Genomic DNA, 144179 nt, shown 5'->3' on the forward strand with positions numbered 1-144179 from the left:
AAGTGTCGAGCACTTTGTTTGTCTTCAGCTTTCTTTTCAGAGTTAGAATATTTTATTGATTTCCGAGGGGAAATTGGGTCTGTTGCAGTTGCTCCAATTGTAGAACAGTAATAAAATTGAAAAAGGAAATAAGAAATATCCGTAAATGTAAAAATCTGTAAGAAATATGTAAAAATATGCACAATATACAAAAATATGAATCAACCATGAAATATCTTGATATAAATATGTAAACTACGTGCATTCTGCTACAATGAATAGCAACTGTCTATACAGAAATAGAGAAAAACATTCTACAGCAAGTTACAGGAATAATAGAATAATACAACTGCTAATACTAACAAAATACTAATAATAACAATAATAATAATATATAGCAATATATATCGTGAAAATAACAAATAGTATATACTGTATATACATAAACTATACATAGTAATACAATAAATAATAATAATAATAATAATAATAATAATAATCTAGTATTAATAGAATAATGCACTATAAATATGCACTCTAATAGATATACACCGTTGTAGCTCATGCTCATGCATGTCCATGTAAAGGTACAGGTTATTATCCAGTTATTAAATATTATACATTCTACACATTCATTTGATTTGAATTGATTTTGATTTACCAATTGGGAGCAGTACAATAAGCTCTAAATACTCTAAGCTCTTACCATGACTTGACCAAGAGACATAAAAGACTACGTGGTGGTCCCCAACCAATCGTAGTTTGTCATCTTTCATGACGTGTGTGGTGTCACAGAGATGGAGGTAATCAACAGGATCTTGTAGTTTATTCTGAATTTACAGGAAGTCAGTGGAGGGAAGCAGAGATCAGGGTTAGTGTGGGACTGTTGGCTCGTGCTAGCTAATAGCCTGACAGCTGCATTCTGAACCAGCTGTAAATGCAGCTTGACTGAGACACGTGCAGAGGGAATTACAACAATCAAGGTGCAGAAAATAAAAGTGTGGATCAATAGTTCAAGAACTGCAGAAGACAACATATATGTGATTTTTGTGATATTTCTGAGCTGAAGAAAACAGCTGAATGGTGTAGACAGACAGTGGAAACTGGACATCAGACCACTGAACCACAACAAAAAAAGAGACGTTTTCACAGTCGACAGAATGACGGGAGGAGGGGGATTTAGGGGTTGGTTAATAGTGATAAACAGGAACCTTCGCTTGTCTTTATTACTATTAATCAAGCCAGAAAAGCAGGCTGCTCGCTCGGTTCATTTTAAACAATAGCTCCTTCATATGAGGTGATGAACTTCCATCTGCATTCAGGCTTCCTGTAGTCTCTTCTTTGTTGTCTCATGTTGTCCTCGATCCCAGGGGTTGTATTAATGACTGGGACGGCCCTGGAAGAGTATGGAGCAGAAGCGTCAAGGGCTGATGTACACAAATCAATAAACCAACTAACTTTGTCACTAATATTAGTGAAGTGAGTCTGCAATTGGCCAGATTAGAAGAATATCTGGAAACTGTGGCTGCAGACAGCTCATTGAAGATTCCAGAGCAGTGCATTAAAGGTAACACATTGTGGTCAGGGACAAAGTCAGCCTTATTCAGGGAATTCAGAGACATGCCCTGACTTAGCGCACCGAAACTTCCGCTGACTCCCTCACAGCTTCTCAAAAATGGGAACTGAATTTAATGTGTCACCAGGAACACCAGGGCTGAGGTGCAGTGGGCTCTTCACACAGTGAGCTGGCACCATTCAAGTCAAATGATGACATATGTCAGGAGTGAAAAGCCGTCCTACTTTTCAGTCAAACAAGTTCTTTTGGGTCCTTAAACTGTGTCGCTGAGGCCTTAAAAGCTTTGAATTTGACTTGAAAACTGTGCAGAAGCCTGTGTGTGACAACAATGCTGCAGTCAGCATGGTTTCAGAGTGAAATACTGTACAAACGCCTGGTGCAGCCCATGAGCCTGACTGACAGCCTGCTTCCTGCCGTTATGACTGTATAAGGTTCATTGCTTGACTTAAGTCCAGGACTTGACGTATGTCTTAGAGTAGCTCTACAGATGATTCAAGCACATTTCCTCATCACTGTCAGATGTGTATTAGTGTGTTCCTGTCCCTCGTCTAAACCAATGCCATTAGCAAAACATGCCAAAGCAATCACAACCCTTTGTTGTCTTTTGTAAGGTAGCCACTAACTACAAGCTATTAATGCGTCATTTGTTCCTGCTATGAGATACTTTAAGAGAGCGAGATCACAGTCCCGAGTGGAATGAATAATGAAAGTAAGCCCGGTGTCCTCCGGTGGAACACAGGCTGCTGAGTGACATGAAATCACCCTGCCTTGTCTGGTTTGGTCTCAGAGTCCTGGCTATTGTTGCTTGAAGAGCTGCCAGCAAGGCTGGCACAGCTGATGCTCCTGACTCCTGCACTGATCCTGTGTCTCCAGCATGGCAGCCTGTCAGCCGCTGACTTCACTGTTTCCTTTAAGCTGCTAAGTGCTGCCAAAGCAGCAGGTTATTATTGTGATTTTGCCCTCAGCACTGTAAAAATATTCCAAACACTATGGTCCTCATGCATTGTATTCATTCTGCCTGAGTAGATTTAAAACTATTTTTACATATAAAGCCAAGAATGTATAGAATGTATGGTATATGCATAATCTCATTTTAGGTGGAAGAGGACTCGATTTGAAGCGTGGCATCTGTAACCACTCAAACGTCTGTTTCCACCTGAGAAACTCTGCCTTCTCTCATAATGTTCTGAGTACATTTATGTGCGTCTATGCAAAAGACAGTAATTGTCACCTTGTTCGCTTCTACTTGCATTTCTATCTTTACTTTTACACAATTACTGATCTGAATACTGATTCACAGTGTAAGGACAGCAATCCATATCAGTGTCCTTGCCCACACAGCAGCTTATAGAGCGCCAGTTGCATTGCTGCTTTCCGACATTTGGAACCAAACACAATTCAGCCTGAAGCTTTACACATCTGGACGCTTTCTACCTGAAACTGCCACAGGTCCATCCGGTTTTCCTCCAGGTTTTCCCTCCCCTCTCACAAGCCCGCCAGGGCTGCAGAGAAGCATCCGCACATCATAATCCTGCAACCACCATGCTTCATGCTGGGCACGTTTGTGATGACATGATGGAATTTAGTCGGATGAACAAAAGGCTGAGTCCTTGTTTCACAAAACAGAACCTTCTTCCAGAAAGTGGGTTCACACAGGACCTGTTTGCTCTGGTTCAAAAGAACTTGGTTGTGTTTGCCTGTTTGGTACGGCTCACTTGATCCGGTGTGAGGATCAAGTGGTCTGAACAGACCAGACAGCTGAATGCTCCAGCAGGAGGGTGACGTAGTGCGAGTTGGGCGGTGTTTGGTTTTGGCTAATCGGCTTTCAACATGGCAGCCGGGTCACAAACTTTCTCATATTACAACTTAGGCTACACTAAAATCTGTCTCTGAAAACATTCTAGGTGAGAAATAGGCCACGCAGCAACAGAGTCTTGATGCATATTTTATCAGCACTGCCTGTTTGACAGTTTGATCTGATTTTCCCACGTCTGGTGCGTTGCGCCGCTCATTTGCATAAAGTGGAGGATGAGTCGCGATTATGTAAATTCAGACACAGCGACTGGTCCGTCAACTCACCGCGCCGTATCCATCATGCACCGCACGGCCGGATCTCCTGCTCTCCATCCGTCATCCGTCATCAGGTGCTGTATGTCTGTGCCTTCTGTTCTTCTTCCTGTTTACAGCGAGCTGTAATGTGGCACCTTCATAGGACATAACTGGCCATTACTTTCTGTGCATCTCTTCAGCAGGAGTTCATGCTCATGCACAACAGACAGACACCTCCTCTAACACCAACACCACTCGGCAGCTTTCACCCAAAATGATTCGTTTTATCCTAGAGGATCAAGTTAAATTCTGTTGAGCTGTTTGTTAGAAAGGACACTTTCTTACTCTTGAACAGTAATGGAGCCCGGGGTCAGAGCAAAACAGCCCTGCAGCACTTTGTGAGCCGACAGCACCATTGTGCCGGCCGAAGCTTAGAGTAGAGGAAGAGAGTCGGGCCGCAGTTACATTTATTGCTCTGATGTCGCAACATGTCCTCGCTGGTTTATTTATTTTTTTATTTTTTGGGGTTAGAAAAGAGATTTACTGAAAAAGAGAACTGTCAGCAGCTGCTAAAGCGAGCTCCACTCAGCCTTCCAGCTCCATATCCCTCATTTTTATCTCATGCTTCTGTCTTATATCGCATAATAAGGTGTGACAATCCTTCTGTCAAAACCTCGAAACCAAATCTATAAGAAAGAAAACCAAGTCATATTTCAGCTCTTTGGCTCTTCAGATTTCAGAGACATGTGAGGTAGCTGAAGTTTTGAGAATGGACTGTCTGAATGTGTTTAAGAAATACTCCCTGAGAGTTGTCTTGTTCGGCTTCAGTCATTCCTGTCAGCTGTCAGCTCGGCTGGGAGCCGGTTTCACCTTCGGAGATGCACCGCCTGGTGTTTCCCAGCGAGGACACAGAACGCACCAGGACCGGTTATAGCACACGCGAGAATACTCGCAAGAGTTCGGTGCTTTGTTGAAACACGAGAGGTCCTGACTGGTTTGAAATGACACTTTCAGAAAGGCACAAAACTACATCAAAACCACCTTCAACCTCAACACCCCTCTCGTACAGAAGAGACGCTGTGTGCGTGCAGATTTGGTGAGAGAGAGACATGGACACGGAGGAAGAAACACAATGAAGACATCACGGCAGGGACATGCAGGGAAAAATACTGTGAGATGAGGGACTTACTGTAACTGGGGGACATAACAGAACGGTGGACATGGACAGTGACTGTTGAAGCTGGTGTTTGTGTGATTCAGTTGGCTGTAGAGGATATTTGTCTTTACTACTAGGTTGCTGTATAAAAGTCTCAATGAGAAAGTATATAAATAGACACAATCATAGTTTCTTTAGTCATACTGACACAATGATCTTGACATAAGTAATGATTCACAACACAAATACAGTTCTGATTTTCTTCTGTTCAGCCACTGGCAAAACTTAAAGGTAAAGGAAAAATCATGGCCTGGTTTAATGTGGAAAAAGCCTGCAATGACTTGAAGCATGAGATATTGTATTAATTAACATTTGACCAAAACTACTGCCTAAACCTCGCTAAACCTGACTCTTGAAAAACAGATTTTCATCTGAATGGGACTATAGAGGATATCAATCTATAGACGGGACTCGGGGTGCGAGCCCCTGTGTCTGCTGTCAAAGTGCGACCTCCGTACGACTCCTCCGCTGAACATGACTGCAGCACTTCATTCACCTCCGAACATAAAACCAGGCAGCAATTCAGTTTGTCATCACCTAATATCTAAGACACAAGGTTGGCTTATTGCCTGCTGTTTGTACCAGATTTAGTACAAAGACAACATGTGAGCCTGCTTCCAATTACATTGATAAATTACAAGAGCATGGTGGTAGAGGCTTTTATTATGGTTAGTAAGGAAAAGGAGAGAGTTAGAGAGGAGACAGCTGTGACTTACTTTAATATGTATGAAGGGAGATGCAGGAAGCTTCCATTATGTATATTTTCTTCAACTACAACAAGGAGGGGTCTCTGAGTTTTACCCTCAAACAATGCTGAGAAGTAATAGACTGACATACTGAGAAGTAGCTAATATGTCAACTGTGCTTCTTTAGAAACTTGACTTCCTGAGTTTAGTGGACAGTTAGCAGTAGGCCTACCTTCAATCAAATCATCAAGAAAAAGATTTCAAGTAAGAAAATAAATAAATTTAAAAAACTCAAGTTCTGAAATGGGTGTGAGAATAAAAAAACAGAAATTTTAAGTTGACTTAAAGGAGCCTTTGGTGGCTCCATTGGGAGCCGTGTGAAGTCTGATAAACGTCCCCTGGAGTCACTTCAGTCAGTGTCGGCTGGAGCTGAAGTTTGAAATTTAAAAAAGTGCGAGGATGTGGATACACAGAGAAGTGAGCGACAGTGAGCTCAATAGCCTGCTCCTCAACTCCGCTTGAGGCCAGCAGCTCGAGGCGACGTTAGCCCCTCGTAGCATAACAGGCCCGAACCTCCAACAGAACTACTGACGTTCAAGTACGCTGCGGGGAATGTGATGGCTTTGATAAGGAGGAAGAGTGTGTGAAATAAAAAAGATGATGCTCTGCTGTGCGCGTTAGACGGTGTTACAGGCGTGCAACCTCGCATCCTGCCTTTGCCAAAACTCGATTTTTTTTACCACATGCCACCTTTGATAGATGTCTGTCAGCTCTGGCTAGCTAACAGATTCCAGTGAGACACTAGCAGCAGACCACACACCACGCATCTACAGGTAGAGAGAATTTAACAGTGGGTGTCCCAAAACATCGACCTAAAGCAGGGGTGAGAAGCTCAGAAGCCCCCCCTCACAAAAGTAACATCAGCACAGAAAAATCTATGTCAGCATGATATCCTGCAGTTTGACTGCTGCACAAAAGCAGCACAGAGGCACCGGCTAGTGTAGCAATAACGTGTAGAAAACCACTACATATATGCTACATGCTTCATGCATAGATTGATATATTCATATTACATAGCTGTGGTGTAGCTTCACTGTGTAGATACAGGATCCCAGCTTTATTGATCAGCCACGCAGGGTCACGAAAAGAGACTCTGAAGACATGTTGGATATTTTTTCCCTGAACAAGTGCAAGCAGAAAAATCCTGAGCAATAGCCTGCAGCTCTATCGGCTGTCGGTCCCAATCTGACACTGTAAACACACATTAAACTGATCAGCAAAGCATTGATCATGGATCCTGGCTAATCTCTGCACACACTGTCCAGAGCCGGTGCCGTACAATCCATGGCTCTGGCCACATCAATGCAATAACAAGGAGTTTCCTTGGGATAATGAACACTTCCACCCATTACTTTTCTGATTGTGCAATTTAAGGCACAAAAGACCATGAATGCATGTACAACATTGAATAAAATCCATGCAGTAAGCAAGATGTTCTTATTCTGGACTGTAGTAGAGGACAAATTAACTCACCGACCAACAGTGCCATCCCTCGAGTCAAGCCGAGGGATGGCATTATTGATCCTTTATTAGTATAAATGTCAGCACGGGAATTAGACAAAGTGTTTGGCAGGAATGCCACAGACCTCTAAATCTGTTCTAGATTCCATACCAGCATCCCACCTTTTCTCATGATTTGTGGCATTTATTTTGCAGTCAAAGTATCTTATAAATAAGCTGAGGCAATACCACTCAGGCCCCAGGGGTGTAATCACCAGTGTGACTCCCCCCCTCCCCGTTTATTTACTTCTCAGGATCCACTGAGAAAAGTGAAATTCTCACCACATTTCATCCAAACACATGATAATGTTTGAGGAAGGTTTTCAATCTTGTGAAAAATTCAGAGAACTACAGCTGAGCAAGGATGTATTCCATATAGTAAAATATTCAAGCCGAACAGGTCACACTCATCTGGAGGTGCTTTCAATAAGGTGAAATATTCATGACTGCTGCTGGCTGCTGGGATAACTGCAAGCTGTTGTAAATCCTATATTTATTTTAATATTACGCTTCAACTCAGACACTAATTCTCTTATCAATTTTTCAGCACTCATTACTAGGACTAATTTCTGAATTATTATTTATCATTTCCTCATTTTGAGCCAGGGTTTAAAGATTTATCAGCCATCAGCATGATCTATTTAAAAGGGGGTCTAGAGCTCACCCACCCGGCTGAATTCATTCCCAGCCCTCTGAATTGTCTTTCTGGGCTTTTTGGCGTCTTCCTCCTTCAAGGAAAACATGAGCATCCTCCCCAGGGAACCCTTGCCCTGCGCTTTCCTCCTTCTGATGGAAGAGAGTGGGGATGTCAATGGTGTGTGTGTGTGTGTGTGGTAATGGTACACCACCTCATACCTTATTTATGCTGATGTCTCTGCACTGGCTCCCCTGGCTCAGAGGGTAAAATGTAGAGGTGGATGGAGATTGTTCACAAACAGAGCAGAGAAAAGGAAAGAAGAGAATGACATGACAGAAAAGTGGTGACAAAATGATGTAAGAGGAAACCATAAGAAGCAAAGAGAGATAGAGAGATAGCAGGAACAGCCGTGGAGGAAAAGGTGGAGAGGAGCAGAGCAGCTTTCTCTGCAGCCATCAGTCCCAATGATGAGGCGACGCCGGAGCTCGTTGGAAGCTGTCTCATTAACCAGACTGAACACACAGATCCTCCCTTCGGTGCATTGCTGTAACAATGATGAGCAATGTATCAAAATAATATAACACACACACACACACACACACACACACACACACACACACACACACAGGTGTTCCTTGCCTAGTAATGAGCACGGGGATCTGTGTGGTCTCTAATTCCCACGTATAGCAGTGGAATTTGTGTGGAAATGATTGGTGGTAAAACTGTCTCCATCTGTTTGCAGCAAGGCTGAAATTTCGCAAACAGCATGATGAGCCAATCAGATTCTAATGGAAAACATTCATCTTGTTTTCTTGTGACATCAGCGCAGCAGCTTCAGAGATGAAGTTCACTCTAGGCACCAGGATGCCACAGCTTCCTGTTGAGCCACCACGGAGATGCTACGTGGGTCTTATCTGACGAGGGAAGCGCTCACCTGATAATTTTAGTGACACACCTGTCTCTCATCGCCAAGTAAGGTTTCTCTGCTGGTGGTGGATAAAGGAAAGAAAAGTCTGTATACATTTTATGAATAGAATTTACGTGTGCTTATTCCCACAGAAGAATTGCAGTGAAAACATTTGAAACCACTTAAATGTCATCAAATGTTGTGTTTTTGAAATGCATTTGTATTAGAGTAACAGCTGTCATTAATAAAGAAATGAACTTGCTTTAAGTCAAGCCAAGGCTCCTTAAGTTTGAACATTAGGGCTAAAAGGACTTGTAAAGGAGTCAAAAGGCTTTAGCTTAGGTGAAAGTGCTGAAAGACATCAAATTGCACCGAAAGGGACTGAAGTGGCAGCTGAACCACATTTGCTGAAGTGTGATTAAAAATATAAGGCCAAGTGCTGAAGACTTCGAGCATCGAGATGTGTTAAAGTTTCAGCTGAAGTGGAGGCACTGACAGGAGCTTTGATGCAGGAAATCTGATGCAGTGTCAACTCAAGAGTACACAAAGTATAAGCACTGAAAAGTAGTCCGAGGATAAGTAGCATATTAAGCACTGAACTCCAGGTCATACTGCTGGCTTTAGTAGCAGCAGTAGTAATCACACAGGTTGTATGACCAGTGATAGTACGTTTGAGATGCCTATTAACATGTAAGCACTGAAAGCAGTTGAAGTTTCATCTGAAGTGAAACTTTTCAGCTAAGAGGTAGGCGCTCAAAGGAACTGAGGGGTCAGCTGAAAAGCAACTGCTGAAATGCAATGAAGTGTCAGATGTAGAGAAAGCACAGTGCTTAAACACTGAATAGAGTTGAAGTGTGAGTGTTGAACAGAGCTGAAGTTTTAGCTGAAGAGAAAGCACTGGAAGAACTTGAGGAGCCAGTTAAGGGTTTGGTGCTGAAAGGACTTGGAGTGTTAGTGAAATGCAAGCACTGAAAGAGGCTGAAGTGTCAGCTGAGGATCATTTACTGAAATGAGCTATACTCTAAACTAAAGCTGACATATGACGTCTAAGTACAGACAGAAGTGTATGCCGTAAAGGTAGTTGAAGTGGTTGATGAAGTGAATACTGAACTGCAGGCAGCACTATTAGTACTACTGCACCAGTAGCAACAGCATCAGCAGTAGCAATTACACATGGTACTACTGGTTGTAGTAACAGCAGTAGTGTTATTAATGGTTACAATTTGTGGACCCAAAATGCAGAACACAGACACAGTGGAAAGGTGAAGTGCTGACGCTGGCCTGGGCAGGGGGAGTGAAGGGGAGCGTGGCTGGAAGGCCAGGAGGAGGCTGGCCGGCTGGCAGACAGGAGGACCATCAGATGGGAGATGATCTTGAGACACAGAGGAAAAGAGATGAGTCACCTCAAGTCCAGAGTAGTCCTACGGAACGGAAAAGCACAAAATCACTAAAACCATGTTTTACGTCTTGGGTGATCTGATCACAAGCGGACAGCTGAGACACATCGCCGTTCACACCTGTGTCTATAATGTGTCTCCAAGGTGTCCAGCTGACCACCTGTGTTCAGATTTCATTATCATCAAAGGGCCCTGTGCCATGTCTAGCTAAGAGAACAAGAACTAATAGATTTGCACGAACTATTCCGACTGTCGAGACTGACAGGACAAAGTCATTTACGACTTGCAGGTGAGCACAGAACAAGAGTAATTTATACTCCATGTGCATTAGTGCTCCTGCTGCTTTCTCGTCGAGGATACCTCAGCTCACATCAGTGTTCACACTACAAATAATATGTGGTCACATGCGTCCCAGACCACCTCGGCAAGTAGCTTGTAGTAGTCTTCATGTGTATTTTGTGCTGTCCACCCAAGATGCATGTTAATGGCAGGTGGAAGCAGGGCAGAAGAGTGGCAAACTGAGTTGGCCCGGAGCGTAACTACCACTGTGGTTGAAACAATCATCAGCAACAAGGGAGAGGAGAGATGGGATTGAAGCAGTGCCAGGCTGGCGAGATGATGGACAGCAGGTGAGCAGGTGTGCATCGTCAGCAGGGATTGACATGCCCGCACCGCAGACACACAGATACAGAGGGACAGACAGGAGCACAGGAGACACAGGACAGGGGGAAACAGGAGGAAACACAAAAACCAGGACACAGCCGTTGTCAAGACAGTAGTAGCTGTTTTAGTACTGTTAGTGTTTGCGTATCAGTAGTAGTAATAGTATCAGCAACTGTACTAACCCAGTACACAGTACTGATGTCTCTTCTACATGCTAACCACAGGTCCTTAGAAGGTCACATGATGATTGCATTGTATTGGGTGGGTGTTTCTCTTATTTTGTTCACCAGTGTAGCTTCTCTCCCAACAAACAAGTGCTTCACCTTCTGTGGAATCTCAGCACGTCGCGCTATGATCTTGTCCCTGTAGAGGGACTGTGAGGCGCCAGTATCATGTGATCACCTGTAATGTGAGAGAAATTGGTGCAGGGCTTCTTCATTATAAGGGTTACATCTGTGTGAAGCATTAATAGCCGTGCACTAATGATGGTGTTCATGCTCAATGCTAATGAGGTAAAAATGTCTATTATGCAGCCCATGGCACCAACACAAAGTCTCTAACATGAACTTTACACACTCCCTGCCCTGCCCAATCCCCCAAAGTCACCTTAACCTTTTAACACAGATCAAAGAGGGGCAAAGAAGAAATACAGCGTAAGACACCAGAAAGCTTTAGTCGCAGTTCAAAGCACTCATATGTGTGTGTGTGTGTGTGTGTGTGAGCAAAAGAGATAGAGAGAGTGAGAGCAAAGACGAGATGAAGAGAGTGATGAGAGAACGGGAGAGAGTCAATGAGGCACAAACCTGACTTCAAACACACAGAGATTAACCTTACACCCTCCCTCCCAGCAGCACGTTGTTACTGTGAACAGCCAGAAACCCATTAGAGAGTCCAGGCTCTCTTTTGGAGGATCGTGACGGGGGGTACAGCGGCGTTGTCTGAATACAAAGCCTTGCTGGAGAAATCCACCTGAAAACTCAATTCACATACAGTAGGTCATTGCTGCCAGCTTAAAGGGTTCAAGCTTCATTTCCACTGGTGTGTACTTTCATACCGTTCATGCCGACGCTGTGATCGAGCCAAGGCGAGGAAGAAGAGAGAGGCCAGATTATCAGCTGTGTCATGGAGAGGTTAATACAAGAGCTGCCACGGTGTTAGCGAGATCTCGATCCCGGAGATAAAAACACACTATGAATTCTGCAAAGGTTGGATCCGCCATTGCAGTTATTCACCTGAGTGAAAACAGAGTCATACAGGAACGTTTGACCTCTGACATGTCATTTGAGCTGGCGGCACAGAGGCTGTTTTCTTCAGGTGATCTTGACTTGTGACAGTGTAGGAGACAGACAGAGCAAAGCAGAAGGAAGGGTCAAATAGGGCTCAGGGATTAAATGGTGAAAAACCATCATCACTACAGTGAAGCATGAATGTTTCATTCTTTGGTGTGGCATGGCTCTGTGGGAGATAAAGACACGTACTGCCATCCCCTCTTGGCCGGGCTGGATTTATCTGTGCCTGCTTCACTTGTGTTTAAGATGTTGGTCTGGAAAAGGCAACACATGCTCCGAATAAAAGGCGCAGATGAGAGATTTGACCAGACGACACTTCGGGGCAACAAAAAAAAGGAGCACAAACAGCATGCGAGTGCTTTTTAAGATGGTTTCAGAGGAATGCTTTAACATTTTGGGAAATATTTTATTGGCTCTGTTAGTGAGTGATACCACCGTGATGTCAGAGCAGGAGCTGGGAGGCGATTATCCTAGCTTAATGTAAAGATTCAGAAATTGTTCAATGTTAAAAAATTGTAAATATTTACATTAACTGGGTTCCTCTTTACTGGTGTATTACTGGTAAATATTAAGATAGAAAGATTAAAGAGGACAAGTCAGTGCTAACTTTGAATCCATGACACTAAATTCTACAAATCAAGCCAGAAATCTTGGCTGGATGGGTTCAACAGCCACGGCAAGACAACAACAAAATCAGAGTACCACCATCTAAAAAAACAGCAAGAATGAAAGCAAGATAGAGGAAAACCCTGTTCATGTGCCTTTTTTGAAATGCTGTCTTCGCAGGTCTTAGTAGGAGAGAGGCCTCACTGACACCAAAAAGTGGAGCACAGTACACCAGTCCTTGAATCTCTGCACTGGCTTCCTGTGTGTCAAAGGATGGATTTTAAAATCCTATTACTTGTCTATAAAGCTTTTAGTTTCTATGCTCCACGTCTGTGGAACAAGCTTGCTGAATACCTGAGGTCTGCTCATTCAGCTCAGGGCTTACGACGCTACTCTTCACTGTGGCTTTTTCAGAAATAACTGTTTATAAAATGTGCTTTGCATTTGATCTGAACACACTATGGCAGTGTGAAAAACTGCAAACATGTCCATATTGTGGATTGTAACAAACACTGAGGGCTCTTAGTGTGGCTTTAATTCTTTGGCACCATTACATTGATTCCACCATACAATAAGAAAGAGTGTCAATCGTCTATTATCACAAATTTTAAAAGAACAGAAACAAACGCTGGAACTAAACATGTGCCACCTGTTGCCGTGACGTTTCTTTCATCTATAGATATCTTTGTCTGCTAGCAGGCCACAGGACGCCTGCAGGGTCAGGTGTCTGATGTAACCTGAGTGGAAGGCTGTCTACAATCTCCTCATGCTCCATAAATGCCGGATAAAAAGTGACTTCGTTTTGAACCGCTGCTGCACAGCCAGGCTGCATTATCCTTGAACAAATGTGAGGAGAATTCTTTCTTTGTCCTCTCGAATGTAAATCAGGAGAGGTGACTGATATGAGAAACCTTTTAGGGTACCACGCAAAGACTGATGCTCGGAGCGATGATGGTTAGCACAACCCCTCTGCATTCAGTGTGTCTTTGTGAATTAGCCACAGACGTTTTTCGTTGAGCCGACAGATTAAATACAATCCTTTTACTGTCATGTAGCTGTTCCCTGCACGGCTGAAGCTTTTGCACAACATGTTCAGTATATTTAAATTCAGTAATTATCTGGTTGTGTTTGTTTCCCTGTGGCAAACAAAACTTAAATACAAACATGTCAAAGAATTCACAGCCTGTCACAGCTCCTCATATTTCTGCACTCTATGTTAACAGCAAAGCTAATAAAGCACTGATGGAGGGTGGAGGAGGAGAAAAAAAACAAACTTGGAAGGTTGATTTCATGTAATTCCTCCCCTAATGATGATAAATGTACTCTGGGGAGTGATTCAAGTATTCAACTCCTGCGAAGGAAATGAGGAACATTCTCTTTCCCGAGGCTCGTGAAAACACACCATTATTCTTGTCAGGTCTGAAAGCAGGTCTAGAATTAATTTGAGGCCAATATCATACTCATCTTTACACCGCTCGCCATGTTTAATATCAGACAAGGTTGATTTAACGCCTTACCCACCATGTGCAATATGTGGCTGTTTTATACCCCTTACTACACGCACACACAGTCCATTACACAACAGTCCATCCTTCAGTGCTGTGGGCTCCCTCCTCTCCTGCTCTGGGGAAGGCCACTGTCACTTAGCCGAGCACTGCCCATCTGCACCTGTCAGGCGGCATCTCGTCTCTGCGGTTAAGCTGGCAGAAAATAGCCCTGGGAACAGAGAGCACTATGGGAACTGAAAGAGAGGAGTCGGGCCGAGCTGAGTGCAAACCGGCCCCTCGTCCTGGAGGTCGATGGCTCACTGTGCTGCTGAGGGCTTCTTCACCTGTAATTACTTCTTAGCGTGTTCTGGCCAACGTGCTCTTCGACAAAATGTTGAGCCCATAACATATATTGAGCTCCCTGTAGAAACATAATTAGATGTAATGAGGGGTACCTGAGTAAAAATTGCAGATGGTTTATTTATTTAAAACATTGCACTCTCAGCAACCATCATCACAACGCTTCCATACGTTCATACTGTACAGACTGGTCGCATTTTTTAATCGGAGGACGACAAATAGAAGATAAAATAAGCCTTTATTGATCTCCACAGGGAAAATTCAGATGCTGCAGCTGCACAAGGACAGAAAGAAGTGTTGGTTATAAAATAAATAAAAAAAATGCAGGGGTGCTGGTCACTGTAGTCTCCACTCTGATGGCAGTAGGTGCTCCGTTTTGCATGTGGTCAAATGTTGAATCAATGCACACTTTGGGAAAACACACCAATAGCCAATCAGGCAATTAGGCCAAGAAGGCATCTCATCATCGTGTTTAGGTGAAAATCTGTAGAATATTCACGGCTAAACACATAAAGAGCAAAATGACCAAATCTTAATGAATCTTACTATTTGATCCAACATAAAAGGAGCACCTTGGTGCTGCCCTTACATCAGCTCTAAAGGTCAAATGGGAATAACATCATCACTGAAGACATGAGTGAAATATGGCTGGTTGATTATTATCAGTAGTACTATTATTGGTAATTAGAACTTGATCCCAAATTAGATGAGTCATGTTTGATTAGAAAGCTAATAGGTCACAGTCACCTGTGATGAAGTAGCTCAGATTCAATAATAAAGAAGGAATTCTAAAGGAAGAAAAAAAATAACTTTTCATCAGTGTGTCTTCATTGATGACTGAACACCAACCAGATTCTTCATGACTGATTGGATTTGACCTCATGTTCATCTGTGCAAAGGAAAAGCTAAATGTCAGAGTAGAAATGTGGTATCTGCAAAAGCAGTTGCCATGCAGGATGTACACTTGTGTCAGATATAGTAGATTGTGTTCACTGGACCTGCATGGCAACTCCATTTTCATGGTCTTAAATAATATAACTATATAATAAACTAATGTTTTTGATAGATGATAAAACACAGTATGTTTAAGATAAACCTTCTTTTTTCTAGGTATAATGGACCTTATGTTCCTGACTCACAGACACCAGATGGACAGTATGTACTGTAAATACTACAGAGAAAAACATTTTGGTGGTACCTGTGTGTAGTTTATTCATCCACACTGATCACTAGTTTGCGCAGATTTCCATGAGAAACATGGCCATAATGTCTAACAGTAATAACAACGCTCAGCAATTACTTTGAACTGTAAAATGATTTTAGAACCAATAGACATGATGGCCAAAGCTATAAAAGTAAGAACCAAGTTTTACTAAACCAGAAAATATCTGTAGCAAAACAGCACAAAGAACCTTGTTTTGACTGCTGGCAAAAGACTGGGAAAGTTGTGGAACGCTCCAAAAACACCTGTTTGGATCATTCCACAGGTAAACAGGTTGATTGGTAACAGGTGATAGTTTCATGATTGGGTCTGAAAGGAGCATCCTGGAAAGGCTCAGTCATTCACAAAGGATGGAGCGAGGTTCACCACTTTGTGAACACGTGATTGTATAAAGGATGTTACTACATGGACTCAGGAGCACTTCAGAAAACTGTTGTTGGTGAAAACAGTTGTCGCTAACGACGGCATTCTGCTTTTATTTCTGTTTATTACAGCTGTCTAACTGTTTTTGGAATCAGGTTGTACAAGCGAAGCTGGACTGGAGACTCTACTGGGCTTAACTCCAGCCCACAGTGTCCCTGAACAGGAACAACCGGTTAAGCAAAATTAATATTAAATGATGATGGTGATTAAAAGCGTTTCACTCACACTACGCTCTTACACAGTTGTTATCAGCTCTTTTATTAAAAGCACACTGCACTCATATTCTGAACAGTACATTCAGGTCAACACTGCTGAGATTCCTCTCTCTGTTTCAGAGATGCTTTCAGCCAGAAAGACACACACGTTATAAATGCTTTCCAATCCTACCAAAATAATTGGACAGTGACTTTCAGTTCACCTTTAATCACTTTCAACTTTCATTGTCCGGGTAATCAGCACTTATTTTAAACTTCCCATAAGCCACCCAACTACTCTAAGGTGCAGAAGTTATTGATAAAAGCAAAAATCTTCTTCCAAACTCCCTTGAGCAGTGTGGCATACTACTAGAGGGCCCACGGAAACAATTAGCTGCTGGGTCCCTGTGTACGGTTTTTCTATGCTGCAATACCACCTGAGACCCAGATTTGCTCTGTGGTCATTTGATAAAACACATCAGTTTGTAAATATGCACATCAGAGTCTGACACAGAGCCTCTTCAGGGCCTCAAGCTCAGCAGCCCACCTTCAGGCCCTTTACATGTCAGCTGATATTGTCAGCTTGTCAATTAAATTCATAGAATCCAGTTGGCACCATGAACCTGGATCTATTAGGGCCGCTGGAGCGTCACATTTTGACCACAGTGTCAACTGATCACTGTAACTTGCTTGCACAGCTTTTGGGATATTGTTCTAAAATACCACGGTTAAAGGAATAATTCAACATGTTGGAAAATACACTTGTTTTCTTGCAAAGAATTAGATGAAAAGATCGACACCATTCTCTTGTCTTTACTTATAATATGAAGCCCCCCCGCCCCATTTACACCACCTTCATGCTGTGATTGGCTAAGCGTGTGAAGGTAAGAAAGGAGCCAGGGTTTACACAATTATCAGTCACTCACACGTTCCAGCAGAGACAGTCTGAACATGTGCTCGTGTCATGTCGTCCCCTCTATTTAAAGGACACTGTCTCCCGCCTCTCGATGGCGGCTCTTCTTTCCACGGCTGTTTGCAACAATTAACACGTTTGATTTCTGACGAGCTCAGAAAACTGTTGTAGACGCTACTTCTTTTAATAAACCGCCCTTTAGTAAAGTTGCCAGGCAACCAGCGGCGGACTCCATGAGGTCGTGAAACTAAATTAATTTTTACACCTCAGTTTTTGGATGTATTACACGAACAATATGTAATGTGTTAATTAGTGAGCTTCAGAAGTGGCTTTACCATGGGGCAGAACCAGGCTAGCTGTTTACCTCTGTATCCAGTCTTTATGCTAAGCTAGGCTAACCAGTTGCTGTCTCTAGTTTTTTTCATACTGACAAACATATGAGTGGTGTCAATCTTCTCATGTGCAAGAAAGAAAGTGAGTTAATGTATTTTCCAAAATGTGGCTAAAAAGTCAACTATTGTGTTAAGCTTAGCCATACAATTATAAAAAAAAACTATACCTGTACTTGGTTTGGTTTGGTTTCACATTTATTTAACCTGTCTTATTATTATGTGATTATTTAATTGGATCTTAGAAATCCCACTCTAACACTATGGCAAAAGATATGTTCTTTCTTCCAACAGTAACATTTGATGGAAAGATGAAAGGTAATGAGACCATCTCATTTAATTAATTATGTATGTTTCTTATTTAGCCCTTTCTTTGTTTCCTCTTCTTGCTCAGCTTGTTACTACGTTTATGACTTTGGGTTAAGCATTGTTGTTTAATTATTAATAAATAATTAATATTAATAAACTGCAGAAACAAGGCAGATAAGAAATAAGCTTCTTTATTCAATCACAGTTACTGAAAAAGAAACTCCCAACTATTTGCTAATGTAAAAAACAGAGACTTGTACACTCTCATTTCACTCAGCACATACAGCATGTCTTCACTGAGGTGGGGAAGGGGCACACAGAAATCTAACCAATGCTACAAACATACATATCTAAACCATCACATTCGGCACACACAACAATGGCTTCAAATAATCTCTTAAACGTGCATCAAGAAACAGAACTGCATCTGAGAACTTTGGAAAAAAGTATGAGTGAGGTGAAAAAGAGAGAAAGAGGATGTATGGCAAATTTAAGATGTCAGGTAAGGGACAAGGAGCTTCCTAATGGCCAGCAGTGAAAACATTACAAAGAAGGTAATGTAATGTTTAGAGAACTGGTCACAGATATAAAGTCTAAGAACAGTACATAACATCATCTTAATAATGGTACAATATAACACAATATGTTGGTGGCAGTGTTTTGTCCAACTTGTGCCATTCCATAAACCATCTCTTGCTACATGTCTAATACCACATAGTAACACCTCCAAGTGTCTAAATAATACATTTTTGCAATCTAGCTATCAACAAGCAGCACTTCATTAGCAAAAGACACAAAAACAACTTTGACGGCCAGTTTTGGAAGTAAAATCCAACATTAGACGGCTTACCAGCTAGAAAGACTCTGAGGAGAGTAAAAAGACGCATAGCTGGGAACTTTATTTTAATTAAGAGTCTTACACAAGGCAGTGGAATCCTATGCTGCAAGATACCTTGTTATCTTAATGAAAAGGCAGTACAATCTGACTGTCCAGCACCATTCTGCTGCTTACAGGAAGGAAACTGCTTTACACTAATTATAGCCTGGCATAATAGATTCACTCTCCACAGGAAATTATAATTATTACAGTTGTAATTAGTGGCAATTAGAGAAAAATTATTTATTTATGCAGTAAAATGGATGTAAATTATTTGTGGCTGGGCACTGTGGAAATAACACTTCTTGTTTGTTGTTATATTTATAATATGTAAAGGAACAATTTGAAGACAGACCTGTTAAAAACAGTGTCTTTCATCACAACATGCTCCATAAATTATTCAGAAATTACACAAATGTTTGCTTTCAGGGTCAAAAACATTGATTGCTGTAACAATCGTGAGAACTCTTGCTTGACACTTCTTTAAACAAATAATTCACAATGTCCTTAGAGACAGGGTTTCTGAGTATACTAGCAAACATTAGAGGTATGAGAGATCCACAACATGAGAAAGTAATATGGCATGAGTCATGACTGGCTGAAACAATGTGGAAAAGGTTGCTTTGGTTTTGGCTCTGCAAATAACAGTGTATGTAATTAAACAACTGGTAGGTAAATTAAGCCACACAGGTATCACACACACAGTAGACATTGGACAAGTCAGAAAACATAAAAAATCTTGCTATTCTAAAATCTCTCTTGCTCGCCACATAAAAGCTATATTGCATACTGTAAAAGGTAAAGAACCAGTGTTTTGACTAATACTAAAAAACATGTTATGTATTATTTTGCACATAAATAAATTTGCTGATTTGAATTCCGGTATCTTTCATAGGTACAGGAAATCTCCCTGTTCCCCTCATTTACGGCTGTTGCCACTGAGTTCTGACTCTGTAATTCAAGTCCTTCGCAGGTCCTTCGCAGTTATCCAGGAGTCTGTTCCATATTCTCTGTGCTGGCCAAAGAAATATCACTGTGCAAGAGTTCAACAGCCTGCTCTAGGACTGTAGAGATATGCCATATCACATTTTTGACTGCAATCGAATGGTCCACTTTTCCAATTTGATTGTCTGGAACAAGCATGACTGAACTTTTGTGTAAAACTGCACAGCAACAAACTGGCACGGTGTTTGTACTAAGTCCGGCACATAAGAACATCTGCAAAGGGGCCCAGGAGGTTCTTGTTGAAGATACACCTGACCCACACCAGGTAGGTGGTGAAGGGCTTAATGTTCTCTGAGAAAGTATAGTTCTGCTGGGGAAGGATATAAGGCATGTAGGTGTTCTCTCCCTGCTCCTGGATCCACACCTCGTATTTCACCTCTCTGACCTTAAGGTATTTCAGATTCCACGGGATCTGCCAGGAGACTGTGAGTTTAGCCTCATTAGTGGTTTGTACTGAGGTTTGACACTGGGGTTCTCTGACCCGGCCCGGGTGGACTGTGTTGGCCGGCTTTGACTTCTTCAAGTTGGGCTTTGTCTTCATGCCCTCTTTGACGACTTCCAGGAAGGAAGGGATATCTACCAAAGTGTCCTGGTAGATCCGGAAGAGCCACTCTGGGTTGCGGCAGCACAGGTGTCTGGGGACATCTTTGCTCAACAGTATTCGCTCTTGCTCCTCCTTCTCCAAGTGAGCGATGCCCCCTTGTTCCCAGGGTCTGTCTGGATGCGTGATGGTATTCTCCTCCTTGGTGTTCCTCCAAGAGACATAGTGAAGGTCCATGCCTGGGAGGGAGGCAAGGGTTTTATACGGAGTGTACTGCTCTGGGTTTACAGCAAAAGGGAACAGCTCCACCACAACAGCTCCTCTTGGAAGGAAGAGTGAGGTGATGAGCTGAGCTCCATGCATACTGACCAACATGGTGGCAGCGCTGATCACCTGGACTATACTGGGGAAAGACTGTTCCTCCAGAGACACCGTGACCACTCTCATCTGGAACTCTTGGGCTAGCGCCATGATTAACTCTGCTTCATTCAGTATCAGCCTCGTTGTTGAGCGACTAAACACCACAATGTAGTCATCCTTCTTCACTTTCTCCTTATCATCTTCACCACTCCCTCCATCCTTCTCCACCTCCTCCACCCCTGTAATATTCATTTTCTCCATCAGAGCTCTGGCAAACTGACGGATCTCATTTCCTGAGACCAACATGTTGGCTTTGGGGCCCTGTGGCTGAACAAAACCATACTGGTACCAGGTGGTCATCTTGGACAAGCCAACGTAAGATTTTGTAAAACACATGAGCTTGCCAAAGTTCCTAAGCTGTTCTTTAAGGAGTGGCTGCTTGCTGCTGAGAAGTCGGTAGAGGTCAAAGTGTGGCCCTTCACCCCAGCCCTCCATAAAAACCAAACGAGCTTCATCATCTAAATCTGAATACTGTTTCATAGTATAGAAGGCTGGGAGCAGGTCATCGTGAAACACATGCATTAGGTTGTCTGGATTAAACCGGTTTAGGATCAGCGTCACATCTGGCACAAACACAGGCTTGGGCATAAATTTTAAAGTAGCAGCTGGTAGCTCTAAAAAGTTGAAGTATTGGGTGTTGTGATCCTCTACTGAGGACAAATCCAGCAGGGCAGGTTGGAAGCGCCTCGACCCCAGGTTAGGCAACATGACAGAAGAATTGGAGTGGAAGAACACAAACTCCTCTGCCTCGGAGCAGTAGCACAGGTAGTCAAAGCGGCAGATGCGGTCGGTGTGCATCTTGCCAGTGCAGACCATGCGTGTGCCGTGTTCCTGAAGAGCCTGTAGGGCAACATGGTAGTCGATACGGGCCTGTGAGAGCTCCTGGGACTGCCGTGTGAGATGCAGTTCTTCCTCCAGCAGGGCAGCATGCTCACTCAGCTTGGAATACTTCCAAAGCAGAGCTGCAACTACAGAGACCAGCAGCCCGTTAAGGAGCGCACCCACGCTCATCCTGCAGCCTGCCACTGAAGCCCGCATCACTGCTGCTGCTGAGGACCCGCCTCCCGACTCCAACCGGCCTCCAACCTCAGAGACAGGCGACGAGACATCCGCCGCCGGGCAACGACTTAGGAGAGGGAGAAGAGGAGGCAACAAAGGGTGAAGCAGGGGTTGACCAGAGGGGGGAAGGAGGAGGATAGGAAAGGTGAGGGAGAAAGCACGAAAGGGAAAAGAAGAAAGGACATAAGTTTAAAGAAGAAATCTAAAAACACAGCAAAAAGCCGGAAGACGTGATAACCAGTGCAGCAGACACAAAAGAGCACTGATATAATAAACAAATCAATAGTCAAGTCTATAATACTGCAGTACTCCTTATGTAAGCGATACAATCCAGTGATTCATCAGAGCAGGTTTCAGCTTTCACCTTTGGGAATTGTGGTTGTTTACCTTGGCGAACACAAATGAGACATTTTCCTAACCTTACATCACCTGTCACCCTCCCTGGATATGTCGAGACAAATTATGCTGTGAGGAGGCACAGAGAAAAGAACAAGACTATTGCTCTCAACTCTACTCATCTGCATACTGAGAGAACAAGTGAGTCATTGAGAGACTCTAAATCAAACCAACGGTTAACGGCCAGCAGCTGCCTGCAAACACGAGGCAACTTGCATGCTAAATACCCATCTGAGGGCTAGCCTCACTACCTTACGACAAAGGTTGCACATGAATTCATTTCTTGCCATTTTATTCCTCACTTTTCAGAGTGCTTGAGATGCATGCACATATCAACTTGCGCCAACGCACAGCTGAGAGAGGGAGAGGGATGACCTAAAGTCTGTGCTTTGGTATGACATCCAATACTGTATGTCACAAAAGGGATTCAGGGATTCACTCTTTCCCTCTCTGAAACTGGCCTTCTGGCAGAAAGTAAATTAAATCAGGTCAAACTAAACTAAGACATGAGTCTAGGTGAACACACACACATGCACCCTCACACACACACACACACACACAGCACAAATTCATACAAGTAGACATGCTGACGCAAGCCTAGACAGGAAACATGTCAAAACTCATTTTTTTCTTTCTGTTTGACTCTCTCTTGGGTCAGTAATAATCCCTAGCTAAATATATTTCTGTTTCTGCTGTAACTTTTTCCTAATACTCCCCTTTATCTTGTACACTGTTTCAGTTACTGTCCTACACAATTTGCACATGCTACTTTGCTCCTTAGTTGTCACGCTCTTTCTTTCTCCGCTCCTCCTCCGGTTTCTTGCGCACTGTCTCTGTTCTGCAGGAGCCGAGCATAGTCCCTGGGCTATTTTTGACATCCCTGCGAGTGCAATATGTCAGGGTCACTCTTTGTGATCAAACTCAGTGAATATACACAGGCACAACATGGGCGGCTCAAAATGGAGCTATGTTCAGCTGCTCCGAACAACGTCAACTGAAAACACACAATCTTCAAACGCGTTTGAGGACAGTAGGTCTTACTTCTACTGTCTACTCTAAGATTAAAACTATCTAACTGAGCGGTTTGCATCTTAACTTCAGTTCAGTTCAGTTCAATTCAATTGATTTTATGTGTCTCAGGGGGAAAACTACAGAGGCACATAGTGTAGTACAATTACAATTAACAAGTAATGTTCAGAATTTTAAAATAGGCACAAAATAGAAGATATACAGGGCAGAACTGCTGATTTAGAATTATGCATTTTATAGCATACACTGCAAAAATAGCTACACATATTGTGATACTAATATAATACTAATAATAGTACAATGTTAGCATCGTGTGATGTACAAGGTATAGGTTTTGTTAGGTAGGACAGTGGGTTAGTTGGGTAGATTGATGGGTAAATATGACTTTCTCTACAATTTAATGTGAGTTCAATGTTTAAGTAGCTGTCACTGACTGTGGGATTAGGGGCCCAGAAAACTAACCACCCGCAGTGGCAGTTGCTGCTTAAAAATGACCATGATAGACTTTAGGTGCTTTGAAACAACATACTAGCATACTGTTTGTGTGAGGTGCATGTAGCGCTGTACTGCAGGAGGACTGGTCATAGACGAGGTGAGAAATGGATGATGTCTACGTTGGAGAAAGAAGGAACACAGGAGCAGCAAAACTTATTTACATGCGAGGCTTTACAAAAGCACTTTCAAACACTTTATATTAAGCTCCACATATTCATCAATAACTAGTTTCTTATTAGCATGCATATTAGTAGCATTTTGACTACTTATTAGTCATTAAAATTCTTATTATCATTCTCATTTTTCTGCATGACCATATTCTGCAACTATTAGGCCATTAAACTTCCACAATAACCTCACAATTGCTGCTTATTGATAGAGAGTAAGGAAGTTGTTGTAAAAAACAAAAGTTATCCTTTAACTCACAGAATAAGGCATTAATAAGCCTTTTATAATGACTAATAAAAAGTCAATATTCCACTAATATACATGCTAATAAGCAACTAGCTAATGGTGAATATGTGTCGGTTAATAGAGTATGGCCAAAAAATGATTCATATTTTTGTTTTACAAATAATGATACAAAAGTTCATGTTTTTCTAAATATCTTAGCAGGGTGTCATGGGTATTGAACTAAAAGACATGTCTAGCTAGGCAAGAGTTATTTTTGTTGATAAAGCTTAAAAAAGACACAACAGATGAGGCCCACCAACACATCTGACAGATTTTGCTGAAGCTAATTGTTGGGGTAAGTCTTTTGATTTAGTGTTTTGGAGACTGTGCAGGAAGTTGGCAGTGGCTTGTCAGTGCTGACTTGTTAACAGTGAACAGCTGGGGAGAAATGCCAGAGGAACAACAGCAGAGATGTTGAGTTGTGTCATACTAATATAATCCCAGGAGGCTGAATTGGTTGATTTGTTGTTTTTGACTGCGGAACATTTTGGGATCTTTGTCCGCTCTGGTTGACATTAGATGAGCAGCAGAGCCAAAGTCAGAACAGGACACCTGCAGCCCTCATAGCAGGACATTGTGTCACATGCATGATACAGAGTCCAGTGCTGCGGCTACAGGTGAGTCCACCTCGTTTTCCCCAGACCAGGGAAACAGAACACACAATCACAAGCAACAAACAGGGAGAGTCTCTCATTAGACTTGCAGTGCTCAGGGTCAGGCTGTCACGTTATAGGCAAGTAAGGTGCAAGGTTTTTTATTTTCTTCAAAGGAAATAGGACAACCACAGGCATAAATAATAAAATGAATGATGGTTAAATTCCATTTAGCTGCTTCAGCTCTGGGATTCTGCTGGCGGACTGTCACAGCTTACTGGGACACTTCAGAAGAGCTGCTGTTCATTTTATTAGTAACATCTGAGCTTTTCCTACTGTGACAAGTTCAATATCAATAAGGTCAGAGGACGCCCTCTTCTAAACAATGTATGGCTCACCTCTGAACATGTACAGTGTACTTTCTATCTTTTACTGTTTTACATTTAAAATGATGGAACTGAAGGTTGGAAATTGATGTTTGTCATTACTTACATTTTTTACCACTGTGCCAGGGTGTTTTTGTACTAGTGCTAACCTGTAGTGCTAAATAGTTAACATGCATGTCTGAGGATTTGTTCATTATCAATGGATTGGTTTGTTTATAAAAAGGTGAAAAATGGATTTTTACAGAGTCCAAGGTCAGGTTCTCGAAAGTCGCTATTCAAATTACTAAATATAAATAAGCATAAAAAGAGTGAGAAGCAGCAAACCATGTCATTTGAGAAGTCTGGCATTTTGGTTTAAAAAATGACTAAAATGATTAATCAACTGTGAAGACAGTTGCAGATTAATTTTCTGGCAGTTGGGTAATTGATTAACTGACTAATTGCTGCAGCTCTGTGCTGGACCGGGTCAAGCTTTCAAGATTTTAAAACAGCTATAGGAAATGTCAGAGAGATACAGACCGCTTTTGGTCTCCTTTTAAATTGGACATGCTATAAATGTGAAAAAAGAGACAAAGACCCTCTTTTTCCTCTATCTGATGTGTTTTTAGCCACCTCGTTTACATGATGGGTAAGACAGACCAGGCACAGAGCTGCATGCAGCTGACCCTGTTACTTTTCCACTTTATACAAGAACACCCACTCGCCTTGGCATGACCATGGCCACAGAAACACAGTAAGGGTATAGTCGCTAGCTATTGTTACATAAAAAAATGTTTAAAGCAAATGCAAGCAGCAAGAAAATCCAATGTTTATAAGCAAATAAATGCACTGCGGGTCATGAAGAGCAGCAAAAAAAGACTTCCTCAAGAATCACTCGCTGCGTAATGAGCCGATAAAGAAAGCGTATGTTATTTCCCAAGACAAAATGTCATGGACAGCAAATGCGAATCAAAGCATCACCGACACCATATTCTGTGGGACCGCCTTGATGCTGACACAGCAGCCAAAGTAAAGTGAAATCAAGTGTGAAGAGGAGGCTGCTAGTGAGACCAACATTAGGCAGGCATCCTGCATGCTGCTTCAGTCCACAAGGACAAGGGCAGCGTGAGGCTAACAGTGCCAGCAGTGCTGCTTAATCCCTCTCACTGCACACTGGCTCCCACAGGGACGCATGTGAATGCCCTCTGCAATTTGCCCGAGCCAAGCAACCGAAAGCTTCGAAATGTCAAAGCCCCTGCAAGACACCACAGCACGCACAAAGGACGAATTTGCATCACCACATTTAACAGGCTACAAACAGAGACCTGGACACTGTGAGCTGTTTTCTGCTTCTGCTTGGTTATTTAAAACATGCAGGTTAAAATCGAGCTAAAGGAAGCTTAAAACATGAGGGCAATTTCCTGTGTGTGTGTGTGCATGTGTGTAGTCATTTAAACTGACCTTGAAGACAAGTGGCTTTTGTACCTCGTCAGCAGTGTGAAGGAGCGAGCCAAGATACTGCCCGAGAATAAAAATGTTCAAATTAGGAAAAGGTCGCAGCAGTTTCAAATATAATCAAATGTTAGATGAGATCCATCTCATGAGCTATGCTAACACTGGGGAATGGTCTCATATCCATATTCTATTTCTGAGTGTGCATGCCATTAAGTAACCCACTGAATCTGTGTCCAGATCGCTCCAGTCTGAAGCTTCTTCCATTTGAAATAAGCAATTTCTCCTCTGAGCTCCCAAAATATCTCCAGACGTCACCCTCTGCCAACACGGCCTGTGTGATGCAGGTCTTCTGGACCGGAGTTTGACCCGATTCATTACTACTGTTACGGGTTAATCGCTGGTCATCACCATTCAGAGACTAAATGGTCTGCAGCTGCCGTTCCACATACATTACTGCCAAACATAATACTGAAACATCACCCAACCCTGCGTTTACTTCTCTCACTCATTCGACCTTGGTTGTTTGCCGACAAGTGCATGCTCTCTCTCACTGCCTCTGCATGCAAACAAGAAATCAGGTTATTTGGGGAAATTAGGTTAAGACAGATGATCAGAGAACACGTTTACCTGGTGTAAACTCATGTTTACAATGAGCAGTGAATCGGATTACTCCAGTATTCCCACCAATAATTCACAACTGGCATATTTTAAGTGTATCAGTGACGATATAGGATGCTGCTCTGAGTTTTAAAGGGTTAGTTAGGATTCACCAAAGTCGCACAATAACACTAACTAACTAACCGATTGAGGCAGCAGTAGACCTGAAACGCCTGTAAAATTACTGTTTTTGTCAAAGGAGTCTGGTTTGGGCCGTGGCTTTGGAGAGAGAGAGAGTTATTAACAGCTTCAGTCTAAACATAGCATACACTTAAATTGATATTGATTTTTTAGGTCAGCCTTTTTTTGTTGGCTAAATTATGTTTTGCTGCTGAACCTAATCCACAGCATCCAACAGCCATCTAGTGCAGGTAATACACTGACAAATATACCACATACAGCAACATGCAAAAAATAATCTGAACTATGCCTTTAATGATGGGCACTTCAGTAATCAAATAAATGATCCCAAGTCAAGATCCGGATCTACTCTTTCTAAAGTCATCGCAGCCCTGGTTGTAGAACAACAGCTGTGTGAGCCAGTAACAACAGCCCTCTCAGCCCCCTGTTAGCCTAGTTACATCAACATTTGACTTTGTACTGACTATCATTTTCTAACAGGCAAATAATTACAAGAGATTTAATAAATGCAAGGGTAGGGGGTAGTCAGAGGCTGATTTAATTATGATGAAATGTATGCACGAGTTTTGACACAAATGTTCTTAATATTCAAATAAAAATTAAAAACCAGAACTGTGCAGACTCCACTACACACCATTGTACATCACACACTGGTTCTCAAGCCAGGCAAGTTAGAACTTTTTGTACATCAGCACTTTTGCAGTTGGATTTCTCTGCCCAATGAACCTTGAGGCAGTCCGCCTACATGTAGAATAGTTTTCCTCCACTGCATGAAAGTATGCATGGAATAGCATGCATACATATAGCAATGAAAAAAAAATTACTTTCTGAGTGAGAGAAACAACAGATTTTGGAGCAAAATTAATGTGTGTGCTTAAAAGTGCATTCGATTTCTTCCAGAGCGCTAACCCCAAAGTAAAATCAAGCACAATACAGGTCATTTTGGTCCCATGCACAGATGAATTTATGCTTGAGGTATGACGTATGGCAAAATGATGAAAATGCAAAAACAGGTCAACGATGAATGCAATTACCGTGTCCTTTGCATAAAATCTACAGGCTCACACTACATAATGGCATCATTATACTGAAAGAGCACTGCTTTCATTAGACATTTGCTCCTGACAGCCTCCTTCCAGTCCCACATCACTGTAGAAACCAGCTAAGACTAGTACTGCTGCCTTAAAGGGACAGTTCAGCCCAAAATCAAAAAATCTTATTTTTTCCTCTTGACTGTAGTGCTATGTATCCATCTAGATAGTTTTGGTAAGAGTTCTACAGTTCTGGAGATAGGGGCTGTAAAGATGTCCACCTTCTCTCCAATATAATGGCACTAGATGGTACTCAGCTTGTGTGGCCCAAGGCGCCAAAAAAATACCGAACTACACCCGCCAACAGTATCACTGCATGCTAGGAAAGAATGCATCTCCTCTCCTGGACGAGAGGCTCATGCTCGTCACAGTGTGGGGGTGTAAACATTAATAGCATCCTCCTTGCGTGAACTGTAACATTAGCTAGCAGTATCAGTTAGTTACAAATCTGGAAATACAAATCTGCAGCACCAGCAAATCTAAATATTGATAATCCAAAGGCCATTCCGTCTGTCTATCCACTGTATGTGTACAAGGCTCAAGAGGGATCTGTTTGAGATCGGTATCATTTGGAAGACTTGCGAACCCCCACACAGACATGCGAGAGGAGCACGGTTTCCTAACGTGAACCCTTTCTAACCCTGATCGGACAAACGCCCCACCGTCTACCCTGCCGTTAAGGTTTGCATCAGATTTTTGAACTGGAAAAACATGGTGGCTATTCTGAAAACACCATCCAATGAAATCAGTTCAGAATAACTCTGAGGTGAGTACATTTAAGGTGAGTAAAAAGGTCAGACTTGAAGCATGATTCAGCAAATGACTAATTCATGCTTTATTAATTCACTCATTTTATAGTTGTAAGTAGTTTAGGTAGCTGAGAGATTGGAGTCATGCCATCATAGAAACACTCACTGCATAGTTTTCTGGCTGCTGTGCCCTCCAGCAGCAGACCTCCAGCTGAGGTAGGGGATGGTGGCAGGGCAGGGTGAATGTGACAGGGAGTGTCCAGCACAGACAAGAGTACTATCGTACTTTCAGCACTCCTCTTTTGTACGGCCCAAAACAAAGAGGTGGCACAAACACACTTCATTGTTAACCACTAACAAACTGTCTAGCTGGGAGCATGCCAGCACTAGTCAGTCACAGCAGCGCTCCCAGATATTTACAAGCTGCAATAGTCAGTTAGGAAGCCAGTTAACAAAGTGTCAGCCTCGAAGGCAGCGCTGACAGAGTGGTGACTGACAGACAGTGTATCTCACAACAGTCTACAAACCATGATGAGATTACAGTAGATAGATAGCAGCAGTAAGTAGAATATAGTATGAGCTGTTGTTATAGCCTCAGAGGTGAAGTTGTAGCCCACTGATGCACATTAAAAATACAGAACACCATCATCTCTGGGCGGTGGATGCAGCAGTATAGCAGCTTCCTGCGAAAGCTCCTTCAGGCTCATGATTTACTCCATATCAGTATAAACTCCTCTGCAGTGGGTGCTTTCCGCTGACCTGTAACTGCCATGTCTCCTTGACCAATTCATTCCTCATCATCTTTAATTAAACTGGTTTAAGACCACCCCACCTCCTCATAAACTGTCTGTCAGTCACCGCTCCCTTAGTGCTACCTTCCAGGCTGACACTGAAGCTCCGGCTTCCCCTGTGTTACTGGTTAGCATATCTGTTTGCTCTGGAGATGATAAGCACCCCAATGATGATGTGGACGGCGGTGTGGGGCAGCCTGGAAAGTCTAATGCATTTTAATGAGAGTCCTGGAAAGCCACAGCTAAGGGGGCTATGGGAGGGGAGCTGCGGCGGTAGCCCTGTGCTGTGGCAGCTCATTTGGCCCCTGGTGTTCATCATTCCTGGCAACTCATCGACCCCCCCTCTTTGGGAGTTAGTCTCTTCTCTTTCTCTACAATTCTTGCCCCATTTCTTCCCCTTCTAAATCAACGTGGAGAGCCCCGACAGGCCTCTTCAAAAGAGGAGTTTAAAAAGAAGAGAAGAACATCGGCAGTATCACTTCTGGCCTTTCTCCCTCCCTCTACCTGCCTTTCTTTCCCCTTCGGCCACTTGATTGCTGATCTCTTCTGGCCGTGATGATGCGTCCTTATTTGCTGTCATCTTTATTCCTGGACCAAATGTGGCCTGTCAGGTTGGATCAAGCTGCTTGGAGCTCAGTGTGGCACTAGGGAGAATTAATGGCCCAGCAGCCATTATCTGGCTGTACAAAGACAAGTCTCATACCCTTTCTCTCACTTTGTATCTCTTTCTCAAACACATTTGGACAGATAAGCGTGCACGCGCACACACACACAAACACACACATATTGTTCTGTTACATAAATGCAGCGCAATGCCATCCAGTCTAGTGGTGAAAAATAAGCTGGCTGCTTCATAATGACTGGCAGTGAGTGTCAGAAAATGCCCCTGGTCTGTGTTAGACACATCACATGTCTGACTACTCGCCTGTTCCAAACTGAGACTAATTACTCACCTGATTGATAGCCCGCTACTTAATAACATTTTCGTCCTTCTCTATATCATTCACTAACAGCGACCCACTATGCCTTGTGAAATACGGCAGACATTAGCCCAACACTGTACTGTTGTGCTGTCTCTTCTCCCAGGGGACACAAGAGAAACAGAGGCTGATGTGGACAATCTGCAGACTGCGTGTGTGTGTGTTTGTGTGGAAGTGATAGACAGACAAAGAAGAACAAAGTGAGAAGGACATCCTCTAAAAACACTGCAGCAAAGCACTTCAGCACTGCCCCAGGACAACAGGCAATATTCCAGAAAGGGACAGAAATAGAATACCAAGGCTGGATGTGCTCTTGAAGATATTTGCAAATGCTCAAGCTGAAGCTGCTGCCCCATCAGTTTTGGAAACTTTGGTAACCTGAGACCTCAGAAGGATTTTCATCTTGTTAAAATTTGTGTCACAGTGGGACACAGTGTCAGGGCAAAAGCTGAGCATCCCCTGGCACATAACTACCTTTAAAGGGCAGACATACTCTGCTTATAACACAGGAAGTGTCTGCATACATTGACATGTTTGCACATGTTTGTTTGTCTGGCATACAGTTCCATGTCTGCAGACATGACGGAATTTCACACAGACCCTGAAGGCAATGGTTTGATATTAGTCTGATGACACCTGCTGACAGGATGAGCTGCTTCACAGCTCTGAATCTTCAAAGATTAGAAGCTTAAAATGATACCATCACGTGCTTAAACCTTTAAGTTGGTGAGTCAAGCTCAACTGCAGAGCTACCTGCTAGCTACTGTGAGGCGTTTGTGTACAAAAACACTTCACACTTCACTCCACATCACTCTGCTGGTCTGTTCCGAAGAGCAAAAAAAGATACAGCCAGCCAAACATTTTTTGACTAAATTTACAGCACACAGACCCTCAAGGCCAAGCGGATGTGGTATAATTAAGTATAATTTGGTTTTCCAGATATTGAGGTAATCCAATATCTCCACTAGAATTAAAAATCAAGTTCTGAGGGTTCGGCTGAACAGCATAAGTTTGTAATGACTTACACTACAGGGCATCAGTGAGGTTTGAGGAGATTAAAATGGGTAAAGAATTAATGCCACCTTTGCAGGCAGAGACAGAGTTTCTTATGTGGATGAAGCCTCTGACAATTGTGTTCTCCTTGTCCCCGATACTTCAGACAGGCCAAATAAAATATTAAGTCAGTCAGAAACCTGAATCTTTAGACAGTGCAAGCTCAAAAGCTTACTTTGAAAAAGACTCCAAATTACAACCTACATAATTCACAACAGCTGAGAGTTCAGTTGAATTCAGTTAAATTACACCTGTTTTGAATATCTTTGCAAAATAACAGATTTTGCTTGAGCCTAAACTACATTTAGGGGCATAGTCAATGTGATTTTCAATTACACTTTTGTGTACGATAAACGATCACGGTGCTGCATGCTGTTTCTGTTTCACTGTTACACTCTTGTACTGTCTTGTGTTATAAAACGCACCCCTTTCCTTTACAGCGGTTCTCTCGGCAAGGCTGCTGCAAGTCTAGTTCAGGCCACAGTGGTCAAGTGAGCCGTCATTTGCAAAAGCCCGGTCGAGCCAGCAGCTGCTTTGATTTTGATGCACGACTGTCTGTGCTGTTATGGTACTGGTGCTTGGAGCACTCGAAAAGGATGAGTTCTGCAATCTTTTCTCATGTTTTATATGGCAAATAAAAATAACGCTATACTATACTATACACATTATATATCAAGTAATTCTTTACATTTATTATATATATTATATAACTACTATTGTGTATATTAAAGTTATCGTAAGACATTATTTTTTGGGTTTTCAGTAAGTTCATTACATTTGGAAAAGATGTTTTTTTGCTTTTTCATTTAAGTCAACGAGTAACCGTGTTAAATAACCAGGATCTCAATACTGACCAAAATAATCAAGATTTTTTGCCATAATCAAGCAGCCCGAGAGTTAAGTGTCTACACATTTGTGAATCTGCATAGGCCTTATGCAGACGTCTAGCCATGTTCCTCCACTGTGTGGGAGACCCGCATGGTTCCTATAGACAAGCTTAGGGAAGTTAACTAGACTTTCATACGGCAGACCAACCACTAGGTCTTAATCCATGATGTATTTTTTCAAATACAACTGAAAAATACCATATAAGAGCACTTCAGACAAAGCATAAATCATACCGTTGTGTAGTTTAACTTTTCTTGTGTTTTTTTTTTTTCTTCTTTGGCACCCTAAGCTATAATTGGCTCATTACTGCACCCTAAGCCAGAGGGCAGAAAACACCCCCTGGTACTTGATGGTTGGCAAGAACCATTGTAGGGGATGCTCTTTTTCCCCCAGTGGCGAGAAGAGGCAACAACAAGCCAACAATACTGGTTTATTTTGCAAATGCATATCTGGCCAACTTCCCCAGCTCAGTTAAAGATCAGTGCACAGCCACTTCCCTTTCCACCCAGGACAGTCTCCCACTCAGTGGATGAGACAGTCCCAGATAGGGCTAACAGACATCTTACAGTACAGAGCACTCACATGTGCACCAGAGGGTGCAATTTCAAACTCCAAAAAAGTATTTTTGTTCCTTATTGAGGTCGTTGTGCTACAAATCCTGCCTTGCATTTGTCTGACATAGAGGACTGTAGACTTTAGGTGCATGCACATCAGCTCCCCCACAAACCCCTTGTAGTGTGATTGCCTAAAAAGGCTTTTTATGGTAGAAATCTCTCTCGTCAGAGATGTTTATACGCACCTCTGCAGTATGTTTTGAGACTTACCTCAATGCATAAGCTGTTTTCTAAAAAGTACTGAACCCCATACTGTGTGCAAATGCATCCACTATGACACTTTTGAAAAGCCATGCAAGTCAGTTCTGCTCACAGTTAGGGGATGTGGAAATACACGAATATCAGTTATTTTAGAAACAAGACTGCAAGCGTATTTTCCCTTTGAAAATGCAAGAGTATTCACAGAGGGTGATCCAACCTCATCTGTTCCTGCTCAAGTCAGCATTTCAGTTTTGTGAAAAGTTGCAAAGAATGGCTTTGAATTTTTCCCAAAGACAAGAGCAGAAATGCAGATCAAAGTGACAGTATAATGGGGAGAGCTCCGGGTCTGCAACACGAGAGCATGTTGAACGTCTCCACTCATTTCAGACAAAAAAAGGACAAGGAACACTAAAGAAATTGACAAATTACATCAAATTGCATGTGGTGATGCAACCAAGATGTGAAGAGACTTCCAATTAACTTAACGCTATTACATCCTAACCTGAGTCAGTGCAGCCAATCAAAATCTAGAATCAAGTATACATCAAGGCCTCGTATGACTCCGTCATTTTGAATTTTGGGGTCAAGACCCACATTTGAGTGGCAGAGGGATAAAAATAAACCACATCAATATCAAGTGATATTCTAATTTCAGGAGATTTCCGGGTGTTTTCCTGTAGATCCTATGTGAGTCAGATAGCCCTCTCAAGCACATAAGAAACTCCAGCCACATGAAATAATGTCTCATCGTGGACTTGATGGACCTTAAATATCACGCATGCAGCATTATGATATTTTAATTTTCAAAGCATTGGTGTCATTATGGTGGAACAGACAAGAAGACCTATGGTCACCAAAGATAAACCTGTCAGCCTGTAACCCTAAAACTGTTCAGTTACAACGCAGCACACTGAGCCGAGCAATTACTAACCCTTATCATTACATTACTGACAGACACAGCAGATTTGAGCACAACACTATCAAGGGTAGAATGGCTAACACGGAGCTGTCTCTCCGTCCACAATCAGTCTCAGAAAATGAGGCACCTCCTGCTGCACCATGCTATTCATGTGTTTAAGACATGATTTAGCTACTGGTGTGAGGTTTTCACAGCCAGGTTTAAATGTATGTTACTTTTCAGCTTTATTTAAACACTTGTTAGAAAAGTAATCAAATGTAGCAAGTTACATCATTTTGATTAAACTATTGAAGCGGTGACATTACCTACGGCATGTTTGACAGGATAACTAGTAATCTGTAACTTATTACATTTCAAAAGTAAATTCTACTGGTAGGCACTATTATCACATGACGAATATAAAAAGGTGTGGGATAAATTGTGATTTATTTCTTTTCTCTATGAAGAACACTGTTGTCCTTATGAAGGTTTGTCTTAAATAATCACTGACTAGAGGTCAGCTTTAACTCACCCATTTAAAACTACCCCATACCTGCTTACAGTGTTGCATGTCTATAGTAGTTGTGAATATGGTGAAAATGCCAACTGTGTTGAAAATTATGAAAATAATGTGTGCATATCCATTTAAAAATACAGACTTGGACACTGGAAAAACAGTTTCTCGCTCTGCTGGCAAACACTCATTCAGTCCTTAAATCTTACATTCATCTGAAGTAGTCTGTTTTTAATGATATTGTTGGAGGTGTACGATACTCACAGCACTTAAGAAGTCAAAGGACATGTGCATCAGTTATATATTTAATAAATGACTCAGTTTGGTGTATTTATACACACATCTAAACGCATCTGTTGAACTGTAACAGTCTCTGTGAGCTGGAAGCTTCTCTTCTCTTCCGAGGTTGCAGCCGGCGGACACTCATCTCTGAGATATACAAACACCTGCACAGGCAAAGCCCGTGACAGTCAGGCTGAGCCAATTCGACCCGTACAAGCCCTTTTTTGTGGTGCGAGAAAACAAGCCAAAACCCCGTATCTGTGCAGCAACTCTTACCTGAGGTCTCAGTGAAAATGTTGCTTTTGTCTTTGAAGACAGTTGAGAGGTTAGCTCATTTAGGCAGCATCTGTGCCTCAGTGCATTGCAGAGACGGTCCTGAGCAGGAACACAAGCTGTAGTGGAAATGAAAAGAAGAGGACCGGCGGATACTGGGTCTATTGGTAAAAACAACGGCGTGTTCAGTCATTACATTCTCCGAGACACAGCCGGGGCTTTCTGGTGTTGTTTACGAGCTAGCCTAGCTGTCAGAAAGGCGGAGAGAGAGCAGCTGCATGGATACCGATTCCACTGTGCTGAGTCCAGTCTCCACCTACCGCCGAGGGAAATCCCGCGCTCAGATCTCGCGATGGCACTACACCTCTCCAAATGTCACATGTGCAATTGATAATTATTGCATCTTGTGCATATTTTATTTGATACACTCGTCAAAGAAGTATTGATGCACGTTATTTAAGTAACATTAGCAATACCACAATGTAAAAAATAATCCTGTAGTGGAGTAAAAGTATGTTGTACAAAACTAAAAGTATCCAGTACAGACAGAATCTGTCCATCCAGTGACACATAATATAAAATTAAAAGCTAAGTGAGGTATTTGTTTATATTCAAAGAAAAGAGCTTGTCACCATAGGCCTCTTTCAAAGCAGACATTTTGACTTGTCTCAGTAGGAGAAACAAATGGATGACCTTCATTAATGTTTCTGCTATAGGGAATGTGTATATCATGGAGACACTCATGCTTTGATTATAAAGGATAAAGGTCTCTACAGAGAGAGCATGTTTGTAGAATGCAAAATGAAATGAAAATGAAAATTCAAAGGCATTGCACATATCCAGGATTCAATGTAACAGTTATGATCAAAATTAAATGATTTAGGTTCATTATGATAGTATTGAATGAAGAACTGTGACTCTCTTGTCAGTCTTGGATAGTCCTTTTTTCTGAAGTTCTGAGTGGGTTCATTGTATTTGTCCCAGAAAGGAATGGAGATAATAAGCTAATAATTTTGCAAAAGATCCAAAGCAACAACAACAACAACAACATATATTTTAGATTTCCTCCATCAAGCAAACTCTTACAAATCTGTGGAGAAGCAACTCCAATTTCTGTCTGGAGAGCAGTGTGCCGACATCAAATGCAAAGCAATACTCCCATCTTGAGTTTGAAAAAAGAAAAGCAAGCACCGTTACATGTACAGTTAGTATCACAATCATTAGACCTACTTGAAATACTCATATGCAAAAAATGTTAAAGGAAGGGCCTTTATAATGATAGCTCAGGTCACCATAATTAAAGATGATAAGATGGATGACAAATTGAAGGATAAAAATAATATAAAGGGTGTTAATAAGGCACAGGTCCATGATATGCCAGCAGAGTCGCTTTAGAGCTTCTTGTTTGCTCTTGTCTACTGAAGTCTACTGGAAGGATGAACACCATTGTTTCAAAAGATGTTCTCAGTCAGGTGTTGCTCTCAAATCCAAGTCAATTGGATCTGATCAACATTTTTAAGATAGCACAGAGCATGCTAGGATGTTAACTACTTAATTGTGTCATTGATAATGGCTGCTTAGAAGCGCCTACATTTGTTATGTTTCTCCACTCTTTTTTCAGTTTTATTCCTTAATTATACTAATAACATTATCCTACCGACTTGTGTGAGAGAGTGAAACCGAAACAGAAAATATATAATGAGGGAACGCGCCATATTGGCAACTCAGACTTGGCTGCAGGGTGACATTTCTTCATCTGTGTGCAAACAGCAAGCGACGCCTCCAAACCTAGACCCCGTTTTTCTTTTTATGTCGCGCTTGGCACCCAGTCAGAGAAGGAATATACTCTGGTAAGTCAATTCAAGGCCAACAGAAATGTCTGTTCCGTCTGTCACTAGATGTCACTGTGCACCGTTTATTGGGAAGCCCGACCAACAGTGACAGGCAGTGGGCCTATCGCACACAGACGTAGAGTGTGTGAATCTTGCGGTATGAAACACAAATGTTTAAGGATGAACGCCACATCTAGTGCTGTCGGATGTTGTCGCCTTGTTTTAAACTGCAGGCTTTGTGGACGACATATTGGACATCTTGCTATGCATATCTGACAACGCACCAAACATAAAACTCTCCCTTTCATTGAGGCCAAACTGCCATTCCTTTATCAATTAGTCACTTATTATATTATGTTACTTATTATATTATTTATTGCTGTGTAAACAGATTAATGCTACAGCAACATTTCCCAATCAAAAGACTTTGTTTGACGTCAGAGTCGAATGCGGTTGGTGATGCTCCTCTGCTGCCTTCAGTGGTCCTCGTAAGGATCTACCTCTCTGCTCCCAATTTGTGAATACATAGGCTACAGCTTAAAGTGCAGTTAGGCGCCTTTAGTCGGACAATAATAACAAAATGGTCAAATAAAAAAGAAAAAAATATATATATGGCGGTGTTGGTTCTGAAAAAAATATTAATCCACCTTTTGGTAAAATTATTGGGAAACATTTGCCTTTGTATAGTATGAATTAATTAATCCATTAACCATTTGTAATGCGCATCTTTTGAACAGTGGGCATAATTTTCGAACACGTGTATGATGTCCTATGGTAATTCTGGCAAATGTCTGATGGTGTTGGAAATCTCGACACTTTTTCAGCACCTGAACGTAGCATCACTGCCCCACCGCCTCGGCTGGGAGGATACAACGTTTCCGAGGGCTGCCGTTGCCAACGATGCAATGCCTCGTTTTTCGGATGAACCCTGGGCATAGGCACCTTCTGTGTGCCGCGGTCATCTCGAAGAGGCGGTACCACCCTCGTCTTCTTTGATATTTTGTGATAAGCTTCAGTAGAGATCACCCTACGGACCCAAAGTACCCGGTAAAGACCGGACTCTGGGCTTTATGTTTACCGAAGAGAAGCTGGAGAGGTGAGCTGAGCGAGCCGTAGTAAGTTTAGCTTGCTACATGCTAACTAGGGCTAGCTGTGTGATATTTAAAACAGCACCTGTGTACCTGTAAGACCAACGCTCTGTCACACTGCTAAATGTGCTTATGTAGAGATTGTCGTTGGGTGGGTTTGTAAAATAGTGGGCGGTGTCCTAGCCTTGAGGAACGAAAGCAGTTAGTGTTAGTCATAGAGTAAGCTAACGTTGATCAATCAATGAACAACGAGCTAGCCCCTGGTAACGCTCGGCTAGCGTGAGGTGTTTGTGCTACCGCTGGGCCCGTTATGCAGCTGACTTCTGGACTAGCCTGTCAGACTCAGCTGTGGTAGGAGAACAGCTGACTAAACAAGCGACTTATTGGAAGCCTGTTATTGTAGTTTTAGGAAACTTTTTCTTGGTTCATCGTAGCAGCACATCAGGATAAATTAGCTAACGTTTGTACAGCAGCCATCCTGTCAAAACAAGCCCAACGCCTCCTTTGATTATTTAGCAAGCTGGGGCTTTTGGTATGAAGTTTTACTGCGCTAACGTATATATTATAATTGCTCGCAAAATCTTTGTTCAGCACGCTTAGTGGAACATCTTTCAATCTGTAATATATCCGAGCATTATTCTGCTCAGTGCTTCACTCTTGATTAAGGGAGAGGGCAGGCACATTAGTACTATCTGACAGATATTACAATGAGGTGAAATGTTTTCATTTTAATTTGGATTCATTTATGTTTCATGCAGTTTTATGATCAGCTGATGATGTGTAATTTAATCAGTGGTTATTGAAATTGCTATAATTCTGTATCATTTAGGAAGCTGGAGCCATGGGATTCTTCTTCAGCCTTCAATGAACTGAACTAAGCTGGACCCACATAACTCAGCCAACCTGCCCCTGCCTACAGTGGGGGCTCCCTTCTCCCCCTCGCCCTCTCCAGCTATGGCAGGCTTCAAGCGGGGCTATGATGGCAAGATCGCTGGCCTGTATGACCTGGACAAGACACTGGGCCGTGGCCACTTTGCCGTCGTCAAGCTGGCGCGCCACGTCTTCACTGGGGAGAAAGTGGCGGTGAAGGTGATCGACAAGACTAAGCTGGACACCGTGGCCACAGGGCACCTTTTCCAGGAAGTCCGGTGCATGAAGCTGGTCCAGCACCCCAATATTGTGCGCCTGTATGAAGTGATAGATACTCAGACCAAGCTTTACCTCATCTTGGAGCTAGGCGATGGAGGGGATATGTTTGACTACATCATGAAACATGAGGAAGGTCTGAATGAAGAGCTGGCTAAGAAATACTTTGCCCAGATTGTCCATGCTATCTCCTACTGTCATCGGCTACATGTGGTGCACAGGGACCTCAAGCCAGAGAATGTGGTGTTCTTCGAGAAACAAGGGCTGGTCAAGCTCACAGACTTTGGATTCAGTAACAAGTTTCAGCCAGGGAAAAAACTGACAACCAGTTGTGGATCTCTGGCATACTCTGCACCGGAAATACTGCTCGGAGATGAGTACGATGCTCCAGCCGTAGGTATGCAAAACATGTAGGCTGATGAATGATGCTAAAGTAATGAAATGAGTCACAGTGTTAATTAGAAAATGGCAGTGTTATGGTGCAGTACTGCCAGACAGGATGTGAGCTAGATTCAGCCCATTTATGAAAGTCTGGTGCTTTCACACAGGCACAGTTGGTATTTTAATTTGTACGATCCATTGATTCTGTGAAGTTGGATTGACCAGGTCCATGGCACAGACTCAGTTTCCAGTGGACTTATTAACTCCCTCACCTACCAAAAAGCATGTCTCTGTGTCAGAACAGTTTGGTATCAAACTGTACAGGATATCTGTTAAAGTCATATTAAATCCAGCTTTAGCACAGTGGTGTAATGAGGTTGGCAAAGTGACCAGCACCTATTTCACACATTCTGGTCACGCCTCGCTGTAACACCTTGGCTGTTAGGTTGTATCCAGAGCCTGAACACGTGTTCAGCATGGCCTGTTTTGTGTTTAGATAGCCTCTATCCAGACCAGACATCAATCATGTACCAGGGCCCTGTGCAACAGAATAGGCAGAGTTGGGCATTTTTTAAATATCATGCTGTGTGTTCAGTAGCAGTGTGCTGCTGACAGTACTTGACACTGATCATTTTGCAGCCTACCATAGACTGTGTGCTACAAGGTCAGCTCTACTAGTACTGATGTCTGTGGGTGTCCCATTGCACTAAATTAACTGGCTCATTGATTTTCTATGAGGTCTGACAGAGTGCAGACAGACAGATTGTGTGTCCTTCTATGACTGATATGATGTCTGTCACATCAGGTCGTTTTAGGGATGGCACAAACATGGGACTAAGTCCAGCTCTTGAATTGGATAATGAGATGTTCTCTGTTAAGCTTGTTTTTCGGCCGGTGTGGTTGTTCATGGGGTGCTAATCCTGAAGGAGTCTGAAATTGGTCTCATGATTGTTTATGTGTGTAGGAAATGCTTTCAAATGCAGGCAACGAGTTATTATTTGCTTCTCCATTTTCGTTCGTGGTTCTTACAAACTTAAGAGGTGCGGCAGAGGCAATGAGGAAACTGTGATTACTTTCTCATTTAACTTTATACACACACTCTCACTTACCCTAAGAACTTCAATATGATGGGTTTTTTTTTTTTACCTGTGCAGCGAAGCAGGTAGTATATTGCTCTGCAGTACTGCACTGTGCTATTCATAATGAATCAGAACGTAACCTCGTATGGTAAGATTACTGACCTGCAATGTGAGTTGTGAAATGGTTGGACATACAGAACTGGATTTTGTAGTTATTTATTGAATGTGTATTTTTTAATTTAACAGGTTCCCATTTAGCACCAGCATACTGTAGGATTTCATAATACGGGGTGCAAGGAGGAGTAAAATGTTTGTTCCAAGAGAAAAGAGGTGAAAGAAATGGGACATTTGTTCCCAGAAATTCCAAGTTATTGCAAAATCCTGTAATTCATCTTTATCTTTGGTCTTCAACATACTGAAATTTGAACTGAGAAGCTGCAAGCAGCCAGAATCTGTCCATTAAGCTGTTAGTCAAGTAGTATAGAGTTTGATTTTAAGTTGTTGGTTGGCTCAGACTATGTTAAGGGCTGGGATTTAGCAGTTGTATGTATCGAATCTTTCCATCCCTTCTCTAACAGTTGCTATTTTTCTGACTTCAGAGTGCCTGAAAAACTGCCAAGGTTTTCCTTCTGTTTAATATGTTTAAAAGTAGAACATGAAAGGTACCTAATGTTGATGCTTTCTAAAAATATGATGAAACCTTATTAAAAAGCTCACAAAAATTAATGATAAAATAAACTTTGCAGTACCTATGGCTCTTCAAGGCACCACAGGGTGCCTACTTCGTGAGTGACTGGTTTAGACAACATTTAATATTTGCCCAACGTGTGTGTGTGTGTGTGTGTGTGTGTGGTGTGTGTGTGTGTTGAAGTAGTTTATCCTCTTGCTAGACCTTCTGCACAGTCGAGTTCAGACCAGGAGTCATCAGTTGTTGTGTGTTCCAGTGCAACTACAGACGCAGCAGAGAATGTTTCTGAACAGGGTTTGTTCAAAATGTAACCCGTGAGTTGTGTGTTGAGCTGTTTAATATGCCGTTTCCATAATTTTCCATGAATTTGTGGTGTGCCACCATCTGCACTGGCTGTGCTAAGAGGCTGTTTGTCACCCTGCACTCAGAATTATTGATAGTCACTGTCTATATACAGCTCACTATACTTATTGTGCTGAGCAGGGCTGTTTAGTGGGCCAAACAGTCTTTGTGCTGTACCAGGTGGCTGTTGTGAGTCATGTACTCATAGGACCTGATAGTAATTGTATAGGACCTACTTTTGCTCTTCTCTACAGCCACAGCCCTCTGCAGTCGTTGTGTTGAGAGTACTTGGAGCCATTGATGGCCATTCTGTGGAACTGTGTTTTTTGTCTGTTCTCTTCTGTGCAGTTAAGTCAAGTATTGCTTGGCTGTCGTGGGGTGTGTGATGCTATGGACAGAGCCATTAGCCTTGTGTGTTTGTTGCACTGAAACTGAGTGCAATGCTTCTCATTTGCACATGTGCAGCCCAGGCCACAGAAAGGTTTACTTTTGGTTTTCTAGTCCTTTGCATCTACTGAAGTTACTTGAAGACCAAACAGGAGTGTGTTTTTAGGTATTCTTGGGAGATAACATTTAAGATAATATATATATATATATATATAACACAATTGAGAACCAGATTCCTTCTCTTTGCACCTCTTCCTCATATAAATGACAATGGAGACAGGATAAAGTGCAGTGCAACCAATGACAATTAGTTTCATCACAGATTTTGGTATCTAACCTTCATGTCCCATCTGATCATGGAGGCAGGTTAAAGCTTTTATTAAGAGTTGATGCAGAGCTGTAGCCATCGATGACCCATATCAACCTGTTTGGCCTGCAGAGCTGTTTGGCAGGCCTCGATGTCTGCACCACGAGGGCATCAGAACTGTGTCTCTAGAGAGCAGCCAGAGGGGCTCTTAATTGCAGCCTTGGTTACTGTTGCCTGCTGGCAGAAGATGGGAAGAACAGTTAATCCATGCTATTGTTTGGACTGGGCCAGGAGAGGATGAGAGGGAAGCAGGATGCAGCGATTACACAGTCCTGTGTTGACACAGACTGTCTTGCTTTGATTAGAACTCATTCATCTGCCTCCTAGCATTGGGCCAAAGAGCAACATCCTCATTATCTGTACGATTTTCCTTCCCAAACGAAACATTTGTTATTGTTTCTACAACCTCAATTCGAAAAAAGTCGGGGCGGCATGTAAAATACAATGCAGTCGTTTGCAATGCAAACAAACTGTGTTTATCGATAAAGGAAGTGGAAGTGTTAGGAAGTGTTACTGAGTCCATGTAGTAACATCCTTAATACAATCATGTGTTCACAAAGTGGTGAGCCTCGACTGAGCCTTTCGAGGAAGCCCCTTTCATACCCAATCATGATACTATCACCTGTTACCAATGAACCTGGTTACCTGTGGAATGTTCCAGGCAGGTGTTTTTGGAGCATTCCACAACTTTCCCAGTGTCTTGCTGCTCTTGTCCCAACTTGTTGGAAACATGTTGCTGTATGTCAAATTCAGAATAAGCAGATGTTTGCAAAAACCAATGAAGTTGATGAGATAAAACATTAAATGTAATGTCTGTACTGTTTTCAATTGAGTATATGTCAAAGATGATTAGCAAATGATCACATTCTGTTTTACTTAAGTTTAACACTGCGTCTCTAATTTTTGGAATCACGCTTGTAGTTGTACAGAGCTAGCAGTTTATTTATACAACCACTGTGTGAATTGGAGGCTGTGTGATGCCAAATGAAGAGTTGTGTCTTCCTGTGAACGACAGCTAACACTCATGTTACAAATCAGTCAGGAGAGGACTTCCTCTTTTTGGGTTGGATTGGGACAGTGCACACAGAACAATAGTCAAATTCACATTGCACATTAGATTGTGAGTGTGACACATTGATGCTCTACAGTCCTGGCTGCCTTTTATATGTCTTTGAGCTGCAATTTGCTCTGTGCCTGAGGCATTTTGTAATGGCCAACCAGGATTGAAAGAAGTGCATGTACAGACAGACACAAATCTACACACTCTAGTACACCAGTTTTCCAGTCACTCAGAGGTGTCAGAGAGGCGTGTGCAAGTACTATGTGTTGTGTAACCCTGTCTGATTGACTGATTTGAAGGTTTGTAGGAATTGTGTCTGGACTAACAGGTTCATCAGGAAGGATGACATGTAGCAGCTGGATGACATAACAGTGCGCACATAGTTTTTTGAGTGTGACACTTTTTTATTGTGTTTTGTATTGATGTTTAAGTGTTTAAACTAAAATGATTAGAGAGGCTGCTTCCAAAGGCTTATTTGAAATGTTTTCATGCATGCAGTGATGTCGCTGCAGCATATATTGTGGGATATTTAAGCAACACGCTAAAAACTGAAGTTATGAACTTGACAGGAGAGAGGAAACTCTCCAAAAGACCAGAATTAAACTTTAAGTTTCTGAAATAAATGTTTATGGGCCGCTCTGATGGAGCTCAGGATTTATCCGGAGTATGGCTGCTCTACTCCAAACAACTTCACAGTATGAAGCCGGGCTGTGTGTGACCTTTTGGATGTGTAGAAGAACACAGAACATTAATTAACATTAGATTCTGACTGATCCTGTCAGCATGTCGGGAGATTTAAATAATCAATGAAGTTACGCTGCTGTGTACCCACCCACAACCCATTCACTATTAATCAGCATGTTAATTTACAAGACCCGGCCCTCCCAATCTGTACTATCCATGGTGGCCGTAGAAATAATTGAGCCGTGCTTCACTACTACATTAGTAACAGGCTAATATTAATTTCCAGTTATTTAGAGAAACATTGGGCAATTTGACTTTAGTTTATTTGTGTTTCACCAATTGCTGATTCAGCTTCAAAGATTTGTGTTCTTCTTCTTGAAATCTTTAAATAGGGAGCTTTAAAATAAAGGCTCAGATCGCTTTTACTTCTTGTTCCCTCACTTGCATAGAATCAATGGCACTTTAACTTTCTCAAGATGCCTGTTAAGGCTGGTCACTCTTCTTTTAGATGCAAGAAAATTATTCTGTTATGTATTTTTTTTCTCATAATAATCGTAACCAGGCCTTAATCAATGAGCCTCTTTCACTGTAGACCTCATCGTAGGAAAAGCACATGTGTCATTGATAGGTGACAGTTACAATGGCTGTGTTCTGTCCCAGTAAGCCATGATTGTGTGACAGAAGCCAACTAAATGCAACCTAGATGTCATTTGTTTTATTAATTACACCTGTGCTTTACCAACTGTGGCCTCAATTTTTAGCTATATTGGCCAATAATGGTAACTGGCAGATATATTGCGTCAATAGCTGTTTTAATTTTTGTTGTTTTTTATTAAACTTTTTAAATTAATTTTCATACACTGTTTGATGGTGGAGAAAAGAACAGGAGAAAATCTAAAAATAGATGTCATCCATTCATTTGTTTTTCCCCTTTGAACCCCAAAACTGTCACTTACCAGCATGGCCATTTCTGCTGTTGGATCTTAATTTTGGGCCCTGCTATACAGTTGTACTTACCAGTGTCTTTTCACCTTGATAGAGGCCAAACATGTCTATATGCATCATTGTTGTGGATGTGCTGCACTCTTCGAATATCTGTCATACCAAAGATATTTAAAAGTCAAAGTATCTCCAGAATGAGCAATCAAACTGAGGAGTGGTTTGTCTTGTTCATTAACACTGCAAAGCAATAACCTTCTTGTTTGTTGCTTTACAAAAACATGGTTAGCTCTGCAGTTCGATCCATGATGTTCTCCTCTTAATGTCTGACATACTGGTTCACAGGAGTCCCAGTCTAGTATAACGTGGTTGTGTTGCTGTGACTGCCCTCGTTGACCAGAATGGAAGTGGTGTGAAAATGTGTTTAGGATTATTCCTGAATACTGTGGATGGTCCAGTCTTAATTAAGTGGCTGGAAAATGCTGGACCTGTATAGTCTGTTAAACTGCAGAGGGAAATTTAATGTGTCTGTGTGTGTCCCACTTAAATGCTGTGAGGTGACACTCAGAGAACAATCGGAATATCGAGGGAGAGGGAAGGCTGTGCACAAGTGTTGCATGGGAATGAGGATGGGAATGTTGGAGCACCTGTTGTATGTTCTGTTTCCATTAGAACCAGTATGACTAATGGCGGCAGTTGGCAGGTCTTGTCTTTTTTTTCTTCATATAAGGTACAACATGAAAAGCCCATCAGGAGCAAGCTACATGCCAGAATTACCCCTGCCTCCTCAGTCACTTGTAGATCTGAACTGGTGTCTCACTGTTACCCCTAACTCTAACAATGGTTAGCTGCTCATACTTTGAGGCACCCTGCATGTCTTACATTAATTTAAATTTCAAAGCCTAAGAATGCAGTAGAAGACCGTGGGTATCCTGATATGCTTCTGTATGACTGTGTATATAGAAAGCCAAGGATGGATGGAGGCCTACTTACACATCGCGGCTGAGAGAGCAAATGGTCAGCTGTCAGTCAGTTTTGGTGGGGATTAGTCAGAGCTAGCTTGGCTCCCAAGAGAGACAGACAAGCAGAGGAAGAGAGACATATGAATGAATGGGGTGACAGGTGGCAAAGGTTGTGAATTGCACTCAGTCTCAAGACATGAGAACATGCTCAGAGGCTCTACTGCTAGACTTAATTTCAGAATGAGAGCCCCCATTGCTTACAGGTGATAAGTAAGTCGTCACTTAGAGAAAAGATTGTTTTGGTATGTTTTGCTGTGTGTGTTGGTGTGTGAGTGTGTGGAAATTTTGAAATTTCTTTAAGGGAGAACTTTATTGTTATTGACATATGGGATGAAAAAGAATTACAAACCTGGGCCTGAGTATAATTTTCCCTAATTTGCCTAATGAAATAATAACATTTTCCAAACTTATTTCATAGGTTAAGCTCATTCTACATATTATAGAAATATTACTGTTACTATCTGTATAAGAAAGTATTTTGCTATGAAAACCCACATTTTTAAGTTAACCAAGAATCCTGTATCATAAGTACAATAATACAATTATTGGTTGAAATTTCAGCGAATTGTGGTGAGTTTAATTGTGGATAGATCTCCAGCCTCAGCATGCATTAGGAGGTGTGGCTCCCCTGTACCAAAAAGGCAGCTGTTCCCTAGGAATTGTGGAAATTGGTGTTGGATGTAAGGCATGATTTGTAGGTGCATGATAGACTATAACTTCCAAGCATGCACTGTTGATTCACCTCACACAAACAAACGGCTCTGGCAACAAAATGTTTTCATTTTTAAAATAGTATTTTAAAACAAAAACTGTCTCCGTCCAGGTTAGCATTTAGCACTGTTTCAGACTGTCTCACACACACGCATTCATTGCAAAGCTGTATCCGGTGCTGCTGAGTTACTTTCATTCATTGCACAGACTTGTTTTTTTCAGTGAATTATCAGCTGAAGGCAGAAGAGGTGTGTGATATGTCACACAGGGCATGTTGCCATACACTGCACCAGGATCCGTTTTCAACCTTAGTGTGAGATGTTTCCGTTCTGCCTTGACCATCTCATTTGGCTTGCCTTTTCCTCTGTCATCTTCTCCACTCCCTTCCGCTTCCCTAACAACAGTCCAGGTTGAGCTGGCAGATGTCTGGTCTGGATCTGACACTAATGCTACTAATACACACACTGAGCGACTGAGTGGGACAGCCACTCTATGGCTGACTTATCCAGAAGTTCACATCCTAGGTAAAGCAGCCTGCACTGTGAGCACTTGGTGAGCCAACCACATAGTGAATCAGTCAAATGTATTCTCATTTGTTGTCGGTATCACTGTCCACTGCCAGTTGACATGGAAGTGGTGAAGACTTTAGAGTATATTATCACCGCCACATTCTATTAGTTCTTTTCCTAATCACCGATTAAATAAGGACGTGTCCCCTTTTAAGAAGAAAGTGATCAAGGACAGGGAATGAAGAAAGGAAAGGATGTTGGCCTTAGTTCTAACCAAAGACAGAGCTGCTGTTTAATTGTCATCACAGTATGACTCCACTATAGAGAAAGGGTGGTAAGCAGGCAGGGAAATGGGGTGATTAGGTGTAATTATTCCTTTCAGTGATCCATGACAAATGAGAGGTGGTGCTGCTGTGTGCAGTGAGGCCCATCACTCCATCATCACAGGCCACTGGGTAGGCCTAGCTGCCTGTTTGGCGTGCTAATTGACTGACTGGTTGATATGCAGTTTAACATGTTCATTAACTTTCAGGCTGGCTAGTCAGTTCTGATCCTGCTGTTGCTCCAAAGATGTTAATCTGGCCATTTTAATGACTGTGGGATTGACTAGCTACATATATTTATTGTTAAACTCACACTGACATGTGAATTGAAGTTGATTCCCTCCTTAAAGTACTTAAATTGACAGTTTCTTGAATTGTATATCATTCAGCAGAGAGAAGGAGTGTGGAGGAGGTGGCAGGAGAGATTCAGATCAGACCACTTTAAGATCAGACTGAAATGGCTGATTGCTTAATAAGTGAACATTAGCAGGACTATGAGACTTTGATTTTATTTATATTTGCTTTATGGTAACAGTCTTGTAAGGTAGTAAGTTGTTCTAGTGTTATTCTTGGACATGAGCTATCACGTTTTTTTGTTGTTTAATAAAGCCTACTCAAGACTACTGTTAATTATTAATACACATTTGAATCATATTTTGGTCTTTTTGCTACTGTGCATGAAAAATCAAGTAAAAAAAATCATGAATCATCTGCATGCTTAAAATAACTTGATTTGATTACCTAGTCCTTCTCTATTTGAATAAATAAAGCACTGCAATAGAGATGAGATATCCTAGAGGTGCTCAGAATCATCGAAAGTTGAACGTCTACAGTTTCATGGCAACTGAGCAAAGTCAATATGCTGATGTGGTCAAAAGCTCCAAAACTGCTACTAAATGGACCCTGAAGTTTTCTTGACTGCTGTTTCTAAAGTCAAGAATGAACTGTGAACCTCAACTTCTAAAGTCAACGTGAATGAGAAGTTTTAGTCTGTGTCTGAACTCACACCCTATTTACTACACAGTGCATTATGCACACTGTCCACTGTCTGCTATTTTATTTGAGTGCCCAAAGTGGGAGATTTATGCACAATACAGTATTGAAAATTCTAGCAATGGATCAAAAAAGTGTTGTTCATGACATGTGCACACTTATTATTGTACCAACAATTCCACAGTGTTAGTGTTGAGTGAGCTGTCAGAAATGATGATGGTCCATTAGTATCTAAAATCACAATTTACCGCACTGAGTCAGGTATGAGTGAATGGGCAGTGATTTCTGACACAATCCCAGAAACGCAGCAAAAACTTGTGGTGTAAAGAACAACTTCATTGTCAGATGCATTGTGACTTCTCTGTGCACCTTGCAAGAAGGTGAAGTTGCCAGAAATCCCTGCTTTGCTTTGACAATCCCACAAGTGCTCAGAAACATGGAGACAGAATAGCTACAGTTCCAGGACAGTTGAGCAGACTGTCTGTGAGGACTGAGTGATATGGTTGAAAGCTCCTCAGAACAGCTCCTAAATGGAATTGTTTTGTAAACACTGTAAAACCAACACTGGACTCTCGAAAATTTTAGTGCTGTTACTCACTAGTACCAAGAAAAGCTACACTGTAAGTCCTTAAAACTATTAATTATAGTGTTTCCCAGTGCTGATCTGGTCCAGTTTGTTCAACACAGCTCCCTGTCACTGGGACTGTGACTGCTGTCATTGCAAGCTGCTTGGTGGTTTATCAGAGCAAAACGCCTGAATGCAGAGTAGGAGAGGAAAAGATGCCAAGAGACAAATCCCACAGTCGCTAATTAAAGCATCATGGTGCCCCTGTAATACAGAGAGGAGGAGGAGGAGGAGGAGGAGGAGAGGATGTTCTGGAGATCGCAGATGTATCTGTGTGTGTGTGTTTGTGTGTGTGTATTGGGGGAAGGGGGCTTGGGAACATCACCAAGCTGGACAATTTTTGAAAGGTGAGAGAGGGAAAAAAGTGCTGAGAGTGGTGGTTAAAGGTCAAGTACCGTAACCCAACTGAAGAGATTTTGCCACTGCCTGGAGAATTTAGATGAGTTGAAGATCAGGAAGGAGCGAGATACCTGGTGTGAGGGATGGGGAAGATGGGGGTGCAGGAGTCTAGAATGATAACTAGCAAAGGTGGATTAATAATAGTGGATAGAGGTGTGTGATTGTAGAGAAATACCAAGTTCTAAAAACAAAGGAATCAAATCTAAGCACAAGTAGAGTAGGGTTGAGTAGGGGAGGGGGAAGGGAAGTTTAGGAGGATAGAGGAAAGAGGGGCTGGGTTCTCCCCTTCCTGTTTCCTCTAAGAGCATTGTTTGTTTGTTGACGCTGAGATGGGAATACAGAAAGTGCTATTTTCATAGTCTTCAACTCCTCATTGTATTTGTACAAGAAGAGCATAGTAGAGAGTTGTAGTCATCGCTGACTGCATACATTACTGGTGTGAATATGAATTCAAGCTTCTTTTGTTTGTAAATCACTTGGGTATATGCCACTTAGTTAATTTAAACACAAGATACTTGTGCTCAAAAAGAGGATTCATTCTCAGTGAAGAACCTTGGAGCTCTAATCTGCCTCTATACATGCCAAAGAGCAGTGATTCCTAACACGTCTCTGGGGGTCATCAGGTGGAAACCTCCCTTCAACAGTGTTTCGCCTACTTAGTCCCACTACACCTCCAGGAGGTTAGGCAGTGAACTCCGGCGTTAAAATGTAAATGTGAAATGTGTAATTGTAGACTTACATGCTTGACTTCCTCAGACTGTGAGACAGAGAGATTACAGACAAATATCGACGTGCAGGGCTGCCATGTGTTGTGTGCCAGTGCATATGTGTGGACAGATTTGCCAGAGGGCCTGACAGAGGCCCGTTTCATTCTCTAATTTGAGTCAGGCAGTGTTGCTATAGTAACAAATACTGCTGTGAGTGAGCCAGGTGTGAGTTAGTACGCTTGTGGTCCCTTGGGGTCTCCGCCTCTGTTGGTTTGTCCATTCTGGGCTACTGTAGAAACATGGCAGTACAACACGATAGACACAGTGAAAGAAGACTTACTCTCTTTGTAGATATGAAGAGCTTACTCTAAGATCATGAAAACACAACAAGTCTTATTTTCAGGTGTTTATATACTAACGAAAGCATAACAATGACCTGTAACCTAAGTCTATCAGGCACCGTCATCAGGTCCAAATTCAGTTAATAACCAAATAACTGCAAAACTAATGACATACTAATCAGACATACCCATCAGCCACAGCTATACTTTGTGTTTAGCATTGGTGAAAGAAAGCCAAAAATACTGTTGCTCTCCACCACTGGTTTTTAGTGCTAATTGGCAAATGTAGCATGGTAACATGCTAAACTAAGATAATGAATATAGTAAACACTGCGCCTAAATATCAGCATGTTTTCATTGTGAGCATGTGCAGATGCTGATGTTCGCATTTTGCTCCAAGCACTGTTGTGCCAGTGGACGGCCTCATAGAGCTGTTAGCATGACTGTATAGTCTTTCCTTGTATGACAATAGACAGAATATTTCTTGTTGTTAAGGGCTTGGTCAGACAGGCCATTTTAAGATGTCACGTTGGGTTCTGGGGAATTGTCAGTTAATCAACTGGATGATTAATTGAGAAAGTACTGGCTTATTAACTACTGATCATGTTAGTAGTTTAAGAGTTAAAGACTTTTTAGTCTCTTCCATATCCGGAGCAGAGGAGAAGCCCCCAGCCATCATGCTAATATAAAACAACATGAGGCAGGAGATGCTTGGGAGAGAGCTACACTTTATTCTGGGGCTCTGGCTCTCATCCATATTCAACAACAGCAGCTCTGCTCATCACTCGCGTATTTCTCCTCTCCATCCTCTCTGCTTACTGTCTTGCCCTCTCTCTCATTGTCTCAGTCACTCTTGCACACACTGACCCAACATGTGCACAGATATACACACATACGTGTAGTATTTTATATTCTCTCACACCAAAACACATCTTCCTCTGATCAGTGACGCGCCGATGTGCTGTCTGCATCGATGCATCCTGGCTGCTCCTATGTGCCACGGTTCCTTTCAGCATCTGTTGCTCTTTTTCTCACTGACAGGACGAGGGGGAGAAATATGCCCCAGCGATACAATTAACATTTGGAATCGCTCAGGAAAAAATCCTTGAAAACCGTCCTCAAAACAGTGTTGGCACAGACGCACTTTTCACTTGCTTGAAACCTTTTGAGCTTCAGTTAGTCATGGGGGGTTGTACTTGTTAATAGATTAGAGTGGAAGGGCTGAGGCATGTCTGTCTTCCTAGTCTTTCTGTTTATTCCTGTGCTCTTGCATGTCTGGGGTTAGCCATGGTCAGTCTTTGCCAACATTCTTCTTGAGACATCACATATTTATTGTCCTCCATAGCATTCTGTAGATGTCAGAATGATTACTTGGTCTGTACACACATAGATAAATCAGCATACATTGCACAGGATGTAAGAAATAGCAATGCTTTTTTTTTGGGGGGGGGGGGGGGGGGGGGGGGGGGGGGGATTCAGGTGTAAAGCCAGTCCATTGTGCAGTGCCCCCAGGTTCCAAGGCTGCTACCACACACTGACAATCCCACTAGGTTTTTAAGATGTATTTGCATGTGTGGGTGCATTTTTACGATTTGCTGTAGGCTATAGTAGAATTGTTAGCACATTGAGACATGTCATGGGAATGTGTGTGTGTGTGTGTGTGTGTGTGTGTGTGTGTGTGTGTGTGTGTGTGTGTGTGTGTGTGTGTGTGTGTGTGTGTGTGTGTGTGTGTGTGTGTGTGTGTGTGTGTGTGTGTGTGTGTGTGTGTGTGTGTGGAGGAAGATTCAAGAAACTAGCATCATGACAGTGTTTCATCTTTTTGTGTTTTCCATGGAACCTACTGCTGTTTTCAGAGGACCAAAGAGACTGGAGCACACTGGTAAATCCACAGCCCTTAATAGTGCCAACAGCCTTAACACATTTTGACATTTTGAGTCTGATGAAGATAGTGGTGTCTGCTGCTGTTGCCTGAATTTCACTTTCTTTGTCCTGAACACACGTGTCAGGAGGTTATGGTCCCTGACCCCAGATTTGGAGACTTTGCAGGTAGAGATCCTACACTTGACACTTGATTTTGTCTGACGCCTATAAATGTTTGTTTCAAACCACAGTGATTTTACACAGAGCAAACCATCTTTTATGCTGAAGAGTTTCCTTTGTGACATTTTAACCATTGATTCAGAGTAGAATCAGACCATGCTCTATTAATTTCTTTGCCAACACAAGTACAGCTTCAAGTTCAAGAAAGTGTAATTTGTAAAGTTTGGATCTAATTTTTGATGGCTTCAAGTCTGCTGAAACTACAAAGGCTCCAAAATCTCAGAGAACCCTCCTATTTTGATATACAGACTGAGTGCAAACCCTCTTTGAAAGCCAAGGTGTGCTTGATGAAGCTTCAGACAAGCTGGCAGAGGAAAGGAAAGTACAGTAATGGCTGTCCAGACTGAAGTCAGTCAGTCATTATAACAAAGGTCTTGTAACGACAGACCAAGATCAGCTTCATACCTTCTATCAACCAGACAAAGGATAAAAATATAACTTTGAAACACAAATCCTGTATTTGACGTGAGACAGTGTGCATGCATTCTACCCACGTTTACCCATTCATACCAGACTGCTGAAACTGAGCCCTGTCTCCAAATGAAGCAGTATCAGCTGTGATGGAAGGAGAGCCCTCCACTACCTGAGGTCATTGCAGTTGTCTTCATCGCTTGTGCAGACCTGCTACCTCTACGCTCACTATGCTTTCCTCCTGGAAGTAGCCTGATGAAATCTTTCCAAACAAAGTTCTGTCTAAGTTTAGTTTCTCTTTCACGCACCCACTCATGTTCTCTCATTCTGTCTCTTGCATTCTGTTTTTTTAAGACTTGTCGGGTTGTAGGTTACATAAATATTGTTTGCTGGTTTAAACAGACTTTACTGGAATTTTTTGGTAGAAACACAGTGAACTGCTGTCCAGACTATCAACACTTGGTACTGGCACATAGATGGTAGTCCAGCTACAGTATCTCAGTCTACCCTAGAGACAAAATGTTCCATTTGAACAAAAATAGGTAAGATATTTCCACACAAATGCAAAACCCAAAATAATTGATTTTAATGAAGGCATTCTAATGTATTTTATTTTATGTAAATGGTACACTTTAATGTTTCTGAAAACATTTGTGGCAACAAATAAGCAATGCAGCATAATCTTGATTCATATTTTATCAGTACTGTCTGTTAGTCCTGCCCCTGGTGCTCATTGGCTAATTGTTAATCCCCCCCACGGTGCTTGATGGATCGTTTGCTTTTTCAACTTAGGAACCGCTGTATCGTCTCACAGTGGGAGGCTCTGAAGAATCACTCAACTGAACTCAGGGAGTGGACAGAGTCAAGGGTCTGGATACAAGCAAGTTTTAGCCTTCTATAAAGGCCCACCAAAAAAAGTCAATATCAGTTGAAGTGTATGCTACATTTAGAATATTTCCTTTCATTCTATTTCCTTTTCCTTTGGCACTGCTCTTTCTCAACCATGGAACTTCTGTTCTGCCCCCTGTATTATGCTGCTGATCAGCTGTGGCTCAGAAAGGGCTGTTGTGAGGATGGACTGAAGTCGCGCTGCAGCCTGTAGATTTTCTCAGTAAAAGAAACAGTAATTACTGGATAACACTAACCTCACTGTGCAATCTGAATAGATTAGTCTGTAATTTAAATATGTATCTTCATAAAATAATAATAACTTAAACCAACTAGGCTTCCGGTGCCAAAGGGCAATGTTTAATCGACTAGTCGACTTATCGTGCACATCCCTAGTTTGCAATAATGATTTTTCTGAAGAGGATTATGTAAATAAAATAATACAGAGGAACACGTGCAAGATAGAAAGAAATGAAACAACTTACCAAACAGCCAGTAAAGACATACTCCAGTTTGCTCAGGAGTTTCCCCTCTCTCTCCTCCAGCCCATTCAGTCTCCATCTGTAAAAGTAGTTCTTCTGTGTACTCTGATTCACATAAGTATCCTCTTGTCTCCACAGTGAACGGCATTTTGGTGCTGCTATTATAATCACTCATGTTTACTTTCTTGGATTTGTTGTCTTTTCCATGAACCGCTGAAAGTCTGGATACTTTTTTATTTTTCTTTTAATTTAACTTGGTTGATAATCTAAAGGTTTCACGTTAAATCTGGTGTTCACACGGCTGTGTTTTCCTCAGGCGTTTAGTTGTGCATCTGTCTGAGCCACCACACAGTGTTGGGAGCTGTATAGCACTCTCTGCTGTTCTTTCCTCGTTCCACTCGTACCAGAAGACCTTGCATCTGTGTGGGAATACACAGTGTTGTGGGTGTGTTCATACACAATAAAAACCTAGAAATTCAATAAATTACATCATTTTATACATTGTGCCAAACCATATTCTGGCAACAATGAATAAACAATGAATACATTAATGATGATACAAACAAAAGTCACCATAATGCATTGTAGGTACACAGTCTGTAATAATGATGTGAGTGTATGCTTGTGAGTCTTTCAAGCTGCATTTAGTCTGTGCCATATCTTCTCTGTCTCTTGGATTGCCCTGCGTTTTTCCTCAGTTGTGTTGCTGTTGAGACAATTTAGATGGAATGTGGTAACAGTCATGTTCACTGATGTTACTTAGAGGAAAGGTTTATCACTTTGTCACACCATTAAAATCAAAATATGCTTTTTAGAGTTTAGCATTCTTTGATAGTGGACTGTCCAACGCTGCAAATTGTAGATCTGAAACAATTACTTTATTAATCTTTCAAATATGTCGATCAACATTAAATTAATCAGAAACTCGATTGCCTTGGTATTTTGATAATTGATTAATAACTTGAATCATATTCTAGCTATTTGCTAGTTCCAGTATCTCAAATGTGAAGATTTGCTGCTTTTCGTTGACTTTTTTTTTTTTTTTTGGACAGTAATCGTGATCTATTTCTGTTTGAACTGTTATGATGGCCATTTTTCACAATTTCTAAACATTAAAGATAAAATTAGGCAGAATAATGAAAATAACTGATATCTGCAGCTCTAAGTTACTCCAACGGTAATTTTATCTGCTAGCTAGCCTCTGATGAAGGAAGCAACAAATGAGCTCGCTGCTCCATGATACAGAACATGCTACAGGATATTCTACCTGGTGTGTGTCCTTACATGCATGCGTAGATGTTTTTTTGGCACTGTGCTGTTGTTGGTGTGGAATAGTCCACACACACACAGGGATTTTTGAAACTTTTTTGATGCATTTTGGCCTTTTGTCCGACTCTGAAAATTGAGATTTTGAAAAACTCTGTTTGCAGTGTAAACAGGGAGAACAGAATGTGCACCATTATTTCCATTGTCTACATGAGGCGATTTTGTGAAATGGTAGACAAGCCCACTGGTGATAGTTTTTTCAGTCTTCTGATTGGCCAACACAGCTGTAGGGTTAGGGTTATGGCGCCGCCTGTTGGTTTGACATACTCTCAACACTCATTTGTGTTAAAAACAGTGCTTGTGTGGACAGGATATATATTGTTGTATCTATATATTTTTTGGGGGGCCAAAGGAGGGAAACACTGTTTTTAATAGAACTTTGTACTAGAGAAAACACATTTTTATTTGCTGCTATACTGGTTATCAGTGATTTTGACAGCTGGAGGCCTTAACGCAAAGCAACACCACCCACAGAGGAGGATTGTGATGAAGTCCAAAGTATACTGGAGCTCACCAAATTGCTCTGCTATAACCTAGATTCTTTTTAGGTATTGATTTCTTTTTAGCCAGACTGCCAGGCGTCCTGTGTCCAGTAACATATGAAAAGGCAGCTGAGAGTGGGAGATGAGAAATATGCTCTCTAAAGTCATTTTTCAAAGCTAAATTTGAACAGTTCATGACATTTATATTAATACTAATTAAAATATCCAGAGGCAGGGAAAATAAATGTTTCTTTAGCAACCTACTAACAACAAATAACATGTCATAAGATGCATGTCTTTCAGAGAGTTTGCTTACTTAAACAGACTCTTAAAGCAAATGTTTGGATGTCAGACGTGTTTCGTGGTTTCGTGACAATTTTATGGGCTGTCATTGATGGTTTATTTGTTAGCATATCAATCTGTCTCTCAGATCAGTCTCATAGCAGTTTGGCTGAAATACGTCATTCCACTGCTCGGCTTTCAAGCCAAGGCTGCCACGTCTGCATGCTGTAAGGGCATTTGGGCAGAGAGCCCCTTGAAAAGAAAGATTTCTTTTTAACACTGGCAGCCCTGAATGTCAATAGAGTACATAGAATTTATCTACCAGACAGATTTTTTTTTTATGCCATTGACGATGAGGCAGACCTCATCATCTCTCAGTTGTACAGACAAGTAGTGTACTAGTTTACTGTTCCTGCAATCATGAATGGCTGGATTGACCCAGCTGCTCACACTGGCCTTCTCACAAGAGGCAATGCAGCCAGGGTATCTTCAAGGATAAGAAAGCCATGCTGTATCGCTTTGAAGGAAAGAAAAAAATGTAACTGATAGCAGAACTAATGAAAGTTATTTCTTGGCATTGTCAAAGAAACTGTATTTGGTGTGGGCTGGTCATGTCATGGCTAATCTGCTTAATAAGGCCAGTAATGGCACTGACACCTGTCAAGCATATTGGTTGCTGCATTCCTACTTTTCTCTTAGCTAATTCCTATAGAATAGCCTACCTGTCTAGCATTTCTCCTCCATGCTAGACTTGCATATGTCTGCATGTATATAGTAGTACTCCCCAACACCTGGAAACAGACTTTAATGTTTAAGATGAGGGGAGTTCCCCGTAAGGTCTGCATGCTGTGGTGTAGCGTAATCAAACACAAACGAGTCCTCCTAAAAAGGAGTTGCTGTCTCATACACACACAGATCTAAACAATGATATATGGCTACATAATTATTGAAGGTTTTAATGTGCCCCAGCTGAAACACAAACACTTGGCCTCCCTCAGCATGAGAACAAAAGTGGAGCCTGCTGATCGCAGTTTGTCAACTCGTTCTGGAGGAATAAGCAGCGAGATGCTGCACTGATGCCATGCTGAGCTAACCATTCTCAACATCCATCAACATCATTCTCAGTAAGAACATGTCTGTTCATATTTCAGCAGGAGGGGACATATTCAGTACAGACTGGAGGAGACTTGTTTTAGGTTTCTAAAATATTGCAGATTGCAGCACCTTCACATGTATGCCAGCTGTTCTTTGAACATGCTCTACACCAGTTGTTTTATCTTCTTCTATTCATGCAGCTTTTTGGTCCATTAACTTGCTTGAAATGAAAGGCTTGATCTGTTTGACTAATAGCCATTACACAAACTTTGTCAAATCAAGCCATTGCAGGTCCTTCAGTGGGGTTGGGAACAGAGTGACTAAACTGATGTGGTTTTCATTTTAGACAAAATCATCAACTGCTTCTGTTGTCCCTGTAACACCCCATTTGTTAAGCTTCAGCAGAGGCTCTGTGTTACTAATGCGTTTCACTTTTGCCTGCTCTCAGAATAAATACCATCTGGGAGTCAGACAGAAAGCACGAATTATCCTCTAAACTGCTACATGACTTGTGTTTTGCTTGTGGGGACTCGGAAAACAGGCTGAAACTGTGGACCATTGTCTGCCACAGCTGTTTTCTTATGCATTCTGGCTCCAATGTTAATGGGCAAATGCAATTGGTAGAAAACTTGCCTCTCCTATACTGCGCCATGCTTGATGTAGCAGAGACCTTGACCCTGATGGCTGTGACTGGCAGGATGAAAGTGCCACTCAGAGCTGGAACAGAGCCAAGGATAGCTCCATAGACGTGTGCTGGAGCAGTGGTGTCGGTCAGCCATGTTGGTGGAGCATTTATGTGTCTTGAGATTGGATTTCATTAATTGTATAAAAATCCAAACCAAACAAATTACGTTTGCCTTCCATCACCTGAGCCTCTGCCTCAAATGAATGCTCTTAAAAGAAGTGTGAGTCAGTCCAGCTCTTTCTGCTGCTCGCTTTCTGTATGATCCTTCAGTTAGTTTAATTCTACACAGCACTGCTTAGCCTAAGTCTGAGTCCTGCAATGCTAACCCAACAAACTTTCGTTTAAAGATGGGGCCAGCCCAATTAAGAATGCATCAGATAGCAAACTCAAGCCTAAGCGTGCAGCTAAAAGCATTTCATAATCCCTATGAAAAGTCTTTATCATGCTTCCCCCCCCCCCAAAGAAAAAAAATACTCTTCAGAGTTGGATTTCTCTGGTGCATGATCAGGCCTCCATTCTCCCAACCCATTAAGTATTGAGGGCATCTGAGCATTTGAGCTTAATGAGAAAGTTACTTAAAAATCCTCATCATGGTAATTACTTCAGAGCTGCCAATATTTGACTGGAGCTGCTGTGATGTCTTTTTTTTCTCCCAGCCTGAGAGAGTTGGCTTTGCTTTCTCTGCTAAAATAAGGGACTGGAGATGGAAGTGTTTGAACAAACACAAACGTTTGTATGTTAGAATATACATCCGTGCTTTTTGCCTCGTAGTAGCAATTGAACATGTGTTTAATGAACTCGCTCAAATATCTGCATCTGCTACACGGTATGCAATAAGCAGTGACATGAAGGTGTTCACTGTCCCAGCACCACCTGGAGGGTGTTTCTCACCCTCCTGCTGTTAGTTCTGTTACCAATGTTTACAGTGCTGGAGCAAGCTGTGCATGAATGTACATGCATGTGCACTGGGTTGAATAAAGTCTGTACGGCCCTGCGCTTCTGCATGCTGACACTTTGCTTTCTCAGGGTGCAACTAGCAAGTGCAGATATGCACACTTGAATAAGCATACATACACACCGATGAATTGACTTGACATTCATTTTACTGTTGGTGCACACGCACTTTTTGCATGATAACATTGCATTGCATTGATAACATTATGGACACAAACACTCAATCACTTATTTGTGCGGGGCCATTCCACCTGTGATGAGACCGCTGTGAGAGCACAACAAGATAGAGAAAAGAACTGACATTTACTGTTTTCCTCTCACACTTTCCTCCGTCCCTGTCGCTCACCTGGCTCTTTGAGCGCATTCCACTTCCCTTAATTGTCTCCTTGTTTCCATTCGATGGCATCTTCTCAACAGTAGTCACGCTGTTTAAAGACGGATGGAAGACAGGCGAGAAAGAAGTATTGATGAAAAGCATATTTGTGATGAAACCCCCTTCCACTCATCCATCATCTGAAGTAACGTCAATTAGTCCAGCACAGCAGGATCAGCTGTCAGGGGGCTTCCCTGTAGCATCGATCGTTGATCTACAAGCCAAAGTATAAGAGTGGACAGTCACCAATATTACATCATGCATGACAAAACTGTAAGACATTCACAACAAATCCTTATTTCAACTTTGTATAGATGCAGAAGTGTGTTTCACATGCTACAAAGGGTTTAGTAATATTTAATACTTCAGCTTTTCCAGCTGGCTGTTCTATTGAAGTCTGAGCTCATTTAAATGTGTGTGGGTTTTTTTTTAGTAGATGATACAGGTCATGTTTTGATGGGGCTTTAATTACAATATAATGTGAAACAATAAAGTATTACAAAATACAAAGTTTGAGTGTGGGAGAAGAGACTGAGCTATATTTCATGTGATTTCTCCATTCTGACTGAACGGTAATGTTTTAACATTTACATATGGTTTGATCATGTATGCTGTAATTAAAAAAGCAATAACTTGTCTTTGCCTGGCAGCACACATGGTTTCTAATTCCATTTCTGTTTGGTTCCCTCTGCCTCAGACATCTGGAGCCTCGGTGTGATCCTGTTCATGTTGGTATGTGGCCAGCCACCCTTCCAGGAGGCTAACGACAGTGAGACCCTCACCATGATCATGGACTGTAAATACACTGTACCAGCCCATGTCTCCAGCACCTGCAAAGAGTGAGTGATACATTCATAACGTTCACAAACAGGATCCCTGAACTGCTCTGTCTACTCTGTCTTTGATACCATTTGAAATAAATCTCATAGAGCGTGACATTTTTCAGCACACTTCCACAATAGCATGTTACAATATTGAGCTAGGTCAGTTATTTTAGTTCAAAAATTTTAGTTGATATTTCCAATTTTCACCCTCTTTTTTTGGTCTGTCTTATAGTCGACATACTCTTTGGGTGGTTAGCCAGTCGCGTTTAGCAGACATGGCCTGTAGTTTGCAGCTGAGGCAGTTCACCTGTATCCATACTGCAGTTACTGTATCTTACAGTAGAGACCTGATCACAGTGTGGAGAGGCCACATTGTACTATGCTTGCCATAGTTCCACCTTGTTTATAAAAAATGTTTTATATATGATATGTCACAGCGCAATAAATCAGTTATTTCACTTCATTGTAAAGCTCAACTAGCTACAATGTTATCAACACGCCCACTTGCTAGTTGTGTAGCAGGGTAGCAGTGCATGCGCTGTAAATGACAGTGTGTTAATACGGCTCAAAGGATACCTCCTGTGGTGGAAACAGTATTGCAGAATCCCCACTGGTGGACAGATTTCTACTGTCGAATAGTATATACTGTCATACTGCCCAATCATATTACTGAGTCAATTCACACTGACTAATGGAATATTAATGAGTTCCAATACAGCAAAGGCAATAACAATACAACATGTTCCACCACATGCAAACATTTTGCATTTCTCATATCTGTAAATCTATACAGTGGCCACAGTATGAACAAAATGTTCTGTGAGAACTTCTGTGTGAAAATGTATTTACACGCTTGAGATACACAGAATTTTTCCCCAGGAGTTTAGGGCTAGGGTGTACAGCAACATGAAAACAGAGCCTCAGGATTTCAGAAATGCCTCGGTCTAAGTCAGGGTAGAGGAAAAGGCTGTTTACAACACAACTGTATATGGTTTTCTGACATAACTCTCTGACTATCTCAGAGTGCTCTGTAGTGATCATGCAACTACCACAGCCCAACTTCATGTGCAGGTGAAAATGAATGTGGGTTGTAATATGATAGGATGTACTGAATGGCATATATTGTGTCATAAGGTGTCATATATGAATAGCGAATTTGATTAATGCGTGCAATATGAAATATGCATAATAATCACAAAATAATCACTTGATTTTATAACCAAGTGCACCATGAATATGTTTCTGGGCTACCAAAATATTTACCAATACTAGCTATGCCTAAACTCCTTCTCTCAGTGATTCTGCATCAGAAGCACTGAAACAAGGCAGTAGCCACACTGATTTATTCCAGGCCCTCTCAAGCTATGCTGGGCTAATTTGTGAAGCAGTATAAATTGACAGCTTTTCTAACAACTCTGGCCAGGTTTAATCGAGAAATATTAATGATGTGGTTTTTTTTAAACCTGACCCAATCTGTTGTCCAGGTTAAAGAGAGACCAGACCCTTTTGTATCCACTATGAATCTTATTGTCTTCATTTTTCTTGAGTACCAGAGCTTTTATTGGCAGTTTTGGCAAGATCACTATCTCAGAAAACCTGTTGCAGAATTGTTTGTTTTTGTGTCATACACATCCTGTATGTTAAAGTGGTTCAGATTAGACAAACTGTGAGAGGTGGGAAAAAAACTTTTGAGAAATAAGAAGCCACTGTTACTTCAGTTCAGCACCCATATATTTTTGAATTAATGCAATGAGTAGTGAGTGGGTTTCATGGGCATGAGCAGTGGCATCAGAGCCACTGTGCTCAACATGTTGTGAAGGCCAGTTTTTTATTTCCACTCTCACTGAACATCAGAGTATTTTTAGACACAGGAAATAAACGCTTATCTCCTCTGAGTCGAAGGAGAGATCTGACTAGATTGAAGTGCTAAGCTGAAGCAGCTGTGAGCAATCTGATGGGCTTTGACTGCAGAGCTGTAGAGCTGTTTGTTGCATGCTGAGACCCAAGCTTATATTTTTACCGTGTCACTCACTGGTAAATTATCCTCCCATATCACAATTTTGGATTTCCACCCACACCCTAATGATGCTGCAGTGCTTCATCTGACCACAGTATAGGATTTGTGTGGCTTCATACTGGTTTCTTAACATTGTCAATAAGAGGAACAGTTGAGCAAGCCCAAGGCATTATCAGCCATTTGAACATACTGGAAATGGTCACAAATGACAAAGGATGTGGGGCGGCAGTAACAGAAATAGTTGCGGAATGTAGGCTTGTGCAGTCTGGCGATCAGTTGCTATAAAGATCATTTGTAGAATATGGACTCTGCTGTACATATAGAGATGTTTCTGGTGGAGCAACAAGTTCGCCCACTGAGCCCTGTTAAGCAGCATGAGTGACTTTTTATTCTTAATTACAAACCAGTCCTCTGTCTCTTCTCCATGGATCGGACACCCTGCATCTCCATCCTCTTTGTTTGGTTGAGCTTCCTGCTCAACCAAACTTCATGCACTGCACCAAAGTAACTGGTTAACTTTATAGATGTGATTTGGATTGTGATATTAATTCTGGTATTGTCACACTGAATACAAACACACAGACTTTGACTTTTGTAATATCAATTGGCTCACTTTGTCACATGGCTAAAACTTACAATATCCCCAGATACAAGATGTTCCTTGTCCCTGTCTTTGACACTAAGACTCCTCTAAGTCGTCCTTGCTGGCATTTCACTGGCGGAACTCCCCCACCCCCCTCCTAGTCCTGCCACCCACCACGGCAATTTCATGTAACCACGATTGGACTATAAAATAGAAACCATTGCCCAACTCTGACGGGATGTCACACACACAGGTTATGATGCACCAGAATTGTATCATCTTAAAACTTTTTTTTTCTCTTTTGGAGACGTTAAAATGGCTAAGGTGTAGCCCAATTTATTCAGCTGAGCTACTAGGCTGAAGTATATTGTGCAATATACCTCTAGTCCCCTTGGCAGGAAAGTCTGCACAAATTATCACAAAAATTATTTTTTATTTTAGTTGGCAGGCACAGGGCACCAATTTCAGCAGAAGGAAAACAGCAGTATCAGTGCTTTATTATTACAGCATTACAGGGGGGAGAAATGATTTGAGCTTATGTCGGCAGCTAACAGTAAGACATCCTAACAAACAGCACGTTTACAATGAATAACTGTGGACCTGAGCATCACACAGCCTTCAGCAACAATGACAGAGACCATGACAATGCCGAGGCGATTCCTGGTGGACTGAGTGCAGCAGCTTCCTTACTAAACTGAGAGCTAACTGCAGCTGCCGTTGCTAACATAAAGTTAGCAGCGTCGGCGCTAATGTTAGCTCTGTGAGCACTCCTCTCTCCTGACTCAACTCTGAGTTGTCCGGAGCCAAACTCGGCAAGAAATCCACCTCGGCTCTGTGTTCCCTTGTCATCAAATTAACCGGTGTCCTGTTGGACGGAAGCCGAGAACCAAACAATTGAATTCGTTATCACGGGAAAACGGTCTTTGTTATCTCGAGATAACGGTAAAAAAAAAAAAAAAATATATATATATATATATATATATAAACAATAAACAAAGATTTTGATAAAACATCCCTCATAATGTAATTGGACGAGATGCTTAGGAATAGGTCCTGATTTTTGAATTTGTTAATACTCGTTAAATTATAAAAAATCAAATAGTTTATCCCTTGTTTTTAACCTGTGTGGGTGGGACATAGTTCATCGGGTGTTGTGGGAAGTGGATTTCTCTCGTGTGTGAGAGTGAAGAGTAGCAACAACACAGCTGCAGTAAAGTACACGTTTAAGGCAGCGAGTTATTCTAGTCAGTTTAAACGTGTCCAGATATGCTCAGGTTGCAGCCTGATGGTGTTGGAAGGCCTATTTATTTATTTACATTTTTGCAGTAGGTCATCAAGCTAATACAAAGTTACAAAATCATGAAATCATGGCACATACATTATTGAAATGTATATATTTGTTTTTCAGCTTCAACCCAATGCTCATCAGGTAAATGCTTTTCACAATAGAAGCTTGCAGGCGGAGCTGGTAGCTCCATTTAGACTGAGTGCAGTGTGGTCAGAGCCAGTGGACTGCTGTTTAGAACACAGGTGACTGCACACTAGGTGAGCTATTCAGTTAATTGGCTAAGTGGCTTGTATTTGACCTTTGCTTATATTCTCTAGTACCCTTTGACAGAAGAAGAAAAAGGAGAGCAAAGTGTCAAAGGTCCTGTAAGTGATGAGGTTACAGGTTTCTAGAGCTAGGTGGCCTTTGACAGTCTGCCAGTAATTATGAACTGGTTCTTGTGGTTTTAAATGGGCTCCGCTTTAGACCATTTGTGTAATTAAGGTCAAGGTTTGCTGTGAGTCTCCTCTTGGATGCTGTCGTCCTCCAGATAACGATTCCCACAAGGTCCACAGTCCTACTCCCTGGCTGCTTGTGCCAAGTCACTGGATCAACACGTGTGTTTCTGTCTGTAGCTTGTTTCTGTATGTGCAGATGTTTCTGTCTTTCTGTTCTCTATTCCCCGTTGATTCACCAAAATACATTTACACGCTTCAATTCATCAATTATTCACATGCGCAAATCCTACACCCTCCCTTTCCTGAGCTTTGTTTGTTTTTCTCATCCTTAATTTTAATTTCTAGGGATAAAACTCGAAATAAAGTGTTTGTTTTACATCCCTACCAAAAACCAGCCCTCCCTGCCACAGCCACCATCGCCCCCCATCAACAAACATAGAAACAGACAAATGTACTGTAGCTATTGTCTTTGTCACAGTGTGACGTGTGGATAGTGATATTGTGGACTCTTTCTGAGCCAATCACAACCCAACAGAACACTGTGTTCCCTCATTTCATGTCATTACTGTACAAACCATACAGAGTGCACAAACACTCAACCTCCCTCTCTCTATTTGCTTCACGCTCATCACTGACACTGAGATGCATCAGAACTGAGATTTAGCTAGTTTATTGCCTGTTGTTTTCCATTGTTTGAGTCTGGAGGAGGACAGAAAATATCCATGCCTATTTTTCTCTTGTGGTCCATTTCACACGCTAACACTTTGTCTGGCTCGTGGGTTGGTGGGATCTCTCACACATGAGGACACACCTGCCTATGAGAATATGTGGACAAGCTATTAAGCACCAGTGTGAGTGTGTGTTTCACATGTTGTTAAAGAAAATATAAGAGCGGGTCTTATACAGCCTCTTTCTGTATAGGTCCCAAGTGAACGAGAAAGAGAGGGATTGGACAAGACAGCCATTTGTAAGGAAGCAAGTGTTGCTTAGAGTACCACACATAGTGAGAGTTCAAGAGGGCGACCAGTGGGCTGTCTGTTTCCTCTAAGTTGTGCAGAGCCACTCTTCAAGTGTACGCCTGCTTAGGTTTTAGTGTATGGATTTTTTTTGCAATTAGAATATAAATTCAGATTTAAAATATTCATTGACAGCCCTAATTGAAACAACATGGTGTCTTAAATTGACACTGTACTGTTGAGGCTAAAATTCTGCCAGTGGGTTTTGGATTCAGTACTGGTCTTTTTTTAAACTCTTTTCATTATTCTACTCTTCTGTCTCCTATTTAAAGTCCAAAGCCAACAATTAATTGATTCTACCAACTATTGTTTGTGTATCCATAGTATGATAAAGCTTATGCCTCTATGATAAACTCCTAGGGTCATCCACTTGATGAAAACCAGCAGAGTCATACCATTGTATTTGGATGACAATAGTTTTTATTACAGTGAACAGAGCAGAGGAGGTTACTTCTTTGACTAAACATAGAACCTCATCCCAAGCATGCTCACATCTGCCTGACACAGAGATTGTCTCCTGAGATGATAAAGCAGCTTCAGAGTTGTTTTTGTATACACTGCATTGATTTGTGTTAATTGTTAGAAAGAAAATGTTTCACTCAGTGACCCTTTTGTGTTTTGAATAGACTTCAGACAACAGTGGAAGTCTATGGCACAGCTACAGTATATGAAGCTGTTGCAATACGAACAATACTAGTTAGTTGATTGTCATCTTTTCAGAGCAACTGTTGATGATAATAATATTAATAAAACAATAAAACAATGCAGCTGTTTAAGTCTGAGGAGTATCGGCTAGAAAGGGGGTGGTGAAGGCTGGACCTTCTTGAAATAACAATTGATTCATAGGTTTTGATCAACATCAGTGCCTCCACAGATCCTTTTGTATTCATTTTTTGCTTTGAGGCAGTAAAAACCACACTTCTCTCCCGAGCTGAATGTTTGTAATGTTTTCATGCATCTGTATTCTGTTGTACTGTTGTGCATCATGCTTTTTTGCACATGTTAACTTTGTGATTTAACATGTAGCCATAGTGAACAGATTGTAGTCTAACTCATGAGACTGCATTGACCCTGACAAAAAAACCAAACAAACCAAAAAAGACAATTTGTCTCAGGGTACTTACAGGTGCAGTTTCCCCTACCAGTCCCTTGTGGGTGGCCTGCCTCCACTAATGGGACCCCCTGCCTCCTCTGAAAAAAACAAAATATTTTATTTTTGTTATGTTCTGAATTCTTCATGTTCAGACTTTCGAGCTCAGACTTTTATTTTGAAATAATGTGTGTGTTTCGCTTCCTTCTCCTCATCCTCTGTTTTGTGTTTCTGATATCTTCATCACGGTACTTACCAGTGCAGAAGGCGCTGAAGATATTAATGCTAATATTAGTAGTGCCCTATTATTTCCGCAATGTAGAAAACACAGACAGAATCATGGAATTTGTTAATTCAAAATGTAAAACGCAGGATATTGCAGAAACTGCAGATTCAGTTTATAAAAATGAGAGTTTTCCCTCCATTCTAAGTGTTTTTTCATAGCATCTAAAAGAAATAAGCAGAAAAAAGAACTATGCTGCTATACATGCTACGCGCACACACAGAGAAAGAGAAAGAGGCAACTCTCTGAAGTGCAACCACAGTTTGTTGAAGGCTTTGTGGCTGCATGTGTGGAGTCAGATATCCTGTTGGAAAAAATGAAAAAGCTGCACCCATTTCTGATCAAGCATTGTAAACAAGGAGCAGCATTGCCTGAACATGAGAGTAACCTCCATCAGACCCACCTACCCGGTGTGTTGGAGCTGCATGCAGAGGCTGTCCTGCACAAGATCCTTTTGATATTCACATTTTCATATTGAATTGTTTATTATTAGTTATTATTTATCATATTCATCCACCACGATTAGACACTTTTTGATGACAAAATGTTCCTGAATTTTGACACACAGAATTTAGAAAAATGAAAACGGAAAACTCAGAATTTAGGAAAAATTAAACAGAATCAGGAAAAAATGCACTGATATATGTACAGCCCTATGAAACGGATTTCATAGGGCTGTAAATATATCAGTGGCTTGAAGTGCATCTCTGTGTACTGCTTGAAATATGTCTAAACATGTGATGATGGCTGTGTATGTGTGGTTATTGAACCAACTTAACAGTTTAGCATTTGCTATCAGCGTGCTGGCAGTGTGCAGATAGTCGGACCTCCCCTGCTGCCTCCACTGCTCCTGCTGTTACTGCTGCTGCTGGTTGTAGTCCTCAGGGAGCCTGGCTCGCTCTGACTAATCCCCAGCATGACTGACAGACAGCCGAGCACAGCTCTGCCCTGCCTGTTAGCCTGTAGCCTCGATCCCGGAGTTGAAAAATGATGAATTCAGTGAAGCCAAAATGAGTTGAAATGTTCCAGCTTTGTGGTGCGTGTTTCTCAGCTTTATATGTGCACATTTTTAGGTAGATGAATCTGTTTGAGTGCAGTTGTCACAAGACCTATGCCAGTAAGTGAAGCTTGTTATTTAGCTTTTTGTCTTTGCTTCATAACTTCTAAAATTTTTCATTTGAAAACTTGGTTCACACTTCCTAGAACATTTCAGTGTCCTGGACAAATTGGAGAAATTCTGGTAAAGAATTATCTGTGTTTTTGTGCTATGTGACTAATGGAGCCAACAATTTTTGAAATTGGTTCGAGCGAGAGTGCTGCAGCCTGCAATGTAATCCCTCCGTATGTTTGCACATTGTCAATGTACAGCCACTAAAAGTTGTCGTTTTTGCCACAGACAGACTCAGACTTTCAATTTAAGTCTCTGACATTGCGGTAAGGATCCCCACAGAGAGACCGTAAAGAGTAAGATGCTTTTTGTTCAACCAGAAACAGCTACTATATTGCTGTCGCCAAAGCCACCAGACTCCACACAGAAATAGTCATTTTATCATTGTTAAAAACACTTCATTCAAACATAGCAGAAACAAAACAAAGCTCAGAAACCTTCTTGGCTTGTCTTTCTATAACAATCACCTAAATACTGTCTACTACTGATTTTTTTTTTATGTCAACAGCTCATATTTATTTTTACATTGTAAAAATGAAACAAAGTCTATAAATGGACTGCGGGCGACCAAGATGAATCTAAACAAGTGTCAACACCCATGCAAATATTAGCATTTAAGGCTGAGATTATAAGAGCATCACAGAGTTAAGATAAGCTGAGATAAGAAAAAAAAAACATTAAGACATTACACACACTGATGAGAAACTTCTCAAGGTGAGACTACTGCAGAAAGAGAAAGTTATATATATAACTTCATATATTCCTCATGAAGATCTTTTTCATTTGAAGACAACTAGGTTTCTATGTTCTTGTCATACCTTGTTTCTTTATTCTCCTTTTCATTCTATGCCTATTATTCTGCCTTATTATGCAGATGACAATGATGGTTTACTTCTGAATGCATGATGCCTTTTCTGTCTTTTCACTAGATTCCATATCCCACCTAATCCTGTTAAATTGCAATCTCAGCTTTCAACAGTGTCATTTGCGAGGAATTTAAGCTGCCAGCTGACCAGATGTAGTTTCACATCCTCAGCTCTGTCGAAGCCAATGTCTGGCACAGTCTGTCACTGTACATTATACACCATATAGTCAATGCCTCCATCTGCTCTTCCTCGACATAGCAACAAACAGGTTGGATTGTACTCAGACACTAAGTCCTGCTTCAGCAGACAGCTGAAACGTTGGCTACGCCACAAAAAGAATGTGTCCATCCCGGGAGACTGGCGGCAGATTTACTGAGCTTCTTACAAATGATTGTCAGGGCTGTAAAAGATTTGTCTCTTCATCTTTTCAATTGAAGCAGGGTATTTACTGCAGATGTCCCAGCCAGGCGTATTTTAATGGATCGGCATCAGTTCAAAAATAAAGCTGATTAGAATCCAATGCATTCTTTACCATACTCTGCTATGTTCTGTCCACCTCAGCCTGATAGTGCAGCTGCAGCGCACTGGCTCTACACTGCAAGTATTTCGCTCCATATCTGAGTGAGAATTAGAGTGTGTGAATGTGAATTGATTCTGTTCTGACTCTGACTTTGGCAAAATGCATGGTTTTGCTAAGCTCTGATGCTAAGGACAAACATCTCTTGTCTCTTTTATTAGCAAGCGACATTTAACCAGCAGTGTCTCATTTTTAGGTGACACAAACTGTTGCTTTCACCAGTTAGAATGACAACACAAGACTGATGCATCTTCTCTATCCCTGATTGCATCACATAAATTTCAGCAGTCACATTCTCTCAGTTAAACTTTCAGTTTTGGAGTGCCTTGGTGGCCAAACTATTATATTACACTCCTCTAACCACAAGAAGGGACACAATACAAGAGGAAATGTAGCTGCTGTATGTATGGAAATGAAGTCACTATAGGCAAAGTCACGGCAGTTTTTTCTTTCTGTATGGCAAACAGGAAACCTTCAGCCATTGTGCCCTCACATACAAGGAATACATAAAAACACTGTTAAACTGAGATCGGCAATTTTTTTTACAGATTGCTGATGAGCAAATAAAAGAGAACAAAAGTTAATAGTTAAGGATCTATGTAATATTACTATGGAAGACGTTCCAGAATAAAGAATGTAGTCAAGTATAAATGAAACGTTCGACTGTCCCCACAGACAATCAAATATTAAAGTTCTTGTGGTTTTGATTTGTGTTTCACATCCTCCAGCAATAACAACAATAACAGAACTTGTGGGAGTAAAAGCAACATTTTCACAGCAACAATCAAGAAGAAATCACACAGTGGACACTTCAGTCTTATTGTAGTATTGTGAATGACTGTCATTGCAGGTTACAGGACATTATGCTTATTTAAAAGCGGTTTGAAAATACTTGTTGCTTTATTTCCTTTTACCTGCATGAAAAATCTGCAAAAACGATTCTGACCAGACACAGGACTGAAGTGATCAGACTCCACCACAAAAACAAAGTGAAGGCACAATTCAACACTGGCAGGACAAGAGTGATGTGATAGGCCTAATGTTGTGAGAAACAGAGCTCCAGAGTCCCACCAGTTACTCATCAATAGTTCTGACAGCATGGGTCCTGATGGGTCTCTTCCCTCAGGCTGAAGGGGCAGGTGGTGGAGCAGGTGGAGACCTTCAAGCACCTGGGAAGCAGTCAGCCAGCACCAGTGCCTCACAAGCATGCAGATGGGGTCTTCAAGACCCAGCAGCAGCTACATATTTCTCCTCAAGTCACTCATCTAATCTGTCACTTGCGTTTTAGAATCATATTAATTATTTCAGATTAAATATAAGATCTTTCTCTTTTTATCCTTCCTCTTTTCCCATCCCTCCTGACTTCAGCCTGATAGACCGTATGCTTCAGAGGGACCCCAAGCGACGGGCATCCCTGGAGGAGATTGAGAGCCATGCCTGGCTGCAGGGGGTCGACCCGTCCCCAGCCACCAAGTACAACACTCCCCTGGTCTCCCACAAGAACCTGTCAGAGGAGGAACACAACAGCATCATCCAGCGCATGGTGCTCGGGGACATCGCAGACCGAGAGGCCATAGTCGAGTAAGTTGTGTGTGTGTGTTTGTGTGTGTTTGTCTTCTCCTCTGATTGTAGAGATTGGAGTGTGACTTGGTTGGAGTTGCTCTGAAACATTGCCTGCATATAGGCAGGGTCTTATAACCTGCCTTTCCTTCCTTTTCCTTAAAATGGTCCGTAAAAGTACCCAAACAGAACTGCAGCTGTTTTCTCTGTCAGTCAAAACTGGCCACAGAGATTGTGCATTTGCTAATATAATGACCAAGACCTGCAAACTACTTTCAGTAGAAACAACAGAGATTAGTGGACAGTGGTTTTGATGTGCATATGCTTTAAAGTGATGCATGAAGGACACAGCCAACAAATGTGTAGCTTTTATAGCAGTGTGCATCAACTGGCAGCCCATAGACCACATCTGGCCCCCCAAAGCTTCTCATCCGGCCCACAGAGTATTAATGAATTCAGAAAATGTGCCCATAAGGAGGCCCGATCTGTCCTGAGAGTAATCATCGGTCAGTTTGTCAATCCCTGTCAATGAGCCAAAAAGTCTGTAATTAATAATTCACCTGGTCTACAGAATTGGATTATTGTCCAGCTCCATCCTCTCTACTCTGTGGACCTGCCATCAAACCACCTGCTTCCAGGTTGACCTGTCCCTGGTGCCGACAGTAGCGTTTTTCATTGGCCAGCTGTTGTAGAGTTTTTAGTTAAGCTCAGGACTCATTCATTGGTAGTTGAACTGTGGGTTTTGTATTGAGCTCTGAATGCCATCTTGTTGTTGCTCTGAGAGCAAGTATGTAGTTACCATTATGGATTTTCTACGTTGTTTAGGAATCTGTTCACACTGATATAGGCTAATAAAAATAACATTAATTTTGTAAGGAAGTTAAAACAATAATAGTTTTTTTTTTTGTTTGTTTGTTTGTTTTTTACAAAGTGTGGTCCCGACAATGTCTGCTCAGAAAGATTCTGACCCTTGGACAGGTGTAGATGAGGACCTGGTTTTAGAGGAATGACCTCGAGTAGGCTGAACCTGCTCCTCTGCCCCACTTGACACAGCATCAATCTTAGAATCATCACACTTTCTTGCCCATACCCTTACAAGACAGTATATATGGTGTTCAGGCAATCAGTTTTTTAGTTTGTTCTAGTGTTATTTTTTTAAGGCATTGTATTTTTTGCACTGCTTACCATTTCAAAATCTCTCTGACATAGTAAGTGCTTAAAGCAGGGTAATGGTAAACACAGTAAGTCCATTTAACTCCTTTTCTGTGTTAGTATAGAAACAGCCAGTGTGTAGTGACTCAAAGCTTATACAGGCTGCTAATGAAAACCAGTAGCATGTTCAGGCTGTAAACGGCACTGTGCGGTAGAGGTCAGCAGGTGGTTTGAAGCTGGGAGAAAGAAGGAAATTATAAACTGGGTAACTGTTGAACTAAACGTCTAAGCCAAAATAAAAAAATATTTGAGTAAATATCAAACTCAACATTAGACTAAATTAATTATTAATAAATAAATCTGGAACTGACAATGTCAGTTAATTCAATGAAGCTAATAGCTAAAATTATGTTAAATAGATTTTAGATTTAGATAGATTTGAAATATTGAAATAAAGCTATTAGCCATGTTTTTGATTTTAGCTTTTATGTGTTTAATATCTATTCAAATCTACATTAATTATTTAAGTTGCACTTTAATGATGGGTAAAGTAATACTGCAGTTGTTTCCTTATGATTGCAGTTCAAATAAAAGCTTTCAGATAAAGTTATGTTAGCAACAAATTGTTATCACAGAAATTTTCTAGATAATTAGGCGTATATTTGAGGAAAAATGCAAAAACACTATGTAGTTCAGACACAACTGAAGCAGCATCAATGACGCACCATAATAATCGTATTGAAAAAGTGAACTAGCACTTTATCATCTCAACATCAGTCGGAGTTTGTGCTGTGCTTCATGCATGACGTGCGATTTTATTTCATGCATGGATAGTTACGTAGCTGGATTATTTGGAAGAGAGAAGCAAATTTGTGAGTAAAACAACCATTGAATGATTTCTTTTCCTGCCCTTCTGCCTGCCTGGTATCATGGACAAAGAGCTCATAGTGTTGCGTTCTATGAAGTTTGCAGTGATAAATAAATTGAAAGCAGGTCAGATATGACATGAATGCCACTTGTCAGCCTCACTGTAAAATCAGCAGTTCCCCTGGACCTCAAAGGTCTGCACATTTTCTAATGCTGTGGCCAGAATAATGTGTTGGGAGTGGAGAATTGCTTTCTGAAGAAATGATCTGTGATGTCGTCTACAGTCAAAATGGCATTTAAAATCAGCTGGAGAGCAGCACACTGAGTGTCAGCACTGTTAGCTAGTTAGCTCAGTAGAATTAGACCGACGCCCATACTGCTGCTTTAAATAAACTTGCAATATAGCTGAAAACATCAGCGTTTCCCCTACATTTTGCCCTGCTGCAGTTTCACACTGCACATAACCGGCAGTAGCAAATAACCAATACACACACACAGACACACACAAACACTCACGCAGACACACACATCATCAAGTCCTGGCTGTGCTGTGCCGGTGTAGTCCTGATATGCGTGCAGCACAGGAAATGAAACTGCTGCACAGAGAAAAACAAAAGGCCTTTGATTTTGATTTGACTTCATCTCCTCTTTTCTGTTGAGGAAAATAAAGAGATTTTGGTAAGGTTTTTATTTTTTAAACAACACTTTAGTCTCTCTTGTCAACAATATTGCATGTTGACATAGCCAAGGTCAGTTTTTAACAATGGTGCAGTCTAGTTTTGACAAACGTATTTCCTCACAGTTTTCGTAAAAGAAATAAACACTATAACCAACAACCTTTTCATGCTCATAGTTTACGAATACAGCTGCCTCACAGGAAGTCACTTGCATTTTATATCTCAGGTACATGATGCCATTACCTTGACTTCGTGTGTGGAGCCTACATGCAATGTTTCACACAATGCTAACGTCGGTCTGCACAAGGCCTCATTTACACCTTGCAGTGATGTTCAGTGATTCAGTTTCTGTGACATATTAACCAGCAGTCAACTTAAGTAGCAAGTTAGTTAGCAACACACAATGGATCAATCAATAATCAAGCATCAGCTGATCGACACAAATATATAATAAAAAGATTCCCTCTGTGCACAAACACTATTTTCCAATCTCTGTAGAAAATCACTGAACAGTCGATGATCTGATAATTCAGCTGTAAATAATGCTCACCCACACACATTAATCAATGAAAACAAGACCCACAGCCTGTATGCAGCCGCATTCAATTACTTTGATGGCAGTCACACTGTTCCGTTTTGCACCTCCATAAAACGAGTCCGCCTGTTTCTGCTTCACTTCACTATGCCGATGTGTGTGAGGAGCCGTACAACACGACACACACAGCACTTACACAAATCCTGGAGCGTGCTGACAGACGTGAACTTGAAACATCTACTGTTTACCCTACAGCCATGAGAGAAACCTGGTGTGCAGCTACATGCTGAGAACGAGAGAGCTGCATGGGAGGACATTAAAGGAACTAAAGAGAGAACAGCTGTTGATTGCACAGTCATGATTTCTTGTTCCTGTCAGCCTTGTTTCACAGTTCACATTCATCTTCCTCAGTGGAGCTGCCTGGTGTGATGGAGAGAAACACACGCATGTGCAGTACACACACCCCTTTGAGTGATGTCATTCTCCATTTACACCTTTTGTCTTTGCCTTTCCTCTCCTCCTTTGCATGCAACACTAACACAACACTGCTGCTTTGTACACAGTAATGCTCAGCATGGGAATGCTTGTGTGTTTGTATGCTGACAGATGGGCATACATGTGTTCTTCTTCTATAGATCCAGTGTGTGAGAGATAAACTGTACATCTGTACCTTACAGTTTTTATGAGCCAGGTTTCCCCACTGAGCATCAATCTTTGATGGATCTGTTGTGTCAGAGTGAGTGTGACGTTGTTCTACTACAGTTTTGCTTTACTCTACATTCTTCTCTGGTCTGGTACAGTAGCTCTTTCATCAGTTGAAGTGTCACACAACAGAGACCTTGCCTAGCTATCACAGACTGCGTGGTACAAAGAGCTGTGACTCAAAAGTCTGGGAGGTTTACATTCACTACAGTACTCAGTCTGCCACAGAGAAGGGATTTGTGATTGGCTCTCATACCTCAATACACACTTCCCCTTGCCTTACAGTCACTTAGCTAGTCCCCCACTTGATTAAATGAAGCAGTGGCACCATATTTGTTCATATACATTTCTAAAGGAAAATACAATTTGGCTGCAGATATCTAACCTTGTTATGTCCTAATCACAGCCTGAGCTGCTGGAAGGGACAGGAAGTACCTAAACGTGTATGTGAGGATTTCCAATAGTCTCAGCTTCCATTGGTGGTCCACTAACTTAACTGTCCTGTTTTTTCCCCACATCTAGTATCTGTGCACGTAATGATTGCGGAAATGGTTTGATTTGATAAGTTATGCAAGTAACAGCTTGATGCTTGATACAACAAATAGCCCTTGGGCCCTGAGATTATAGGAAGTTCAAAGCCAGTATTATAGCATTAGACGCTGTGGCCACATATAGAAATCAACAGAAAGACAGTGCATATGGAAAGTTTTCAGTTTCCCACATTTTTTTACATTCCAGATGCATCTTCAAATGGATTCAAATGTTTCCTTTCTAATCAATCTACAAACAGTGCTCCAGGCCCTCCACAGTTTTGCAGTTATGTGTGATTGAGTCTGCTGGAATGCAGGTGCAGCTTTGCTGTGGTTAGATTGTAGACATATAAAACCACAGCTGTCATTTGGCATCACATGCTGCTGGACAAGCTTTTCATTTACCACTGTGTTGTGTTGTGTTGTGTTGTGTTCTTTGGTGGAACCTCACAAGACGTATCTACCACTTGTGTTTCCAACATGTGTTTTCCAGTCCGCTGCTGGAACATGTCCTTCTCTGTTGTGTTGTGGAGTTTGGATGGCTGCAGGGGTTCCTCTGTCTTCCTTCATTTCTGTGTCTGATCAGCAAGTTGAAACTCAAAATGATCATCTACATAATTAAATTTCCCCCCAGGATAAATACATCTCAACCCTCTGCATCAGCTTGATGCTGCCTGCTTTTTTCACAATTTTAACTTGTGCTTGACAGATGTAGAGCTGCAGCAGTTCAATTCAAGTCTATTAATTGGTTAGTTGATATACCGTATATCTATATCTTTGATATATATAAGGATTTTGGACTGTCGGAGAGAACAAGACATTTGAAGATGTCCACTGGGGCTGTGGGAAATTGTAGCAGGCATTTTTCATTATTTTCATTACTATTAATTAACAGTTCATTGATTAATCACAAAAATAATCAGAAGATGAATTGATAATGAAAATATTGTTTGTTGCAGCCCTAGACAGATCTAGAAATTGTTAATTCAACCAATCAACCATTAATCTCTGCTGTGGTATTGGAGATATTCAAAAAATCTGACATTTCACAATTGGTGTTGACTGATGCTCTGGAAACACAGAATGTCATATCGTTTTGTTTGATTATTTTGGATTGTATTAACAGAGTAAGCCTTATTTGTTATTGTCTTTTACTCTGTTCATCCATTTCCCAATGTCTTGTTTTGTATACGCTGTGCTTTTCCATGTGTACATGTCCCTAATGTACTACTACTCTGTTGTTTCAGAGCCCTGGAGACCAACAAATACAACCACATCACAGCCACATACTACCTGCTAGCAGAGAGGATCCTGAGGGAGAAGCAGGAGAAGGAGGTCCAGACCCGCTCCTCCAGCCCCAGCAACATCAAGGCACAGTTCAGGTAAAACACTGCGAGAGCAATGACATGACGCAGTGACACAGCAAGCATGAAAACATCGCCATTATCACTCACATTTGAACTAATACAGGGGCCTTTGCCATGCTGTGGCCTGTGCACAATTCATTTATTTTCTAACTAACTAGTGAAGAGCGTGTGTAAGAAATATCACTGCTCATCATCATAATGACTATCTGAGTCATATTATGAGCCACGAAGAGGGTAATTTACCTTTCTCGCTTCAGCGGCTCACGCTGCAGCCTGCCTGGCTCCACTGTGCAGAGCCCAGCATCAGTTACTTAAGGCTGGGTTACATCTCCAAAGGTTTCATTTCCATTTCTGGGTTCACTGGGCCTCGACCTGCTGGGCTCAGGGGAGACGGAGGAGAGGAAATAGTTTCAACTACAAACAGATTTTTCAAAGTATTTTCAATCTGGTCCTTAGTCTCTTCGATTTCCTATCATTATTCTAGTCACTGGAAGGTTTTACATCCTTCCTGTTTACTGATGAGGTAAGTGATGAAAGTTCCACTCCAGTCCGTCATCATAATGGTAAAAACTAACAAAATATATGGTAGTTTATCCCTTCAGCTGTCTTAAGTATTTCCTCTTTGCTTCCTTGCCAGCATTGTTCCTTTTAAAAGGAAGAGGAGAGCTGGATGGTGCACAGTTATAAAAGGAAGAGCAAGAGAGGAGAGGAACAAATAAGGAAGAGAGGAGTGAGGAGGCTTAAGCAGGGACAGCTGTGGTTGTGAAACACTGGCACAACGCCCTCCACATTCCTCCTTCTGCTCTACAGAGGGTGTTTTAAGTCTACGAAATCCTTTAATAAGCCAATTTAAAGCATGAAGGCAACCATTTTTTTTTACATCCAAGATTTATTTTTACTGCATCTCTATTCTTGAAACCCTTCTAGAATACAAGGGCTTGAGAGTTAAGTCGGGTTATGCAGATATTAGAGAGTACTCAGTGATGATAACACAAGTGCTCCTCATCTCAGACACAAGACGAAACATAAGAGGAAACATGAGTCATTCAGTTTTCCACAGACTGTATGTACATAGCAACAATGACCTGCACAATCACTGTAAGTTAGCTGATGGCCCCATAGGCCTCGACATATGGTGGATACCTGCATCTTTCTGTGGAAAATGTAATGACTCATGTTTCGTCTTGTGCTTTATAACGTGCTTGATAGGATGATGCTTCTTCACTCCACTGTGTTCCCTCAGTAGTGGGACAGTAGCCCTGTAGCCTTGTGTTACTGAGCGCTGGTGAAACGAATGTTTAGCTTCCTGCTAATGTTTTTGCAGCATAAAAGATGCAACAGAATGGATGTTCAGCCTGCTACAACCGCTGTTTCACTCCTTACAGGGTCATTGCTGGAATGCATCACTTTTTTTAATGGACGACTGAAAGATGAAGAACAGATTCAGTCAGTTTTAGTTTTGTTTCTGCATTTCTCTGCAGACTAAAAACCAAGTTTGATGCAATACTCCTTTCAGAATCATCCGTCTTGACGTGGATGTAATCTGAAATGTTTGCCTGTGTTTGTGAGACGTATTTTCTGTGCCGTTGCGAGCTCCAGTCAGTGAGAGTGCGTTCGTGTGTGTTGAGCCAACAGCAATGCCTTTCATGTGATTAATTTTTTTCTTGTGTGCTTTCAGGTGATCGCTCAGTCTCACTGTTTGTTTCAGCTCTTTCCTGTCAACACATACCTTCCAGGAAAGAGTCTGCCAGGATGTAGAATTGTTTGTTTTTATCATACACATTAGTTAATTCAGCGGTGACGTGCATCTCATGCAGATTACCTGCACATATACACTTAATGCAGATACTTCTGTAGGTATGATAACCAGTCCTTTAGTTTGTCTGTTGTTTGTAAGTCTGTCAAGCAACATTGTACATCTCTGTAAATGTCAAAAGTACATTTGTCAATATCTTATTGCACTGAATATACACCAGTTTGCTTTGTTTTCTGCTGTTTGTTGCCTAACTTAATATCTGTTCTCTGGTTTTGCTGCTTGCAGCTTTCTCAGCATCATCACCCCGCAAAGCTGGAGAGCCCCCACAGTTCTAGACAGAGCAGTTCCAGACCCACTGTCGTAGACACACATAAACTTTCTTTTTAAAACACAGCAGCATTACGCTACACCACGAGTTTTAGACAGTTTGAGGTGTTCCCAAAACATGAGCCACACCTAAATTATTAAAAATAATAATCATTGTGCTTCGTTGATAAATGAAATTTAATTGACTAAATGTGTTGACACACTGCAGACACCCTTTTTTATGTATTAAAAATGTCAAAATACTCAATAAAGAGTATCAGCCTTTGAAAGATAAGCCCTGTCACTCACTACTCTAAGGTTTTCATCCAGAATGAAATCTTCACTGTTTTCTCATTACTATTGATGATAGATGAATTCATGCTGAAGCTAGCCAGCTACCCCAAGTTATAGCAGGTTCCCAGAGTGCTAGAAAGGATCGGTTGGCATTATTCATTGATCGTAGCTAACTAACGTTAGCCTAATAACCTTAGTTTAACCACTGCATCGGGTTATCAAAATGTTGTCATTAAAACTCAAATTAGCTGATGCCCAGTTAGGTCTAAATAGTGCCAGAGACAGTGTTACCCCCACGCCTCTCTCTACATGGCTCTGGGTATATTGCAGTCACCAGCTGTCATTTAAACTGTACATACATGATTTTTCTCGAGAACCACTTATCCAAACAACTTTGCACTGGACGTGCACTTCCTTGGGTTGTCAGTAATACACCGGGCATGTGTGAAGTCGACCAGATGAACGGTTGGACAGACTGACAGACGTGCAGAGAGGACTTCCTTTTTAGTTAGATATGGCCACTTTCTCACAGAGACCTATTACTGGCACAAAGTTGCCCCCAGCTAAAATTCCAGTGCAAACATGAACGGCAGGGCTAATATATTCCAGCACTGACTCTCCTCTCCCCTACAGCCACAACAGGACCAGCAATTATTCAGTGTTAACTGAAAGCAGACAAATACACTGTAGGCGGAAACGCGATGGTAGCTATGGCAACTGTCTGCACCACAACAACCACCTCGTCACCTGTGTGCAAGGTGGCGTGGAAGTGGTGACAGTCATTTCAGTTCAAATAGAGGCACTGTACACAGTCACAGAGGGGGATATACTGTATATGTGGTTATGTAATGAGGAATGATATGATGATTGTCATAAGCTGGCACACTCAGCTGCTGGGTCTCAGTACACAGGATAACACTATCTCCTGCTTTAGCTCAAGTAAAATGATATTCATCTTTTCACATTCACAGCTCTCTCTCTCTTATGACGCGGTCTAATCAGCTTTACTGACTCTTTTCAGCTGCCTTTCTTCCAGGTCAGGGCAGACTGTGTTTAATTGGTGTATCATTCAGTGTCAGTGAATGGAGGGGCTGTGCTTTGCTAACTGAAAATAAATACAGAGTGTGGCCTTTGTGCAGCATTGCTGTTAGACAATGACAAACACTGAATTAAGCATAGCATTTACGGAAATGGCCTGTAATCAGAGTCACTTCTGCTGGCCTGATTAGGTAAAGACTCCTGATTTCTGTGGAACAAGGTAGAGTGCAGTGATGTGGATTATTCATCTCACTTGGGCCAGAAAGAATGCAGTTTGACATTTGCATATTTCAGTGGAACAACTTATATACAGCATCTTTGAAGTCGTGGGTAATCTTCCTCCCCTTTCTACTCCCTTGCAAATTGTCTGTGCTTGTCTGTATAATCTACTGTGGGAGAAGGTTTTTACTATCTGATAACAAGTGACTTGAGGAGAGGAGAAATTTACTATAAATCTGATTTTTAAAGTTTACTGCCAAAGCAATGGACACTTTTTAATCTTCAAAGACCTGAGAAAGTTTAAAAATAGATGAAATATTAAACTCTGAGTTGAATCCCCTCTGTCTCGTCTTTACAGGCAGTCGTGGCCCACCAGAGTTGACATGCACCAGGACATAGAGGACAGCCTGGCAGCGTCCTCTATCTCCCATGCTGGAGGCCCTCAGTCCCCCGCCCGCAGCGCAGAGAACCTGCTCAACGGACATCGCTCCAAAGGCTTGCTAGAGCTGGGCCGACGAGAGGAAACCACAGTGACCGACTCTGCAGGACCGCCAGCACAGGTACGCTCATCTTCATCACTCTTTGTTTTCATTTACCACCACTTGTGGAAAATATTAAAGAAACTTGGCTCTGTTTCAGTTTTTTTTTTCAAGCACAGCCTGAAGTGCATCCATGCAGGATTTTGAGTTTCTGCAGCAGACTGCCCTGGATACTTAACACTCTCTTTTAATTTATGCTGTTGCATGTAGCTGGTCTTTTTGTCATTATCGTTTCATTCCAGGGAGCCTGTGCTGCCACCTCGGGCCCCACTCCTGGGTCTGGTTCTGGGACCACCAGGGCTCCTACGCCATCCACCTCAGCAGGAGCCAAGCAGAGAACCTGCCTATTCAGGTCTGACAAGTATAGATTCCCTTTTTAGAAGTTTTTAAGTGAAATGTTGTTTTTTTGTGTGTTGTTTTTTACAAAAATATGAACATCCTCTCTACCTCCTCTGCCTTACCTCTCTCTCTCTCTCTCTCTCTCTCTCTCTCTCTCTCTCTCTCTCTCTCTCTCTCTCTCTCTTTAGCTATCACTGTCAAATAAAGCAGAAAATGCCTAAAAAAAGAAGCAGAGAATGACAGGGTGTAGAGCCAGAGTAGTACTGCCTCTTTAAATAATGATCATTTTTCAAGGGAAAAAAATGCCAAATATTCTCTGGTTCCAGTTTCTTAAATGTAAAGACTTGCCACTTTTCTTTGTTTCATGTCATGTAAACCAAATATCTTCTGAGTTTTGGACTGTTATTCATACAAAACAAATTTCAAAAACATCACCGTGGGTCGACTATCAGGAAAATAATAGGAAGATACATTAATAATGAGAACAATCCACTTGAAATCCAAATAGTCTAGCATAGTGTTGTATTGTGATCCTGTTCTGATCTGCTGAATAAAGTCAAATCATTCATGTCTTATGTTTTTTCAGGGTGGAGGAGGATGAGGAGGAGGAGGAAGAGCAGGACCCGTCTCCCCTCCCGACACAGGTGATCCTGCGCCGCAAGCCCCCGTCCATCACCAACCGCCTCACCTCCAGGAAGAGCGCGCCGGTGCTCAACCAGATCTTCGAGGAGGAGGGGGAGTCGGACGACGACTTTGACATGGATGAGGGTTTACCGCCCAAACTCAGCCGCCTCAAGATGAACATGGCTGGAAACGCTGCCAGCCTGAGCTCCGGGGCCGGCTCCTCCTCGTCCCCGGGGTCCACGCAGAAGCGCTACCACCGGCGCAAGAGCCAGGGGAGGGGGTCGTCGTGTTCGAGCTCTGAGACGAGCGATGATGACTCCGAGAGCCATCGGAGGCGTCTGGATAAAGACTCGGGCTTTGGTTACGGCTGGAACAGAAGGGACAGCAGTGAGGGGCCGCCTGGCAGCTCGGGGGGCAACGGGGGAGGCAGCAGCTCGGGGCAGAGTAAACCTCCCGGCGAGGGAGGTGGAACCTCTGGGCCAGATAGGGGGAGTCCTCCTGGAGGAGGTGGGAATGGCGGAGGAGGGGGTGGTGGTGGTGGAGGGGGAAGTGGAGGAGGAGGAGGGGGTAACAAAGGACAAGACAGCCCCTCCAGTTGTTGTAACAACAGTAGCACTACTAACCCCGCCCTCAGCTCTCTGCCCCGCCCGTCCCGCGCCGCCAGCCGCAGCACCGAGCTGGTGGAGAGCCTGAAGCTGATGAGTCTGTGCCTCAGCTCCCAGCTGCAGCACCATCGAGGCGGACGTGGGGGTCGAGGGGGAGGAGGAGGGGGGAAGATCATCATAGACCCTCGCAACCTCTCAGGAGGGAGCGTAAAAATCCAGGAGAAATCGGCCTGGAGGATGTGCATTGGCTCCACCGGGAGCCTGGACACCATCACCCTCCCCACCACCGCGCTGCCTCGCACCCACGCCGCGCAGCACCATCACCGCAAAACAGTGGCGCACGGCCCCCCTGGCCTGCAGGCGGGGCCGGGCAGCAGGGACGCTCACAGCAACCTGAGTGCTTTGAAAAACGGCGTGCTTCAACTACCTCTGTGTGAGAAGACCATCTCCGTCAACATCCAGCGGGGCGGAGGCTCCAGGGATGGCCTGCTCTGTACCTCAGCTCCGGCCAGCTGCTGCCAGGTCATCTGAAGCCCTCTGACCCTCCGTGGACCATCAACCCTCACCTGCTACAACCAGCTGAAAACCAACCCGCTCCCTCCATGCTCGCCTCTCCACCTCAGTCCCTCTACACGTCACCCCCTTCAGATCAGATTAGGTTGAGCCTTGTGATTTAGTCTTGTGTTTAGCTGTAGCAGATAGCTGACCTCACATCAGCTCACCATCAACACACCTGCCTTCTGCTGTTGTCTTAGCTCTCAGCACTGTGTGGCTCCACTGCACCTTACTGTCACTGTGTTTCCTGTGCTCTGCTTACTGTTCATATGTCTGTGCATGTTGTTTATGGTTGCTTTTAGCGTTTATTAGTGAGTTCAGTATGTTCTTCATTTCATCCTTGTTTTATGACCCCCAGCTTCCTTTCAGATTAGTGGAAGTTACGATCTTGCTAACAGTTTGCTGGTATTAGAACGTTTGGGGCTTGATTTTATGTATATGGAGTAGTAGGAGAACACTTTTTTTTTTTTTTTTAGCTGAGTGGAGTACTGTGTTGGAAAAAAATGTCAAAACATGAAACTATTTTGAGAAACTTTTTTTAATATTTTGAGATAAAGTTGTAATTTTCCATAAAAGTTGTATCGATTCAAGCAGGGCTGGCCTCACAGTATAAGTTGAAGTGCTGACAGTAACGGCGTGTGAAGGTTTATTCGTTGTCCTTAAAAAGGGGTAAAGCGCTGGTAGGGCATCCGCATGGCAGCTGTTCTCTTGGCTGTATTAATAGGACATATTTCACATATTACAGAGATATTTTCTGAACAATTATTGTGCAGAGCTGAAAAAGTATGTAACCTTTTCTCAAATAACTTCCATCAGGCACATTTTTACTTCTTCTTTATTCCCCGCTGCTGCTCCATGATTCACTTGACGTTTGCAGAGGACACATTTTTTAGCTTTTCTCATTTGCCGAACTTGTTTTCTTTTGAGGTGATTGCTTGTGTTACCGCCCCCTGCAACGACCGTCGTCTGGCAGACTTCACAGTTTATGGTTTTCTGCTCATTGTCTGGCTCGTTATGACCATGTGCATGTGATGGAAGTAGCAGCGGCCTTTTTTACCAGCTCCTCCTCTTCGTCGTGTGCAGCACTTTTCAGCCATTTCTTGGCTTCAGACATAACAGTACGGCCTCACACATTTTCACTGGTTCTACCAGTTCACTGGTAGAGCGTATAAAAGTAACGTGAAGTCAACTCATAAGTGCCTTAAACCTGCATCTCTCGAATGGCCAGCAGGGGGCGACCCCACTGGCTGGAAGTCTTTGTCACTACATGGTGATTTTGGCCACAAACTTGTTTTTGAATGTGGTTTCATCTTAGAACTTCGACCCTTTCACGGTGTGTTTTTAGTTCATGTTTTGTTTTTAGTTTTTCAAATTTACCACAGGCCTCCAAACCTCTGAATTACTGTTTTCAGTGCTTTTCAGGATGGCACAAACTCTAAATTACCTACAAGTAGGTAGTAGAGGGTGTAGGGAAGGGGGAGGAGTGTAGCTGGTCAGATTGAGCAGTGTTTTGACCACAAGCGTTACATTAAAAAATATATATCTACTTAAATAACAAAAATAATACTTGCGTCATAAGACATGACACTGTGGACATGGTTCTGGGATAAAAAAAAAAAAATCAATTAAGACTCAACTTCAACAGCGACTGACGTAACAGACTCAGCCAAACTGTTGTTAAAAATATTTCCCCTAGTGGTGAAATGAAAACCATCATGCAAAAAGCCCAGCAGTGTCAAACCTAATGTGAGGGTGACGTACAAAGCTATGTGGTAACACTGTTCACAAACCCTTCTACAGTCAAGCGTTGAACCTCGCTCCATCCTTTGTGAACGACCGAGCCTTTCATAGCCAATCATGAAAGGCTACTATCACCTGTTGCCAATCAACCTGTTTACCTGTGGAATGTTTCAAACTGGTGTTTTTGCTCATACAACAGATCCCATTTAGTTTTTTTTAATGTTTTACACACCATCCCAAATCTTTTGCAATGAGGTTGTAACTTTCATCTGCTGGCTCTTGAACAAACAGCATGTCGAGACGCTGTTTGCAGTTAGCAAAACAGTAAAAACACGATCGTTCCATTGTGGTTGATGAATTGTAATGTCGTTGTCATTTCTTGCATAGCTCTCAGTCAGATGCACCACTTGCTCCACCCCAGCTCAACTTTCTCGTCCAGATATGGTGACCTCATGCTCCAAAAAAACAAAATGCCGACGGCCAAAATGCCAAACTGAAGGCTTTGAAAGGGTAGTCAGCAAGCAGACTTCACAGCGACTATGTCCACTTTTTATACAGTCTTATGATCTCGTGACTTTCTTTGTTTTGTTTTGTTTTTTTGTTAAGCTACATGAGGATTTTACTTGTCAGCACGGTATAGTCAAAATTCATACTGTTCAGCAATTATACCATCCACCCCTAAATAAAGTTAAAGTTGCTATTTTTTGAGAGAAAAGTCATAAGATTACACATGAAATATACTTTTTTTTTTTACATTTTCAAAATATTTGAACTTTTTCTCTTAATATTGCGACTTTCTTGAAAAGTTCTGACTTTATTCCATTAATTTGACTTTTTTCTCTCTGACTTGTTGACTTCTGTTTCCAGTAAAATTATAGCTTCACTCCTGAATACGTTTTTTGGAAACTTGACTCTATTCTTGTAATATTATATAATATGATTTTTAATTACAACTTTAGCATCAAAACACGATGAATTGTTTCTCAAAATATTCCATTTGTCTTGTTGAAATGTGTTGAAAGCTCAGTAGCTCCAGCGCTGCGTCATACTTGGCAGCAAGTGCGTCAGTGCAGAGCAGTTGAGAGGGCGAGTTCCAGTGGAGTAGTTCCAGTGCTGTGCTGTAGCAGGCAGCTGACAGGAGGAGGAAAGAGTAGCTCTCCATGTTAACATACAACAGAAACACTCCTGCCAACGTCCTTCCTTCGCCGCTCCCCTCTGAATGTTAGCTAGCAGCTGGATGATGATGTTTATATGAATCCATGCAGGCATCTTTGACCACTTCTGTCAAGGTTTTCATTTTGACTCCAGTCTGGACTCCATATTGCACTCAGACAATCTGTTTTATGTTGTTTTTAATAGTTTTTTTAAATGATTTCTACTAGAATGAACTGAGCTCCATGCATTCACAACAACTGCAACATGTTATCTGTCAAAACCCCTTTAAATTTGGACGAATGTCTCTTTATAGAGGCAACACAGTTTTAGCTTAATAAATGGGACGGTGAGAGAAAACCTGGTGGTTTGTTGGCATGTGCACTCCTCTGTGGCAGCAAACAGGTGATAATATTGATACTGTAGCAAGATAATGCTAATCACCAACCAGTTTGCAAATGTTACTGCTGACCATATATTTAAAATGAGGTATTCTTATTTTTTTAATTCATATTTTACTGTGTTGCTGTAGTGTACCAGTAGTACCTGGTAGAGAACAATAGTTGTGTGTGGCTCTCTGGAACAAACACACTACCAATACCCAAGTGGTCTGTTCTGTTTTTACCTCTGCTGGCTTCTTATAGTCCCACCTGCACCCACATGTCACCCAAATCTTACAGTACATGTGGGTGCTGTGGGTGTCGACTCTTGTATCAAGTATGTATATACATTATGTTGAAAAGTAAAGTTTATTTTTAAAACTTGTAAATTTTTTGAGGGATCTGCTGTTTGAAAATGTCAACGGGGGCCTGTGTGGAGCCTCCTTGCTTAGAGGAAGCGTGTGTGCACCAGGTAAATCAAAGGACTCACCTGTGCAGCAGAAAAAGCTTGTGACTTACAGCTTTAAAGGAGCTGGCCAAGAGATGAACAAATGAAAGACAGGACAGAGGAAATTGGGAAATTCTTTAAGGGCATTCGCAATAAGCTATACTGTGTGTTGCAGCTATCTGTACAGAAACATTTTCATTAGTTTCATTTTTTGAATTCCAAACTTGTGCAGCCTTACAACGGCCACATTGGACTGACATGAAAAAAAAAGGAAAGCTATGTTTTAAATATGTTTTTCTCTCTTTGGTTGTTGTCTGAGTTTTCTTTTAAAAAACCAAATGTAAATAAAGTTGTAAATATGGTGCTCTTTATCTAGAACAGCGGAGTGAACCCTTTGGTGCATAGCTGTACAGTAATTTAGCCTTATGATAATAGTAATACTGTATGGGTGTCTCAGCTAAAAATAAAGCCGTGTGAGAAAAACGACACGATTCTATTCATACTGTCAGGTCTCTTTGACTGTTGTCTTACTCAGCTGTATCCAGGTGAATGATGTGCATGTGTTTCAGTGTTTGACATTCAATGACACAGAGCAGAGAGAATCAGCCACAGAAATGTTACTGGACCAAAAAACAACAGAAGAAGAAGAAAAAGGAAAAAAAAAGATGAGTTGGAACTGACAGGAATATTCAGTGTATTATTCTGTAGTTGATACCTGTTGTCAGAAGTTACATATAGCTATGGTAATATCCAAAAATAAAATGTGGAATACTGTCTCATACATGTGGTCTTTTGGGTCTTTCTTGTTTGATTCTTCTCAAACTGGGTGAGACGAATGAATTTTATTCTCCATGACTGGAGTAAAGTATGTATCTTAAACCTTGCATGAATTGATTTTTAGCCACGTTAGCAGTGTGGATGAATTCTAATAGCTTTGGTGATCCCTCAGCTCCTCACTTAGCACCATCATGTGGTCAAAATTTTAACTTCCAATTCTTTGGTTTATGATCAAATACCTGCAAAACTGACGACATTCCCATCAGCCTCGGATGTACTGCTAATAAGGAAACGTTAGCGTGCTTACACGTTAAACTAAGATTGTGAACATGGTAAACATACCTGTGCAACATCAGCATGTTGGCATCATTGTCGTGAGCATGTTAGCTTAATCCCTGTGTCTGCCACTTCAGGTAGCAAAAAGCTGCAAATGCTGGGTTGTCAACTTTATCAATGAGCTGGAGGTTTTGTTCCTTTTTTTTTTTTAACTGACCTTTCAAAGACTGCAGGGTATTTACCTCCGTGAAACAGCATGCAGTGCCTAAAAACTATAGTGCATCCACCCGTATGTACAGACAATATTTTCGTTTGCTGAATTTATGTTCTAATATGTATGGGCTTCAGCTTCAAAGAGCTGTCACTGTTGGGTTTATCCCTGTGTGTATGCACAGTCATGAAGACGCTTTCCACTGTGCAGTTACCCCTCAGGCCCTCATGTACAGTATATAACACTGTCGGGACCTGAGCTCTGCTCCCAAATATTCTTCAGCGTCAAGCAGTGAACAAGCAAAGAACAGAAGTCAAGATGAAGAAGTTCAATCACTCCGAAGCTGTCTGTTTGTACCCCACCCGTCAAGTTGGCTACATCCTGCCAGCAGACCTTCACCCCCGCTGTCAGACTTGCCTCTGTGCTGAGCACACCAGGCTAGCACTAACTCCTCAGGCCACCTGTCAGTACTGTACAAGCCTGCCTGCAAAGGAGCTCTGCAGCGGCTGGTGTGTACCAGACGCCGAGGACTTTTCCAGGATTTGCCGGGCATAATCAAGAGGGCAGCAGATCTGAGGGGCATCGTAATGCCAGCAGAACAACCTGGCTACTGCCTCTTAACTCGGGACATTGACAGACACAACCAGGAGCCACCAGCCACCAAGTGTTTTCCAGGTGAAACCCTAACCCTAACCCTAACCCATGAATACATGGGTGTCAAGGCTGAGGTTACACACTTCCCACCCCATTTCTCGATATGGTGGAAACAATCCCAGTCACTCTGGACAGAGATAACATCCCTGACGACAGAGCTAGAATAACTTCAGGGGAAGGATGCGATCTCCCTCATCCCTCTGGGACACCAAAAAGGTAGGATGAGGCTGGCTTTAGACCTGTGTCTGTTCAACAGGTACATTATGAAGTAGCCTTTCCACATGCTAACAGATGTGCTGAATGTATGCATGTTTCCCGGCGACTCGTTCACTTCCATCAACGTAAGAGATGCATATTTCCACAACCCCGTCGCTCCCAGGGGCTGTGAACTGGTTAATATCTGTTATCTGTTTGTGGACTTCTGTGTCATAGTGGGCATTGACTACATCAGCTTCACCCTTAGCCCAAAGCAACAGTTCTTAGAGGGTGAAGACTATGTGAAATATAACTTCAGTTACAACTGAAACTCCAGATTACAGTACAGTACAGGCGCAGTCCTCTAAAACTTCAGTCCCCTGCTCCACCAGAATTAGCTAAAGAACATACTAGCTTTTGGGAGCAAAGCTCAGGTCCTGATGGTCTTATAGACTGTCATGAGGATGTGAGAGAGGCAACTGTACATTGCACAGAGGAAATCTCCATGATTGCACATGCATGGGGGGATAAACCCCAAAGCAGCAGCTGTTAACCTACACTCATAGAATCTGGAGTTACCACATGTAACTAACGTTCACATTGTGTTTTTGTGTATATTTTGTGTTTTGTTTGTATGTTATGTATTCTTTTTATGAAAGACCAAGACTAAACCAAACCAATAATACACATGATGAACATAAATTGACTTGCTGTTAACTGCAAGTGGAAAACACTAAATAGGAATATTTGAAAACTTGTTCTGACAGTGACGAAGATGAAGATGTCGTCTACTCATTTAGTTATTGGATATATATTTTCAGTAACATTTTGTGTCATGATGCAACTGTTGATGAAGCACTTACATTGTTGACATTGTTAGTCACTATATGTTTGTAATTGTGTGTCAGTGAGCAACAGTGTATTGATTTTTCTGTTACATACCTTTCCTCAGGCTGTTTTTTAATTGTGGCGTCTTCACGTGAACTGAATTCTTTGAGACATGAAAAGTTCTATGTTTATTTAGTAAAGCTGATCTAAGATGAGGTACGATCTTAGATGTGCCTCCTTCTTGTAATACTCCATAGTATTTTAAGATGATGGCCTCGTACCTTATTCATATTTCAGCTCTAGAACGTGCCAAAATCTATACCACAAATCAAATACAGGTGTTTCTCTCAGATAACATCCCTGGACGTGCTGTTTTTCTCAGTTTTGCACTGGAAGCCGTGATTTTGTAGACTCAGAGATCTTCAGGGAGGCCCCCTTCTGCAGGACTATAAATGACGTAGTTTACACCACATGTGGGGAAATAGTTATTTTAAATATCTCTCATAACATTAAATATTTGAGATTAAATAAGCAACAATCCAAGTAAAAGTACCCGTATACTAACTACAACTACACTACATGTGTCACTAAGCCGCCGACACACAAGTTATATCAAGCAGTTCAGATAAAACAGTAATAAAAATATTGCGCGATTCTGTCTCTGTTATTTTGAACTGAATGAGAATAATGTTCTGCTGTATTCACAGGACACTCAACTAAAGCATTTCTTTGCTCTACTTAGTTGCTTGGAAAAACTTTGATCAACAAAAATTACAAGTAAAAAAGAGTTGAGTTTGAGTTATAAATTAGAAACCAACAGTTTTGTGTCTGTCTTACTGATGTATTTACACACGTAACTGATGGGGGAAAAAAAGTCATAGCATTGAGGCAAACATCAGTGCATGATAAAATCTTTAAAAACCGTATCGACCATATCAAAACTCATTTGGATGAATGAATGAAACTTGAAAATAATGGCAAATGCTAAAAAATCGCCCTTCTTGTGAAACTGTGAGTCAAACTAATGTAAAAAAAGAGAAGACATTGTGCACATAGCTAGACAGACAGAAGACATTACAAAACTACTACTAATAATAACGATAATAATATCAAGAGTAATAATAACAATACTACTATTATTAATAATAATGATAGTAATAATAAGAAGAAGGAGAGGAGGAGGAGGAGCGCTGAGCTAAAACTGTTTGCTAAATTGAAGTCAATCAGAGATGACTTAGAGGGGCTTTCTAAGTTTGGCCTGGCAGGGTCAGTAATTATCTGTGGAAGATTCATATTGCCACAAACATCTTTTAAATAACCAGAGGCAGAACTTTGCCAATTTAAATGATTTTTTCCATGAGCTAGCAGTTATCTCATCAACAGCTGAGGAGGAAGCAGGAGGCGTCTCTGCACTCCAGCCACAATAACAGAATTATTTAGTGCAATAAACACTTCCAGAGCCAATTAAGAACAGTACTAGTGGATCAAGCTCTTGCACAAATGGCCACACCTCCTCCTCTGGAACATCACGATCATCCAGGTTTACCTCCGAATTACTCAGAGTGCATCTGCACCAAGTGTCAATCCTAACCTTTCCTATTGTAAAAATCTAAAGGTTTAAGGACAGGGTGTGAGGCAGACTCTGACTTTAAAGAAGCAGTGGGGTCAGAAACCTGTGAGGATGAGGAAGGCTTAGATGTACACACCTGTAAAAGAGATAGCAGGTAGTGGACTGTGGGGTTTTCAAGCTTTCAACGTTGTGGACCAGAAAACCGAAACAATGAGCTGAAGGACACTGAAATGCTACATAGAGCTAAGGGGAACTGCAGATTTAAGCCACTGAATTCATCCTGGCACAGCGTGATGAAGACACAGACTCACGTGGGTCAGAGACGAGGCTGCGATCCAGCTCACTGAAGGTGTTGAAAAGCAGTCGCTGGTGATTAACATGCTACAGGACACTTAGGGGGTTTTACTGCTTGCCACTCAAATAACCCAGCAGCTTCCAGACCAGATGGCGCACCGAGGTTTACTCACACTTCATCTCTCCATGAACTCGGCCCTTTATTTCCTCACACAAACACTGCGGAGCTTCACGCAGAAGCTGAGAGACTGACGGCGCTGAAGCATGTTACACTGACACTGCAAACATACAGCCGCACACACGTTTCATTTCCTTCTTTATGCGTTTAATAAAGATGCACTCCACAACAGTTTCAATACATTAGGTAGATACCAGAGGACTGTGTGTGCAGAGCGTAGAAAAACAAATGTTCAGATAGGCATTGCATTTCAAGGCACCACGCGGCGTTTGGAGAGTGCATGGTTTAACTTCAAGTAACAGGCTGATACTTAGTTATGAGATAATATACCCTGGTCACATGCTAAGATAAAGACAGCAAAATCTGTCATGGTCTTGTCAGCGGACATAAAAAAACAAACAAAAAAATCCATATGATCTGAATCCCAGAAGCAACTGAACACCCAACTGTGAGGTTTCATCACTGATCGATACTTAATGTTGACATTTAAACACCACTAAATTTGAGTGGTTTCAGTGAGAGGAAACAAGTGTCCAGGTTTCCGGTCACCACATGACTGACAGACTGTAACCTGATAAGTCTGATTGATTCCATTCAGGCTTTACTGCTTTTATGGCAGCGTGTTCAAGTTAGATTTTTTAACATTGATATGAGTAGCTTGATTTTTTGATTTGAGTTGAATTAGTAATTAGAAGTGGTTACATTTTACAATTAGGTGTCGAAAATTAAACATTTATAGCCATTATTTGCTTCCATGGTTAGAGTGCAGAACACAAGCTATTATAACTAGAATATTTTGTCTGATTACAAGCAGCTTGAATACTGAAATTTATAAGATGGAGTCTTTGGTGAAGTTTGTTTACTGTGCATACACCATCACCCCGTAGGGCTCTAACTCATGAGTAAACATAACTGTGGGTGGCCAAACTTTCAAATATACGTCATCCCAAAACACAGTACTGATTTAACCCAACCCAAAGTGACTTCAGTGGCTGAAGAACAGAACACAGACATGATAGAACTTCCATCAACAGTCATAGATAAAATCAATATTTGTTACAGTATAATATGTCAGAATACAGCATTTTTCTGTGATTTGAACACCTGGCTTTTACAAAATTATTCCTAATTATCCCCCCATGTGTACACCACCCCAGAATAAAACCTCATTACAGTACATCTCCTTTAAAGACCAACATAAAACATCTGGCACACAGCTATGTATCTAAAGCAGTGCTATTCAACAGGTAACCACTGTTCTAGTGCAGTGAAGACGCTGCATCACTGAGGGGGCCGATGAGACAGATAGCACACACACACTCCAAAAATAACGTGGCTTTGTCTATGTGATTGAGTGTAAACAGCGGTCTGTTAAAGCTGTGAGAAGCGGCGGTCCATCAGTATCTGTAGGCTCTCCTCTCCTCCTCACTGGACCATCTTACCGAGCTCCGAGGCTTCCAGCATTTTCTGAAACACACAGAACAGCAACAAATTCATGTGGATTTGTTTCACTGCTGAAAGGTGTGTGTGTGTGTGTGTGTGTGTGAGTGAGAGATTTATTCAAAGGAGGTGAGAGCACTTGGCATCCATCTTGCTTTGTTAGCTGTGCATTTCACTGGAATAAGAAGCAGAAACCCACCTTCCCACCAACCGTCTGGCTGAATGTGATAATGTGCGCGCACCCGAGGGGGGAGTTTGTCTGTGTCCTTGTATTATTTACAGGACAACACCTTAAAGGATTATTCCGGTTTATTATAATTTTAGTCTCATTTCTGTACTTCTGGGCCCTCATTGTGTCATTAATAATCACACAAAGAGAAATGCTGGGATCATCGCTAAAAAGCCATCAGAGTATCAGGTCACAGTTCACATACTGATGTCCTGGTACTTTCTCTCTGCGATGACTTTCACAAGGCCTCAGTATGCTTCAAAGGATCAGTGTGTGACACCTTCTCTGACCGCAGCATCCGGCTGTGTCCAACAATTTGAACCATTCCTTGCTGCAAATCTGTTTCTAAGCTCAAAACACATTTGATGAAGATGAATCGATCTTAAAAGACGTGTTCATAAACATCTAAATGCTGACAGGGGCGGAGTCTGGGGAGGCGGAGGGGGTTCTGTTTCTGAGAGCACCAAGTGTTAATGTATGGAGTGCCTATTGGGAGAGAGACAGAGGTCATGTACATATATGATCGGAGAGTGCATGCAACATGTTGCTATAAAAAGACGTCTGCGCCTGCCTGAACTGCTGAGGGCTCCATGAACAGAAACACCCAGCCTTGCATACAGTTGTGGTTTCTGAAATTCTGAGATATCCACCTCTGAGATTTCTTCTGATGAGAGAGGTGAACAGTGTTTTGTGACAAATGGCATACAGTGTGTGAAAATCTCAACAGTTTGAATGTGTTGGAATCACGGTCCAACTAAGACGACAGTCACTGAGACGGTTTCTGGGGTGCAACTGCTGAGATGTATTTGACAGGTGGAAAAACCCCTAATATGTATTAGAAATAATGAGTTTTCTTTGCAGGCTCCTCAGAGGTCGACTGTGCACAGCCTTTGAGAAATGAGCAGTGCTTCAGTGTAAGCACCTCTTCCTTGGCTGGCGGTACCTGTTTCATAAGTCGCCCAGAGGCAGAGTGTCTCCTTCTGTTTCCTGTGACATTAAGTCCTGAGCAGCGAGGGGAGCAGAGGCTTTAAAATAGCATTACATGTGAGCAGCGCAGCAGCTGCAGGGTCTGGACAGTCTCTGGCAGAGGGAGCCTGTCAGGGACTCGGGACTGGCTCTCTGGAACACACGGAGGCGTACAGGTGTGGCAGGCAGGTATGGGTCGTGGCGCTCTGCTGACAGCGCATATCTCAGTGAGGATCATGGGTCATCAGGAGCATTCGACGCAGGCTTGAGTTACACTGTAAGCAAAAACCTGATCCTGGAACACAGGTCGGATCTTTTCACAGCTGTCCAAACACCAGAAGTCTGCCCGCTGACGTTTTTCCACGAGGTCAGACAGCAGCAGAGAGAGTCAGCGTGTAAAACTAAAGATGGAAGTGTACACACAGTTTTTGGTTCCAGTTGGCCACGACGCAGCTCTGGGTTGCTCTTTAATAAATTACAGTCCATGGCTTTGAAGACGTCGCTCTTCCCTGGATGCTGATCTTGGCAGAGTTACTTTTTAATCAAGCTTCTAGCTGGACGCAAAGCAGGCAAATTGGATGTTATTAAGTTTCTGTCCCACAGACTGATCCACAAGAGGTTTGTGCTGAGGCAGCCGTTTAGCTTCAGAGCTGATTCTTCAGGGGCAGCAGTGGGGTTAAACACAAAGTGACTCCCCCAGGAAGATAAAGGGGGAATTAAATCCTTCCACTAACAGGCACAGATCCTTCCTCCAGAGGAGAATCCAGAGGATGAGTGTCCGGATAGTTAATGTACAGGACGTCCACGGCCTGGATATATACGCAGTCTTTACTGATTTTTAGCAGATGAGTCTGCAAAAAAGAAACATAGCACAGGCAAGAATAAAGACAGACCAATAACTCATCTAACTGGAAATCTCATCAGTACAGCGGTTTGGTGGAGTTTTATCTCTTATTATTCACAATAAGTGAACACAAGGGAAAACCTACACTTGAGGTCCAAGCTGAGGGTCTGACGTACAGATCCACAAGACCCTCGAGACAAATGTGTGACTTCGGGCTGTAAAACTAAAACTGACTAGATTTAAAATTCAAGTGTACTAAATAAAGCATGTTACTTATGTGCCAAAAGGTTTTTTTTTTTTTTTTTTTATAACACTGATCTGAAAAAGTCACAGGCTGGCTGAGCAGTGGCTTCAGCATGTTATGGCATGTAAGCAGAGAAACATCGATTCCTACTGGCCTCATGGTGTGTGTCACCTTCAGACGAGTCCTGACCTCAGTCCTAGAGCTGGAAGTTTACTCTTACCTCTTACTAAGTCTGCTGTACAGTGCAGGCATGAAGTTTAGCTTTGTAAAGACTGCAGTGTCTGGTGAGGTCAATGTTTTCATCACTGGTAACACGTGCTGAAACAGTAAGCTGATTATTGTCACCTATTTTGAGTGATTTAATAAGAAACAACGTCAATCACTCCCTGCTTTGAGCTGCTTTTCTCTGCCTGACATCAGTGTAAATCATTGTGTGTTGGACCGTCTGTTGAATAAAACTAATTTTTAGATGGCACCTTGGGTTCTGAGAACCATTATCAGTTCCAGCCCTCTGACCAAGTGACCACGACGCAGGTGGAAGAGTCTCCGGTCCATGTCGTTATGAAAACTAACCTGTAGCCTTGTCTTTTTGTGCTATTTTTCAGTAACCTCACGTCTTGTTCTGTTTGACAGCTGACATACACACTGCTCCTCATTGGCCCTGCTGTCCTCAGAGGCTCGTCTGTGGAGCCAGAGACGCTCTCTGCTCCACGTGTCCTGCTTACTGTCCTGACATGTCAGCACTGATCAGAGAGGACAGGAAGCAGAGTTTTACACAGCCTTATTTCATCTGTCACACACACACACACACACACACACACACACACACACACACACACACACAAGCACTTTGTCTCACTATCACACTCTATTGACATAATGCATTCTCCAGCCCCTTACCCTAGCTGTAATGGAAACCTAATTCTAAACCAACCCGCAAAACCAAGTCTTAACCCTCAAGAAGCAGTCTAGACCCATGGGGAGTTTTGTCCACACAGTGAAGGAAGCCCCCATGGGCTGGTGTGCATCCCCGCTGGGATACAAAAACAGAAACGCACCCAAACAAAGGAATTAAAATGTTCATCCTCCACACCAGAGTCCAGTTTCTCCACACACCTGAACACCAACACACACAGCCACAAAGCTGAAACACACTCATGCAGTTCTCTATACACATAGAAAGTCAAACATCAAGTGGACATCTGGGCTTATTTAAGTCTCTGTGTGGGGTCCACTGGGGTTGCAGTGCTCTGTGTCAGCATTAGTGAGGCTGCAGCCTCGACAATGAACGTGATCCTCTGTCAGGCCTGAGTGTGTGTGTGTTACAGCTCACTCACTGATAACTTGTCGAATCTGTGAATTCATTGTTACGATCTGATCTGTGCAGCAGTCATAGAGCTGGATGAGTGCTGAGGGGCAGGAGGCACCTCTGCAGCAACAACAATGGCAGGAGGTTTAGAAGACAAACTAATAGAGTCCATAAAACAATAACCTCAGAGTGTTGCCATGTTGTATATGTCTGAGTGCTCTGGTGTGTCCAACACTGGAATCCTCTGGTAACACCCAAAGTACAAAGGCTGGTATGAAAACAGCTCTGGTTGTCACTGTGAGTGCATGGTTAAATAAAACAGTGTATCTCCAGCCGTCCACTGCTAAACTTAAATGACTCGTCCAAGTCTGCACTGCAGATATGAAGGTGTCAACTTTCAATTACTTTCAATTCATTCTCAATTAATCTGCTGATCATTTTTCTCAATTCATCGTTCATTTGTTTGGTCTATCAAATGTCAGAAAATAGTGAAAAATTCCCATTACAGTTCCTGAAAGTCCAAGGTGACACCGATCCTGAATAAAATTCTTTACAGTCCCACAACAGCAATCCAGGACCAGAACTATAAACACTCTAACAGCTCATTTCCACTGCCGGGACGTACTGAAGGGGAGCGCAGCATGTAGCCACTGTCATGTGTTCTGTTGTTCCCACTGCTCTCTGCCTGCTTTGAGGACACGTTGCTGCTCAGGAGGCCGTGCTAAATGCTAGTTCCAGGTTCAGGGGTTGATCAAGCAAGAATGAGGACATTCTAAATAAACCTCTGCAAATAAGAGGAACAACTTGAAGAAAGCTCTGATGGAGCATTTTACACAATAACCTCCACCCCTCAGATGGCTCAATAACTTCCTCCAGACCAATATTTCAAAAACCAGAGAGCTGCTCAACAGCTGTCAACACACCTGACCACAAACACAGCTCGCTGCCATCCTAACTGCCACAAACAGAGCTCATTTCTTCAACCTGTCACTCACAGCTGCTGATAGTCAAGCCTCCGACCGTCTGTTTTATCAACCCACTATCCTCAGCTGTAACAGAGAACCCCCCCCAACATCACTGCCACTTCACACACCTCAACCCCGCTCACAATTATTACTAGCAACGACTTTGTTTCTGATCACCTGTCACTCATACAGCACTGATCTCTGCACACTTTCTGTTGGACATGTGGACAATGTGTGGTGTTTTCAGAAAAAAACGATGTGTCACTGCGGTGACATCTCACGGAAAGCTCTCGGCCGTATCCACCGTTTCTCTGTCTGATGAAGTCAGGGTTAAGGTATGGAATGGTCCTGTGCTGTTGTGCTGTGATTGATCTGCTCAGATGGCAGTGCAGAGGAAGGTGACTTGTAGCCTGTGAAGCGCCGCCAAGAAAGTCACTCGTCCGTCTGATCGAGTGTCTCCTGTGGGAACCTGAGATCTCTGCGCAAATCTCTCTCTCCACTTTATGCTACATACCCTCCTGTGACTGTCTCTGACTGCACGTTGGCGGACACTTTATTTAGCTACATTAATATTCTGTAGAACGTCATGGGGGAAAGGGCTGCTTGTTGCATTTTAATCAACCAGTCTCATTTTCAAATGTAATTAAGAGACACTGACAACTCACAGCATCATTAAAACCTGCAACATTCATGTAGTTTGAGGTTCATCCATACCTACATCCATCAAGCCTATCTATTAATCTGTCACACTGCTACACTTCAGGCATTGTCTGTCCGTCCTTTCATCCATCCATGCCAGCTTATCTTTTAGGAGGGCTGTGGGGAGCCGGGGTCAGTCCCAGGTGTCATTGGGTGAGAGGCTGGCTACACCCTGGTCAACCACAGGGCTGACACATAGAGGCAGACAACCGTTCACCTGTGCATCTATGGGTAGCTCAGAGTTGCTAATTAACCTGCATGTCTTTGGACTGTGGACCACTTCAGTCATTCTGACAAACTGATGCACATTAATGCTTTTAGTTCCATTAATGTGCACATTACTCCTCAGCTGTACCTGTAGTGCTTTCTTAGAGTCAACAAATTCAGTGAGAATACCCGACAACTGACAATGTTTTAGTCCGTCTCTCAATATTTCCTGATGTTGCTACCATGTCTGTGTCTCTGAGACGCAAGCCCATTTCCTACTGACGCTGTAAGTCTTAATAAATGCCTCACATATGTATAGTTTTACTTGAAAAAGGAAATTCTGAAATTCTGAAGCACATGTTACTCAAACAGGAATGCACAGTTGTGCATCTGCTTGGGACTATTTTTAGAAGTGGATGAATATAATAATAACAGTGGAGCTCTATGGTACAGAGGAATAAGACGTATCAGGCTTTGATACACACACAGTACTTGTTATCAGGATCCATTTGTTGTTTGTTTGGGTCTGTTCATGGGATTGGACAACTCAGGTTTCGTACATAAGAAAAATTCTAAATTTATAGGTGAATGCCACAAATTCTCTTCCGTGAATGAATCTGTCTGTGTGTGATTCTCGCATGAGGCCCGGTGTGTGTTGATGACCACTGAGGATCTGTGAGCTTTGCTTTAAGTAGCAGTCTAACTAACCTGAACTTAGCTTTAACTCAGTCTGAATGCTTTTATGTCTGTCTGCCGAGTTTCTCAGGCTGAGGTCAAACAGACTGCGAGCAGGGATGATAGACCAGGTAGAAAAAAAGAAAAGCATTTAAACCCCAGCGTATATGTTAAATCTTGAGTAAGTCATACATGAGGTCAGGTGTGAAGAGGTAACCACTTAGGACATGCTGACTGTTAAATCGTGAATAACTGGTTTTAGTCTTGATTATGGCTGTGGGAAAGGTGATCTTGCCAACTCTCAAACTGAACCCATGTTAGATCGCAGATTCACAAACAAACAAACCACTGGAGTTAAGATATTAGAAGAGTAGTCAGCAACATAAAGTAATGATGTCAATATCAACAGTGACACACAACGCCCTGTAACAATGTCACTCCAGTCTACAAACCAGTAACATCCAGAGCTACTCACCCTCCATGGAGCTGTCTCTGCAGAACCGAGAGACCACAGAACAACACGGATCAAACGAAACAAAACTGGCCGATGTAGCAGAAAACAAAGGACATTTTAACATGACTGCGGCCTGTTCGGGACTGTGCTACACTTTTATCCCACAGAAGGACACATTTCTTATTGCCTGTAACAAGGTGAACCCACGATCTTCAGTGATTCCCAAAATCATCTACTATCTGTGTGTAATCTGTATCAGGACAGTCCTTCTTGAAGGATGAGGGAAAGTGGATGTGAAGAGTCAAACCTGTCAAATGGCTACATGTTGTGCAGCTGCAGAGGTCTGACCAAAAACCACGAGAGAGAAATGATGAACCAAAAGACTAACAGCTCATCAGAGGAGCACTCAGCCCCGACAGTCCTCATCAAACAAATGGCTGCGGTGCCGAGCAAGCTAATGCTTTACTGTGGAGCCATATCAATACTATTAACATAAGGCACACTATTTGTCTTCTGCAAAGTGGTCTGGGACAGGCTTCAAGAGCCCATTCTGAATGCTAAATGGGAAGCTATGGGCCAGCATGTTGTAATGGACATATATATACGGTCTGTCTCTGTTGTGTGCTGGTAGTTTGGCTGGGGAGCTATTGCAGCCACAAAATGTGTGTGTATGAGTGTGTGTCATAATGTGAATTTGTGTAAATCACCAATTGATAAATACCTGTTAGAAAGGAACAATTTAATCAAAAGTATCCTATGCAGGACAACATTCAAACTTGCTTACCTGCAGGAAAGTGAGTTTCTTGCAAATCATGTGTTTAATGCCATTGTTTGTGAAATGAACAAACAACTTATGCAAATAAATGAATTACTGGCTCTAATTAGCCAGTGAGTTTGGCACAGCAGCAGACAATAATTATGTCATGATGACATCGTAATTACTACGCCTAGGACTCTGTCGTGTTACAGACAGCAGTCAACGAGCCCACAGCAAAATTAGCTAGCTGTTTTTGTGCCCAGACAGGAGAACTTAGTCGAGCTCCCTCAGCTTAAGACAGAGATGACACAGATTACAGGGTCAGTCGTGACCTCACCTGTTCGCTGTCGCTGGCTGAGGGCGACGCACCCACTGCTCAAAGGTTGCAGCTCCAGCAAAAAATTAAGACAATAAGATAATACATGCATAGGGCAGGATTTCTGCAGATAAATACACCACACACTTCTTACTTCTTGTCTTGAAGTAAGCAAAGTGTTACGAACTTTATCTTGGATGGATGGGAGACTGATGAATCAAATCACTACATAACTGATATATTCATCCCAAACAGATGTACATATGCTTTAAAGCTGCACGTATCTCGTGAGACTCAAACTCACACTAAAAAAAGTTTATCTGTCAAGATGTTGACTGAACAGAGCTCCAGAGGCAGCAGTGGTGTGAAGAAGATCATAAAGTGATCAGGGCTGCAGAACGATGCTGATGAGGCAAGCAAGGACACAGCTTGAGCTTTTTGGAGTGGCGCAGTTCATGCGTTCCCAACGTCTTCCTGCTGTCCATCACAGGCTGAGCACGGTCAGCTGTGACCGACAGGAACACATTCAAATGTTTCTCTGGGATCAGATTCTCTGCCCTCTCAAAGAGTTTGGAACAACATGTGTTGTGCTGGTTTTGCTGATGCTTTTCTTCTGTTTAATACAGCATATATTAAGGCATGTCTCTGTGAATGTTTAACTGTAATTAATAAAACATGCCTACGGCTCATTGTTTTCGTTTTCACTGACTTGAAATGAGAGATATTACGATTTATTTACAGTTCTCATCAGTTTAAAGACATTGTTCCCAAGCATCAAACACTTCTTTGTGTTTCTTGCTGACACTGGTCAGCACAGTTTACAGTAAACAGGACCTAGCTTTCACTCATACAATGAATAACACAAAACACTACAAATGTGCTGATTATGCTAATTAGGAACGGTGACTGTGACCATGGCAAATCCTTAAGCTTGTGTCTCCTGAGGTAGTCCACTGTGGATTTTGAGGGGTGTATAGGATCATTATCCTCAATAGAGGTCATCCTCTTTTCACCTTCAGTTTTTTTTTTTTACAGATGCTGTGGTATTTGCTTCCAGAAATTGCTGGTTTTTAATTGAATCCATTCTTCCCTCTGTCTGTGAAATGTTTTCCCCGTGCACACAAGCCCCCACCACCATGCCTAAAGGAGTTCTTGCAGAGTATATCAACATGTTCAGTGTTTCCTCTTTCCAGCTGCCACAGCTTTAATTTCTCTTCAAATGATTTCACATTTGAAAGCAGAGAGCTGAGAGGCTGCTGGAGCTCGAGGTTCAGCTCTGAGAGGTTCTTGGTAATGACCACCATTAAGGTCAAATCACACAGACACTTGCTATCACTGAGTTCCACATCAGGCTTTCCTTCCTCCCTATGAATTGTTTGAGACAAACTGACACTTTGTCTGGTGATAGCAGCTCCACAGCAGCAACAAGGCTCTCCTTCACCAATTCTCCCTCTGAATGAGGTTTCAGCTTCTTAGTTATTGGCTCACACACCACAGAACTTGCCTTCAGTCAGTGTCTCTGTCAGAATGTGGTCTTGTGTGAAAGCTGCTTGTTGGGCATCTAAATTCCACCAAAGAGTCTTAACTTTGTCCAAGCGCATTTGTCTTTGCAGCTCTTCTAGTTTACCAGGTTTTGAGCTGTAATGACTTTTGAGATTAGCTTTTTTCATCACAGCCATTGTAGAAATACTTGCTTGTCCATGTTGATTCGCATCTACTTATGTTTTGTTTACAGTGATGTATTGACTTGATATCAATGCTATGTGTGTGCTGCATTCAGGGGCCACTAGTAAGAACATATTAGCCTACTATTCTATGCTATTTTCTTTATCTTTGAAAAAAAATTTCAAAGGTACACTGTTATATGACAGGCTTGTTCAGTCATTAAAATATGTATGAATAAATGAAGTGTTCAGAGTGACTGTAGAGTGACTTTCTGTTGAAGCTTGCCTCTGTCCATACAGACATTATGTAGTCAGACTATGTAGTTTTACCTTTTTCTTGAGGGCCTCCAATGACTCAAACTCCAGGCGAGAAAGTTTGATCTGGATGTGTTTGGGAACATCTGGGATGAGGAAGGTCAGGATGAACTTAAAGGCCAGCAGCCCATGCTGAAATCACAGAATAACACACATTACAGGGATTAACATGCTTTAGAGTCAGTTCTTTTCAGCTTTTATTTGCATCATGTTTTTAAAATACAATAGGGAGAACATGCTTTGAAAGCGAGATCAACATAAGTTGGTTATGTTTCAGTACCACACAGCCCTCTCTCCTAAGGGACAAGCTGGAGTGCACAGAGGTGGGCTACCACCTCACAGCATGGATCATGGACTACCTGACCAACTGACCACAGCATGTGAGGATACAGGATTGTAAGTCCAACATGGTTATCTGCAGCACGAGGGCCCCACAGGGAACAGTCCTGATTCACTTCCTCTTCCTCTACACTGCAGACTTCACTCACAAATCAGGACTGCTGCCTGCAAAAGTTCTCTGACGACTGCAATTGTTTTTCTCATTGCAGATGGGGACGACAGGGAGTACTGAGGACTGACACAGGGATTTGTGGGTTGGTACCGGTGGAACCACCTCCAGATCAACGCAGGGAAAACCAAAGAGATGGTGGGGAACTCCCACAGGGGCAAACACTCTGCTGCTACACCAGTGAACATGCAGGGAAAGGACCTTGAGATGATGGAATCTTACAAGTACCTGTGTGTTCACCTGAATAATAAACTGGACTGGACTGACAATGCTAAGGCGCTATATAAGAAAGACCAGAGCAGATTCAGGCCTGAGAATGGTTCTCCCTTTCTCTCTGTTGCTGATGCTTCTTAATATTGCAATACACCTCTTTGCTGCTTTAACACTGCAAATGTCCCCGCTGTGGGATTAATAAAAGATTATCTTATCGTTTTATGGGATGTGTCCTTCATGTGCTGTAAAATCAGAGAGGACAAAAGACAGGGTGAGACAGACAGTCTCTGTACAGATGTCTTTAAAGCTGAATGAGGACAAGAAATGTGGTTAAACACAACAGTCAGTGTTGGCTGCGTCCTCCCACACAGATATGAAACGAAACATTGACAATGAGGTTAAAGTGTATTTTAAATAAAAGGCTAATGCCAGCGGCTGTCTGCTGATGTCTGTGGCTTGTAGACTTGAGGTACTTGGTATATATTATTCACTGGTGATGCTCTGTGTCTGAATTACAGCCATCTTCTCTTGCTTGTTTTGGGGCTTTTTGCATTCAGTTTGGTCTTCAACAAGTGAGCTGTGTATAAAGAAGAACTTGGACCCTATTTTCATGGCAGTGCAAAGACCAGCATAAAGCCAGTTTTTGGTAGTTTGGCAGAAACCAGTAAACACCTCAGAAGCACATCTGTTTCTGGTGCAACATCACTCTGCTGCCAATATGGTGATTTTATTAACAAGCGCAAAGGACATACTTGGAGCAAATGGACAGCAATAAAGCTTAAAATATAAATAAGCCATTTTAATTTAGCACTCGCCAACCAGCAGGTGTGAATCGGTATCAAAAAAAAACTTTTAATGTGATTAAAGCAGGAACTCTGTGAAGCGGTCTGCAGTGATCTATACATGAATATGAGTGATTCTTACAGCATCTGCTGTCCACAGCTGCTTTATAGTGTAGGAAGCATTTGTCCCTTAGTTATTGAAAAGGACACATACTCTATACTCATATCTCAATAGTGCTGCACCAGAACGCAGAACACAGTGACACCACTGTGTTAACCTTCAGGAAATCACATGTTAATGACACTAGGCTGCTACAAAATAGCCACACACACCTCCACACACATCAGACTGGTCTGTTCTAACTCAGTTTTTTGCCTGTTTATGTGACAGACAACTGATTACAGGGCTCATGAATCCTGTGCATCACAGTCTCCTTTTTTTCTTTTTAGCAAAAGGAGTGTCTCATGTTTTATTCTTGAAAAACATTATGAAGTTAACACTGCTCTGTCAAAGACATGATGTAACCATCAGAGGAATTGTTTCATATCCAATCCGGTGTGCTGACCGATGAGCCAAAAATAATGACAAACAAACCATTGTCCTATTGGGAATATTCCAAATGGCTGAGTCAAGATATCACAATAAACCATCCAATGTATGCAGTATGTTCCACTGCAAACTGTTTTTTCTAAACTGGTTCAGAAATGTCCTCTCTGCAGAAACAGGTTCTTGTCAGATCTCAGCTTCCCTCCTCTCTCTGGCTATCAGAAACAGCTGACCTGCACACATCTGAAACAGCAGGGAGTGTGTTTTCCCATGAAGATGACTGTGCACACTCACTTATGCTGCGTATGCTGTGCAAACACGGTTTTCAACTGGCCACCACGCACATGCATACACACACACACACACACACACACGGAAGAACCAGTACAAATACTAACTTACAGTGAAGCAGGCGCGCACACACACACACACTGTGCCAGTCCCTCTGGAGGATGGCCAACTGCCATCACCTCCTTTGATTCAGTACCCTTTTCTTCATCACAGTAATGGACTCATGTATGCTACAGGAGATGGGACAAACGGTGTAAGACTGAGAGCAGATACGAGGGCAGACTGGTCCACAGAAACAGGTTTCAGGCTTATTGAACTAAGTGATTTGGGTAAGACAAAAGATTATGAGCATCTAGTGGTAATATGTTCAGGTGTAACATTTTCTCAAAATAGACAGGTTAGCATTGCAATCCTCGCAAACACTAATGTTAACATTAGCTTTCACCAAGTATTTCCATCTACATGTAGAAAACATCTAGTCACAGATCATAATTCCACTAAATGGACCTACACCAGCAGTCCAGTGATATTTCTCAACAATCTCTCTTCTTCTTCTAGCCAGGATTGTCACATATTTTTTGTGCACAGGTAACACTAGACAAGGTTTTCGGGAAATTTGTGGAACAATTATGGTGCCTCAATTTGCTTCCAAGAAGAGCTGTTAAAAATTTTGAGCCCTGGAAATGAATAAAGGTCTGTCAGCATTTCTGGCTGAGAGAAGCCCAGACTAAGAAGTTGTGTCATTCGAGTCAGCACAGCAGCTTCACTAATTAACAAGCAGAACAAGCAAAGAAATCCCTGATCTTAGTGACTTGTCATATTGATTGAAAGTGCACAATAAACACTCCAGCTTTTAGTTGATTGCTAATGCTATTCAAGTCTAATTTATATTTCTGAGTGTTCAGCAGTACAAGGTTAGATTGAGACTGAGAGGACACTCGATTAAGACTGGAAGGAGAAGGTGACTTCTGAAATGTTGTTGTGTTTTCCGAGGTCTGACAATAAATTCTGTTTGGCTTGACATAATGGATGTGATGGAAATTCAAATGCTCAGTTTGAAAGGTATTTTCATTGTCATCGCTACACGGAGGACATGTACTAGGCTGGCAAAGGAACTTGACTGATCTTGTCCTTCACCTCTATGATCCTCCTGATCTCCTCCTGTGCATTCACAATGGCTGAGTTCTCCTCTGGACAAACTCAAAGCTTCCAACTGGAGCAAAAGGGAGTCCTTAGCACCGTCCTAAACGTAATTTTAACAAATTCGCTAATGAGAATAATAATCCCCAGACCTGGCTGAATGCTATAATCTGCAGCTACACTGCTGACAAGGTTGGCACAAATCAAGAGGAACTGCTATTTCCACTTTTCAGTATTCAGCACTTAATACTGTTACCATGGCACCCCTTCGCTGTTAATTGGAAAATTAGCATTTCAATCCACCATCAATCCAACTGATGGGGAACTACTAATGCTGCCATTTCATGTGTGATCTGACATGAGCAGAATATGTCATTCAAACTAAGACTCTCTGGCATATTAAGATGTGGATATTTCCTTTTCTTGAATACAGTGTCGCTTGTGCTATCTTACCTTTACTATCAATATCAAGTGGGTTTTATTCTCCATCTTATTTAACCCTCATTTTTTATGTCTTTTCTATGTGAAGCACTCACTGTGTGCATGTGATTTCTTTCTTGTAAAGCACTTTGAGCTGCAATTCCTGTTTGAAAGGTGCTATACAAATAAAGTTCATCATCATTATTATGGAACTGATCGTAGTGCCTACGCCGGACTGATGTGCCTGAAGAGGCTAGCCATGAGGACATGAGGTCAATGTCTGGATCTTTAGCTGCTGAATGCTTCACTATGTTTGCCAGATAGTTTGCTAACTTTCTCTGTCTGATCTGTAGTGCTGGGTAGGTAGCACACAATGGATTTATCTGAGTTAATCACTGAAAACAGCTGCCTGCTGCTAAAAATGAGGTGAATGAGAGCAGAGAGAGGACCAAAACACTTAAGTGTCAAAACTAAATGCTGAAATACTGAAGCGCAGCTGCAGAGTCAAGTGATACTTAATAATAATAATGTGGATTTGTCCTTTTACATCACGCATAGCTATTTGACCCAGTGCAATAAAAAAGAAAAAAAAGGTTAATGCAGCTTTAATGACAGTATACAACCTTTCTTACAGCTAATCAAAGAAATATTATTCCTCTATAATGATTACATGGAGTCTACAGGGAAATGTCACTCAAAATGAATTATCAATGTTATAACATGAGGTTCCTCTGAGTGCTACAGACCCTAAGACAATATTAATCTAACCTTATAAGAGATTAAAATAAAACAGTCCCCAAACATGATTTCCCTACAAACAAATACCAGCACCGTGAGGGCATCCTATTATACCAGGTGAGGCTGGAAGGTGATAAGATGCCTCGTACAGTGAGTTCAAAGCCCGCTCACTACATGCACAGCCAACACACAAAGTAAGATGCTCGGCTCAGCTAGTGAATTGGTGAGTCTGGGTCTGATGCTTTTGCAGTTGCAAGCGGGTGAAAGCTGATCTGGTTATCTGAAAAGTAGTGTAATGAGGTTACTGTGTGGTGGGCTGCTGAAAATAACCTTGGGCAAACAGACACACCGACAAACCCTCATGAAAGTGGCACTCATTGACACCTTTATTACCAGGTACAGCTATTTCCTTTAGTTGAAATGATTTCATAGGATATTAGTCTTGACCACACTGAACAGAATGACATATATGATTTAACCTTCTACACTAAAGCTAGCTGAAAAACACTTGCAGAATAAATAAATAAATGAATAACCTTACTCAGAATTATTGCAACTGAACTGCACAAATCAATATTATTAGTTATTATTATTATTATTAACAGTGCATCCTGAGCCACTCAATGTGAACGAGAACGAGAGGTGTTATTTAAATGAATACAAGAATTATCGCCTGACTCTGCAGTTCCACTCAGCCCTGCAGGTGAGGGTTTGTGTTTTTGAGTCTTTCGGCTCATTGCTCTGTTTGTTTTTAGCCCACGACTTTACTGCCTGGTTCAGCCTCATCACTCTCATCGAGCTCCTTTCCAGCAGCAGCAGGCAGCTGCTTTCAGTGAAACAGCTCTGATAAACCCACCGTTCACTACCTGCTCAGCAGCACACAGCAGACAAACACAGTTAGAGGCTGGCTGGTGAACATAGTGGAGCATTTAGCAGCTAAAGAGCCAGATATTTCCCTCTGGGGTTGGTAGAGACCAAAAACAGAGATAAAAGGAGGGTGAAAATTGGACTCAGATTCATCAGGTAGCCAGAAACACGAATGAATGCTAATGTTGCTCTGTTGCCCCGAGTACTCGCATATACGCGCCGCTCCTCTGGGGCTAATTTCTTCAAAACGACTCCAAATGTCACCAAAGTTGTCTGGGTGAGTAAATGGTCGTATTTAATGCTACAAATAAGGTCCAGGTTGTAAAAAAACGAAAGTTATCCTTTAATGAATAAAATCTTCATAAATACAGCGTAGTGCTAACACATCCCCTATGCTTTCAGTTTGATTAACTACTCAGCTTTCATTGTTTCAACATTGGAGTTTCTGTTTGAGTTACAAGTTTTCAGATAATTGAAAATGTTTTGAAAATAGTTGACATGTATGACTTGTGCTACGTGCAGATCCAAAGGTGTGTCACTGGCGGACGAACACCGATAGGAAAACCTGCACTGTCGGATCAGAACAGACCAGGAGGTCTCCACAGCATGCAATTATAATAAAATTCAGATTCTCTTTGTTGTGAATGTTTTGGCTGCTTTCATTTTGGGGGCTTTGTAAGCAGGCACAGTTCAGAGTCCCTGTTCTGTTGTCATGTTGCACTGAAATAAGTAGATTATAACAGACAGACCCGTGACTCTGAAAGAAAGTCTCTGTCTGTTTCTGTAGCAGGCTGGCCGGTTGCCTGGTTACTGCTCGCTGATGTGTGTAAGCCCTATACAGTAATTACCCAGGTATCATAGCACCGCTGCAAGAAAGCGACGAGGCGCTGCCTTTCCTCCCCCCTGCTCCCACCCCAACCCCGTAACCAAGATAACATGGGCTGAATGATTTGATTTCAACCTTCGACTGTTTGAATCTTCTTTCTCTCTTTAAAGAATGGAGATACAAACGATGGCGAAGATAACTGACCAAGGTAAATCTAAAACTGTTGGACGAAAAACACATTTGTGGTCCTCCGTGGGACTGAAGCCCAGCACTAATAGAGTCAGGGTTAGAGGTTCCATTCCCGCTGGAGGTGGCCGTACTTAAAAAATGCATGCACCCGCAGGCCTGTTAATGGCTTTGGTACCTCTCCTGTGGCAGTATATTGGATGTTGTGTCAATAAGCAACATCTGTGTGTATTTGTGTGCAGCTCCCCCTTGGTACACTCAACATTATAAAACCTGGCTCTCGTTATTCTTGCTGTCCCATCTCTTTAATAGCCTGCTTGCTCTGTTCTAGGAAATGTGCTGTATGGTAACAGGGAGGAACGTGCTTAGATGTACAATCAGCTCGTGACTCAGATTCATCATACGAACATGCGCTGCTTTTCTCTCTCTTAATCCATCAAGCTTCTTCTCTCTCTCCTCACACCTATCATTTCTTCCCCCAGCCCTTTCCTCCCTCACTGTTTCTCCATCTCCTCCCTCAAGTCTACCCATGCCTTCATTTCATTTGCAGGTTGTTTTTCACTCCGCCTATCTCCACTTTGATCCGAGCCTTCTATCACAGGCCGAGCACATCCAAACGTACAGTGTGCACGGGCAGGTCTAACTGATCCAGAGTGTCGTCATGTGCAGGATGAATCGCTGACAAACACAATCACACAGAAAAAGAGAGTAATAGCCCAACACATGCTGTGAGCTGCCCTCATTTTTTCTGCGTTCACCAGAGCAGCACCATCCCCTCTCCTCATTCAGGTGATGGGGCAGAGTATAAGTCAAACAGAGAAAAGCCTCCCCGGGGCCAGCGTGTAGTCTATTGCTATAAAAAGTCACGTTCACTTCTACTCAGCCCAGGAGACGGTTTGAAGGAGGCAGGGATGGATGAGAGGTGGCATGCTCCCTGTTAGCACCAGAGCGTGTGACTTTCCTACCGTCTTCTTTTTAATCATCAAGCCTAAAAGCCTCAAGCTCTGCTGGCAGCTCCTAGAGTCAGTACACGAGTGTTGGACAGAACAATCAACGTGCTGGTGTTTGTTTGATTATTCTTATAGTCGTTAAAAATACAAAGCTCATCCTGAGGATGGCACTGAAGGTCATGGTGTCTCAAAAAATATGAAAAATGTTGCCCTCTTAGGAGCATAAATGGGCTTAGTTAATGTCATGGCAACTGGCCTGTTTAAGTTGATGCTGCATCCTGAAGGTGGAGGGAGGATCTGGATCTGTCTTAGAAGGATTAATGTGCTTAATGAATTAGATGGCAATCTACCTTTTCTATGACATTTCTTGTGTTCAAGTTGATACTCTGGCACATTGGCCCTGGGGTAGCAGTCAGCGCATCACCAAAAACATTGGAGATCATCCTTTAAAGCAGGTGTTATCACACTGATCAGTCAAAGATCCACATCTGATTCTTATTTAAGATCAGAGGTCTGAAACGACTGATGATAACAAAATAACATTTGATCAGTTAATCAACATCTCATGTTTTGTGAGGCCAGCGTGAAACTAAAGCAATAAAGTTCAGACAGTTGGTCCATATTTATTTGTGACTCATATTCTTAGAACATTTACACCAGTTGGAGAATTTGTGTTCTGGAGAAAAGTTGACAGATTCGGTATCTGTGACTTTGGAGCTGACAGCAAATTCTCTGGTGTAACGTTAATGTGTGAACTCCGCAGCAGCAACACACAACACTCTCTCCAGCAGAAAATGCTGCCATGACAACGATGTCAGCCATAAGAAAATAAATCGCAATGAAATCACCATAATCTGAGGACAGGATCGCTGTGAATCTCCAGCTACACTGTATAAATATAGACACTTAACCAGAAAATGCTCTCAGAGCTCCACCAAGGAGGCAGATCCCACAGTTCAACAAGCAATGAATGAGTCCTGATCTCAACTAAAACCTCCTCTTCAGGATCCCAGGAAGCAACAAAAATGCTCAGTTTGAGACTCAATAAAACAGTTGGCCAAAGAAAATAAACCCAAGTGACGCCTCTAAGAGACAAGCTCAGTGATTCTCCGGCAACCCCGGAGTTATCTAATCTGGTCAGCGTGCTGCTGTCGGCTCCGGGGAACGTCCAGTCTGCGAGGTGAGTGGTTTGACGGTGAGTCCGTGGAGTGGAGAGGTGGGAGTTCAACAATAATCAGATTCTGTAGAAGACATGAACTATGAATTATGTACATTTTGTCTCGCTGCCAGGGATTGGCAAGCTTAAATATGATCAGTCTTAGGGCGGACTGGGCCTCTCCCACTGGCGAGTAACTTCAGATGCATGCATGGATTTTCTGAATTTGGCCCGTGGACCACCAGTTGACACTCACAATTGTAGCCTTGGTATGTTAAAGGCCCTTTGGAGTCTGCAGCAAAATAAGGATCAGCCTAATTCACCTGCCTGTTACTAATGAGCAACATATAAGAAATCGGTTTCACTCTAACCATTCATTTCTCTTACATTGTAAACAGTCACTACTACAAAAATGGAAGTGACAAAAAATTGTCCAGAGGGGGGTTCCTGGGACAAAATTAGTCAGTGATCTAAACATGTGGAGATCTGTGAGGCTAAAGAGAAGTCCCTCCAAAGAAAGATTTAATTAAACACACGTTTATCCTGACAGCTGCTGAAGAAGATCAAACACACACAGAGGAGAAGTTTTCCACGAACAGCAGAGTTTATCATTCAGCTGTGCGCGTGCAGACCACACATTCAATCAAACAAGCAGGCGATCAATATGACCCAGTTTCTGCCTCAGCACCAGCAGAGACCCACCATACAGTGAAGAACAGAATGATTTTATGGAGTGTTTTACAGTCTGAGACGTAACTAGATTGTTAGAACAATCATCCCTCCGGAGCTTGTTAAAGCACCACAAACATACAAATGTTTTCTCTATGAATGTCCTAAAGAAACCTCTCCCCACTGCATCGCCCCCCTGTTCACTACAGCCTCGCTATTTCTCTGTTTGTGCTGTTATTTTAAGCTTTTTCTCTGGAGGCATGAGGTGTATGTGTGTGTGTGTGCGTTTGTCAGTGTGCGTGCTGTCTCAATAGAAAAAGAGAGAGGGCTGATGCTACCTCTAATAGAGGTGGACTCAGGACAGGAAAAATCTGGAGTGGGAATGCTGGAATTAACAACACACACACAAGCCCAAACGACGACAGGCTGACAGGAGGGCACACAGTCCAAAAAACATTTATGCACACACACTTAAGCACGCAAAATCTCTCTCCCCGTTCCTCGGTCTCTCTCGCCAATCTAGATCTACTGTGGACTCTGGCTCCATCTAGTGGTCAAAAATCTACACCAGGTGTATAGAATGTGTACAGAGCAGGGCTGCACCTCCACCTTTCAGCTAAAGGCCCTTTATATGTATGCTACACCCACACAAGTGTTTTCACTTACTTAGCTGGTTAGGCAGCTTGTCAAGGTGCAGTCAGAGGAGATTTTGTTCCCTGTTCATTTCAATGAGGAGCAGGGCGACATGTAGTCCCTCCATCAGGACTGTGTCATTGATCGTTTCACTCCACTGTTGCACCTGTTCAGGCAAAGCAACTTTCTTGAAGTTGTGCGTAACAACTTCTTTTCTCATTGGCACATTGAGTCTGGTGATGCCAACATCTCGCATGGACGTTCAACACCTTTAATTATGTTCTACAGCAGTTAAAACACTGAATGCTGTGGTCAGAAGAGCATTGTTATACCCAACCTAGTCAGTCAGAACTGAGATTAGACCTTAACATTATGGCAGGTCATAATACTAAAAGCACAGGTGGAATTAATAACATAAAAAAATGGCTGCATTTCTTTAGGTGAGCTACTTTCAGGGTCCTGGTGTTGTGCATTCAGGCTCACTGCTGGAGCTTACGGACACATTAAATTTGTTTCACCTGTGCTTCTCCTGCTATGAAAAGACAAAATGTCGTGAAAGATGTTGTGAAAAGGGTCTATTCATTTTCAACCAAATTCAATGAAGTCACCACTGTCCACATTCTGAACTACCTCCAGCCAGTGTTGCGTAATCAGCACAGATTCCAGCAGAACAAACATCTCACATTTTTATCCAAATTGTGCCCGCTGATTCTGAAAAAAACAGTCTGAATGTCAGCCGCATCGCCAACGAATTTTAAACGACACATTGAGTGGAAGCATCCAACCGGTCTTGGGACATATCTGCAAGTGACCGATAATCACAAGAAATCATTAGCAAGACTAAGACCAGGAGTGATCAGCCACAAAGTTCCTCCGCCCAAGTCAAACTCACAGCATCTTCATTTCTTAACAAGTAGCAGTGGTGGAGGAGGTACTCAGATCATTTACTTTACTCTATTAATACCACACTGTGAAAATGACCTTTCAGTCCTGCATTAAAAACTTTACTGAAGTAAAAGTATGTAAGCATTGCAAGTAAAATGTACATGTAAACATAGGAAAGTGGTCCCTGTCAGAGTTTTTCTGTTCTGTCTGATGTTTGTGGATTAATATCACTGCTGCATTAATGTGGGCGCTGCATTTCACTGCTGAAGATCTTTAAGCTTGAGCTCATTTTAACTACCTTATATACCGTTGGCTGGTTTAATCTACAGCAAAGCATCATATTCTATAAGATCATCATATGTTTGTAGCATCTCTGTCCTGTTAGAACTACGTATCTCCAAAAAGCCAACTTTTCATGAGCTCAGCTTTCAGATTTGTGATGGTGCGTTTTCCAGCTGATCCAAGTCCAGTTTTAAAAAGATTATTTATCTTTAGAACGAGGAGATATTTATCAATCTATAAACAAACAACTAATCTTTCAGTTTAGCAGAAAGCCTGGAGATACATGGTTTTCACTGGACAGGAAGGGTATGACTAAAGCTTTAAATAAACGTAGTGGAGTAAAAAGTGCAATATTTGCCTCTGGGATATAGTGACTGAGAAGTATAAAGTTGCACAAAATGAAAAGTACTCAAGTACAAGTACCTCGAATTTCTTACTTCTGCTGCTGACAGGTAGGAAGACTTGTACTAGATTACACTGGAGATCTGCAGCCTTTGCAGCTCAAGAGGAAGAACAGAAAAAAGGAATGGGACCTAGTTCATTATTTGGGATAGTGAACTTGGCTCAAAATCATGAATTGAATATGAACGAGCATCAGCTTATTATCATTATAATCTGTGTGAACTGAACTTTGAGCTCATTAAGTGTCAACACTGCCCAGTCCCGGTCTAACCATGCTAATAACATGTCCTGATTTGATTTCCAAGCTTTCCTACATCAGGGCTACACGATACTGGAAACAAACAAAAATTTCTGCACTACATGTCCGAAAACAAACAGACATTTTCACCCGATGACTTGACCAGCTCTATTTGGAAATGATTAATCATTGTAAGACTTTTTTGTAGTAAGCACATTTAAATGAGGGGTTCTAGTAAGAAATCATTCAACACAATAAAACAAATGGCAAGTAGCAGTGAAATATAGGTCACTAAGAACAGCAAACAGACCACAACTCAATTCACTTTCAATGGATGTAGTAAATCAAGCATATTGTGTGTGTGTGTGTGTGTATGTGTGTGTGAGAAAGAGAGAGAGAGAGAGAGAGAGAGAGAGAGAGACTAGTACTACAGTCCCAGAGTTCAATCCACTTGGGAAAGACTCCATTTTACCACAACCCCAAAACAGTTCAGTTCCAATCCAGTTCACAGCCACAAAAAGAAAGCGACTCCTGGAGAAACTTTGACTGGGAAATACACACATTCACCAGATTATTACTGCTCCTGACACACGCTCCACAGACAGGGATTATGTTTTACCACAAGTTGCCTATAGTGACACAGACTTTACAATGCCATCTGATGCTGAGGGCAAAGCTGGCGTGTCTCTCCTCCACTGACCAAAAAGCACTGGTGGCTCTGAGACACTCTAAGAGTTGGCTGTTCATGCAGAGACTTCATGACCACTAACAACGAACTCTGTGTATCCAGGAACCTTTACATCAGAGCAATTTATGTCATATCACACAGACTTCTCTTATAGGCATGGAAAATGAGAACCATGGGAGTTTCCTTTTTGTATCACGCAGCAAAAAGAGGTAGAATAACGTGCTTGAGTTAATTTGTCTCATTAAACATCATAAACAGCACTTATCGCAGTGTTGATGCTGAAACAATACACTATGCAGCTCTTAGTTCTTACTTTTTTATGCTATTTTCCTCATCGCTGAAAAAAATGTCTTGTTTTTTGTATTTATGAATTGCCTCATGAGCTGGGCCCAGAGATCAGATGTTCCCCACTGCTGATTAGGGTAAATACATTTGCTCATTTGTTATTCCATTATACCACCGTAGGTTCCAGTAGTTCTGATGCAACACATTACAGGGTTTGGTAGGTAGTACACCAAGAGCACAATTACTTTTTGTTACAATCATAAACAAAAAATGAAAAGTAGACCAGTATTTATATAGCCAATACTAATCAAATAAAAAAAATCTCCTATAACAATCCTTTAGGATATACTCAACATCCTCATGATGTTAGAAAACTGACCTGTCGCTTCTGGTTGTGCTGTTCTGATACGGGACAAGCCGAGCCTTATTTTATTATAAGTCACACCAAAGCAATTACAGTAGAATACCACTGATGCACTGCAAAACACAGAGCAGCTTCTGTGTGTCCATCACACAACTACTGTCACTGTTAGGCAGAGACAGCGTGGGATCATGCAGAAAGCAGTGTCTTTGTGTAGGTGTGTGCATGTGAATTACCTCAATAGCCACCGTCCACAGTATGAGCTGCGTCTCCGAGTCTGGGAAGTAAGCCTTGACTTGTGGAGACATGCCGATCAGCGCACAGTTGGTCACGACGGCAATCACGCTCATGGCCTCAAAGGCGAGCTGGACACCGAGGCAGAGAGACGGCAACAGTCAGTCACTTGTTTGCAAAAATGGTCACCTTTGTGGCAGCTAGGCACAGTGTAGACTCAGTGATAACTGGCTCTATGAAAGCATGTCAAATATAAGACTAGCAATATTTTGTCTTCGTCGATGTGTAATATTCTCATGGAGAGCCTAATCAGACAGAAGTGAACTGTGGCAACAAGAGAGGATGTGTGTGTCGGTTACTGGTCTGCTGTTTAATAATACCTGAAGGGGCTTTGGTCTTCATCTCTTCATTTCCTAAAAATATCATTAACTGCCTGAAAAATCAGATACAAAGCTGCTGAAGCAAACAAGTCATCAGTGGTGTGTCCCACCTGCCAGACTCCGATGTTTGCTGCCGGGTCAGAGAAAGGTCGTTTGAACACGTGACACATCTTGAAGGCGTCAGAGTAAACCTCGGTGACGTTGTTTAGCACCACCAGCACGGCAGCCAGAGGGTAAACGCAGGAGAACAGACTGACGTAGCCAAACAGCAGGAACAGCTCCAGGTAGTCATCGAACGTACCCTGAGAGAGACCGACATATGGATCCACACACGCACACACAGATGGAGACATAATGCTCATTTGTCTCGCATATTGAATAAATCATTGAACAGAAAAATCACGACATCCAGGTTTTTATCCAAATCTGAGTGAAAAGGCCACGTGCGCCTACCAGGTACGTGCTCATGTCGGCCTCCAGCCGGACCTGCTCGGCCAGAGGAAGCTCTTTGTCCTCCAGGATCCTTCTCTTCTGGAGTTTGCGGATCATCTTCTTGTTGCGTCTCCTCTGGAGCCAGTAAGGCAGGAAGGCCTCCATGATCTGATTCAGGATCTGACTGGTGATCAACAAGGTGGCCAGACTCTGGAGAACAGAGAGAAGAACAGAGAGAAGAACAGAAGATGACAACAGAAGCCAGGTGGAGTCAAGGGAGGAAGGATGGCAAGAGGGAAGGTGAAAGAAAAAAGAAGAAAAAAATATTATGTAAAGGAGGGAGTGGGATGAATGGAAAAGGAAAATAATTAAAAGTCACAAAGAAAGTGAGGGCAGGAATTAAAGAAGGGAAGAGTGGAGGAAGGAAGGATACGTGGAAGGTGAGAAGGCAGAACAGCATAAAAAAGAAATAAAGAAAAGGGAAGGAGGGATGATAGAAGACAGGGAGAACAGGTTGTAAGGCAGAAAGAGGGAAGTAATAAAGGACTTAAGGAAGGAAGAAAGGAGTAAAGGAATAAGGATAGAGGGGAGGAAACACAAGGAAAACTAAGATGAAAACAAAAGAACTGACCAAAGAGGAAGAAAAAAGGATGTCAGGCCTACCTGTCTGAGCAGCACCATGTCCTGCATGACAAAGGCGATGTAGAACAGCGAGGCGAAACAGTTGAAGAAGTTGAACTACGAAGGAAAGAGTCGAGACAGCTTCGGTAAGTGGAGAGTCGACAAGAAAAGCTGCACTCTGATCGATGGAAATGATGTGGTGTTCATACTCACCACTAATACTTTGAGGACCAAGTGATTCTGATATGATGACTCCAGCCTGTGATTTTCTAAACTCACAGAGGGGAAATCCAATGTTAATAACATAAATAAACTGCAGAGGTTCAAGCCTGCAGCCCATCACGGGCTTCCCATCTGCGATTTAGCTCCTGATGCCTCACATCCGAAAGGACAGAAGGAAATATCAAAACGGCTGCTTACGCGAGGTTTACGAATGTGTCCCAATAAATGTTGTTTGTACAGGAGTGAGTCCAGTCAGTGAAGAGCTGGTTGGTTGGGGAACTTTTTCTGCTTGTGTCACAGTGAGACAGTGATTTAGTATTTACTTGTCAGAGGCAGTTTTCAGACAATATATACCACTGACCATACTGCGTCTTTCAAATGAGGTCACTTCACAGAAATAAGTATTATTGCAAAGTTTGACATAAGTCATTTTTTCTTAAGGAAGAAAAGAAGAAAATCCTTTTAACTTTGCCGAAACGCCACGATATTTACTGACACTGTAAGTTACTTTGGATGACTGTGCCACATAATGTAACGTAGCTGAAACACTACTTTGATCTAAGGCTTCAACTAAACATTATTGTTCCCATCAATGGATCTGTTGTTATTGTTTGATTAACGGATTGATCATTAATGTGTAACATTAAAAAAGTAGAAAATGCCCTTCACAAAGCTTAAGGTGACTTCTTCAACTACTTGATGTTGCAGCAGTCCACACCCATAAATACTGACTTTACTGAGATGATGAAAGCGGGTCATTCGGTGGAGTTAGGATGTTGTTTGCATGTTTTTGCTGCCTTAAACAATGAATGAGTTATCAAAGCTGCTGTTGGTTGACTTTCTGTTCCATAATAGACTATCTGTTTCCGATTTAGTACATGCGTGGCTACTATACATAAATCAATAAGTACTACTCACCCCACTCAGTGAGGAACTCAGCAGCATATCTGTAAATGAGGTTCATAATCTCTATGACCACAGCGTAGATGATGCTGGGGATGAACAACAGTATCCCGGTCCAGAACGTGGGGTCCTCATCGTGGACTGACAGCGCCCATCCTTCCATGCTGAAGTAGACCATCATGACGTAGAGGGACAGGTAGAGGCAGAGCAGGACGAACGGCAGGGACACAAAGTAGACGCGCAGCTGCCTTTTGACATTGGGGTAGAGAGGCTCCTGGCGGCCCGTCACAGGGTTGAACCCAAGGACACCGTGGAAACCAGGACGAGGTTCTTCAAAGGCCTTCTTCCTGCTCAGTGTGCCCCAGTGGTAAGCTAGCGAGGCGCTGAAACGCTTCCACAACTGGTGGAGGAAAGGTTCAGCTAATTGGTTACTCAGCTTTCACTGCAGTTACTCACTGAAGCTGTAATATTATTCTGCTAATAAAATTAATGCAGTCATGCAGTCAGCATGACTGCATTATAGAAATTGTTTAAATATTTTCTACTTAAGCCAGTAAAACTGTAATTCCACTTCAGCTGACTCTGGTTTATAAATAAATTCAATCACTGTCCATACCTCCAGGATCACAGTGCACCAGATTAAGTTGAATACGGCAAAGACAACATATTTGTCGTAGTCCTCAAAGTCGAACAGGTAATAAGGCACACCGATGAGAGCCATCGGCACCAGCGCAAAGGTAAAGTACTCCAGGAAGCCAAAGTAGAGGGCCTGACCCTCACCATAGTAGTGTCTGATGTCATCTGGGGATGGAGAATGGAGAAGAAAGTGGTGCACAGGAACATGAATGAGCATTTGCAATTCAGTTGAAAATAAGAGGAAAATTAGTATAAAATGGAGAGAAATGACAAGAGAAATAAAACATCCACAAAGTGTGGGAACAAATCAAAATGAGCATCATGACAACCATTGTAAAGGCAGAGAATTAAAGCATATGGAAGCAGTAACAATGAAAAATGTCTGCTGACAGATTCCCTCTGCAGATCAAAGCTATTGCTCACCCTGGATAATTAGGACTGTGTGTGCCAATCAGTCAGAAATAACCGGCGCTTCCTCCACTTACCAAGAGGCTGAAGGGACAACTTCACCTTCTTGTACCAAGAAAAAGACAGTCTCTTGAGTTCCTCCTGTTCGTGGAGAGGAAACATTTGGATCAGGATCCCCTTGGACAGCAGTCTGCGAACTAAGACGGAAATAAGAAAACAGCATGTTCCTTTGAGTGCAATCAAACCATCATTCCACACCAATCTGCTTTAACAGCGGCACGATGAATGACATGTTGTGTGTACAGCAGGTAGCCGTGTGAAGCTTCATTTGTTCAGAGTTCAAATTATTCGGAAGATGTTTCACTGACTTTTGAGTGACATAAAAACAGCCTCGCTGCATTTTTATCCCTCCCTTTTGTTTGTCTGAAGTCACTTTCCCAACCAAATAAACATGCTGCTTAATTTTCTAAAACAAGGACAGGCGAACAATAGCTGGGAGCCAGCCCATTGTACACGATGCACTGTCTATAGCAACAGTTCCCATTGTCTAATACAGAGTGACTAAATACAAGCACATGAAGGCTCTATCATTTTATCTGCCATTTCTTGAGTGCATCATTTGTCGAAAATGATTACATTCTGCTTTAACACGATTTGTCAAACACGGGCGCTGAATAGAGGCACCCTATCTCCACTGCAAGTTCATTGCTTCCTTATCTCACTTTGGGAATATTTCACTGCATTTGCATATTTATTGTTTCCATACTGCAGTCACAGAGAGAGGGAGAGGGAGGGAGGGAGAGGGAGGCACAGAGGCAGTACTGGTGGAGACCTGCTGTATTCAGTCTGCTCCCAAGGAGAGGTGGAGGCAGAGCTGTGGTGCCTTCAACATTTCACTACTACTAAGAAACTTGATGATGTCACAGCTGCTGAAATAGTAAAATCATGTCTCAAGCTGAACCTGAAGAAAGTCATCGTCTGATAGAGAAAGATGGAAAAACACATTGATTATGTCAAGTAAAATTCAGTATTCAGTGGCTATTGTTTGTAATTGGTTGCTATTTGTATAATGTACACAATAATTAGCACTGCTGTTTTTAAATTGAGTACTCTTGATGAACATTTGCTTTAGTTCCAGACACTTGAGTTATTCCTTTAGAGCAACATTTAACTTTAACAATTCTTGGTTTGGTCTATGGAATGACAGGATGATTATGAAAAATGTTCAAAGGTTTCCATGGTGACGTCATTAAATTGCTCATATTGTCTGTTAAACCAAAACTTTCTCACTGAATAAAAGTATGTAAAAAGAAACAGGCGGTAAAACCTCACAGCTCTACGCTGAGACACCTATACTGCACCGTTATATAGTCCATTTTCTGGAAGAATCAATTAAAAAACATCTTTCTGGATAAAACAACCAGATGGAAATCTGTTGTTTTGTCTAATCCAGGCAGTTAAATACCTGACAAATCAAAGATGTCTCTCTGCATGGATCAGCCGATTTGAATTTCACAGTAACAGAGTGAGAGACAGGGAGACACTCACTGATAGATTTCCCAGGGTAGAGCTTGGCCTGGGCGTGTCCTGGTACGTGAGTCTCATCTTTGGCTCGCAATGTGTCCAGCTCGTGTTTAACGATGTACTGACACTCGGCCATACTGAGGAAGCCGTCCCCGTCCCCTGGAGGTGGAGACACAGACAGCAAACACACAGCCGCCGTGACATTGACAACGAAGGCACGTTGAACACTGTGAGCAACACTCGAGCACCTTTACCGCTGTTAGTCTCAGCCATGACGGTCAATACTTTCAGGCTGAAAGTTACAGATTATTTATCTGCTGGTTGTTTACAATTAATCAATTGATCTAAGAATAAATGTCAGTTTACAATGTTATACAACAGACAAAAGCAGCAAATTCTCACACTGGAGACGCAAAAACCAGAAAGTTAATTCCTGTTAACCAACTAATCAATGAATCATTTCAGCTCTACTGGACTTATCTCTACATGTATGCTGTACATGCAGCATGCCTATACCACACATATTATATGCAGAGGTACTTCACAGTATGATTGCAGCCATGCAATGACTGCATGACTGATTATAGCTGCTTTAAATAAGGCTTTCTCCTGCAGAAGACCTCCTCCTGGACTTTACCTTTGAAGCCTGTGAAGCTGTGTTTGTTGGCACAGGTGAAGCCTCTCATGGATCCATCACTGAACTCCTTGAAGAGGCCCACCTCCTCAGCACCAGAGAGCAGCCTCTGCCACGTAGCCCCCACCAGGAACAGGTTGGGGTTTTCTTTTTCCTGAGCTCCGACTCCAGGGCCCAGCTGCTCCACCAGCAGCTCAGCACCTAGGAGAAATGACAGCATTAATAATGCTAAATGTAATGGCAAACAGTGGAAACAAAAATTAGAGCTGAGTGGATAAACTCTAACTTCCATACCACCATTCTGTTGCTTGTCTCTTATCCTGTTCAGCAGCCATGCAATGGCTTCCTCTTTGGTGTCCGAGGCCAGCTCCACGACCACCAGAGGAGTGAACGTGGAGCCACTGCTGTCTACTGACCCCTGCAGCATCTTCCCCTCTCCCACGGCACCTGCACCAGAAATGACAGAGAAATGAATGCCAGAGAAAATCCTGTGGTGCTCCTCAGGGAGAATATATAATTACACAATATGCAGTATGATATACTAGTTTGATATTAAACACAGAATATAAAATATTCTAGAGGCAAAATCCCAGAATCTCCTCCCACATTCCCCAGCTTTGAAATATTTTTAGCCAGAGACGGTGGAGGCCGCACCATGTGTGACTTTTATAGTTTGATATGCTATTTTTAGGAATAAAAGCCTGAATATAATCAGTGTTTTTCTCAAAAGGTGTACTTTAAATGGGCCAAACGTCACCCACTCCTGTTGACTGCTGCAATGCAACTTGACATCCACCCATCATGTGCATTGTTTCTCAGCAACATCCAACATGTGCGCGTCGTGAGTGGGTAAACTAACATGCCTGCATGATTACTGAAGAGGCAGAATCAGAAATCTATGAGTGAGACAACGTGATGAGCATGTCGCTGATCCAGATTCTACGTGTACCTCCGCCCTCGGCCATGAAACCTGATGGGCTTCAGTCTCAAACTGTTGCTAGTCCACCCTCCACCCACGGCTTCCTGCACAACCAAAGAGGTACAGGGGACTGGATCTTCACAAGGAGCGAGCTCAGTTCAGTATCAGTGGTTTAGCATTTTCACAGGCTGACATTGTTTGAAACAAGAGGAAAACGTTACTGCGCGCAGTGTCGCTGCTGTGCAAACGAAGGCCTGAGCATTAGTAAAAAACAGGAAGCTGCTTTTCAAAACTGGAAACATGCTTTGCTGACATCCAGGAGGACACAAGCAGCAAACATCACAGCATGTGGATCAGTTTCAGATGTCTGTGTCACAGCAACCCAGCATCACTACACAGCTGGACACTCAGTTACAAGAGAACCAGAGGGGCAGTGGAGAGATGCTACTGAAACAGCTGACGTCTCTCAGTTTTCTGAAGCCAAACCCCTGTTCAGTAACTTACATCATGCTGAATGATGCTGTTTTGATCTCAGGACAGTGTCGATATGAAACAGTGGCTGATTGTCACATGACATAGTTAATGAGATGTTTTGTGACAAGTTATATCACCTGTTTGTTCTATCGCCCCCCCTGTACAGATGAGCTCTGTGGTCAATGTTGTAAGATATGGTAGGAATGGGGGCGCTGTTGTGTGCTTTAACAATATCAGGGAGTGATGCTTTAAAGTAAACAGCCCACATATAGAAAACCAAAAGAGACAGAGAACGCTGCCAGTCATCAGGACAAAGTCCTGAGTAAAACAGTCCAAAGTAAATATTCAGGGAATCAAACTGGCAGGCTTACAAAGTGTGTCAAGAGCTGCTCCACCTCCGTAAGCATGCAGTGCACCCCCTGCAGCCAAGTGATCATATCAGCTCCAGGGCTTTCATTACTACAGGGTGAATGAATTTATCCCACACACACACACTGTGAAGGCAGCGGCCTGGAGAGCAGATATAGTCTACTGACAGAAACAGCTGACAACCTCACACACACGCACACACACACACACACACACACACACACACACACACACACACACACACACACACAGCGGGAGGGGCTCGTGTTGGAGCGTATTGGCCAGGCATTAGTGTAAAGGTGGTGCTGGATAGCGCAGACAGCTACAACAAATCCGTACTGAGTGTCCACCCGCTGATCCAAGGTTCATGGATGTTTCTGTGAGTGCGGGGGCACCATGTTACTCACCCAGATCTGCGTCTGTGTAGGAAGCGGCTCTGTTCCAGCCTCGGGGCGGGGGCTCGCCCTGCTGATCTGTGAACAGATTAGAGTTTGAACGACATGCCTGTGCAGTTTGGGCTCTGCTGCGCACGGTGGACTTCAGCTGTGGTCCACGTCACGAAGCAGCAGCGCAGCAAACCTCAGCTGTCACACCCACCGACGTTACTCCCGTTCCGGCACCGCTGTGCACGCACACGCGCCTCGAGCTCTACGTGACTGAAGCTTTACTGAAGAAAAGCTGTTTGTCTCTTTGGGGCTTCGCGTGAGCAAAACAAACATCCACAAACACGGATCATTCCGCCGTCAAGACACTAATGTCTGTTCTTCAAACAGCAGGATCGTCGTATTTTATGTATATTACAAAAGTCCTGAAGAAAGAAGTAGACCAAAAGGTGAATTTCTGACGCACCAATCAAAATAACCCTGTTGACGCTTTTAAAGTAATCCATAGATTACATCTACAATGTTTAATATTTTCTCAGAAATGGTATATTTTCGATATTTAAAAATACATCCCATTTTTTGATGTTATTTTAATGTGTTTTATTAGTAGATAACATATCGTTTATTATATAAGGACTGAACAAGAATGTGCTCAATAAATTGGATTCCAACCTATCCACTGCATGGCTTGATGGCAGTGCTTGATCAAAGGTTGAGGAGGCACTAAATCAATAAGATTCATCATCCGAGGACCACACAGTTGATCCATACTTGTTTTTCTTTTCTCTTATTAAGTTTATTGTGACTGTTATGCACCCAAACACCACGGCAAATTCCTACTTGGCAATAAACTAATTTTTGAATGATGATGGAAATCTGGCCAGAAAGAGTGATGTAAACATTCTGGACCCCTGACAACAGGTCACTGAGGGCCTTGACATGTCATCTATAGTATAATCTGAAAATCCCAGGCATCCTCCAGGTCCTCTATCCAGCTCAGGGCTCCCTGAATCAGGGGCACTGCACAAAAATCTGGGCCTGTACATATGCAGCCTTTGTGGGGCCCCTTCCACTGTTAATACATCCATTGTTTCAACTGTGCAAATAACTGAATCAACAAGTTAACACTGTAAATGTAGTGGTTCTTATGGCAATCAGTAAAGAAGTGTTAGAATATGTTCAAGAAAGTTTACATAATCTTTTCTCAACTTACTGCAATTACTAAGTGAAGCATTTGTAAACATAGTTGTAAAACTGATTGTTCCAAAGTTGTCACTTGTCAAACACTGTACATCACAACACAACAAATAGTCTGTCGTAGTATTTGTTAAAATGTTTAAGCGGCAGATAAAAACCAGACTTGTTGGGGCCCTGATTCCCCTCACGTCTGTGTCCCTGCCCTGAATCATTCAGTCTCTCCCAGTCTTGCAGCCCTGGTGGCCAGCACTGTCAAGATATCCTCACATTTCTCTAACCTGTGTGACTGATGGACAGATGAATGGATGGGTGCACTAATCAACATTGCTGCTTTTGCTTGCTATTTTGTAATGCTCCATGATAATAACATGAGTTTTACAGAAAACACAGACAGGATGTGCCACCTTCAAGAAGGGAAAAAATCAATGTCTGGTGACAGTCACACAACAAGTTGTCAGTGACTCAAACATTTATATATAGTTAAATGAACATGGGAAAGTCTTTTGCTGGAGACGATATGTTCAGGAATGAACAGTAATTAAATAGTGTTTTCCAACATTTTTGAAGACTTACAGGTATGGCTCATAACACTGCGGTTTTGTTCAAACTGTAACATCTTAGTGCGTACCAAAAGCTGTCAGCGCAAACAACACAACCTTGTGTAACGTTTAATGTATGCAAAATACAACTGTTTATGCCATGTAGCTACTTACCGAAGCTCTCTCCTCTGCTGAGTAGCAGTGTTCAGATGTTTGACAGAGACGCTACTTCCGCAGTAAGCGTAGCTGGGTGCGCTTGTTTTTTTAACGGAAACGCTGCGCTGAGCGGGGACACGAGCCTCGCGCTCTTGCCTGCGGTGTTCAGCTGTAAAGACGCCTCTCGGCGGAGCCATCGTGAATTACAAATCAAATGTGTTCAATCACAGTGACGCTACGTCAGAGTCTCGGAGGCCACGTGACCGCGAGTAGTCTCCGAGGTGGCGCAGCAGTATGGCCGAGCGAGCGGTGACAGCGAGCGAAGGGTGAGTGTTTCCTCTAACCCACCGTGTCTGTTTGTGAACGTATTTACAGAAATACCGACAATATTCAGCATGTCATATCTGTTGGCATTACTGCGATGCTGTATAATTCTGTGAAACCTCTGAATATATCGGCATATTGTTGTCATACACCAGCTGTGACAACATGTTAAACATTGAAAGAGTTAGGCGGTATCCTGAAGTTCAGGTAAACACACTAATACGGTGGCGAGAGGTTTTGACATGACAGAAGAAGAAGAAACATGTTGTCAGGTAGACCAGGTTTTGCCCTTCATGTGTGTCGACCTCGACGATAGTATTTTTGCCACTTTTACGCAGTTGACACTTCTAAGTTTGAAAAATGTCACCTGCCATAGATGATGTTTAAATGTCATCCACATCGCTGTTAACTACAGGGAGCTAAGCTATGCTATGTGCTAATGTGTAATACATGTTCCACCTGTTGCGCTGACAGCCATGATTTTCCACAGCACACACTGTAACTGTAACTTTTGTTCTGGCTGCAGGGTCGTCCAGAGAATGCTGTCTGTTGTTGGTGCTCACAGTCTGGTCAGCAGTGTGTGGGGCTACGTGGACACCACCATCAGGTAGGTCTGGTCCCTGACCTGACGCAGACCCTGCAGCCCTGTGGTGCAGCCCCTTACATCACAAGACTGTTTAAGATGCTGCAGTTTTTCTTAAGCCTTAAATTTCCTCACCACTCAGATGTGTGTATTGCTCATTGTTCCTTCGCTTGGATGTTTGAGCCTGGTTGTGCAGAGTTTGACACTAGAAGGCCGTTTTTACATTCATCTGCTGAAGGGGGAATATTTCTTTGTGCTCACCTGAAATCTCCAGTGCATATATACTGAGCGTGGCGTCAGTGACCCCCGTTTACACCTGGCATTAACATCCACCATGGGTGATCTGATCACAAGTGGATAGCTATAAGTACAGGTGTGAATGCACCCAAGACACACTGAGATCCAATCACACAGAGACCGCATTCAGAGGTGGTCTGGGCTGCGTGTGGCCACATTCTTTTAGCACTGTGTAAGCAAATGTGTTTCGGGCGTCCTCTGCAAACCAGGAAGAAGCCACATCCATAGGCAAAATGGATTCAGAGACCACACAGCCCCAGACCCCCAGCTCCAGGTGGTTCATCCAGTCAGGTTCGCCAGTGTATGAAAGGAAAACACTTGAGAGGAGAGTTGACAGTGGTAGATGGTTTAGTGGTCAGGGGTAACCACACTGTGATTCCCTCCTCTACAAGAACAGAGAGAAGCAAGCAAGCAGAAGGCATGTGTCAGGATCTGGTGGCTTTCCTGGTCAGACGTCTGCCATCCTCATTTGTTTCTTCTACCACTCAGAGGTTTCATAATACTGCCGCCTGATGAACTAACATGAATTTGGTCATCACAGTTTTTTTTTCTTTTACTGCTTTGCTCTCTAATGTAAAAGGCCTCTGCATAAACAGAGCCTGCCTGTAGAATTAGGGAAGTCCTGTCTGTTTTATACGGAGAAACCCACACTGAACAGCTGATGCAATGTTCGTCAGATATGACGCTCTGAAGCACAATAAATACTAGGCTGGAAACCAACATTGAATGCTTTTGACCCTTGAGGCAGCAATGCATTAAAAACTGAAATGATTATATAAAGGATTACATGAGCCTGGGAACACTTAATAAAACGCAGGTCATTGCTGCTTCTACAAATGCAAGCTGAGACTCTACCATGCAAAGCAAAAGCTGTATTATATTAGCAAAATTGAGGAACACAGCTGAGCCTGAGTTCAACTGAGATGGACTGACGTGAAGAGGAAGAATGTGTTGTGGTCTGATGAGTCCACATTTCAAATTGTTTTTGGAAATCATGGATCATGGAGGGCTAAATAGGAAAAGGACCATTCAGACTGGTACCAGTGCACAGTTCAATGCCAGCATCCGTGATGGTATGAGGCGGTGTTAGTGCCCATGGCATGGGTAACCAGCACATCTGTGAAGGCACCATTAATGCTAAAAGGTACATACAGGTGTTGGAGCAACATATGCTGCCATCCAGACGACGACTTTTCCTTCCTTTGAAAAAAGGTTGAAAATGGTCTGTGTATGATTGCGTTTTACACAGTGTCCCAACTTTTTATTATTTCTCTGTTTCTGTCTAAATCCTTTAAGTATAGTTCCACACTGCAGTGACACTATGTCCCCTCTGTAGTTCATAAAAATGATGCTCATAAACCTGATTTTCTGTCTGTGTAGGTGGTGCTGGATCCCCAGCTGGCTGCCGTCGTGGTGTCCCACCTCTCAGATGCAGCTACAGACTGCAGAGGACATGATGCTGCGATGTAAGGCTCAGCCCCTCTAACCTTTAGTTTCCACATATGACTGTCAGAATGTGGGAGTTATAGAAATGAAAAGAGTGATAATTAGATGATACACCTTCATTTCTGCTGAATACTACTTTTTGAACAGTGTGAGCAGGAACAGCCACCATAGCCATATAGTCACCAACCGTGGTCGCTCACTCACCTGTTAATACTGGACACTTACTGACAGTTTCAGCAGAGACAAGGATGTGTCGGGTGTAGGAATCCAGTGTGTGTAAGTTCTTTGCATGTTTCCTCATTCCTAAGACCATGCAAAGAACAGTTCTGCAGAGTTTGGACTGTAAATTAGTTATTTAGTAGATAGTTAAACATATTGTATATCTTCAAATGGTTTATTCTGCTGTGGTTAGCTGGCAATGCATCTTAGATCTTGCAGCAGTATACGATGTACACCAATGCACTGCTGTCTTGGACATGTTGTGCTCATACAAGATGTCACAATTATTGCTAAAAATCAGCCTAATAGTAAGAACAAATACAAATGGCATCCCTTAAGAGTGAGATTGTGGATTTGTTCTTTGCTCAGTTGTCATTTCTCTCTTTCAGTGAAAGAAATCACAAAATCATTCCTTTTTATTTCTACATTTCACTAGATTCCTCTCTTTCTTCTACGTCCCTCCGTTTCCTCGTCCTTCCCTTCTCTTCTCAGGTGTAGAAGACACTTTCTCCAAACAGTACGTCCCCATCACCAACGGCAACCAGCTGTGGACCCTGACCTTTAGCAGTGGCCATGTCAAGGACAAGACCCCCATGGTTTTGCTCCACGGGTTTGGAGGTGGCGTGGGCCTTTGGGCTCAGAACCTGGACGCTCTCTCCCAGCGCCGGCCCGTCCTTGCCCTGGACCTGCTGGGCTTCGGACAGAGCAGCAGGCCTCTGTTCGCCACAGACGCTCAGGAGGCCGAGGACCAGTTTGTGGACTCTATAGAGCAGTGGAGGGCTAAAGTGGGTCTGGAGTCCATGATACTGCTGGGACACAACCTGGGAGGATACCTGGCTGTGTCATACTCTATTAAATACCCAGGCAGGTGGGTGCAGATTATGGGATTTCTCTTATCTTACTGTAGGGCTGTGTTGGTTTTAATTTAAATGGGATCTTTTATCCTGTGGTGCTGATCTTGTTGTTATGAGCTGCATTAAGTGTGATGGATGTTATACCAAGGGCAAAACAGGGAAATGTGGATGTAGTTCAATCTGAAATTTTCAGCAAATAACGCTTTTTGATTGACACTAAGAGGTGGAGGATGGCAGATGAGAGATCAGAATCTCAACGTGAGCTTGAGTTGTTTTTTACTTGACTGTTAGATTAATTATTTATAGGAGCTCATCATCTTGCATTTTAATTGTTGTTCATTTAATGAATCATTAAATTAATTGTTAGACGAAGGGTGGAGACAAAATCAGTATTGTGGTAATTATCACAAACGAAATGTTGTAAAACAGAGCAGAAAAATCCTTAAAGGATGGAGAAGCAGGATCCAGAGGATGTTTGAGTGTTTTTACTTCAAAAAATCGTGTGAACAATTATCGATTAATCATTTCATGATGTACTGCTAAACACCAAACAGCAGGCAGACACAGTCAATGACTAGCTGGTGACGCATATTGCAGCTAAAGAGAGAGATATTTCATTCAGGAGTTGGTAGAGACCAAAAACAGGAGGACACAAACACAGCTTCAGATGCATCATAATGTTGCTCCAAACCCCTGGACATGAAAATAAGCTACTGTTTGCTGCCAGCTTCTCCCCATCCACTTTAAAGGTGATGATATGTCAATGTTGTGTTGACAGAATAGCCTCAGAATAAGTCAGTGGACCTTGAGTAGAGATTGTTTTGTCAAGACCCAAGTTGTAATAAACCAGAAGTATCCCGTAAATGGTAGTAGACACAGAACGAAGTAGCAGCCTCTGCCCAGGAGAAAGATGACTGCAAATTGAACAGTGTTTGAATAATGAGTCTGCCCTTAGTGTGAACATGACAGTAGCAGAACATGGCAGCGTGCGTACAGGATATAGTTGTAGCAGCGTGCCTGTAGGTGCTGGCAGCCTGTGATAACAGCAGTGTGCTCCGAGCCTCTGTCCTCCCACTAGACGCTATCTCTCCTGAATCATCTCCTCTTGCTGCGTCTCCAGCTCCGAGCTTCCAGCAGGCGCCCGGCTCTCCCCAAAGGACGTCTGATAAAACGTCCTCAATCCCTTATCGCCCTCCTTCATCACTAATGCTAAAAAAAATCCCTCTTCCTGTCCTCTTATTGTTATCTCAGTCTTCCAAATGGCCTTTAAGTTCTAACACGAGATGCTCTTAATCAGGAACATAATGTATGTCCTTACTTAAGCTGGACTGCTCCTTGTTCCCATTGGTGCCTAAAGAGAAAGTTTATAATACAACATATTAGGTTACAACTGGAGGGCCTAAAAACAAATTGTACTGTGTTGAATGTTAGACCATATGATGCAGTTGGCATAGATTTGTCACTGTCACTGAGTGCATGTGACAGAACAGATGAATTTACTGGTATACATTCATTCCTACAGTATAATTCTGGTTTACTCTGACTTATTTCCGTGTCGTTGACCATCATTCACATTAGTTATGAGACCACTGTGTTAAGTACTTGCTTCAGTCTAGGAGCTTTGGCACCATCAGTACAACAAATTCAGAGAGGGCAAGAAACAGTTTAGCCAAATTATCTTATCCACTTTATTTGTAATAAAAACTAAAAACACAGGAAGACTGTGTACACACAAACTAGAGTAGTATAACTACAGCATATCAGAGTTGAAGCAGGAAGTCACTCTGTAAACTGTTATTATTGTTTACAACTGAAAGTTTAGACAATTCATATTACTGTTTGCCCTTGTTTTATCTTCCATATTTATTTGGCTAACCTGGGGGTTTGTTTAGCACTTGTTTGATTGTTAGCAGAAGTCTGGTATCACATTTTGCCTTTAATTTAAAGCTGAAGTAATACATTTGACCATTTATTTATTTATTTCTGCTGCAGTGACTCAAATTTCCTTGAACTGGAATGAGCTGAAAACATGAAACTCTGCAGCATAACTGGAAATGATCTGTGCTTTCCAAGAAATATGAGCCCAATCAGCCACATGGTGGCGCTGTAACTAAGGCCCAACATTAGAGTCTTATGGGCCTCGCATGAAAGGTCTGATTGACACACAGGTCCAGCTCAATGTGTCCTAATGCTTCATGCTTCTTGGACCAAAAAAGTCTGCCATAATGGATTTTCTGCCATTTTTAATTATAAAAGAACAAAAAATATTAATACGAATGATTTTTTTTGGATTTTGACTGTATCAACACCAAAATTGGTATACAGCATCGGGAGACGCATTTTCATTACAAACGAGCAAGGTAGGTTGAAAAACATGGCCACCAGCAAGGGGCGGGGCTTAGCAGGAAAATTATCATAACTCATTAACAATTTGTCCAATCATCATAAGTCCTGGTTCATATCTTCAGGCTGTGCCTATAAATAAACGTAAGGAAGCATTTTGAGCCTGAGCTACAGGGAGTACATGCTCTGGGGGCAAATATTTACCAAAATCTGAAGCACCATGTTGATTGGTGCAAGTTTCCGTGGCCTGGCACATATTTGCTAATAACTGAAGATGCCTTTGAGCAGTCCTGATTCAACTCACTGGAGACATCCTGCGCTACATCCTGTGCTGACATTCCCACAGAGTTTCGTTATAATCCGATGAAGGGGGGACAGATGGCAGAACTTTGAGAGTGTAATTATTGAAACGCTGCAGGCTTTATGATGATGAAACAAGTGTGTGACTGGTCTCCCTCCTTGTTTGAACAAAATGAAACTATCTGAAGTGACTTTGCTCACCTTTGTTAAGCCTGAAACTCACTCATTGCTGCTCACATCTTTCATTTTGGCCCATTGAGCTGCTTCTGTTGAGGAAAAAGGGCTTGAAAACAGAATTACTGCTTGCGGCCATATTCTTATTTTGTTGTTGATTTGTTGGTAATTCTGATGTATTCACACTATTTTCTAAATAGACAGCTAATCCGAACTAATCCAAGGTTTTATAACAAGCTGTCTGATTATCTGATTGCTTGTGTTACTAGCTGGCTAATATGACAAGCACTAGACACATGGGTGTGTGAAATGTCATCATAACTCAATGACAGATGGCTTGAAAGATGAAACAAGATCCAGGTTGTAAAAGACAAAAAACACAAAACAAAACAAAACACCTTAAAGTGGCGATACAAGAAATACTTGATATGTAGGCATTTAGTAGAAAATCAAAATAAAACGACCTCTATCTAAAGCGTTTTTATCTTGTTGAGAGTTAGATGTTAAGATTGATACCACACTGAGGGTTGTATCCATCTTCTCGTCTATCTCTTCTCATGAAAGCAAATGAGCAAATTTTCCAAAATGTTGAACTAATCTTTTAAATCCTCTTAAAACATATTTGTGGGTCTGTTTAATCCACTGACTTTACAAAACATCACAGGTAAATGTGTATTTCACTTCTCTGTCCCTGGCCTACAGAGTAAAGCACATATTGCTGGTGGAGCCCTGGGGTTTCCCTGAGCGCCCGGACACAGTCGAGGCAGACCGTCCGATCCCGGTGTGGATCAAAGCCCTGGGGGCCATGTTTAGTCCCTTCAACCCCCTGGCTGGCTTGAGACTGGTCGGACCACTGGGTAAGACCAGGACAGTAAGGTAGTAAAAGCTAGCACATCAGAGGCTACCAACCTGCTCTTATCAATGACATGTGATGCACTTTGATGATCTCTGAGGGCAGCAGGGTCTTTTTTGCCCAGACTTTGAAGAGAAATTAAGTCAAACCGTGGTTCCATTTGTGCCCTTCAACCCCCCCCAGTTAATAATCATGTAAAATATAATGAGGGAGCCTCGTCTCTTGATGGCTACATGCTTGGTTGTGACACTTGAGCGTCTCCTCTCTGGCCCCTACAGGTCCCACTCTGGTCCAGACCCTGAGACCGGACTTCAAGAGGAAGTTTTTGTCCATGTTCGCTGACAACACTGTGTCAGAGTACATCTACCACCTGAACGTGCAAACCCCCAGGTCTGAACCATTTATTCATTACCTCTGTTGCAGCCGTTGGAGAGTTGTCGTGCTGAGTTAGCTGTTTTTCTGTACTGTCCCAGTGGGGAAACAGCTTTTAGGAACATGACCATTCCCTATGGCTGGGCGAAGAGACCAATGCTGCAGAGGATGGACCAGCTTCCACCTGAGATTCCCATCACCATCATCTACGGGTCCCGTTCCAGCATAGACAGCAACTCAGGCAGCGCCATCAAAGAGATGAGGCCACACTCTCACGTGGAGATCATAGTAAGTTCAACGTGCACTGGACGAGAGAGGGAAGTGAAATCATGCACTTTACTCTTTGTGCCCTATTACAAGTTTCACTCAACTCCAAACTCTCCAAACCTCATTAATACTTTGAAGTCACTGCTGTAGATACACTGTAGTCAGACTGTACATTGCTGTTATTGCAGTAATATAACTGAAACTCTCACATACTGTGGTTTATTCCAGTTACTTATTTTGCAGATAACTAAAACAGAATCATTTTTAGCCGTTCCTTACATTCCAGAAATATCATGCTGAAATGACTGCATGCAAAATATTCCTTTCCTGTCACTGGATGCTCTCATCCTAAAGTCAGCACTTATTAGATAAGACTGATAAGAGGTCATATGTTCCCATACAACAATGGTTGGTTCTCTATGGTTGGCCTTGTGTTGGTGTCAAAGATGGTGTGGTTTTAAGAGCAACGGTTCTTTTCTCAAAATCTAACACCACATAATCAGATCATTGAAATAAATATATTTCTAGTTATTTACATGTTCTCTTTTGAAAAACTTCATCTATGATGAGGAATGCTGGTAAAAGATTTCTTATTTCACATACTTGTACATAACAGTGTCATTTCATCCCAAAAGTCCACTTCCTAGATCTGCCTGAGCTTTCAGCTGTATCTAATGGTCGTCATCAATACATAGAGTTGTCATGTGACAGCGGAGCAAGTGTGGACTGATACTGTAGACTAATAAGTGGACCTTGAGTTTAGATTACGATTCCCAAGCTCAAACTGAGCCTTCATGTATATTACTGAGGATTACAAAAAAGGAATAATAATTATCCCTACTCTCATTTCTTATATCTTTCACGACCCCTTCTTCACCTACCTATAATGCAGAATTTGGTATATAATTCACATTTGATGCAAACATGCTATTTCCACTCTCTAATGATACTTACTTCATAAGAAAACTGCATATTTTAATCATCTATTTTCAAATCCGCTATATGCTGTGCCATTATACAGATTCTCACCGGGGTGTTAATGAAAAGTAACGATGTGATCATCAAGCTTTATGAAACTAGCTGGTGTCCTCTCTACTGATTTGTGATAACGTGACTGTTTTTACTAGAAATAGTTTCAAAATGATCATTTCTTTTACCTTTGTTTTATAAAAGCAATAAACCATGGACGCAGTACTCTCCAGTAAAAACTGTACTTTCTTTTATGGCCTCTCTGTGTTTATTGCCTCCTGTTTTTAATCACCCGCTTCCCTTCCTGTTCTCCATCCTCCCTGCAGACGATCCGTGGAGCCGGACACTATGTATATGCTGACCAGGCAGAGGACTTCAACCACACAGTTTTGCAAGTGTGTGATAAAGTGGACTGAAGTAGAGACGAGAGTGATGACTGAACTTTGGAGAAAAAGGGGAGCACCATTCGCAAACATCACTTTAGCAGCTGCTGTGGAGAGACGGGATCCCTCTTCCTCAAAGCGAGGAGAAGGAGTGCGTCATACATCATGACAGGCACTGATTTGGTGATAGTCTACAGGCTCTGAGCTGACAGCACCGATCAAGTCCCCTTTTGAATGTTTTTTACCAGCATTCCTACAATTATCAAATAATGGCCGCGGGCCTGCATCACATGCTCCTTTTACATTACACCGTGCAGCACACATTAGGTGGTGCTGCTGCCTCTTGATCACATGATTGCAGCATTAGTTATACTGTATTTCCTCAGAATTGCCTCTCTCAAATGCAGTGACGTGCACTTTGAAATCCAAATAGCACAAAGCCGCAGTGTTGAATGAATGCACATTATTGTCAGTATGTTGTCTTTAATAGTTCCTTTAGTCGCTCGATTCAAACATGCAAAAATAACTTAACTGGACAAATTTAAAAAGTCTATTTTTATATCGTGAGAATACTTCAAGTGTCAATATATTCCTGTATTTTTGCATATTTTCGTTGAGAAATGCAGTAAGACTAACATTATTATTATTAATATGATATAATATTATATTTGACCACACCTTAAATTATATCACGCTGAAACAGAATCAGTGTCACTGCATTCAAAAAGTTCACGTACAGTGTCGTGTGTCAGGAGTTTTCTGTATAGTGCTTGTGGTTTTTCCGTATGATTCTCATACAGACAGGAAGCATGTTCCTTAATACATCAGTGCATTAGCACCAGGAAACAGCCATACATGTATGTGCAGCTAATAATAATGTTTTTGTAGCGTCTGTCCTCTGTGCATGTGATTTTCTTTGTAAGTCAGAGGTTCATTTAGATTGCATTAATTGTGGCTGTTGACCTAGATCAGCTGTAGAATAAGGCAGAAGTGGTAAGGCTTATAGCTTTATAAGCCTGTTTTACACTCTGAAGCTGGTACACAGCCATCGGGCCATATATATAAATATATATATATCCATATTCAATTTAAGCAAAGCCTTTATTTTCCTGTTGTGCACATACAATCTAATTTATGCTTATGTGAATGTGACTGTGTGCCAGCATTTCGGTGCCACTGAGTTTCTAAGGGTTGATCCAGTATTACTGTAGCTATGTACACATACATGATATTTCCCTTTATGTAGAGTGAAGACTAAACCTAAATAAAGATTAGACCCATTTAAAGGTATTTTAGAGAAGCCAACTGGATGCCCAGATGGCTTGCGCTGACACAAACATCTGTCTGTAGAACGAGGTTTCATTTTTCACACCATGCGCGATGTGTTGGCGTATGTACACATACTTCAGACATCATATGTCACCGTTGTCTGTAGCAGTACGATTTAAAGGGGTGGTATATGTAGTAAAGGGCAGATAAATAATGCTCAGATATCCACCAACACTCTTCAAATGCCTTCTTCCCAGCTTGACAGTTGGACTCTCAGTTATGTGTCTAAAAACTAAAATACTGAAAAAGCAACAACATATATTTTGCTTTACCAGCCATAGTTAGACACGTGATCAGCTGAGGTGATCAGCAGAATGTACTGTTGAGCGAGGTTATGTCCCAGGGCTACACATTTCAGTGTATTTTTGACTACATTTTTTTTAACCTCTGGATCAAAACACTGAAGATCCAGTTTCACTGTGAAAAATATCGGCTGTTGATGTCATCGGGGCTCCAGAATTTATTCAGCTACATTATGGAAGGTGTAGCATCCTACGATTCCAGAGCTTGACACCATCTAGGGACTAAACATCAGGATTTCTGATCTGCTGCATTGAGTTTGACGATCCGTTTTGAAATCTGTCTCTCTGGAGTGTGCCTTTAATTCAGTCACTGCGGTATTTCAATGTATATTTAAATACTCTACATATTAAAGAAACCAATGGAAAGTCTGCTAATCCTCCATATAGGATCATTGGAATCTCTCTCTACCTCCTCTGGTGCTACTTTAGAAAGGATATATTTAGACCTATTAAATCCTTTTGACATAGCTGATTTCCTCATTGAGATGCTCTAATGCAGCCTGTGTCTGTAATATGAAAGGCAGAAACTCACGTTGATGCATAGCTATGAAGTGTTTCACGGATGTACTCTGAGAGCTGTGTCTGCACAGCAGCATTAACATTAGAGCTGATTTGCCACAGGGAAACATGTCTTGGTGTTTTTACTGACTTGACGCAGATTGTAAACATGTATGTGAAAATGTTCTATAGTGCAAATTCTTTTGCAGTCTTCCTACCATATTTCTTAATGTGAACACAAATAAAATGTGTGCTATAGTATGATCATTGTCTTGTGTCACACATGAATAACGTTGGTTGTTGTGTTAGCGTCGTATGTTTAATCTGCGATGCAACACTGTGATCCGGCCTCTCCCCCTCTTTTGCGTTTCATTTTAATGGAGCCAGATGAATCAATATTTTTCCTCCAGCTCCCCTTATCATTTCGGAGCTGTCAGCCCTCTGCCAGTGAGAGAAATGATTCCTATGCGTTAGTGTTCAGGAGAGGGCCTCTGCAGTTTTCCCTCTCTGCCACCAGAGGGCACTCATATGCAGATGAGGAGATGTGGAGCTTGTGGAAATGTCCCTCTTTTGCACTAATATCTCCACTTATTTCCACCTTTTTGTATTTCATTTACAGAGAAAGCAGTCTGAAACCAACATGAGACATGTTTCCATATCACCAGCTATCAGAAGGGTGTCTGAGGACAGTGAGGACGGACAGTGAACACTGCTCTGGAACAGGGAGTGTTAAATGGACCAAAGATGTACGTTGTTTTTTCCCCTTTTGTTTCCACCCTTAGATCCGGACTCCACATTAACACAGATATTGATCGTAAAAGACATCCTATCTGTTTTTATTCTCTCCGCCCTTCGATCGATTCAGGGGAAATATGCAAGCTCATGTGAAAGCATTTCCGAGTCACATGGAGCTGGTGGGGGCACTTTTGTCCCACTCAGCTGTTTGGAGAATGATTGAGGTGGGTGTAATGAAGTCTCCTCTTGGTGGTACAGTAGCTGTTGATTAGGCTTGGAAACAAGGAATCTCATTAATTTCATGGAGGAACTTCATTAGGACTACACATTCGTGTAAGAGTATAACGTCGTGCAAGATATCTGCCTCACATTGAGAGAATTTATTTGGAGCCTCAGTTGACTGCTGATACGTCCCCCCACCCACTACCACTGCAAAACTGGAGCTTCTTCTTATCACTGGCAGTGGTTGAACATCAAGCAGTTAACTTGGAGATATCTCAGGCTGACCACTATAAAGCTACAGCAATGCCATCCCTGCTCTGATATGAGACCATTAAACACAACGTGGCAGGGTGGGGCCGCTACAGACCTGTGAGTCACTCCACTGACGGAGAATATCCCACTGATGAATCACAGGATTGATTAGTGGAGCTGGAGTTTTCAAACACTCGCACTGTCACGGTCATACGAGATCGGATCAGAATCTGGTCCAGATGAAGGCCACTGGTCCTCTGGGGCACTAAGGGTCCAGGTCTGGAGGCACAGCAGTGAGCAGCGTGTATATCTGAATGCTGGTGCCGCTGAGGAGAGCTGAGCAAAGCGCAGCAGTTTCAGTCATTTAGAAATTGTCCGTTTTGCTGTGTCATGCCTTGAAGCTCGTCCAGCAGACGACTATCAAAAAGCTTCTGCAACACGCAGATCAGAGCCACAGTCTGCCCTGCTGTGCTGTGCTGTGCTGTGCTGTGACTCACTGTGCAGGTCCAACGCTCCATGATCCCATACAGGAGAAGACAGAGCTAATGTGAACATATATGATTCATAATATGCAGACCTCAGCTACTGTTAGCCAGTGTGGCGTGGAAGTTTGTGGACTGCAAAATCTCCGTCTTATGGAGTCATTTTGGTGTTTTACCATTATCATGTAACAAGTGAAAAAGACCTGTATATACAGAAAATAATATATCAATACTATACCAATACAATTGTTTAATACACACACACACACACACACACACACATATATATATATATATATATATATGCGCGACTGGACTGGAATAATATGACATGAAATGTGTTCACACATTGTGTGTGTTCACTTGCACAGAGAGGCTCAGCCTGTCATACTGGATTACACTGAACAGATGCATTAGACTGATAATTTTTCAATCTATCTGCTGAGGCTGTGCTGTAATATATAGCATTTGACTATTTTTTTTTGCCACAGGTGTCTTTTCCCCAGATTTTATCCTATGGCAGAGGAACCTTTGAAACAGCAATTAAGGGAATTGCTCGGCATGTTGGGAAATGCACTTATTTGGGGTTTTTTTTTTTTACGGTGTAAGATGTGAGTAATATTGGTAAACAAAAATGCTTAATTATGATGTCAACAATGACCAAAATTACATCCTTCTCCCTCATGGGAAACATCTGAATGTATAAATACGTTAAATATTGTTTGTTTCCACCTGCGGGACACAAAATGTCTCCTGCTGCACTGTAAGTTACATATTGGACCAGGATTGACTTCCACAGTAGTTGAGATGTCTGCTTGTCCAGCTGTATGTGCATGTGTTAAACTTAAGTGAGTACATCATTCAGCATGTAGCGCCCCCTAATAACCACAGACCTTTAGTGCTAGGCTAATTAAATAAAAAATAAGATCCTAAAACTCCCTGTTGAAACCCGTGCTTAAAGAAATCCTGCAGAATACAATGCAATTGTTTCCTGCCTGGCATCAGCTAGTGTTTTGGATATGCTCTATGCAAAATTACATATGATATAATCAACCAGATGTTCAGAGTAGTAAATTGTGTTCCATTGGCAGGTAGTGTGCTACATGTGTAAACATAAACTTAAATCACTCATTTTTTAACATACTTGAATGAATCTAATTTAAATTGATATCATTTCCCATTAATTTCCATTTATTTCCTCAGTAGTCACAGACATTGCACATGTACGTTATTTGTGTTCCACTCATTATCCAGGACACATGAACACAAGTGGTTGTTGGTTAGCAACATATATTTGAGTGGAAACACACAACGTATACATTTTGAGTGGAGTATCAGTGAGTCATTTGGTTGCTGAGAAGGCTGATGGATACAGACTGGCTTGCTTTAAACGAGCAGGCCTGCTTCCTCTGAGTATCTGAGTAGTAAATCTGTGGCACCATTTTACCTCGGTACATGAATCTGCTGCTAAATATACTCGTCTGTAACAATGCCTGAGACAGTGATTGTGTCCAGTGCTGATATGAGTGAGCGGAGGAGGAGGAGGGCTGGAGGAAGAAAGGCAGAGGGAGATGGAAGAAGAGGCGGAGGAGAAAGACCTTTACTCTGGAGCACAGACCAGGCCAGACCAGGCTCGTCTTGTCTGGTTGCTAGGAAACCGGCATGGCGCCTGATCTAATTTATTAAATTCAGCCTCTCGCCTCCTCTATAAGCTATCTCTCTCTTTCTCTTCCTGTGTCTGTCTCACTTGCTCACTTTCGGCCTCCATGCTGCTTTCCCTATCTGTCGTTATCTTTCCCACCCTCTAAGGCGCTTATCTCCCTCCCTTCCTCTCCTCTCCTCACTATTACTCTGGTCCCCCTCCCTCGATCAGGCGCTCCCCAGCTGCCTGTGTGTATGTGTGGATCTTTCTCTCTCTCTTTCCCATCCTCCCTCCATCTCAGACCTCAGACAGCGTATCCTCTCAGGCTGTGCGGCAGTGCCACCCCCATATCTTTCACACCGATCTGTGAGTGCCGCCCTCAGGCAGGCCAGACCTTCTGTGACTTACCAAGCACACAATACACACACGCGTGTAAACACACACACACACACACACACACACACACACTGCATTACCATTTAGACTGTGACTTTGTCTTGCTTTGCTCTTGGAGTCTAGATTCATAAATGTTGATGCATCAGCCTTTCACTACAAAGCACTCTGCTGCGCTCATTGTTTGAATTATTCAACATCGCCATCGCTATCTTCAACCCGATCGATGATTATTCACATCCAAGATAATCGATAAAGGAGGACGTGCACTGTACACAGGGAATGCTTGTGAGTGCCTTTGCCAGGGAACAAAATTGTGTTTTCTTCCCAGCTAGAAACACGCTGAGCGTACCACGAGCAGTATGTGTACAGGGTTCTCCAGGAGTTGCCGGAGTTTCAGTCTCACTTCGACAAAACTGGAGCAGACAGGGGCAGCAGCAAGCTGCAGCAGCTGAGGGCTGACACCTAATACCACTTCAGACTCGGATGCACCGGCTATTCCGAAATGCAATGTTTTCCTTGTGTGTAAAGCCATCCTTAAGCTTTCAGCAACTATGAGCTACAGCGGCAGCTGCCTGAAACATCGTTTAAGACCCTCTGCACATGATCAGTAATAATAATCAGCCTGCTGCATTTGCAGAGCTACTGTTTGGTGACGAGTTCGCCAAATCAGCAGATTTGGTGATTGTATGTCAGTGTTTGTTTTCGCAACCTTCTAGAACATCCTGGTATATTCAGGTACTGTGTTGATGTTGGTTCAATATGTCATCATCATTGACATTCATCATAGTTTGATAAGTGATGCCTGCACATTATAACGCCACATTTAATGTTAGCAAACAGCATTACAGTGTGTCAGGTCAGGTCATTTATGCATGTATACACACACACACACACTTTGTAAGTTTGAACAGTAACTGAGCGCTCAACTCTACGGAAGAAATAGCTTGTGTTCTGCTACTGCTTTAACTTAGAGACTCATATGTCAATAAATCCACACAGTAAACACTTCAATTATATGTCGGCTATGTTTGAATTAACACACAGCCGGCGACTCCTCAATTTGTACGATGCACGTTATCTTCCCCAATCCCGAATAATCGAGTCTGGATGAAACAAAGATGTGAGTTACTGTCTCTGTGTCAGGCACAGATCAGAATCTGAGCTGTGTCCTCGGCTGTCAGAGCTGCGGTTACTTCATGAAACTGGGCCGATGACCAGCATCTCAGTTTTATCAGAATTTGGGAACAGGAAATTATGTGACATCCGTTTTTTTTTTTTTCATGGCAGGCCCAGCCAGCCGCCAAGCCCTAAAATAATAATTCGGGAATGAGAATCTGCCTTTACAGACACGTACGGCTGAGTGTCATCATCTGCACCTGGATGCTGGAGCTAGTTGAGGTGCAGTTTGTCCTGTCAGCTGTCCTGCACAGCGTTTCAATGGGCATAACAGAGGACAAAATAAGGCACGCCACTCCTTATGTCTGAGGTGCTTACAAATTGAGAACGATCTTTATAATCTAGAGTCGATATTGTGTGAATAGTATGTGTGAAAGTCAGCAGTATTCATTCCTGATTGATCTATTTATTTTATTTATTTTTCAAGATGGCAGTAATGCAGCAGCTCTCATCACTGGTCAGCACAGGTCAGGAGAAATGAAAGGCTGAGTGATGAGGGAACACTTAGAGCAGAACACAATGACTCATGTTGAACGCACACACACGACAACCTGCCTCTGCCCCGTCACACAGAGCCTGGCATGTACATTATAATTGGAATCTACAGTCATAAAATGGAAAAGATGTGCGAGGCACCGCACTGAAGTCAGCCACAGTCGCCCTCCACGTCCCGCTGCCG

The 144179-nt window shown here is 42.2% G+C and overlaps 4 protein-coding genes across 7 annotated transcripts; 2 read left to right on the forward strand and 2 right to left on the reverse strand.

Moving 5' to 3' along the window:
- Positions 1–18090: 18090 nt before the first annotated feature.
- On the reverse strand, positions 18091–35906 carry pomgnt2 (protein O-linked mannose N-acetylglucosaminyltransferase 2 (beta 1,4-)). The gene is made up of 2 exons (XM_041942881.1): positions 35686–35906; positions 18091–21831 (listed from the first exon to the last, which is right to left on the reverse strand). The coding sequence occupies exon 2, from the start codon at positions 21741–21743 to the stop codon at positions 19935–19937; it is 1809 nt and encodes a 602-aa protein (XP_041798815.1). The 5' UTR covers positions 21744–21831; positions 35686–35906; the 3' UTR covers positions 18091–19934.
- Positions 35907–37428: 1522 nt separating this feature from the next.
- Positions 37429–85870, forward strand: snrka (SNF related kinase a). 2 transcript variants are annotated; one of them, XM_041943197.1, is made up of 8 exons: positions 37429–37532; positions 39432–40145; positions 61081–61222; positions 71901–72113; positions 77803–77937; positions 81894–82095; positions 82317–82426; positions 83000–85870. In XM_041943197.1, exons 2-8 carry the CDS (start codon positions 39557–39559, stop codon positions 84171–84173), a joined length of 2565 nt encoding a protein of 854 aa, XP_041799131.1. In that variant the 5' UTR covers positions 37429–37532; positions 39432–39556; the 3' UTR covers positions 84174–85870. The 2 variants fall into 2 exon arrangements, with proteins under 2 accessions (XP_041799131.1, XP_041799130.1); XM_041943196.1 differs by lacking the exon at positions 37429–37532 and adding an exon at positions 38406–38610.
- Positions 85871–93040: 7170 nt separating this feature from the next.
- Positions 93041–127154, reverse strand: ano10a (anoctamin 10a). Of its 2 annotated transcripts, XM_041942155.1 has the most exons (16): positions 127101–127154; positions 125215–125280; positions 123340–123492; positions 123049–123246; positions 122436–122570; positions 120965–121084; positions 120460–120644; positions 119859–120243; positions 118932–118987; positions 118761–118835; positions 118119–118307; positions 117776–117967; positions 117288–117416; positions 104000–104116; positions 100954–100970; positions 93041–94367 (listed from the first exon to the last, which is right to left on the reverse strand). In XM_041942155.1, exons 3-16 carry the CDS (start codon positions 123470–123472, stop codon positions 94298–94300), a joined length of 2001 nt encoding a protein of 666 aa, XP_041798089.1. In that variant the 5' UTR covers positions 123473–123492; positions 125215–125280; positions 127101–127154; the 3' UTR covers positions 93041–94297. The 2 variants fall into 2 exon arrangements, with proteins under 2 accessions (XP_041798089.1, XP_041798088.1); XM_041942154.1 differs by lacking the exon at positions 100954–100970.
- Positions 127155–127367: 213 nt separating this feature from the next.
- abhd5a (abhydrolase domain containing 5a) lies at positions 127368–138859 on the forward strand. 2 transcript variants are annotated; one of them, XM_041942156.1, is made up of 8 exons: positions 127368–127408; positions 127933–128013; positions 129667–129752; positions 130444–130819; positions 134325–134479; positions 134754–134865; positions 134949–135135; positions 136410–138859. In XM_041942156.1, the coding sequence occupies exons 1-8, from the start codon at positions 127377–127379 to the stop codon at positions 136497–136499; spliced, it is 1119 nt and encodes a 372-aa protein (XP_041798090.1). In that variant the 5' UTR covers positions 127368–127376; the 3' UTR covers positions 136500–138859. The 2 variants fall into 2 exon arrangements, with proteins under 2 accessions (XP_041798090.1, XP_041798091.1); XM_041942157.1 differs by lacking the exon at positions 127368–127408 and adding an exon at positions 127607–127613.
- The last annotated feature ends 5320 nt before the right edge of the window (positions 138860–144179 follow it).

Source organism: Chelmon rostratus, chromosome 8 (assembly GCF_017976325.1).
Source record: "Chelmon rostratus isolate fCheRos1 chromosome 8, fCheRos1.pri, whole genome shotgun sequence".
In the NCBI taxonomy this organism is placed as follows: Eukaryota; Metazoa; Chordata; class Actinopteri; order Chaetodontiformes; family Chaetodontidae; genus Chelmon; species Chelmon rostratus.

Bases quoted from the DNA above. Each gene is read 5' to 3' on its own strand.
- pomgnt2 (XM_041942881.1), bottom strand. From the start codon at position 21,743: ATGCGGGCTTCAGTGGCAGGCTGCAGGATGAGCGTGGGTGCGCTCCTT.
- snrka (XM_041943197.1), top strand. From the start codon at position 39,557: ATGGCAGGCTTCAAGCGGGGCTATGATGGCAAGATCGCTGGCCTGTAT. The intron at 77,938-81,893 runs GTAAAACACTGC...TCGTCTTTACAG, and splicing joins AACATCAAGGCACAGTTCAG to GCAGTCGTGGCCCACCAGAG. The intron at 82,096-82,316 runs GTACGCTCATCT...GTTTCATTCCAG, and splicing joins CTGCAGGACCGCCAGCACAG to GGAGCCTGTGCTGCCACCTC.
- ano10a (XM_041942155.1), bottom strand. From the start codon at position 123,472: ATGCTGCAGGGGTCAGTAGACAGCAGTGGCTCCACGTTCACTCCTCTG. The intron at 123,247-123,339 runs GTATGGAAGTTA...CATTTCTCCTAG, and splicing joins AGACAAGCAACAGAATGGTG to GTGCTGAGCTGCTGGTGGAG. The intron at 120,244-120,459 runs GTATGGACAGTG...TTCCTCCACCAG, and splicing joins GGTGCACTGTGATCCTGGAG to TTGTGGAAGCGTTTCAGCGC.
- abhd5a (XM_041942156.1), top strand. From the start codon at position 127,377: ATGGCCGAGCGAGCGGTGACAGCGAGCGAAGG. The intron at 128,014-129,666 runs GTAGGTCTGGTC...CTGTCTGTGTAG, and splicing joins TACGTGGACACCACCATCAG to GTGGTGCTGGATCCCCAGCT. The intron at 135,136-136,409 runs GTAAGTTCAACG...TCCTCCCTGCAG, and splicing joins ACTCTCACGTGGAGATCATA to ACGATCCGTGGAGCCGGACA.